This window comes from Oryctolagus cuniculus, chromosome X (genome assembly GCF_964237555.1).
Source record: "Oryctolagus cuniculus chromosome X, mOryCun1.1, whole genome shotgun sequence".
Classification (NCBI taxonomy): domain Eukaryota; kingdom Metazoa; phylum Chordata; class Mammalia; order Lagomorpha; family Leporidae; genus Oryctolagus; species Oryctolagus cuniculus.
The window spans coordinates 39,200,171-39,344,349 of NC_091453.1; the positions used below are offsets into that span (position 1 = coordinate 39,200,171).

At 39.7% G+C, this 144,179-nt stretch overlaps 1 protein-coding gene and 4 pseudogenes across 1 annotated transcript; 3 read left to right on the forward strand and 2 right to left on the reverse strand.

Moving 5' to 3' along the window:
• Positions 1-12,974: 12,974 nt before the first annotated feature.
• On the forward strand, positions 12,975-18,175 carry LOC103351839 (putative G antigen family E member 3). The gene is made up of 5 exons (XM_008272674.4): positions 12,975-13,085; positions 14,655-14,746; positions 15,292-15,400; positions 16,129-16,252; positions 18,064-18,175. The coding sequence occupies exons 2-4, from the start codon at positions 14,663-14,665 to the stop codon at positions 16,212-16,214; spliced, it is 279 nt and encodes a 92-aa protein (XP_008270896.1). The 5' UTR covers positions 12,975-13,085; positions 14,655-14,662; the 3' UTR covers positions 16,215-16,252; positions 18,064-18,175.
• Positions 18,176-31,608: 13,433 nt separating this feature from the next.
• On the reverse strand, positions 31,609-38,994 carry LOC138847535 (stress-70 protein, mitochondrial pseudogene; annotated as a pseudogene).
• A 323-nt stretch (positions 38,995-39,317) lies between these two features.
• LOC103351840 (small ribosomal subunit protein uS2B-like) lies at positions 39,318-81,602 on the reverse strand (annotated as a pseudogene).
• Positions 81,603-83,198: 1,596 nt separating this feature from the next.
• LOC100351100 (protein kinase C-binding protein NELL2 pseudogene) lies at positions 83,199-89,730 on the forward strand (annotated as a pseudogene).
• A 45,891-nt stretch (positions 89,731-135,621) lies between these two features.
• Positions 135,622-144,179, forward strand: part of LOC138847536 (SMC5-SMC6 complex localization factor protein 2-like) — a 23,654-nt pseudogene continuing 15,096 nt past the window's right edge.

A 144,179-nucleotide genomic window follows, 5' to 3' on the forward strand; every position in this document is an offset into this window, starting at 1 on the left:
TTGTGGGTGGCAGGGACGTTATGGAGGGAAGCCATTGTAATCCATAAGCTATACTTTGGAAATTTATATTCATTAAATAAAAGTTAAAAAAATCATCAAATCTCAAAACATCAATTTCCTAGAGATTACCCACTAGGTACACTATTAGTTACTACCCATCAGGGAAAACATATGATAGCCTTTGTTTTTGGACTGGCTTATTTCACTAAGTATAATGGATTCAGTTGCATCCATTTTGTTGCAAATGACAGGATTTTTTTACTGCTATGTGGTGTATTCTATGGTGTATATATGTGTATATACATATATATGTATATATGTACATATATATACCATCATTTCTTTATGCAGTATGCTTGCATTTTTAAAATAAAAACAAAAATGGCTAAACATGAAAATGAGTTTTCAAAGTGTGAAAGTGAGTTTTAAACGGTGTGTTGAAACAGTAATTCTGTGACATTTCCAAGATGGTGAATTAGGGAGGGAGATTACTATTCTAGCCCAGGAGAAGATAGTTTAAAAAAAAGTGGAGAAAATGTAGTCTCAGGGAAGAGTTAGGTGAAAATGGCAGAGGAAACTGTACTGAAATTAGAGGTACACGGTGGACTTATGTGGAGGGTGTGGGTGCTCACAGCTTGGACCTTCAGAAGCTGAGAGTGTATGCACAAGCAGTGGAAACTGAGGTGAGACCAGACTTCAGCATCCCAAGCCACTGGTGAAAAAGTGGCAGGAAGTGCCTAGAGGGAGCCCAGCTTGGAGTCCTGTGGGGGAAAGTGTACCAGCCAAACTAGAGGAGGAAAAAAAAAGGATGGGATGGACATATTTCTTTCTCCTGGATCACTTTACAATGGTGTCCTGTAACAAGCCGATAGAGAGGGTGCCATTTTGAACATATGTAATAGCTGCGCCAGCTCATGTCTGCAACCAGCAACAAGCCAAGCGGAGACTTCTGACTCTGGTGGAGTGAACTAACAGGGAACCTGGAGCTTGTGACTGTGTGAGGCTTCAGTAACAGGATTGTGGGAAAAAAACTGAAGGTGTTTGGGAGGACTCCCAGTGTAGCTGGGACATGAAGAAGTCTCAGTGGGAGAATTCACAATCTTAGGTCTTCTTGGCTACCTGGTGAGAGACATTGCTGGAGAATCTGAGCTTACACTGAGGACTGAACAGGCCCTTTGTGTGGTCCTTGAGACAGAGCAGACAAATATTGTACCCACTGGGGCTAGCGCTCAGGCACTGGTCTCCATTGAAGAGAGGAGCTCAGCTGAGCAGAATAAACCTCCCTTCTGATTAAAAAAAGAGAGATAGAGATTTACCATGCCAAACCTGGCTGTGTTACTTTAGGCACACCATTAAACCTGGAGAACTGAACAGAGCTCTCTGGCTATACCCACTACAAGCCTCTAGAGAGTCACTGAAAGAGGACATTCCACAGTCATAGTACAACAATAAAAGGCACCACAACAAATAAAAAAAAAAGAAAGAAATCAACGAGTAAATGCCAAATACTAAACTCACCAATCCAAGAAATAAGAATAAAGAATACAACATGAAGCCCCCAAAAGAACAGGACATTTCAATTCTAGATTGTTAAGACAATGAGGCAGAAGAAATGCAAGAAACAGAACTCAAAAAATTGATCATAAGATTATATAGAAGTAATCAAAAGAGAAATTCCTGATTACTTTAAGAGACTCAGAGCAGACTTCTCTTCAGAAAACCTACAGGTTAGCAGAGAATGGCGAGATATAGTCCAAGTCTTAAGAGAAAAAAAACTGTCATCCCAGAATATTATACCCTGAAAATCTCTCATTTGTGAATGAAGGTGAAATAAAGAACCTTCCATAACAAACAGAAATTAAAAGAATTTGTCACCACCTGTCCAGCCATACAAAAGATGCTTAAGGATATGTTGCACACAGAAACACAGAAACATGGTCATCAGTACGAAAGAAGGTAAAGAAAGAAATTCTGTCAGTGAAAAAGCGAAGGAAATTCAAAGTAAAAACTAGGAATATTTTTGGAAAAACGGCAGGGCAAAGTCATTACTTATCAATATTAATGTTGAATGTAAACGGCCTTAACTCCTCAGTTAAAAGAAACAGAGTTGCAGAATGGATTAAAAAACAAAACCCATCTATTTGTTGCTTATAAGAAACCAGCAAAGACATATGCAGACTGAAATGGAAAGGATGGAAAAAGCTATTCCATGTCAACAGAAACCAAAAATTGCAGACAAAATAGACTTTAATACAAAAATTGTTAAAAGAGACAAAGAAGGGCACTATATAGTGATTAAGGGATCAATTCAACAGGAAGATGTTAACTCTTATAACATTATATAAACATATATGCACCCGATTACAGGGTGCCAGGTTATTTAAAAGAAATGTTAAGAGATCTAAAGGGAGACTTAGACTCCAGTGCAATAGTACTGGGGACTTCAGTACTCTACTTTCAGCAATGGACAGATCAACCAGACAGAAAATCAACAAAGAAAGAGCAGATTTAATTGACAGTATAAACTAAATGGACCTAACAGAAATCTAGAGAACTTTTTCATCCTACAGTTGCAGAATACACATTCTTCTCAGCAGTGCATGGAACTTTCTCTAGGATTAGCCATGTACTAGGCCATAAAGCAAGTTTCAGGAAATTCAAAAAAATTGAAATCGTACCATGTGTGTTCTCAGACCACAATGGAATGAAGCTGGAAATCAGAAACTCAGGAATCTCTAGAGAAAACTGGATTTCCATGTGCAGAAGCATGAAGCAAGACCCCTACCTTACACTCTATACAAAAATCCACTCAACATGGATTAAAGATCTAAATTTATGACCCACCACCATCGAATTATTAGATAACATCAGAGAAACCTGCAAGATACTGGCACCGGCAAAGACTTCTTGGAAAAGACCCCGGAAGCATAGGCAGTCAAAGCCAAAATTAACATTTGGGATTGCATCAAATTGAGAAGTTTCTGTACTGCAAAAGAAACAGTCAGGAAAGTGAATAGGCAACCAACAGAATTGGAAAAAAATATTTGCAAACTATGCAACAGATAAAGAATTAATAACCAGAATCTACAAAGAAATCAAGAAACTCCACAACAAAAAAACAAGCAACCCACTTAAGAGATGGGCCACGGACCTAAATAGACATTTTTCAAAAGAGGAAATCCAAATGGCCAACAGACACATGAAAAAATGTTCAAGATCACTAGGCATCAGGGAAATGCAAATCAAAACCACAATGAGTTTTCACCTCACTCTCACCCCGGTTAGAATGGCTCACATACAGAAATCTACCAACAGATGCTGGAGAGGATGTGGGGAAAAAGCGACACTAACCCACTGTTGGTGGGAATGCAAACTGGTAAAGCCACTGTGGAAGATCTGCAAAACTAAGAGCTGTTTATTTTGAAAAAATAAACAAAGTTGACACACCATTGGCCCCACTAACCAAAAAAAGAGAGAAGACCCAAATCCACACCATTGGCCCCACTAACCAAAAAAGTAGAGAAGACACAAATTTATAAAATTAGAGATGAAGAAGGAAATGTAACAACAGACACCACGGAAATAAAAAGAATCATCAGGAAAAAAAAAAAAACCAAAGAGCTGTATGCCAACAAACTGGGAAATCTAGAATAAATGGGTATATTTCTGTACACACACAACCTGCCTAAACTGAACTATGAACACATAGAAAAGCACCCTTAACAGACATATAACCAAGATTGAAATTGCATCAGTAATAAAGGCCCTCCCAACAAAGAAAAGCTCTGAACTGGATGGATTCACTGCCCTCCCGGGCCACAGCAGAGAGCTGAACTGGAAGAGGAGCAACTGAGACTAGAACCCGGCACCCATATGGCATGCTAGCGCCGTAGGTGGAAGATTAACCAAGTGAGCCTCGGCGCCAGCCCAGAAGACATTTAAAGAACTAACACCAATTCTTCTCAAACTATTGAAAACAGTTGAAAGAGAGGGAATCCTCCCAAATTCTTTCTACGAAGCCAGCATCACCTTAATTCCTAAAGCTTAAAAAGATGCAGCAGAGAAAGAGAATTGCAGACCAATTTCTCTGATGAACATAGATGGAAAAATTCTCAACAAAATTCTAACCCATAGAATCCAACAACACGACAGAAAGATCATCCAGCCAGACCAAATGGGATTTATTCTTGGTATACAAAAATGGTTCAATATTCACAAATCAATCAATGTGATACATCAAATTAACAAACCGCTGAACAAAGCATATGATTATCTCAATAGATGCAGAGAAAGCATTTGATAAAATACAACACCGCTTCATGATGAAAATTCTAAGCAAATTGGGTTTAGAAAGAACATTCCTCAACATAGTCAAGGCAATTTATGACAAACCTACAGGCAGTGTCATACTGAATGGGAAAAAGTTGGAAGTATTCCCACTGAGATTCATTACCAAACAGGGATGCCCACTCTCACCATTGCTTTTCAATATAGTACTGGAAGTTTCAGCCGGAGCTATTAGGCAGTAAAAAGAAATTAAAGGGATGCAAATTGGGAAGGAAGTAGTCAAACTATCCCTATTTGCAGATGACATGATTCTTTATATAGGGGATCCAAAAACTCCACCAAGAGACTGTTGGAACTCATAGAGGAGCTTGGTAAAGTAGCAGGATATAAAATCAATACAAAAAAATCATTGTATACACATTCAACACCATGGCTGAGAAAGAACTTCTAAGATCAATCCCATTTACAATAGCTACAAAAAAATCAAATACCTTTGAATAAATTTAACCAAGGATGTCAAACATCTCTACAATGAGAATTACAAAACATTAAAGAAAGGAATAGAAGAAGAATCACACAAATGGAGAATTCTTCCACTTCATGGAGAAGTGAAATTGACACCATGAAAACCGATGGCTTGATCAGCCCTTTTCCTGACTGTCAAGGAACAGCTCATCATTTTATTTATTTTTATTTTTACTACTTAATACGATTGGTTGAACTTTTTACTTAACACAGAATTATTCATAGGTGTTTAAATCCAATTGAAAATTGGTCTTAGTGAAAAATAAGAGTGATAATAAGAGAGGGAGGAGATGTACAGTTCGGCACACATTCACATGGACTTACCCTTAAGGGTAAATCTAAAAATTGCTGTGGAACTCCAAATCCCAACACGCTGGATGGTACTAATGCCTTCTTACTAAAGTGATCATTTTAAGTGTGTACCTGATCATATAGATAGGAATAAGTGTCAAAGGGATCACATAAATAAGACCAAGTGTTTGGTAATAACAATAACAAATTAAAAAGGAGAGAATGATCCAACATGAGAATCAGGCCACAGACCAGACTCATAGAATGACAAATGCCCTAAACAGAGCTCTGGCCTCAGAATCAGCCCTTAAGGCATTCGGATCTGGCTGAAAAGCCCATGAGAGCATTTCAGGCATGGAAAGCCAAGACACTGTGGCAATAAATGACCTACATAAAGGATCTCTGTGAGTGACATACCAGTGGCAAGAAGGGGCCTTCAAAGAAAGATGCACTTTTCTCTGAAGAGAAGAGAGAATTTCCACTTTGCTTTGGCCCTGTCTAAATACTGTTGGAGTTCGTGGACTAAAAAGGCTTCCATAGCCTCGGCTGCTCATGTAAGAGCCTTGGTTAATCACTGACATCATAAATAAGTGTCAATTGCTAAATCAACAACAGGAGTCACTGTGTCTTTACTCCCCATGTAGGAACTCTGTCCTTAATGAGTTGCACTATGAAAATTAATGGTAAAACTAGTCTTTAAACAGTACTTTATGCTTTGTGCGTCTGTGTGGGTGCAAACTGTTGAAATCTTTACTTAGTATAGAGTTGGTCTTCTGTATATAAAGTTAATTAAAAATGAATCTTAATGAAGAATGGGATGGGAAAGGAGGTAAGAGATGGGACAGGAGTGGGGGTGGGAGGGCAGATATGGCAGGAAGAACCCGCTATATTCCTAAAGTTGTACCTATGAAATTTGTATTCATTAAATAAAAGCTTTCTTAAAAAAAGGATACAGAGGTCTCACACTGTTGAAAGACTAAACTCAGAACCCACAAGTGATCTGTTGGATTGCATTACAACTGAATAGACATTCAAGAGTGCCCTTCTGGCATATTAGCAATATTCTCAATCACAGCATCCTTACTTGTGCAGAAAGGAGCAAAACACACTATTTGAATACAGAAAATAAAATAAATGAAATAATCCTTTGTAATAATAGGTGTAATAGGAACAGGCATTTATATACATATCACTTTGAAGTGTTTAGGTTCAATTGTTTCAGGTCACAGCACCTTACTCCATTATTCATGCCAATGCTTAATCTAGAGGGAATAGTGGTATACCAAGTGATTTAATTTCTTCAACCCCCTGGGAGTCCACAGTTGTTTTACTAGCCCCTGACTTATTCCTCTGCATATGCATGATCCCAGCAGTGACTCTCTGGTTTGTCTCTGTGATTATCTCTCTCTCTCTGTCTCCCTCCCTCCTTCACACCCACCACCTTCCTCTCCATTTCATTGTGAGTCTTTAGTAAATAAATTGAATTTAAAATAAATGTAAGCAAAATGCAAAATCTATACGTGTTTTGAGCAAAAATAAATAGTACAAAACAGGAAACCTAAGGAAACAAATGTTGTTTTAAAGCACCATTTAATAGTTTCATTGTGAAGTAATATTCTGAATATGTGATTAAAGGATATGTAAAACTATGTGAGGTAAATGTAAAAGTCATTATTATATTAGATTTGTTCCTCTTGTGAAAAATTACACAGAAGCACATCATTTGACCCATCTTCATTGCTTCCAAGGGTCTAAATTTATGGGAAGCATGAGCCACGATCTACAGTCCAGTTCCAGCCCAAGAAATGTACTTGGTAAAACAGACTTTTTAAGAACAGGAGAAATTTCTGATGTCTTATAGTTTCTTTTAGCTCATAGTGGATCCTCTGTAGGAACAGTAGCAATTGTATTCTGTATAAATATATAAACAATAGTTTTAACATATTTATGAAAACTGAATATAAATCATAGATTACTTCAGTGCATAAGTTGCTATCTATGCAGTGATTTCAAATAAAACTGCATGGAACATGCATATAATAAAATGGATTCATCTTTCACCAGAAAATTGACTAAACCACAATGTTCCCTGTGGCTAACACAGGTTCTGTTCCATCACTCCTTCGGAGGGCATAGTGATACAGTGGAATGTCTTGCTTGTCCTTGTCTGGACATCTCAGCTTGCAAATGAGGAAACTTATGGTTTAGATCCATCTGCGTTGAGGCACATGGGTTCTAGGCCAAAGTAATTCAATGAGGAAATAGTGAAAAATTCCATTTCTTGTTTATTTCTGTGTGTGTGCTAATTTTTTGGATGACATGCAAATAACTGTGATCCACAGGATCTTTATTTTTTTTTTATCTTTTATTTAATGAATATAAATTTCCAAAGTACGACTCATGGGTTACAATGGCTTCCCCCCCCATACCGTCCCTCCCACCCACAACCCTCCCCTTTCCCACTCCCTCTCCCCTTCCATTCACATCAAGATTCATTTTCGATTATCTTAATATACAGAAGATCAGCTTAGTATACCTTAAGTAAGGATTTCAACAGTTTGCTCCCACACAGAAACATAAAGTGAAAAATAATAGATGATTTTTTTTAATTGATGATGAAATCAGATCAGACCTATTGTCATGTTTAATCCCAGTGAGAGTCAAGTTGGGAATTGATAATTTCTTTCTTTCTTTCTTTTTTTTTTTTTTTTTTACAGAATATCAGTTTAGTGTACATTAAGTAAAGATTTCAATCGTTTGCACCCCCATAGAAACACAAAGTGAAATATACTGTTTGAGTACTCGTTATAGCATTAAGCCTCAGTGTACAGCACATTAAGGACAGAGATCCTACATGAGGAGTAAGTGCACAGTGACTCCTGTTGTTGACTTTACAAATTGACACTCCTGTTTATGGCATCAGTAATCTCCCTATGCACCAGTCATGAGTTTCCAAGGCTATGGAAGCCCCTTGAGTTCTCCGACTCTTATCTTGTTTAGACACGGTCATAGTCAAAGTGGAGGTTCTCTCCTCCCTTCAGAGAAAGGCACCTCCCTCTTTGAAGACCTCCACAGGATCTTTAAAACTATGATGATTTTGGATCTGAATTACCACCATTGAGACTAGAAGGGAGGGTCCGTAAGTCCTCTGCCTGTCCCAGCTAGACAACATTCCCAATACGCAGGATCCTGCTGTAATGATACATAGTAACTTCCGCGGTCTGTTCTTATGCAGTAGAAAGCCTCTTCCCAAAATTTAGCTTTCAAAGAGCAGACCCAATAAGCATGCTGTAAACTTAAGTGCCTGTGCCTCGCCTAAACAAAAATTGGAAAACTTGGAATATGCCCCTACTCAGCGCACAACGTGTGCATGCGGATGCCTGTGTGAAGTTGAGCATGCCCCTTATGCAGATTCATTCATCATTCAGCACCCCCACTCTGTGTCTTCCATTTTGTGCCGTCATCATTGTTCCTCAGTACCTGAGAGACACCCGGTAGGCCCCCAAATGGGTTTTCTCAGATATTTAAGTGTTGTTGTGAGGAGAAGGAAGGAGGATTGGGGTTGGCGGCAGTTAGGTACTGTATGCGGCAACAGTACCCTGAGACCCTGGCCCTTCCCCTAAGAGGGCGCTGTCCCTCGTGCCTTGTCCTCGTGGTGTGGTCAGAACTAGGGAGGAAGGTGTGTCTCGGGAAAGTGGGGTCAGGTGTAGATGGTGGGAGGGTTGGGGATGCTGTTGGAGGTACGGGAGTCCCAGGGCCTCTGGCAATGGCTCCCGGAGGAGAGATTCACAGTCTTCTTGGAGCCGGGGCAGAGAGTGTGATGGGTCGTAAACAAACCTACCGGAAATGGCAGACACTGTGGGATGGGACTGTGCACCCCTTATCTGTAGAGAAGCCGACAGCAGTGCTAAGGGCAGAATGCTCATCCCACTCTGTCATCTTCTCACGGACCATGAAGGAATACACGGAAGGACTGAGGCAGGTGGTGCTTTCCAGTATAAATTTATTTTTGAGGAATTGGGCCTACTGCGTGGGGAAAAAGCAATATACACTCAGAATTTCATTCTTTGGCAGTATTTTCCTAAAGCCTCAATGATGGAGAATCTGGTTGTACAATCAAATCTCATCAGAAGTTCTTGATTTCATTATCCATGTGTATTATGGTCATTTCTATGCCTGCTTGGCTCTAATGTAGATAAATATGTAATTGATGTGATTAGAAACTGTCCATTATGTAATTTATCTGGGACTTTTTTTTTTTCAAAAAAGGGTATCAAGATTTTAAGAGTGCAAATTTGGTTTGGAGGTGCTCATCTGTAGCTGCTTTTGTACATGCATGTTTCAAATCACAATATTCTATTTTAAGTGAGAAATATGAGTGAATATTCAAACACAAAGTCAAAATCCAGAAAAAAACCAAAGGATCAGGAGTCTTCCCAAGATACTGAATGCATGAGTGTGAGTGTTTCAACATTCCTTGGCTTCTACTTCAACAAATCATTTTCTGTATCTTTGAATTAGAAGATTCACAGTGATCAAATCTTCCACTCTAATTAAAATGATATTGCAATTAACTGAAGGAACATTGATTGTGGATGATTACTTTTTGTGTTGCCAAGATTGATATGCTCTGATGTTCCCCTGACTTAGCCCAAGGAATTTGTTCTCAAGTTCTTAACAAGGGATTTCAGAGTTTATCCCAACAAAGAGGCAAATAACATTCAAAATCATTTAAGGATGACTTTTGGTTGTAAGATAGATTGTTTTGGGAAGTCTATCAATGTTATTTCTGTTGATATGTAAGGGAGCATCAAAAAGTTCAAGGAAAATGGAATTAAAGGATATTTTTTCACCATTTAAAACTAATGAAATCCATGTATACTTGATTCAGAAAAAATTCATGTAAAATTCGTATTTTTAAATGCAATCTTGAGTTTTCATATTGGCATAAAATTATAAATTTATCTTTTAATTTAATGTTCCAAGAAATTTTTTTTTGTAATCTGGCACATATAAGTAAGAAAATAACTTTAGTCTTTACAACTGTTAGGTGTGAGCACAGGGAACATATATGTGTAATCTGTAAATTTCTCATATTAACGCTGTATTTGCACTCTCACAACCCTAAACCCAGGAGCAATAAAGAAAAACTGCCAGTAGATGAACCATCATCTGAAAGTTGGGATATTCTGAGTACTCAGATTATTGAGTGTGAACAAGTAATGGATGTTCCAAGTGAAAGCAGAATGAAAGAAAATGCTTGTGGGTGGTGTAGGTGTATCTCTGCCTCATGTATTATGATATAGTGATAGCAGTACAGTGCTCAGAGGTGAACTGGGTAAAGGATCAGGAGAGTGATGGCCACACCAACTGGAAACTAGGGACGCTGTGATGTGGGAATATGTACTAAAGATTTGTAAGGCGTCAGGCAGTGGTCTATAAGCACCAGTGGTGTTTAAGTAGGCCCACTACACTCTGTCACAACTTCTTATCTGTGCTGTGGACTGTGAAGGAACAGCCACAAACAGTGAGCAAAGGATTGAGGGAGTCTGTGCTCTCAAGAATAAGTTTATTCGGGGGGAATTGAATGTAATGCATGGACGGAAGCAGTATGGACTCGGGATTTGACTAACAGCAGCAGTTTCCTAAAAGCCTGCATGATTCAAATCTGTTTGTTCAATCCAACCTTGTCAGAAATATTTTATATCATTAGCCATGTGGTTTAAGGTGATTTCTATGCCTGCTTCGCTATGATGTAGACAAATGTGTAATTTGCTTGGTTGGAAAGTGCACGTAATATAATTGCTCTGTAATCTTTTTCAAAAAAGGTTTGAAAGTTTCCCAAGACTGAATTTTCTCTGGGATTGCTCATGTGTAGCTCCTTTTTCACATTAATCTTTCAAATCACAATATATTAATTTCAGGGAAACATATGAGTGGGCATTGGAGAACAAAATCAAAATCTGAAAAAATAAGAAAATGGTGGACATCTTCCCCAGAGGTTGAACATGAGATTGTGAGTGTTTCAAGATTTTTATCTCATACTTCCAGAATTTACATTCGGTAATATTATTGAATTAGAAGAAGTACACTGAACAATTGTTCCATAATAATAAAAACAATATTGATATCCATTGAATTGAAAGAAACACTAGTAGTGGAAAAATATTTTCTGGAGTTGCCAAGAACGAACTACTCTTATGTTTTCTGTAATTACCAAAATAACTACTTCCCTTGTTTCTTAATAATGGGTCTCATAATCCATTTGAGTATAGATTCAAATAACTTTCAAAATCCTTAAGGATGACTTTCTAATAAGGTATATTTTGTGGGAAGAGTATCAATTTTATTAAAGGTTGATATTTAAGGAAAATACAAAAATTTCAAAAAGAATGGAATGAAAACAATAGTTTGTTCTGTTGAAAAAAATGAAATGCATGAATACGTTGTTCATAGAAAATTCATGGAAAGACTGCATTTTTAAATGTGTTCATGTATGCATTTCCACATAAGTGAAGCAGGATATACTTGCATTTTATTTCGATATCTCGTGAGATTTTGTAGAAATCTGGTATAGATTAGTTTGAACAATCCTATAATCTTAATTGTGGTGAATTGTACACTCCCAGACACACACACACACACACACACGCACACATATTTCTGCTTTTAACTCTGTATGCTTACAACTCTAGGTCCAGGAGCACATTGAAGAACAATCTCCAAATGATGCAACAACATCTGAGTGTGAGGATACTCCAAGTACTCAGGAAACTGAGAGTGATGAAATACTCCAGGTGAAGTGATAAGAAAGAAGAATGATTATGAGAGGTGTAGATGTATTTCTGCATCACATATTATGATTTAACAGTACAGTAGTGCTCAGTGGAGAAGCAAGCGGAGGATGGGGCAAGTGATGAACAAGTAAATTGGAAACTAGGGATGTTATGTTGTGGCACTGTGCACTTTGAGATTTGTAGAGCAGCAGGCAGCAGTGCATACCAAGTGGGCCCACCAAGTTCTGTCACAACTTCTCATCTGTCTATGATCTGTGAAGAAACAGCCCAGACAGTAAGGGAAGCATTGAGGGAGCCTATTTCCTCCAGAGTAAGTTAGTTTTTGACAGGGGGAGTATTGAATGCTCTTAAAACTGAAATGGACTTACCTTTAAAACAAGAAAGGTGACCTAACCACAGTGTCCTCTGTGACAGACACAGGTTCTGCACTAGCATTCTTCTGAAGGACATATTGCTACATTGGAATGGCCTGCTCGTCCTTGCCTAGACATCTCCAATCTTCAAATGAGGAAATCTAAGGTTTAGATCCATCTGCCTCTGTGGGCGAGGGTCCTACACAAGTTAAGAGTTCAGTGGGAAATAATGGGAAACTGCAGTTCTCATTTTGGTGATTGTGTTTGTGTATGTGTGTGTGTGTGGGTGAGAGAGAGAGAGAGAGAGAGAGAGAGAGAGAGAGAGAGAGAGACTCTTTGTCCATGCACAGATAATGGTGCCAAGCACAATCCTTGAAATCCTAATGATTTTGAATCTGCAGTTACCACCACTGACACTGGAAAGTAGGGTCCCTACGTCATGCTCATCAGAAGGAAAAGGTTCACAAAATATGTGACTATGCAATAATAATAAATAGCACATCTTGCTATTCGTCCTTGTGCAGCACACAGTACTCCTCTTAAGAGCCTTTCAAAGACACAGTAAACCTGCCCGGAACCAAAATACTTGTACCCCGCCCAAACAGAAATCTAACACATGGATCATGCCCCAGTCAGTGCGCATGTTTATTGGTTCATATGCCCACAATGCGCATGCTCTAGGTTGCCCAAGTTGCGCATGCCCCTTGTTAAAGAGGTGTCGGTTGCTGCGCATGCGCATGAGGATCTGCAGGCACCGCTCTTACTGTTGACGGGAAGCAGTGTCTTCCATTTTGTGCGTCTTCATTGTTCTTCAGTACCTGAGAGACAGCCGGTAGGTCCCCAGATGGGTTTCACAGAAATTTAAGTGAGGGTGTGAGGAGAAGGAAGGAGGGTTGGGGTAGGGGTCAGCGAGGTACCTTGTGCGGTAGCAGGAGGGACGCCGAGACCCTGGCTCTTCCCCTCAGGGGGCGCTGTACCTTGTGCCTTGTCCTCATGGTGTCGTCGGAACTAGGGAGGGAGGTGTGTCTCCAGGGAGTTGGGTCAGGTGTAGATGGCGGGAGGGTTGGGGATGCCGTTGGAGGTACAGGAGTCGAAGATCAGCAGTCAGCGCCCCCACCGCTGATGGGGAAGCTGCGTCTTCCATTTTGTGCCGTCATCATTGTTCCTCAGTAGCTGAGAGACACCCGGTAGGTCCCCAGATGGGTTTTCCCAGATATTGAAATTTGGTTGTGGGCAGAAGGCAAGAGGATTGGGGTTGGGGGCAGCCAGGTACTGTGTGCGGCAACAGGGAGGACTTTGAAACCCTGGCCCTTCCCCTCAGAGGGTGCTGTCCCTCGTGCCTTGTCCTTGTGGTGTGGTCAGAACTAGGGAGGAAGGTGTGTCTCGGGAAAGTGGGGTCAGGTGTAGATGGTGGGAGGGTTGGGGTTGCTGTTGGAGGTACGGGAGTCCCAGGGCCTCTGGCAATGGCTCCCGGAGGAGAGATTCACAGTCTTCTTGGAGCCGGGGCAGAGAGTGTGATGGGCGATAAACAAGCCTCCCAGAAATGGGGGATCCTGTGGGGTTGAACTGTGTACCCCGAGATCTGTAGAGTTTCAGGCTGTGATGCACAATGAAGGGTGCCCATAGCGCTCTGTCATGACTTCTTATCTGTGTCGTGGGAAGTGAAGGAACTGCCACAGACAATAATGGAAGTACTGAGCGAGGCTGTGCCTTGCAGCACACGTTATTTTAGGGAAAATTTTACCTTGTGCATAGACAAAAGAAGTATGGGGCTGGCGCCGCGGCTCACTAGGCTAATCCTCCGCCTTGAGGCGCCAGCACCCTGGGTTCTAGTCCCGGTCGGGGCGCCGGATTCTGTCCTGGTTGCCCCTCTTCCAGGCCAGTTCTCTGCTATGGCCAGGGAAGTGCAATGGAGGATGGCCCAAGCACTTGGGCCCTGCACCCCATGGGAGACCAGGATAAGCACCTGGCTCCTGCCATCGGATCAGCGCGGTGCGTTGGTCTCAGCGCGCTGGCCGCGGCGGCCATTGGAAGGTGAACCAACGGCAAAGGAAGACCTTTCTCTCTGTCTCTCTCTCTCACTGTCCACTCTGCCTGTAAAAAAAAAAAAAAAAAAAAAAGTATGGACTTGGGATCGCATTCTTTAACAATATTTCCCTACAATCCTGTATTATGGGAAATCTGAGTGTTAATCAAACCTCATCTGAAATGCTTGATTTCAATTTCCATGTGCCTGCATGGCTTTGATGGGTAATTGGTTTGATTGGAAGATGTGCTTCTTATAATTGCTCTGTGACTTTTTCTAAAAGGTTTCAAAGTTTAAGTGCAAATTTTGCCTGGGAGTGTTAATCTTAGCTATTTTATTACATGCATTTTTCAAATCTCAATATTTTGTTTTTAGTGAGAAATATGAATGATCATTCGGAAACAAAACCAAAATCTAGAAAAAGAGTAAGGGAGCAAGAGACTTCCCAAGAGGTTGAACCTGTGGTCGTGAGTCCTTTAACTTTTTTTTGATGTCTTCTATGAATATTGATATTTTATAGCATTTTTGAATTAGTATGGATATACTGATCAAGTCTTCCTCCCAATATAAACAGTAATGGAATCAGTGGTTATGGAGAAATATGTTCCTGTGTTGCCTAGATCTGTATATTCCTTCTCTAACCAGATTTTTTCCATAGCTTCCTTCTTATGCTTCTTAATAATGGATTTCACAGTTCATTCCACCATAGATAGAAATAAATTCCAAAATGCTTCAGGGTAATTTTTGTTGGAGAAGAGATTTATGGAAAGAGTATCAATGTTGTTTTATATTGACATTTATGGGAATAACCAAAAGATCATGGAAATGGAATTAAAAGATGTTTACTCTGGGGATAAAATGAAATCATACTTTCTTTTTCCATTGAAAATTCATGGAAAGTGAGTATTTTGAAATGTATTTGTGCATACATTTCTGGTGCTTTAGAAGAATGCATTTTTGTACTGTGCATATTTCTGTTTTTAACTCTTTATTTGCATACTCACAACTCTAGGCCGAGAAGTGCAATGAACAACAAATTCCAAAGGAGCAACCACCATTAGAATGTGCAGATATTGCAATCGTTCAGGAGATTGAGTGTGAAGAAGACATGGAGATTGAAGGTGAAGGGCAAGGGAGCAAGAATGTACATGCGTGGTTGATGAGTATTTGTGCCTCATATATTATGGCATACTGGTAGCAGGTGGAAAGAAAATGCTAGAATGTAATCTCAGCTGTTTCCTGCTGTTGCTTTCAGGAGGGGAGGGGAAGGGCATCGTAAAAAGCCCCCAAACTTTACTATTGTTGTGATGGTTGATTAAGCATTTGCATGGTTGCTATACACCATTGAGTCTTTACCAGATTATGTATGATTTATTCAATCTCTGGTTGTGTGTGTGTGTGTTTGTGTGTGTGTGTTTAATGATTCTGTGGAATAATGATAGCTTGCAGATTCTTCATCTGCTGTTTTGCTGACATTTCCTGTATCCCTTAAGATATTTTGACACACAGCATTTATGGGAATATTTAAGTGACCTGATATACTAACTGCTGGCATTTCCAAGCTAAGGGAAGACTTGTGCCTAAAGCTCATACTGAAGTTAAACTGCCTCAAAAAGGAACTGATGTAGTATAATAAATACAAAAACAGGGAAATCTAAGTGGTCTGGTGGCAGCCTTGGAAAGGGAAAGGGCAGTGTTTCAAAAGTGATGCTTTCCTTGTTGCTGCTAGAAGACCCCTGAAATAATAAGCCTGCAAGCTTTTATTTTCTGAGGCACAGAGAATGAATATTATAGTTCCATTTCTCATTGCTCATATTTTACTTAATGCTGACAAAATTTTCTTGTTAAGTTCCTGATGTGGAATTCAATGAAGAAGAACAGACTCTGCTGAAGGTGGAGATTGGGCCCGAGGATATAGCTGATGACATTGATTAGAATGCCAAGTACGAAGGCCATTAAAATGCCAGAAGCAGGTGTGTTATTTATAAGATGCAAATTACAGAGTTTCTGTTTGTACAGTATTGTATTTCATGTAATATAGACATAATCTTACTGCTATTTTCATGACAAACATCACATGAAGATTCCTTGAAAGGTCGATCCTACCCCAAGTGGCTGCTTTATAATGTCAAAGATAGAGACAAATTGGATGAAAGCTATATGGGATTACAATATGAAAGAAATGAACAATGCCAAGACAGTAGATTATAAGCACTCTTATGTAAAATGACAACTCCTGATGTAATGTGTCTGGTTGTTAGAATAATTTAACCATTCTACAATAGACATATACTTGAAAATAAGTGTAAACAATTTTCTTTCTCTATTTGGATGAATAAAAGGTCAAATAATTTCCCTACATTTGATTTTTTAAAGATTTATTTTATTTATTTGAAAGACAGAGTTGCAGAGAGATAGAGACGGAAAGAGAGGTCTTCCATCCACTGGTTCACTCCCCAGATGGCCACAATGGCTGGAGCCATGTTGATCCAAAGCCAGGAGCCAGGAGCTTCTTCCAAGTCTCTCATGTGGGTGCAGGGGCCCAAGGACTTGGGCCAACTTCTACTGCTATCCCAGGCCATAGCAGAGAGCTGGATGGGAAGAGGAGCAGCAGACTAGAACCAGTGCCCATAGGTGATGCCGGCGCTTCAGGCCAGGGAGTTAACCCAATGCACCACAGCGCCAGCCCCAATAATTTCCCTGCATTTGAATATAATTCAGGGGAACAATGTTTAATCATTTTCAGACAGATTTGTTAAGGAGTAATTGCCAGAAATCTATAAAGTATTTATAATAATCAGTTTATATTTTAACATTTCTTGTTATAAAAATGGCTTAAAATTCATGTGGTGATTCGGTTTATTGTGTGATCAAAATCTGAAGGAGATACTACTAAAATTCAGAAAAATATTTGCCCCCCCTCCACGAAAACCTACATATTGGCTAACCTAGTTTAAGGAAACATTTTTTCACTTCTCTGCATGATAGACAAAATATATGTAATACTGACCTTTTTATTTCATTCATGCAGGTGCAGTCACATCCTATAAGCCTACACTGAGAATAATAATACACATTAAACAACTAGATTCTTGTATAAAAATGTTTTCTCTATAGCATTTTTATTGTTTTGGGGGACTTGGTGATTTATTTTTTCATATATTGAAAAGGCAAACTCTGAGAGATGAAGAGGGAGGGAGAGGGAGAGCAAGTGACAGAGTGCCCAAGCATTTCTGTTCTCTGCTTCACTCTGCCAAATGGCCACACGAGCTAGGTTGGGGCCAGGCTGAAATAAGGTTACAGAAATCCCATTGTGTTCTCCCACATGCATATTGGAAGTCTAAAAACTAGAGCTAACATCCACTCCTATGGGGCACATTAGCAAGAAGTTAGTGAGACGTGTAGTCAGAACTCTAGCAGGTGCTTTGATATGGAATCCCAGCAGCTTATCCTGCCACAATGCTGGCCATTTGTTTAGGTTTTGGGTCAAAGTATATAAATTTGTTGCTTTGTACTGGCAACTATTTTAAATAGAAGCATTTGATTTCATTTTTTTCTCATGGCAAGATGTTTTTCATTATTCAGCTAGATGGAGTGGTATGAATAAAAATATGGTTAATTAGCTGAAATCTACACAATAATTCTGTTCACAGGTTAGCAGGATGTTAACTTAGGGATTGGGTTTTAGTCCTTCAACAGTGTAGTGACCTTTTTGTAACTCTAGTTAGTCATCTAAATGAAATTCTGCTAAAAAATGTACCCTGATTTTATGTTTGTATCACAGTTAAAGGGCGACAACCATAGGTGTAAAAGAAGACTTATTGAAGACTGAAGCCACGTATGCTATTCTCATCTGGAAATGTATCCTCTCAATAAAGTTTTACTGCTTGCTGCAACTTAGATTTGCACATTTTATTAAATTTCTTCCTACATGTCAGATGCTCTTAAGGATCATATCCATTTGAAAACTTACATTTCAGTATTTCAGTTGGTTAATAGAGTTAATTGTATACTGATTTTCTGCCTAGCCATCTTGCTGAACATACTTATTCGTTAGAAGAGTCCCTCTCTTTTGGTCATTTATCACACATACTTATCTTTGAATAATAACTGTTTTGGTCATTTCACACCTTGTATCTTTTCTTATTTGTGATAGTAAACAGACCGCATGTATAATATGAATACAACTGGTGGTAGTGAAATCACTATCTTACTCCTTATCAGAAATGAAAACTTTACTCTTGATGAATATATGCTGAATTTATTCAAACAATTGTGGTCCCTCTATTCAAATGATTGTAGGACTTTTTCACTTCTTTATTTTGTTTTTTTTTTGGGGGGGGGGGAGGAATTAACATTGGTTACATTTCTACCATAAATCTCTGAGCCCCCAATTGAATCTTAATGTTCCAATACAGAAGGTCTGCCACGACAGACTCCCATCAGAATCCTTGCTGATTTGTGCAAATGCTCCTTATTTTTGTGCTCTCCAGATTCCTTTTTTGCCTGCAAAATATGGAAAGACAATGCAGTATTCAAAGTTGCAATGTATACGGTCACAATAAGTAAAACTCATATCTGCTCACAATCTGTACAGAGAAAACTGGCTTGACAGTAGTAATCTTTATTTGAGGAACACACATAGAGGGAACAATGTTGATAACTCCTGGCTTTCTTCTGTAGGTCAATGATGATGCCAATATCCTATCAATCTGGCTTATGCCCACATCTGTTTGATGAGCAACAGGACATAAAATTCTCATTGATTTCTTTCCTTTACTGTTTCCCCCCTCAGAATATGGTAGTGCCAGCCATCAGATTGGGCAGTGCTTATTGAGTGCCCATTTATCAAACATGAATTGTCAGCATTTATTGTGGAGTGCTCCCTGTTTCCCCAAGCATTGGCAAGCTCTGGGGTTATGAAGGCAAACACATAGTATATTACACAAGAAAAAAATTCCTTACACATGGGTTTTAAAAGTACTTTTGATTTGGTGGAACTAGGCAGGATGTTAGATAGAGATAAATTATCTGGGAGATTTCCCAAATTGTCTGTTTCTGTATCCATGCATTTTAACTCCACCTTGTTAAATGCCAATCCAGTATGCCCACTTTTTTATGATGCTCCTGAGTCTCATCAGAACTGGGAATGAAGATATGCCGTTCGGAATAGAGGTTAAACTTACCTATTGGTGCTATGCAACTCCTTGAGAACCTCACATACACACCGAATCCCACAGAAACTCCATACACTTTCTATACTCACTTTGAGGATGATCGACGCCCCACCACAAAAAGGGAACTGCTGCATGTAGGAGCAGTCATTTCGTGGTTTTGACCATCTTGTCTTTTTTGGCCCCATTTGTTGCCTTCTTCCACAGGTTCTTTCCATGTTGGCAGCTTTCTGGACCTCATCCTGCATATTTCTCCTCATGGGGTTGCGCACATTCACACATGGATTTATTCTCATTCTTTAAATGAATCCGTTCTCATGTTTTCATTGCATTTATGCCTCTGTGTTGAGTACATATTTCAAGAAATAAATACATGGAATAAAAATCGAGATACGTTGTCCCACAACATAAAGTGGTGAGTGGTCACCTAGTAGGAATCAGGAATCAGCACCATAACTGCACCAAGTGAGGGCAGTTTTTGAATGCATTAAAGTATTATAGCCCATGTCTCTGTCGCTTCATGAGGCATGCAAAATCTGCCACTGTGCTCTTTGTAAGTCTTTTATGTTCTACCTTTTAGCCTCTGGTTGTGTCTCTGAAATAGAAAACTCATATTTCTGTTTTCCCTAATAATTGGTGAATTATTAGACTGGAAGCTCTATGGTGCAGTTAAGAGTGAAACATGAGTCCATGGCGGGAAATATTTTGGCTGATTCCAGTGCCTTCTACAGAACAAGGGCTTCCTTAGGCTTGGCTGCTCAAAGGCAGCCACTCATGCACAGTGTACAGGTTCTCGCTGCTGGCTTGCATTATGTTTCTGTAGCTAGCTCCTTCTTAGGGAGGTGCTGGCTTCCAGGGTGAAGCCACCACTGCAGCCCTATCCCACATGGTCAACTTAATATTTTCCCTTGCCTGTTTTGAGAATGCACTTTCTTAACTTCTCCTCTCTGCTACTCCCTGGGAGGGAGAGGTTGGGTAATGGAGATGCAACTCCTATAAGTTACTCCATTCAGCTGTGGTTGGTGGAATGAGATACCCAGTTTCTGGTTTTCAGTCTGAGGCTGGTGGGATGACAGAGCCCATCTTTGTTTAGTTCCAGCTACAAACACATATTCACAACCTCTGCACCTGGGGTATGTGACATATTTGCAGAGTGCACTTTGCCGTATCATCCAGTGCAAACAGTGGTTTTCTTGCCATCTTTTTTTTTTAAAAGATTTATTTGAAAGGAAGAGTTACAGAGAGGTAGATAGAGAAAAGTCTTCCATCCACTGGTTCACTCCCCAAATGGCTCCAAAGGTCAGAGCTGAACCGATCCAAAGCTAGGAGCCAGGAGCTTCCTCCCAGTCTCCCACACAGGTGCAGGGACCTAAGCACTTGGGCCATCTTCTACTTCTTTCCAAGGCCATAACAGAGAGCTGGATCAGAAGTGGAACAGCCAGATCTCGAACCTGCACCCATACGGGATGCCAGCACTGCAGGCGGCGGCTTTACCTCCTATACCACAGCACTGACCCTTTCTTGCCATCTTAATGGTGTTGTTGGTTCAGGATGTGGCTCAAAGCCCTGACATGGCAGATAAACCAGGTTCAGGTTGATATCCACTCCTCAGGTAGTCAATGGAGGGCATTCTGGAATGGAGTAGTTGCTGACCCAGGGAACATAGAGGTCTAGTCTGAGTTCCTGTTCTAGGGTTCAGCATACTACTGGTCAACTGGGGTTTGGTATCTGTAATGAACAACCTCCCTCTCCTTGATTGTATGGTCAACTTTGAAGCCTTAGTAGACCTTGGAGATAGGCTTTTAGTTCCAACATTTGAAAATACATGGGCATGGATATTAGCTATGGCATTTGAGAACACTTGAACAAGGATATTAGTTTGAGTGTTTGAGCACATTTTGATGCAGATTTCAGCTTCAACATTTGACAACTCTTGGTCATGACAATTATTTGCAACCTCGGAGAAAGCATGTACGTGAGTTATTGCCCTGAGGTACAAGCCAGAGCCCAGGCACCATGAAGCTCTAGGACCCAAGAATACCTGGAAGCAGTCTAATGCTTCAATAGGCAAGTTGATCCCTAGGCATGGTAGCACCCCTTGGTATTCCAATATTCCAAAGCCCTAGGAACAGAAGTGAAAGTCCATGGAAATATCCAGGACATGGGCCATGTGCTTAGCAAGTCTGAGAAGTGATATCAGGTTTACATCAACCTTAAGGGGGCCCTGGAATTGGACAGAGGGTACCTTGAGGTAGGCGATCTTACTAACATAAGGATTCAAGCCAAGTACTTGAGCATAATTAGGCTAATGCAGAACAATATCTACCTTTCACCTTCTCAAGTTATGGAGAGAGTTGCAGGCTCTATTATGATCCTGCTCTCTCAAAGATGAGGGGAGAAAAGAAGTAATCAGTATGTTTGATGACCCTCTCTGTCATGATCTACCCCAAGATCAGTGTGCACCAGCATTGTGATCATTCCCCAGGGATGTTACGTCCTCTCCACACTCTCAGTACCTGACTCTTCTTTAACTCCTTTCCCAGAATCGCTTTCTATCTTTCAAACCATTCCTGTTGCCCTCTACCAGAAAACAACCTGACTGGATTTACTTGCAATTGGGCTCCGTATCTGCTGAATACAAATAAGCTCTGTATTCCAAGTGTGGTAGAAAATTGAGATTCTGGGACAGTTAGTGAACGTGACTAACATAACAACTGATCCCACTGGACACCTTGTTTATCCTGCAAAGGAGAGGGGATCTTGTGAAGTGCTAGTGAATGCCATAGGTGGGGCACTCTTTGGGATTGCATTCTGATTGTTTGCATGAAATTTTCAGTTCAAGGAGGACTACAAGTTGTCCTTCTCTTTAACCCCTACGTGCAATGCTGAATTTGTCCAGTGGATCAGATTAGAAATACACCAGAGGAATTCAGAAAAAACTAGGGTAAAAGGCTTAAGGTCCTTTAGCAATGGGATGGAGAAAGTTAAGGCCAATGTGAACTGAATAATTCTAAGAAGGTCCAGGTCACTGGCACCAATAAACACCCAGAAGTGCAGCAAGCTTTTCAAATTCCAGTGAAAAAGACTGTGGAGCCTTTAACAATCACTTTGTCTAGCAGTGTGAGAGACCTTAAAGACAGTTAGAGGCAGGTAATCTTGCTAAGCTAACAGAAAATTTTGTGGTATGTGGAGTAGTTCCATAAACCCTTTGTTCAAAGTGCTGTGACAGCAGCTACCACAGAAAGAGCAATTTGTGAGCAACAGCAGCAGAGGTAACAGAGGAGGCTGTTTGCCAGCTGAACAGTACTTGCTCAGCACTGATTCATATAGCTACTCGTACAGTTTTAAACTTCCTACCATGTTAAAGAACACAAGAGAGTAATGTAGGGATGTCAACCAGGTTTCTCCTCCTCAACTCTGTCACTTCTTTGTACCATGCATCTTTGGGCAAAGGATGGAGTTTCCTAACTACTGACCAGCAACTTTTTTGATACCATCCTCCCTTTCACTGTAACTTGGGCCTGGGCTCTGTCCAAATCTGATTGTTACACCCTTTGCTTCTCTGCTCAGCTCCAAGAGTCCAGACTGAGAAATGTCCACTTTGGTCCATTGATTCAGCTACCTCTCCACTCTCTTCTCCCATCCCAGAAAAGTGACCAAATCCTAGTGTTGTCTGGGTCTGACACAGCCTCTGTTCCCACCTCTGCTCTGGAGGGCTTTGTGATAGATTGGAGCATCATACTCGTCTTTGCCTAGATAGCTCACATTTTAAAATAAAATCTATGGTTTATATGTATGTGCTTCTGTCCCTATAGGTCCTATGCCAATGTTAGAGTTCAAAGTTAGAGGATGAAAAATTGCAATTCTTGTAATTAATTATGATATCCATGCACAGATGTCTATGATCCCCACAGTGTTTTACACTGGGATGATACTGGATCAGAAGTTGCCGCTATTGAAAACCTTTCCTGGGGAAGGCATCATGGTGCAGCTAGTAAAGCTGCAATGTTTTGCATCCCATATGGGTGCTGATTGGTGTCCTGGAAGCTCTGTTTCTGATCAAACTTCCTGCTAACGGCCTGGGAAAAGAAGTCCAAAATGGCCTAAGTGTTTGGACCCCTGAACACGTGTGGGAGACCCAGATGAAGCTCCTAGCCCCTGGCACCTGGCTTGGGCCTGGCCCAGCCCTAGACATTGCAGCTATCTGGGAAGTGAATCAATAGATAGAATATCTCTCTCACTCCCTCTCTTTGTGTCTCTATGATTTTCAAATAAATAAATGAACCTTAAAAAAGGAAGTCTTTCCCAAGTGTAATTATAGGTGGGTTCTCTGGGGCCTCTACAAAAATTCATTGTTGTGGCCTCATTGCTTATTATATTTGTTGTATTCTTTTTTAAAAGATTTATTTATTTATTTATTTGAAAGTCAGTGTTACACAGGGAGAGGAGAGGCAAAGAAAGAAAGGTCTTCTATCTACTGGTTGACTCCCCAATTGGCTGCAATGGCTGGAGCTGCACCGATCCAAAGCCAGGAGCCAGGAGCTTCTTTCAGGGTCTCCCACATGGGTGCAGGGACACAAGGACTTGGGCCAACTTCTACTGATTTCCCAGGCAATAGCAGAGAGCTGGATAGGAATTGGAGCAGCCAGGTCTTGAACAGGTGCCTATATGGGATGCCAACGTTTCAGGCCAGGGCATTAACCCGCTGCACCACAGCGCCGGCCCCATATTTTTATTGTATTCTATGTGCACCACTGATAGATTTTTCTGTAAATTATAACAAGTGTTATTATCATTAGGGACATCTTTGTGTGCTATGTGATAGAGTATACATCTATCTGTCTCATGAGTTATGCAAATTGTCTGTTGTTTGGTCCACTGGCAAGTTTTAGATTGGGATTTAAAACCAATCAGTGAAGAAGAAGAAAGAATATCTTAGAAGAAAAATCTCTGGAAATGTTATAGTCAGACCAAAAACAAGAAGAAATTAGAAAACTGAAAAACGCTTTTGGAGATTTACAGGATACTATGAAACGACCCAACATATGGGTCTTAGGAGTCCCTGAAAGCATGCAAAGAGAGAATGGATTAGAAGGATTCTTTAGTGAAATAATTATAGAAAATTTCCATAATTTGGGGAAAGAAAGGTACAGCAAAGTCCAAGAAACACACCAAACTCCTAATAAATGTGACCAGAAAAGATCTTCACCATGACACATTTTAGTCAATCTTTACACAGTAAAATGTAAAGAAAAGATTCTAAAATGTGCATGAGAGAAATGCCAGATTACTTTCAGAGGATCTCCACTTAGATTCACAGTTGATTTCTCATCAGAAACCCTACAGGCTAGGAGAGAATGACAATATATAGTCCAAGTCTTCAGAGAAAAAAATGTCAACACAGAATTCTGTAGCCTGCAAAGCTTTCATTCATGAATGAAGGTGATATAAAGACTTTCCATAGCAAACAGAAATTGAGAGAATTTGTCAACCCTCATCTAGCCTTACAAAAGATGCTTAATTATGTGCTACACACAGAAACACAGAAACATAAACATTATTACGAAAGAAGGTGAAGGAAGAAAATCTTCCAGTAAAAGTATAAGGGAAAACCAAAGTAAGCAGCAAGAATATTTATGGAAAATGTCAAGGCAAAGTCATTACTTATCAATGAATGTAAATGGCCTCAACTCTCTAGTTCAAAGACACAGCCTGGCTGAATGGATTAAAAAACAAAACCCATCTATTTATTGCCTGCAAGAAACACATCTCTCCAAAAATGATACCTGTAGACTGAAACTGAAAGGGTGGAAAAAGTTATTCCATGTTAGCAGAAAGTAAAAGAGAGCTGGTGCAGCCATCCTAATATAAGACAAAACAAATATTAACACAAAAACTGTTAAAAAAGACAAAGAAAGCCACTATGTAATTATAAAAGGATCAATTCAACAGGAAGATGTGGCTATTAACACATTAACAAACTGAAGAATAAAATCCATATGATTATCTCAATAGATCTGAAGGAAGCATTTAATGAAGAACAAAAACATTTCTTAATGAAACACTATAGAAATTGGGTATAGAAGGAACATTCCTCAACACAATGAAAGCAATTTATGAAAAACCCATGGCCAGCATCCTATTGAATGGCAGAAACTAGAAAGCCTTCCTGCTGACATCCATAACCACACAAGAATGCCCACTCTCACAATTTCTTTTCAATATACTCCTGCCAGAGATATTAGGCAAGAAGAAGAAATGAAATGAATGCAATTGGGAAGGAGGAAATCAAACTATCCATATTTGCAGGTGACATGATTATATAGAAGATCATAAAGATTTCACTAAGAGACTATTGGAACTATTAGAAGAGTTTGGTAAAGTGGAATGATATCAAATCAACACACAAAACCCAAAAGCCTTTGTATACACAAACAATGCCACAGCAGAGAAAGATCTTCTAAGGTCAATCCCGTTTACAATAGTTACCAAAAAGTATCAGATACCTTCGAATAAATCTAGCCAATAATGTCTAAGATCTCTATAGTGAAAATTACAGGACATTAAAGAAAAAAACAGAAGAAGATACAAAAATGGAAAAATCTTCCATGTTCATGAATAGGAAGACTCAATATCATCTAGATGTCTATATTACCGAAAGTGATTTACAGATTCAATGTGAAAACAATCAAAGTACCAAGGACATTCATTTCAGATATAGAAAAATGATGCTGAAATTCATATGGAAACACAGGAGACCTCGAATAGTTAAAGCAATGTGATACAACAAAAACAAAGCTGAAGGCATCACAATAGCAGATTTCAAGACATACTATAGCACATTTATAATCAAAATATCCTGGTAGTGATATAAAAACAGAAGGAGAGACCAATGGAACAGAATAGAAATACCAAAAATCAATTCATAGCATATACAGCCAACTTATCTTTGACATAGGATCTAAAATTAATCCTTGGAGTAAGGACAGTCTTTTCAACAAAGGGTGCTGAGAAAACTGGATATCTACATGCAGAAGTATGAAGCAAGATCTCTACCTCATACCTTACACAAAAATCCACTCAAAATTGATTAAGGATCTAAATCTATGGCTCAATACCACAAAATTACTAGAGAACTTTGAGGAAACCCTGAAAGACTTCGGACTAGGCAAAGACTCCTTGGAAAAGACCCAAGAGGCACAGGCAATCAAAGCTCAAATTGACAAATGGAATTACATCAAATTGAGAAGTTTCTGTATTGCAAAAGAAACACTCAGGAAAGTGAAGAGGCAACTGAGAGGACAGGAGAAATGATTTGCAAATTATGCAACTGATAAAGGATTAATAACCAAAATACATAAAGAGATCAAGAAACTCAGCACAAAAAAAAATTAATTAGGAAATGGGCAGGGGCCAGCACTGTGGCATAGCGGGTAAAACCGCCACCTGCTATGCCAGCATCTCATTTGGGCACCGGTTAATGTCCCATCTCCACTTCCGATCCAGCTCTCTGCTATGGCCTGGGAAAGCAGTAGAAGATGGCCCAAGTCCTTGGCCCCTGCACCCACGTGGGAGACCCAGACAAAGCTCCTGGCTTCTGGCTTCAGGTAGTCTCAGCTCCAGCTGTTGAGGCAACTGTGGAATGAAGCAGCAGATGGAAGACCTCTCTCTCTCTCTGCCTCTCCTTCTCTCTCTGTGAAACTCTGACTTTCAAATAAATAAATAAATCTTTTTATAAAAAAGAAATGAGCAAAGGACTTTAACAGGCATTTTTCCAAAGAGGAACCTCAAATGTCCAATAGACCCATGAAAATGCTCAGGATAACTAGCCATCAGGGAAATGCAAATCAAAGCCAAAATGAGGTTTCACCTCACCCCGTTAGAACGGCATCCATACAGAAATCAACAAACAACAATTGATGGTAAGAATGTGAAGAAAAATGTACCCTAATCCACTGTTGATGGGACTGTAAATTGGTAAAGTCACTATGGAATACAGTATGTAGATACCTCAGAAATCTGAATATAGACCTAACATATGACCCTGCCATCCCATTCCTGGGAATTTCCAAGAGAAATGAAATCAGCATAAAGAAAAAGTTATCTATACCCTCATGTTTATCACAGCTCAATTCACAATAACAAAGACATGGAATCAACCCAAGTGGCTGTCAACTGAAGACTGGATAAAGAAATTATGGGATATGTACACCACAGAATACTTCACAGTGGTTAAAAACGATCAGGTAATTTGCAACAAAATTGGTAAAACTGGAAAAAAATCATGCTTAGTGAAATAAGTCAGTCCCAAAAGGACAAATACTATATGTTCTCCCTGAGCTGTGATAATAATTCTATAGAAGTGAAATTAACACTTTGAGATGCAATGACTTTTAACAGCCCTTGTCATAACTGTTGAGGAACAGTTTTTTCCATACTATGTGTTGAACTCTTTACTTAATATAGAGTTAATCATATATGTATAAAGTTAATTGAACATAGATCTTAGTAAAAAAAAAATAAGAATGAGAATAGGAGTGGAATGAGGAAGAGGAGTGGGAGAGTTGTTGGGAGAGTGGGTCAGTTAAAAAGAATCACCATGTCCCTAAGGTTGTAATTATGTAATATATGAAGTTTGTGTTCCTTAAATAAAATGTTTCTGGGGAAAAATTATCATGGATTTCAAAATTGTTGTACCTAAATTAACTTATCTTTCAATTTCATTTTATGAAAACTATTAAAGTTATCGTCAAATGTTCTACTGAAAAAAAAAAAAAAACTAAAGAATAATTAAACACAGTGTTGGATATTTGGGGATACTATCAAATGACCTAACATATGGGTCATAGGAATTCCTGAAGGCATGGAAAAGAGAATGGGTTAGAAGAACTTTTAAGTGAAATAATTATAGGAAACTTTTCTAATTTTGTTAAAGAAAGGGGCATCCAAGTACAGGAAGCACAGATAACTCCTAATGGACATTACCAAAAAAGATCTTCACCACGACACATTGTAGTCAAATTTCCACAGCAAAACATAAAGTTTCTAAAATGTGCATGAGGGAAATGAAAGATTATTTTCAGAGGATTTCTAATTAGACTTACAGCTGACTTTTCATCAGAATCCCTATAGGCTAGAAGAGAATGACAAGATACAGTCCAAGACTTAAAAAGAAAAAAAAAACCTGTCAACCCAGATTGCTGCACCCTGCAAAGCGCTCATATATAAATGAAGGTGACATAAAGACTTTCTATAACAAATAGAAATTGAAACAATTTGTTACCACTTGTCCAGCCTTAAAAAAGATGTTTATGGATGTGCTACACACAGAAACAAAGAAACATGATCAACATTATGAAAGAATGTGAAGGCAGAAAAATCTCTCAGTAAAAGAACAAATAAATCCAAAGTAAACAATAGGAGTATTTATAGAAAATGGCAGGGCCAAGTCGTTACATATCAATAGTCACCTTGAAAGGCCTCAACTGTCCAGTTAAAGGATACAGACTGGATGAATGGATTAAAAAACAAGACCCATCTATTTTCTGCCTACAATAAACATATCTATCCCACAAAGATACCCATAAACTGAAACTAAAAGTATGGAAAAATATATCCCATGCTAATGGAAACCAAAAAAGAGCTGGTATAGCCACCCTAATATCAGACAAAATGGACTTTAGCACAAAAACTGTTAAAAGAGACAAAGAAATACACTATGTAATGATGAAGGATCAATTCAACAGGAAGACTGACTATAATAAACATATACATACCAAATTACATAGCACCAGGCTATTTAAAAGAAATGTTGGGTCCGGCACTGTGGTGTAGCAGATAAAGCCACTGCCTGCAGTGCCAGCATCCCATATGGGTGCCAGTTCGAGTCCCAGATGCTCCACTTCTTGTCTAGCTCTATGCTCTGGCCTGGCCTGGGAAAGCAGTAGAAGACGGCCCAAGGTCTTGAGCCCTTGCAGCCACGTGGGAGACCCAGAGGAGGCTCCAGGTTCCTGGCTTTGGATCTGTGCAGTTCCTGCCATTGTGGACATCCGGGAAGTGAACCAGCAGATGGAAGACCTCTCTCTCTCTCTCTCTCTCTCTGCCTCTGCCTCTCTGTAACTCTGTCTTTCAAAAATAAATAAATATTAAAAAAAGAAATGTTAATGTATCTAATGTTAATGTAATCTAAAGGGAGACATAGACTCCAATGCAATAGTAATGGGGAATTCAATAACCCACATTCAGCAATGGACAGATCAGCTAGACAGAAAATCCACAGGGAAAGAATAGAGTTACTGAACACTATAGACCAAATGGACCTAATGGATATCTACAGAACTTTTCATCCTACAGTTGCAGAATACACATTCTTCTCACCAGTGCATGGAACTTTCTTTAGGATTGACCATATGCTAGGCCATAAAGCAAGTCTCAGAAAATTCAAAAAAATAGAAATCCTTATTCTCTGACCACAATGGGATGAAGCTGGAAGTCACCAACTCAAGAATCTCTAGGACAAATGCAAACACATGGAGACTGAAAAATATGTTCCTGAATGAACAGCATGTCATAGAAGAAATCAAAAAAGAAGTCAAAAATTCTCTGGAGACAAATGAAAATGACAATTCCACAAATCAAAACATGGGATACAGCAAAAGCAGTGTTAAGAGGAAAATTTCTACCAGTTGTTGCCTACATGAAAAAATTGAAAGGTATCAAATAAGTGAGCTATCAGTGCATTTCAAGGACCTAAAAAATAACAGCAAACCAAACCCCAAATCAGTAGGAAAAATTAGTTAATTATAATTAATGAAGAAATAAGCAAAAATAAAATTAAAATATTCCCTTCTAGTAGTAACATCTGAAAAGGTAAAAGTTTTTAATTATTTTGGAATTAACTTGTATAAGGTATGAGATAAAGATCCAATATTATTTATCTGCATGAGAATTTCCAGTCTTTCCAACAGCATTTATTGAAAATATTGCTTTTCCCTTATCTTTGCTGAAAATTAATCACTCATAAATTTGTGAACTAATCCCTTGGTTCTCTATTCTGTTCCATTGGCCTAATGTATCTGCCGTTGTATGCTACTATCATGGTGCTTTGAGTAATATAAATTTGTAATACATTTTGAAGTTAGGTAATGTGATACCTCCAGTTTGTTTTATTTATTCAAGATTACTATGCCTATTCAGGATCTTTTTTTGATTTCCCACACATCTTAGGATTGGTTTTACTATTTTGTTGAAAACTGTCATTGGAATTTGGATAGGACTGCATTGAATCTGACATCTCAACAATATTAATTTTTCCAATCCATGAAAACAAACTGTCTTTCTACTTGTGTCTGTTTCTATTTATCTCCACTGTTATATAGTTTTCAGGGAGCATACCTTTCATCTCTTTGGTTTAATTTATTCCTAATATTTTGATTTTTGTGGCTATTGTATTGAGTTCTTTGTGTGTGTGTGTGTGTTTCATATTTATTTAAAAAAAAAAGTTGCTCCAAAGAACAACCTCAGGGATGGAGGTGGCAGGACACAGACCCATAGGTAGCTAGAAAAGTATGCCTTAGGGAAATTTAGGGAGCCTCATTACTACCTTGTTTTAGATGCTATGTGAGTAGCTAGCTTAGTTTTCCATTCTTCTGTCCCACCCACTTACAAACATGGCACAGCTACTGGCTTGCCTAGTAAGGCCTCAGTTAAAGGACCCCATTTACACAGATTTGGTACAGCAGTACTTCTAACTTAAAAAGATCTCATCCCCATACAGTCTTGTTCTAGATCTTTGGCTGACTATCTTTATTGTTGCGTGTGAGATGGTTTCACCCCTTGAACACACAAAGCCATGTTAAGTCTTTATAGTTATCAATAAATTGTACTGCCCTCTCTTTTACATGCAGCTAAAAAATGGCAACAGGCCAGGATAAAACACAGTGAATGCTATACTGTTGCAATTATCACCCATTAAATGATCATTTGCTAATAACGGTCACTAAATTTATATATTATATATAGAATATATATTATATATAGAATACTGCAAAAACACAGTAAAAAGACTGAAGTTTGCTCATTTCTGCTCAGGAAGTCCCTTCAATCCCAAGCTTCATCATATGCCATCCTTTCAGCTTCAAAATTTACTGCTGTTACTACTGCTTCTCCTCCTTTTGATCTTCCTTTTGTTCCCCAGTGCCAGAACTTCCAGAGCCTTCTCGCTCGGATGCCATCTTTTTGTATGCTATTTCAAAGAGCTTCAGTGATGCCTGCTGAAGGGAAGATGTTGCCTGCCTAATGTTTTCTCCTGTTTCGCTGTCTTTTCGAGCCAGGAGTTCCCTCATTTTGGAAATCTCTTCTTTTAGCTTGTTACACTCATCAGCAGGCAACTGGTCCTTGAATTCTTCCATCTTGGTTTTTGTGTCATGAATGATTCCTTCAGCCATATTAACTGCTTCAACCCGTTCCTTCTTTGGCCGGTCTTCATCAGCATACTTTTCTGCATTTTTAACCATATTTTCAATGTCATCTTTGCTTAATCCACCTGAAGACTGGATTACAATCTGCTGCTCACGTCCTGTGCCCTTATCTTTAACAGAAACATGTACAACCCCATTGGCATCGTCAGCCGGCGCCATGGCTCACTAGGCTAATCCTCCGCCTTGCGGCGCTGGCACACTGGGTTCTAGTCCCGGTCGGGGCTCCGGATTCTGTCCCGGTTGCCCCTCTTCCAGGCCAGCTCTCTGCTATGGCCCGGGAATGCAGTGGAGGATGGCCCAAGTACTTGGGTCCTGCACCCCATAGGAGACCAGGAGAAGCACCTGGCTCCTGGCTTCGGATCAGTGCGATGCACCGGCCGCAGCGCTCTGGCTGCGGCGGCCATTGGAAGCTGAACCAACGGCAAAAAAACCAACGGCAAAAGGAAGACCTTTCTCTCTGTCTCTCTCTCTCTCACTGTCCACTCTGCCTGTCAAAAAAAAAAAAAAAAACCCATTGGCATCAATATCAAATGTAACTTCAATCTGAGGGACTCCTCGAGGTGCTGGAGGAATTCCAATCAAAGTGAACTGTCCAAGAAGTTTGTTGTCTCCAGCCATCTCTCTCTCCCCCTGACATACTTTAATCTTGACTTGAGTCTGCCCATCAGCAGCAGTAGAAAACACCTGGCTCTTTTTGGTTGGAATAGTGTGTTCCTGTTAATAAGCTTGGTGAAGACACCTCCTAGAGTCTCAATACCCAGAAACAGGGGAGTGACATCCAGGAGCAGCACATCTGTGACATCACCAGCCAATACGCCTCCTTGAATAGCAACTCCAATAGCCACAGCTTCATCAGGATTGACAGCTTTACCTGGGGCTCGGCCAAAAAGATCCTGCACAGTCTGCTGGACCTTGGGCATCCTAGTCATGCCACCAACAAGAATCACTTCTCCTATGTCACTCTTGCTAACTTCTGCATCTTGCATAGATTTCTGGCATGGAGCCATAGTCCTCTTGATCAGATCTGCAACAATTCCCTCAAATTGAGCTTGGGTCAACTTAATGTTCAAATGCTTGGGTCCAGAAGCATCCATTGTAAGATATGGCAAGTTGATGTCGGTCTGCACAGATGAGGAGAGCTCACATTTGGCTTTCTCAGCAGCTTCTCTCACTCTCTGCAGTGCCATGTTGTCTTTGGTCAAATCAACCCCTGTCTCCCTCTTGAACTCCTTCACAATGTGTCATAACAGGGCCTGGTCAAAGTCTTCACCACCTATCGTAGTGAGTTATTAATTTCTTTTTGTGCATAGAGCATTGTGAGTGTATGAAACCATTACTGATTTAATTTTGATTTGGTAATCTGCAATTTTACTAAATTTATTAGTAATAATAGATTTTTGGTGGATGATTCACGGTTTCTATATAAAAAACTGTGTCATTTGTTTACAAGAACAATTTAACTTCTTCCTTTCTTATTGATATGCTTTTTATTTGTTTCCATTTTGTATTTGCTCTGGTTAGAACTTCCAGTGGATGGAAGAACTCTCTGTTTCTCCCTCTATTTCTGTAACTCTGCATCTCACATAAATAAACAAATAAATAAATCTTTAAAAATAAAATTAAATTGAAAATTTATAAATGAGAAAAACATGCTATTAGACCTATTTTTCCAAAGACATACAAATGGCCAATAGGTGTATGAAAATGTATTCAGAGGCTGGCGCTGTGGCATAGTGGGTAAAGCTGCCACCTGCAGTGCTGGCATCCCATATGGGCGCCGGTTCGAGACCCATGGCTGTTCCACTTCTGATGCAGCTCTCTGGGAAAACAGTAGAAAATGGCCCAAATCCTTGGGCCCCTGCACCCACATGGGAGACCTAGAAGAAGCTCCTGGCTGCTAGCTTCGGATAGGCACAGTTTGGCCATTGCAACCAATTGGGGAGTGAACAAGCGGATGGAAGATCTCTCTCTCTCTCTCTTGCCCTCTCTCTCTCTCTCTCTGCCTCTCCTCTCTGTGTGTAACTCCGACTTTCAAATAAATAAATCTTTAAAAAAAGAAAATGTATTTAATTTCACTAATTATCATAGAAATGCAAATCAAATTACAGTGAAATATCACCTCACCTCATTAAGATGGTACTATTGTTTGAGCTCAAGTCCCCAGGGTAGCAGTGGAAACTTTAGGAGGTGTGACCTAGTGGAAAGTAGTGGAAAGTCCTCAGGTCCTTGACGACATATCATTAAAGGGGATTGTGGGTCTCTCTTCCTTTACTCAGATTTGATATATGACAACTCACTCTGAAATGCACTCCCACTGTTGTCATCCACCACTCTTACCAGAGGAAAAGCAAATTTTCCCTATACCCCACCAAATTATGGACTTAGAATCTCAGAAACTAGGTTAAATAAACCTTTTCACTTTATGAAGTTAGCTGCCTAAACTATTTCATTGTGGTGATGCAAAGCTGACTAATACAGATTGCTATTATTAAAAAAGATCCTCCCAAAAAATCCCAAGAGTAAACAAGTGCATGTAAGGATATGGAATAAATTGAACCCTTGAACACTGTACAACTGTATATGGAAGTGTAAATCAGTAAAGCCATTGTCAAAAATAATATGAACAGTTTTCAAAGATTTAAAAATTAAACTACTTATAATATGACCTAGTTTATATACCAAAGATATGGAATCAGTACCATATATATATTTCCATGTTCAATCATTGCAGCATTATACTTAACAGCCAAGATGTAGAAACAACCAAAAGTATTTATTACTCTTGACATAACCCAGCCAGACAGAGATAAAGAGAAAAAATTAAAAAGAATGAAGAACATCTATGCGAACTATGGTGATATGGTTAAACTACCAAATATTCATATAATTAGTATTCCTGAAAGAGAAAAAAGGAAAAAAAGTCTTTTAGAATCTGCTAAATGAAATAATAATTAGAAATTTCCCATGTCTTGAAAGATACATGGACATCCAGATACAAGTAGCTGAAAGAACTCCAAGCAGACACAACCAAAGAAGGTCTTTTCCAAGTTAAGGACAAAGAGCGAATTCTAAAGTCAATAAGATAAAAGTGTCAAATTACATATAAAGGACAACCAATTGGATTAACATCAGACTTCTCAGTAGAAATCCTACAGGTCAGAAGACAGCAGGATGGAATATTCAAGGACTTAAAAGAAAAACATTTCCAACAAAGAATATTACATCCAGAAAAGCTAGCCTTTAAAAGTGAAGGAGAAGTAGAATATTTTTCAGATAAGCAAAAACAGAGAATTCACCACCACCAGACCAGCCTTATAAGAAATTCTGGAATGCATCCTGCATTAGAATTAAACATCATTAAAAGACATAACACCACCAAATTCATTAACTGAGCAGGTAAAATCCAATTAACAAAATGACAGGTCATAATTCTTAAATATCAACACTAACCTTTAATGTAAATATATTAAATTCTCCAGCCAAAAGACTTAGGTTTGTTGAATAGATAAAAAACCAAGGTCACACTATACATTGCCTACAAGAAACTCACTTCACAACCAAAGATACAGACATACTGAAAGTGAAGGGCTGGATAAAAGTATACCAGGTAAATGGAAATCAAGCAGGAGTAGATATCTTGGAATAGTATTAAGCTTTAAATAAGAAAGATCTCCTGCCATTTGGGATACGACCTGGGAACCTGAAGAGCATTATACTAAGGGAAATAAGCATCACATAGAGGAAGATTGAAAAAAAGCTAAATCACCTTTGAGATGCAATAACTTTGAGCAGCCCTTGTCTGGACTATTTGTTGCTCCCCCTCTTCATGGAGGAATGACACAGGACCCTGTGCTGTTCTTTTGTCTGCTCAGCCCTTCCCGGGTTTGCTGCTGGTTCTTCCCGGGTTGGCTACCAACCCTTCCACCTCCGTGGAAAGGCGGTGCCCCCCTGCCACTTTCCCACTTCCGCGGGGGAGCGGCACACCGCCGGCCGGCTCTCTCGGGGGCTGCTCAGATGTTCCTCAGGTGTTCCTGGTGCATGTTGTCTCTCTCCTCCTTTATAGTCCTCTTCCACCAATCCCAACTCTGCTACCCACACGCCGAGTACGCTGCTCTCCTCCAATCAGGAGCAGGTCCTACAGTTTATTGGTTGAACTGGAGGCAGCTGTGTAGAAGCTGTTTACTCCTCTCTCAGCGCCATATTGTGGGAGAGCAGATGCGTAGAATAAGTCTTAATTCCAGTAACTTAGCCTAGTCTCAGTTGCTCCCCACACTATTGAGGAACAGTTTGTTGTTGCTGTTTCTTTATTTTTCAAATTTTTCTCTTTTTTTCTCATACAAAGCGTTGAACTCTTTACCTAGAATAGAGTGAACCCTCTATATATAAAGTTAAATGAACATAGATTTTAGTGAAAAACAGGACAAGGAACAGTAGAGGGAAAAGGAAGTGGGGTGGGGGAGTGGGTGGGAAGGCAGGTAAGTTGGGGAGAATTACTATGTTCCTAATGTTGTATTTATGAAATGCATACACATAAATTTAAAAAATAAACTAATCAGAAAGAAATGTCATAGGTTTTGCCCCTCATTCCACCATATGATTTCAGCAGTCTTCATTTTCACAGTAGCAAATTTCTAGGTTCATCTTGTGGGCCTCAAAATTCTGGAAAGAAAGCTCCAATTCAAAGGCAATTTATCTAAAGATACTTTATAATGAAACTAAGTTTTTGTCCATTTGAAATGTATAAGTTGTGTTATAACATAGTAGTGTCAAGTATAACCACTATCCTTGTAGTTGAACTTCCAGGATCAAGAAAGCATATTTAAATTGATTCCCATCCTTATTGGTGGGGCATAGCTAACTCAACTGTGAAAAGACACATTTCACAATTACCTTGGTGCTGATTACGTAGCCTGGGTCTCTGCCTTCTCCTCCTGCCCCACCCTCTGCCCTCACTCTATCCCCACCCCACATCAGCCTTCCAGTTTGGGGTGACTCTTTAGAGTAAAAGTGAAGAATTCAGGTGGCAGGCCCTGAGACTACTGTTGGATGTAGGTGTGCTTTGTCTGCACTCCAGTTTCTTTTGCTGTCTTAAATGATGCCTTCTCCAAGCCATCATCCTGTTTCCCCTGCTCCACTGCCACATTTGGCCAAAGCATAAATTGTGACCCCTCTGCTCCCCTCTGCAATTGGAATTCAGGTATTTCTATCTTTGTCCCCAACCTTTATCAAGGGGTGCTACTTTCCCTTCATCCTTCAAGGCCATTTGTGCACCATCACCACCCAGAACTCTGAAGTTGGAAAGTCTCTGACCCCTCTTGTTGAGTTTGGGGACCACATTCACTCACTGTCCACCAGCCCAGGAAAGGAAGGCCAGAGCCTCAGCTCTGCAACCTTCTGCTCTTGTTCTTATAGCTGACACATTCTTGCATCTCAGGTTCTGATAAGATGTCAAGAATGGCAGCAGCACATTTGCTCATATCTGCCCACTCCAAATCCTTGGTGGTTAAACCCAGGGAAAAGGCCATTTGGAGACATTGAAGCACACAGGAGCCACTGAATTGTTCTTTCCTGCAATTGCTTTTGCTTTTCAACACTGGAGATATTTTAAACAAGGCTCTCATTTGGTCATGCTTACAGTGCGTTGGATTTAGTTTGGAATCAGACAACTGGAACAAAAAGAACCATTAATCCGTGTACTTTGGTGTTGATGCATTGTTGATGCCTCTGAGTTGTCCACAGGGATTGAGAAAGAACTCAGCATTCATAGCACATTCCCAAGATTGGCAGGCTTGGTTCCCAGCATGTTGCTGCGTTTTCCCACTTTCCCTTCAGGACCACTAAAAGCTGAAATGTGGATGCATACTGAAATCAAAGCAAGTCATGCGTCCTAGAGGTTTTTGGTTTTTTTCCCCCTAAGTTTGCATTTGTGTAAGCAACTGCTTTTGAAACAGCAACTACCAAGTCTACGGAGCAATTGTTTCCATTCATCTTTTTTTTTTTTTTCTGGGGGAAACCTTAGTTCTGAAGAGGTAACACTGGTAATTCAGTTCTAAAGACATATCACTGGTAAAGTCTAACATAGTAGTATTCCATAAGCAGTCTTTTTATTGCCAGACCATTGCCTGAGTTTAGTATAATAAAGTGCATACTAATATTTAAAAATAAATAAATAAATGGCATTTCTGATTAATCACCCATGATAGAATATTCTGTTTAGCAACATTAAGAGACTAACAACAGACAAATTAGGCAGATGAAATTATTGCAATAGTGATCACTGTGACCCTGTTAGACAACTGTGGTGATGCTTAGGGAACACTTGACCACTTGATAGACAGAATCTGCTGTTGAGTTATGCTGTGTTGCATGACTAGAATATCATCTTATGTTTCTCTGACATCACACGCAAGAAGAAAACTTTTTCAGCACATAATGTGACTGAGGACAGCCTTTCAAAACCAATTTTTGATTCTACACAATGTCTGCTAACAAATATAAATATTTAATAAATGATTTATTTAAACCAAATCAGTTTCTGAATTCAAATTCATTTAACAATTTCCTTTATATACTTGCTGGAAGTTAAAAATCAATATCACTTGCTAGAGATGTAATTTTAAAAGTAAATGAAATGAAAATTCAATGAAAAATGGTACACATATTTACATATTTATATAAAGTAGTGAACCAAATCCATTTGTACTGTAGTACCTACTTCATACATGTTATGACACTCATAAATCTTTGCAATGATTTAGTATAAATATTGCTAGTCCTTTTGAATTTTTGCTTAGTTTTGACAGATTCAATATAGTTTAGATACAATTCTAAAAATATAATGATATTCCCTTTGTCCCTCCCCCTATTTTCCTTCTACCCTCCATACATCTCACTTTCTTTCTTGTTTTAGTTTTTGAAATAACAATTTAAAATTACATTACAGTAAAAAAGGCTTAATGATTCACCAAATGAGAATTTTAAAAAGTAAAAAGAAAAAAGAAACCTACCTTGGTAGGAATATAAGCAACAGCTATAAACAGTGATTGAATGGTAAATGACCATTTCATCCACATACAGCAAATTTTAAAGTAATCACAGACCTATTTCAGAAATCAAAATATTTCCTTTAGGTCTATTTCCTATTAGACTCAAAGAATGTGGGTATGTTTTTCACCATCATGCATAACCAGTATGGTAACACATGGGTATTTTGTGCAATACCATATAGAGAGCACAGATATGACCCGAGTATTTTGCCTCTGCAAGTGCCCTACTTCCTTAGCATTTTCTTCTGCTTGAGTTCTAATTCATTTTTTAAAAGAAATTGGTGTTTATTTTCCATCAACCTCATTTCCATTTCTGCTTCAGAGACTGTGAAGAGCAACTTAAGACCATGCAGTGGTTGATCCCAGCCGCTCAATGGCCTGAGAAGTGGGAGCTGCAGACCAGTCTTCAGTGGCAGGCTGAGCACTCTAGTCTTCAGTGGGGAATTGCTGAGTAGGCGCAGAGGGTACTTGCATGTTTACAGATCAGTCTGCAACCTTAGGATCAGTAGCCATGAATTCAGTGGGATAGTCCATTCATCCTGAAATTTTTCCTTGGTCACACCTTTTTCAGAAGTGGCCTGCTATTAGTTTTCAAGCTCTCCAGGATCTCTGTAGAAGTAGAGATTAGGGCCGGTGCTGCGGCTCAGTAGACTAATCCTCCGCCTGCGGCGCCGGCACACCGGGTTCTAGTCCCGGTTGGGGCACCAGATTCTATCCCGGTTGCCCCTCTTCCAGGCCAGCTTTCTGCTATGGCCCGGGAAGGCAGTGGAGGATGGCCCAAGTGCTTGGGCCCTGCACCCGCATGGGAGACCAGGAGAAGCACCTGGCTCCTGGCTTCGGATCAGTGCGGTGCGCCAGCCACAGCACACCGGGCGCAGCGGACACTGGGGGGTAAACCAACAAAAAAGGAAGACCTTTCTCTCTCTCTCACTGTCCACTCAGCCTGTCAAAAAAAAAAAAAAAAAAAAAAAGAAGAAGTAGAGATTAGGCATGACCTCCCACGGGTGTTCACAGAAGATGGCACCACGCATGTGCAGAGCCTCGTGGTATTCACCACATCAGACCCACTGAATGGCCTCCCTTGGTGTTGCAAGGATGGCAATGTCCGCATAGCGCAGAGAAGAGTCTGTTTTACACACAACAATGATAGGCAAGTTCACATAAGACGCCTCTGTGAGAGGCTGGTGGTCAGCACTGGGAGCAGTAACAACCACAAAACGTGGCTCCCAGAAGGGTCTGGTTAGTTGCAGGTGTAAAGTGGCCAGCAATAGGAGCAGCTCCGGTGGCAGCAGCAAACTTCCACACTGCACTCTGGTGGGTTCCTGCAATAAGGAATTTGAGGACATCTCCCTCCTTCATTTTCAGAGCTTAAGGACTCTGGACATTTTGAACACTTCCCTTTAAGTTATGCTGAGAATGAAGAACATGCTGTATGGATTCCATGGAGGGTAGCTGGGAAAAGCAAGTTCTACTTCTTATAATAAGCTCCATAACCTAGAGACTTCACACATATTTTCTGTAAACTACAATATCCTACATTTATTCTTCATTTTTATTTTGGCCATAGATTTTCAGTTCTTTTGGAATAGGAAAATATTTTTAAATCTCTGCAAATGGGAAAATAATTGATGCCTATACTTTTCTGCCTTTCCCCAAACTTAGTACATTATGAATAGGATTTCATAGCTGTAGAACTGTTTTTAAATTCATATGTGAATGTAAATAGCTTCTCACAGATGCAGCCAAATGTCATTGTGTCCAGCAAATGACCGGAATTACACATATTGGGAGACTTTCAAGTGATATTTGTGACATCAAGACAATGGAGAATTTTGTATTGAAAAAAAAATTATTACTGCTCTGTCTTCATTTCTGAATAGACTTTAAGAAAGAAAGTGTTTGCAAGATGATGTTATGGCATTTCATAGTGCTGTTTGTGACATCAGTTCTTTCCTCTTTCTCCCTAAAACTGTCCCAAATCACCTTGTTTTTTTAAAGATTTATTTATTTGGAAAGCAGAGTGATAGAGAGAAGATGAGACACACACACAGGGCACATGGGGCTTCCATCCACAAGTTCACTACTTCAAATGGCCACAACAGCCAGGTTCAGGTCAAAGCCATGAGCAAAGATGTACATCCCGGTGCCCACACAGGTGGCAGGGGCCTAAGTACTTAGCCCATCTTCAGCTCTTCCCCAGGAACATTAGCATGGGAGTCCTCTCCTCTCTCTCTCTCTCTCTCTCTCTCTCTTTCTCTCTCTCATATCTGTCTGTCTCTTTGATTATCTAATAATTCTTTGAAAGGATAATTATATAGGGACCAGCATTATGATACTTCCAACCACACAGATTCAACAAGTTGGGAAGACTCTAGATCATCTTCTTTTTCAGGAGATTTGGATCTTATTCTGACCTACTCAACCATATTTTTACACTTCCAAGATTAAATCACATCACATATTTGTTTTTAACTTTCAAAATATTTTCAAATTAAATCCTAGGGTAATAAAAAATCTTACATATTTTCTAATTACTCAAAATATGGCTGCTTGCAAATCTATGTATGTCATTGCCAACCTAACAGAGAAGTCATGTGGAGAAAGAGAAGACATTTTTATTGAGATTTGATTGCACAACTAGATTCCCCATTATGGAAGTATATATGAAAATACTGCTAGAGAATGAAACCCTGAGTCCATACTGCTTTTGTCTGTACAGTAATTGCAATTCCCCCTGAAATAAACTTATGCTGGAAGGTACAGCCTCCCTCAATCCTTCCTTTACTGTCTGTGGCTGTTCCAACCCAACCATGGTAAAGATGAGAAGTTATGAGTACATATTATGGGCAACCTTTGCTGCACACTGATGCCCTATGGATCTTGGAGTATGTAGCCCTGTCCCTCAGTGTCACCAAGTTCCAGGGGGTTTGCTCATCACCTGCCCCACCCTCTGCCTGGATCCCCACTGAGGACTGAGGATCCCTCCTCTGAGAACCACTGTTAGGTCTCTTGGGACTCACGTACCTACAACACCATCCCCAATCCTTGCCCCATCTACACATGACTCACACTTCCCCTGGACACACCTTCCTCCCTTGTTCCAAGCACACCAAAAGGGCAAGCCACATGGGACAGTGCCATCCATCAATACAAACCTCCCTTCTTTCTCCTCACACCCACACATTAATTTCTGGGAAAATCAATCTGGAGACCTGTTGGTTGAGTGTCAGTGAGAAATAAAGAAGACTGTAGGAACATGCCACTCTTGGCAAAGGTCTGCCGGCAGAAAAGTGGACACTAATACACAGGAGCAATAATGGATACATGAAGCAGTGGGCATGCACACTGATCCGGTTTGTGTCATGCAGCTGAACCTTCCCTGCCTCTGAAGAGAAGGAATCTTGAGGTTCTCCTGAGTAAGAAAAGAAGCTTGCACAGAAAATTTTAATTTCCTTCCTAAAGTTGCTGTGATTTAGCACATAGTATTTGAATTCCCAAACTATCATGCACATTGTAACTTACAATTCCCTCCTTACAAAAGGAGCACCATTAGGCTCCTTTAATACAACACAGGAATGTATAACACTTACCTATGCCCCCAGGCCAAGCACAACTCTACAATTGATTTCCAGAGAGTAAGAAGATGTATGTGCCTGCTGATCCCTTTTTCTGTGAGATCTAGTCTTTATCAATTGACTCTTGTATTGTCAAAAAATAAATACTGTTGGGCTGGCACCCTGGCTCACTAGGCTAATCCTCTGCCTGCGGCGCCGGCACCCTGGGTTCTAGTTCCTGTTGGGGTGCCGGATTCTGTCCCGGTTGCTTCTCTTCCAGTCCAGCTCTCTGCTGTGGCCCGGGAAGGCAGTGGAGGATGGCCCAAGTGCTTGGGCCCTGCACCCGCATAGGAGACCAGGAGGAAGCACCTGGCTCCTGGCTTCGGATCAGTGCAGCGCCGGCTGTAGTGGCCACTTGGGGGGTGAATGAACGGAAAAAGGAAGACCTTTCTCTCCGTCTCTCTCTCACTGTCTAACTCTGCTTGTCAAAAACAAAAAAAAAAAATACTGTTATCTGAAGTTTAATGTGAAGCTTTGAAAATAAAACATTTCATCAACAACAATATATATCGTGTCAGTCCTAGTGGCCCTTATACAAATGTCCTTTTTATCTAAAACACGAAAATCCCAAAGAAGAGGATAAAAAGGAGTTCTTATTTCCATTTTCATATATATGTAGCAGCATTTATTAATCATTGGGGATATTTTATGAAAATTATTTTATATTTTCCAAACTGTAGTTTATAATTCATAGTGTATTATGAGACTGATGTAACAAACAACAAATTGAAACTGATCTTAAGAGTATAAAAATTAACTGAAAATTTATCTCTGTAAAAAATAAGAATGGGAAAGGAAGAGGGAGGAGGAAGAAAGGCAGGAGTATGGGTGGGAGGGAGGTGGGGGGAAGAAGCATCATATTCCCAAATCTGTATATATTATATGCAAAGTTGTATTCCTTAAATAATATAAATTTTAAAAGCTATCAGCATGCACTGTACAGAGGATGTACATACAAACTGTACACATGCACAAACATACCTACACATATAAGTACTTATGAGCTTACTGGAATATATACAAAGTGTATTTTTCTTATGTACTGTAATAAGAAAGTTTGAATGTCATTACTTAAGAAGATATTAGTTAAATATCTGGTGGCTAGCAAGTAGATTAAGATATTATTACAATACAGTCTTTCTTATCCATAGTTTTCCACATAAATCTTGAAATAGTTCGCAATTATTTTTTTAAATGATTTATTTATTTATATTACAGGCAGAATTCCAGAGAGAAGTTGTAGAGACATAGAGAAAGAGGTCTTCCATCCTCTGTTCAGTCTCCAAATTGCCTCAATGGTTGGAGCAGGGCCAGACTGAAACCAGGAACCAGGAACTCTATGCAGGTCTCCCATGTGGGTGGCAGGAGCCCAGATATTTTGTCTATCTTCTGCTGCTTTCACAAGGTGCATCAGTGGGGAAGCAGATTGGAAGTGGAACAGCAAGGACACAAAACCTGTGCTTACATAGGATGCTGGCATTGCAGGCGGCAGCTTACCCTGTTGCCTCACAATGTCAGCCCCTCTTAGTTCAGTTTAACCTAATTGATTTTTACTGTGAGAATTTGACCTTCAGCAAATTCACTTATAATAGCTTAAGGTTATGAGAAAAACACCTGGCAAGTTATGTTTCACTATCTCTGTCAATGCTGAGATCATATCCTATTTTCTTTTTCTACAGAAGTGGATGTGCTTATGTATTATGATTCTGCATTTACCTGATTTTGCCTAGGTAGTTTTACTTTTGGAAATAGTGTATCTTTTTTACCAAAAAAATAACTCACTCTGGGATTTTTAAAGATTTGTTTTATTTATGTAGAGAAACATAGAGAGAGGAAGGAATGACAAGGGGGAGGGATATAAATTCTCAGAAATGACATAGAAGACATGAAGAACAAACCTGAAAATTTTAAAACTAGAAAATTCAATAATAAAATAAGAAGCTCAGTGGATATGCTCTAAAATAGAAGGGAGGTAGTGAATGAAACAAACTATGAAGTGAAAGATGCAGCAATATAAATTACCCAATCTAAACAACAGAGAAAAAAGTGCTGAAAAAAATAAATGAACAGAGCCTCAGAGATTTGTTATATAAAACAAAAGATCTAATTTTATCACATTGGAATCTCAGAAGCAGAGAGGAAGAGATGTTAGAAAGTCACTCCAAGATAATGACTGAAAACTTTTCAAAATTGCAAGAGATGAACCTCATGTTTGAGAAGCTGAGTGAAACACAAATGGAAGAAACTCAAAGAAATCCATACCAAAGTACATAATAATCAAATTTCTGAAGACTAAATGCCAAAGATAAAAATCTTGAGAATAACCAGAGAAAAACAAAGCCATGTATGACAGAAGGAGATGACAAAATATATATTTTAATTCTTAAAGAAAAGTGTTGTCCACCCAGATTCCTATACTGAAGTAAGACATCTTTCAGTGAAGCAGGAAACATCAAGATATTCTCAGGTAAAGGAAAAGTAAAAACAACATGCCAGCACCTACTTTACATGAATGGTCGAAGGAAGTTTTCCCAAATAGAAAGGAAAGCATAAAAGAAAGCAAATTGGAAATAAAGAAGTAAGAAACAAAGCAGTAAACAAAAGTGGGTAATTATAAGAGGATTTCTTTTCTCTTTAGATTTTTATAAATCATATATGATGATTGAAGCAAATTTTATTACATCAGATATTTTTAAATGTCTATGGAAAAATGTTTAAAATAATTATAAATAAAGAAATAAAAGAGACATGAAGGGAGGTAAGCTTTTCATATTACACTTGAACTGGTAAAATGATAGCATCAGTAGACTTTATTAGTTATGTATCCATGATTCAATATCCATATTAATGACCAAAATAGCAATGCAAAACTATCCTGACAAACAATATAGGTAAATTAAAAAAGGATCTTTGAAAAATTTATTTATTTATTTATTTATTTATTTGAAAGGCAGAGTTACAGGCAGAGAGGGAAAGACAAAGATTTTCTATTCCCCCCCCCGAAATGTCTGCAATACCTGGGGCAGACTTAAGCCAGAAGCTAGGAGCTTCTTCCAGGTCTCCTGCATGGATGGAGAGGCCCAAGCAGTTGGGCCACCTTCCATTGCTTTTCTAGTCAAATTAGCAGGAAACTGCATTGGAATTGGAGCAGCAAGACAGGAGTCAGCAACCATATGGGTTGCTGGCATCACAAGCCATGGCTTAATTGAGTGCACCACAATATCAGCCCCAGAATAGGAATCTTGGGATTGTAATTGAAACACAAAGGATTGTAAGAAGGGGAGGTTCCAAGATGGCGGAATAGGGAGGGAGCTCACTGATAGTACAGGAAAAGATATTTTAATTTAAGTGGAGATAATGTAGTCTCAGGGAAGAGTTAGGGAAAAAACTGCAGAGGAAACTCTTCCGAATTAGAGGGACACAGTGGATCTATGTGTAGGGCACAAGTGCCCACAGCTCGGGACCCCAGCTGCCGAGAGTCTCCTCTGCACCAGTGCTGGAAAGAGAGGTGAGGCAAAATTACAGTAGCCCGAGACACTGCAAAAAAGCGGCAGGAAGAGCCTAGAGGAAATGAGGCTTGAAGCCCTGTAGGGGAAAGTACACCAGCCTAACTAGAGGAAAGAAAAAAATAAAAGGAAAGTAGGGACACAATTCTCTCCACTCACCTTAAAAAGGCATGCGAGATAATAGAGAAGGTGCCATTTTGGACATATGTAAGAGCTGTGCCAGCTCGGGGCTGTGCTGATCCTCAGCCAAACAGAAAAACCTGAGTCTGGTGGGGAGTAATAACAGGGGAAAAAGACCTAGTGAATGTGTGGAGCTTATGAACCAGGACTGTGAAAAAAACTGAGAGTGGGTGGGAGAACTCACGCTGTGGATGGGACGTGAGTAGTCTTGGTGGCAGATGCCACAAGCTCGGGCAGCCTTGGCAACTTGGTGAGAGACATTGCAGGAGAATCTGAACTTATACTGAGGACTGAACAGATCCTTTGTGTGGTCCTTGGGACAGAGCAGATGAATATTATACCCACTGGGGCTAGCACTCAGGCACTGGTCTCCATTGAGGAGAAGAGCTCAGCTGAACAGAATTACTTCCCGTCGGATTAAAAGAGAGAGAGAGCGAGAGAGAGAGAGAAAAGATTTACCACGCCCAAACCTGGGTGTATCACCTTAGGCACACCCTTAACCCTGAAGAACTGAACAGAGCTCTCTGGCTACACCCACCACAAGCCTCTAGAGATTCACCTAAAGCAGACAGTCCACTTAATCTACAGTCATAGTACAACGACAAAAGCTGCCACAGCAAAAAAAAAATGAAGAAAACAAAAAATATATCCACAATGCCAAACAAAAAACGCAAAAACCAAGGAAACAAGAACAGGGAAGACATCATGACGCTCCCAAAAAAACATTACATTCCAATACAAGATTATGAAGATGATGAGACAGAAGAAATGCAAGAAATGGAACTCAAAAAATTTATGATAAGAATATTTAGAAGTAAACGAAACAAATGCATTAACTACTGAAATCCATGCAGGACGTGACAGAAAATCTCTCTCGTGAAAATGAAATCTTAAGGAGGAAACAAAATGAAATGAGGAATTTAATAGAACATGAAATTGAGATATTGAAGAGAAATCAAAATCAAATGAGGAATAAAATAGAACACATAAAAAACACATTTGAGAGCTTTGAAAACAGAAAACAGAATTGGTGAAGCAGAAGACAGAATATCAGACTTAGAAGACAGAGCACAGCAAAGTATTTTGTCAAACCAAAGAAAAGAATAGGAAATTAGAAATCTAAAAAATATTGTTGAGAATCTACAGTATACTATTAGAATCCCAACATTCAGATCCTAGGAGTTCCTGAAGGCATGGAGAGAGAGAAAGTATTAGAAGGCATTTTTAGTGAGATAGAAGCAGAAAACTTTCCAAGTACAGGAAGCACATAGAACTCCCAATGAACATGACCAGAAGAGATCCTCGCCACGATACATTGTAATCACTCACCACAGTTAAACGTAAAGAAAAGATTCTCAAATGTGTAAAGAGAGAAACATCAGATTACGTTCAGAGGGTCTCCAATCAGACTCACAGCAGACTTATCAGAAACCCTACAGGCTAGGAGGGAATGTCAAGTTATAGCCCAAGTACTAAGAGAGAAAAACTGCCATACCCGAATATTATATCCTGCAAAGCTCTCATTTGTGAAAGAAAGTGAAATAAAGACGTTTCATGGCAAACAGAAATTGAAAAAATTTGTCACCACTTGTGCAGCCTTGCAAAAGATGCTTAAAGATGTGTTACACACAGAAACACAGCCATCAATATGAAAGAAGGTAAAGGAAGAAAACCTACCAGTAAAAGATCACAGGAAGTTCAAAGCATATATTAGAAATATCTTTGGAAAAATGGCAGGGCCATGTCACTACTTATCAATTCTCACATTGAATGTAAATGGCCTCAACACTCCAGTTAAAAGACATAGACTGGCTGAATGGATTAAAAACAAAACCCATCTATTTGCTGCTTACAAGAAACACATCTTTCCAACAAAGATGCATGCAGACTGAAAGCAAAAGGTTGGAAAAAGATATTCCATGCCAACAGATATGAAAAAAGAGCAGGCGTAGCCATCTTAATATCAGACAAAATAAACGTTAACACAAAAGCTGTTAAGAGAGACAAAGAGGGGCACTATATAATGACTAAGGGATCAATTCAACAGGAAGATGTAATGATTATCAATGTATATGCACCTAATTACAGGGCACTGGGTTATTTAAAAGATATGTTAAGGAACTTAAAGGGAGACTTAGACTCCAATACAATAGTACTGGGGGACTTGAATACTCCACTCTCAGAAATAGACAGATCAACTGGACAGAAGATTAACAAGGATACCACAGATTTAAATGACACTATAGCCCAAATGGGTCTCACAGATATCTACAGAACTTTTCATCCTACACTTAAAGAATGTACATTCTTCTCAGCAGTGCATGGAACCTACTCTAGGATTGACCATATACTAGGCCATAAAGAAATCTCGGCAAAATCAAAAGTATTAGAATAATACCATGCAGCTTCTCAGACCATAAGGAATGAAGTTGGAAATTAGCAACTCAGGAATCCCTAAAGCATATGCAAACACATGGAGACTGAACAACATGCTCTGAATGAACACTAGGTCATAGATGAAAACAAAAGAGAAATCAAAAACTTTTTGGAAGTAAATGAAGATAACAACACAACATATCAAAACTTATGGGATACACAAAAAGCAGTGTTAAGAGGGAAGTTTATAGCAATAGGTGCCTACATCAAGAAATTGGAAAGGCACCAAATAAATGAGCTTTCAATGCATCTCAAGGATCTAGAAAATCTGCAGCAAACCAGACCCAAATCTAGTAGGAGAAGAGAAATAATTAAAATCAGAGAAGAAATCAATAGGATTGAATCCAAAAAATCATTACAAAAAATCAGCCAAATGAAGAACTGTTTTTTTTTTTTGAAAAAAAATAAACAAAATTGACACACCATTGGACCAACTAACTAAAAAAAGAAAAGACCCAAATCAATGAAATCAGAGATGAAAAAGGAAACGTAACAATAGACACCCCAGAAATAAAAAGAATCATCAGAAATTACTGCAAGGACTTGTATGCCAGCAAACAGGGGAATCTATCAGAAATGGTTAGATTCCTGGATACATGCAACCTACCTAAATTGAACCAGGAAGACATAGAAAACCTAAGCAGACCCATAACTGAGACAGAAATTGAAACATTAATAAAGGCCCACCCAAAAATGAAAAGCCCAGGACCAGATGGATTCACTGCTGAATTCTACCAGACATTTAAAGAAGAACTAACTCCAATTCTTCTCAAACTATTCAGAACAATCGAAAAAGACGGAATTCTCCCAAATTATTTCTATGAAGCCAGCATCACCTTAATCCCTTAGCTGGAAAAATATGAGGCATTGAAAGAAAATTATAGACCAATATCCCTGATGAACATAGATGCAAAAAACCTCAATAAAATTCTGGCCAATAGAATGCAATGATACATCAGAAAGATCATCCACCCAGACCAAGTGTGATTTATCCCTGGTATGCAGGGATGGTTCAATGTGCGCAAATCAATGTGATACACCACATTAACAGACTGCAGAAGAAAAACCATATGATTATCTCAATAGATGCAGAGAAAGTGTTTGATAAAATACAACACCCTTTCATGATGAAAACTCTAAGCAAACTGGGTATAGGAGGAACATTCCTCAATACAATCAAATCAATTTATGAAAAACCCACGGCCAGCATCCTACTGAATGGGGAAAAGTTGGAAGCATTTCCGCTGAGATCTGGTACCAGACAGGGATGCATACTCTCACCACCGCTATTTAATATAGTTCTGAAAGTTTTTGCCAGAGCTATTAGGTAAGAAATTAAAGGGATACAAATTGGGAAGGAAGAACTCAAACTATCCCTCTTTGCAGATGATATGATTCTTTATTTAGGGAATCCAAAGAACTCTACTAAGAGACTACTGGAACTCATAGAAGAGTTTGGCAAAGTAGCAGGGTATAAAATCAATGCACAAAAACAATCAGCTTTTGCATACACAAGCGATGCCACGGCTGAGGAAGAACTTCTAAGATCAATCCCATTCACAATAGCTACAAAAACAATCAAATACCTTGGAATAAACTTAACCAAGGATGTTAAAGATCTCTACAATGAAAATTAAAAAATATTAAAAAAAGAAATAGAAGAGGATGCCAAAAAGTGGAAAATTCTTCCATGTTCATGGATTGGAAGAATATATATATCACTAAAATGTCCATTCTCCCAAAAGCATTTTATAGATTCAATGTGATACCAATAAAAATACCAAAGACATTCTTCTCCGATCTGGAAAAAATAATGCTGAAATTTACATGGAGACACAGGAGACCTCGAATAGCTAAATCAATCTTGTACAACAACAAAAAAAAGCTGGAGGCATCACAATACCAGATTTCAGGACATACAACAGGGCAGTTGTAATCAAAACAGCATGGTACTGGTACAGAAACAGATGGATAAACGAATGGAACAGAATAGAAACACCAGAAATCAATCCAAACATCTACAGCCAACTTATATTTGATCAAGGATCCAAAACCAATTCCTGGAGTAAGGACAGTCTATTCAATAAATGGTGCTGGGAAAACTGGATTTCCACTTGCAGAAGCATGAAGCAAGACGCCTACCTTACACCTTACACAAAAATCCATGCAACATGGATTAAAGACTTAAATCTACAACCCGACACCATCAAATTATTGGAGAACATTGGAGAAATCCTGCAAGATAAATGCACCGGCAAACACTTCTTGGTAAAGACCCCAGAGGCACACTCAGTCAAAGCCAAAATTAACTATTGCGATCACATCAAATTGAGAAGTTTCTGTACTGTAAAAGAAACAGTCAGGAAAGTGAAGAGGCAACTGACATAATGGGAAAAATATTTGCAAACTATGGAGCAGATAAAGGGTTAATAACCAGAATCTACAAAGAGATGAAGAAACTCCAAAACAACAAATCAAACAACCCACTCAAGAGATGAGCCAAGGACCTCAATAGACATTTTTCAAAAGAGGAAGTCCAAATGGCCAACAGACACATGAAAAAATGTTCAAGATCACTAGCAATCAGGGAAATGCAAATCAAAACCACAGTGAGGTTTTACCTTACCCCGGTTAGAATGGCTCCCATGCAGAAATCTACCAACAACAGATGCTGGTGAGGATGTGGGGAAAAAGGGACACTAACCCACTGTTGGTGGGAATGCAAACTGGTAAAGCCACTCTGAAAGTCAATTTGGAGATTCCCCATAAACCTGAATATAGCCCTACCACATGACCCAGCCATCCCACTCCTAGGTGTCGCTCCCCCTCTTCGTGGAGGAACGACACTAAACCCTGCCTAGGCTTCATATCCGAGTCACGGCACCATTATGTCACTCCCCCTCTTCGTGGAGGAACGACACTAAACCCTGCCTAGGCTTCATATCTGAGTCACGGCACCATTATGTCGCTCCCCCTCTTCATGGAGGAACGACACAGGACCCTGCGCTGTTCTTTCGTCTGCTCGGCCCTCCCCGGGTTTGCTGCTGGTTCTTCCCGGGTTGGCTACTGACCCTTCCACCTCCGTGGAAGGGCAGTTCCCCCTGGCCACATTCCCCACTTCCGCAGGGGAGCGGCACACCGCCGGCCGGCTCTCTCGGGGGCTGCACAGGTGTTCCCCTTAGATGTTCCCCTTAGATGTTCCTGGTGCATGCCGTCTCTCTCCTCCTTTATAGTCCTCCTCCGCCAATCCTAACTCGGCTGCCCACACGCCGAGTACGCTGCTCTCCTCCAATCAGGAGTAGGTCCTACAGTTTATTGGCTGAACTGGAGGCAGTTGTGTAGAAGCTGTTTTCTCCTCTCCCAGCGCCATATTGTGGGAGAGCAGATGCATAGAATAAGTCTTAATTCCAGTAACTTAGTCTAGTCCGAGTTGCTCCCCACACTAGGAATGTACCCAAAGAAATTAAATTGGCAAACAAAAAAGCTGTCTACACCTTAATGTTTATTGCAGCTCAATTCACAATAGCTAAGACCTGGAATCAACGCAAATGCCCATCAACAGAAGACTGGATAAAGAAATTATGGGACATGTACTCTATAGAATACTATACAGCAGTCAAAAGCAATGAAATCCGGTCATTTGCAACAAAATGGAGGAATCTGGAACACATCATGCTGAGTGAAATAAGCCAGTCCCAGAGGGAGAAATGTCATGTGTTCTCTCTGATCGGTGACAACTAAATGAGCACCAAAAAGGAAACCTGTTGAAGTGAAATGGACACTATGAGAAACAGTGACTTGATCAGCCCTTGTCCTGACTGTTGAGGAACAACTTAATACTTTATTCCTTTTCGTATCTTTTTGTCCTACTTAATACTATTGGTTGAACTCGGTAATTAACACACAATTATTCTTAGGTGTTTAAATTTAACTGAAAAGTGATTTCTGTTAAATATAAGAGTGGGAATAACAGAAGGAGATGTACTGTTTGGGACATGCTCAATCTGACTTACCCCAAACGGTGCTGTTAGAAACGTGCCAGGGGTTCCAATTCAATCCCATCAAGGTGGCATGTACCAATGCCATCTCACTAGTCAAAGTGATCAATTTCAGTTCACAACTGATTATACTGATAGGTCTAAGAGTCAAAGAGATCGCATAAACAAGACTAGTGTCTGCTAATACTAACTGATAGAATAAAAAAGGGAGAGAATGATCCAACATGGGAAGCAGGATACACAGCAGACTCATAGAATGGTAGATGTCCCAAACAGCACTCTGGCCACAGAATCAGCCCTTAAGGCATTCGGATCTGGCTGAAGAGCCCATGAGAGTATTTTAGGCATGGAAATTCAAGACACTCTGGCAAAAAAAAAAAAAAAAAAAAAACAACCCTAAATGGAAGATCTCTGTGAGTGAGATCCCAGTGGAAAGAACAGGGCATCAAAGAAAGAAGGAGGTAACTTTCTCTGAAGGGAGAGGTGAACTTCCACTTTTACTATGACCCTGTCAGAATAAGATCGAAGTCAGCGAACTCAAAAGGCTTCCATAGCCTTTTCAACTCATGACAAGAGCCTAGCGAGATTACTGATGCCATAAACAAGAGTGTCAATTCGTTAAGTCAACAACAGGAGTCACTGTGTACTTACTCCTCATGTGGGATCTCTGTCCTTAATGTGTTGTTCAATGTGATTTAATGCTATAACGAGTATTCAAACTGTATTTTACACTTTATGTTCTGTGTGGATGCAAACTGTTGAAATTTTTACTTAATATATACTAAATCGATCTTCTGTATATAAAGATAAGTGAAAATCAATCTTGATGTGAATGAAATGGGAGAGGGAGCGGGAGATGGGAGAGTTGCGGGTGGGAGGGAATTTATGGGGGCGGGGGGAAAGCCATTTTAATCCATAAGTTGTACTTTGGAAATTTATATTTGCTAAATAAAAGTTAAAAAGAAGAGAAAGCACTGAGGCTAAAAGAAGTGAGTTATTGACAGATATGGTAGCACAGCAGGGTGCAGGAAACCTTCTCTTGCTTTTGCAGACCTAAAGGTCTTTAATCCCTGAGCATCAGGCCTAGCTCAAACAAAAAACTGATCCTCCCTTCTGCATTCCTTAATATCAGCATTACTAATTTCAAAACCCTGTGCAGGAAAAGTAACCTACCTACAGATTTTTAAGTGAGAATGATAAATTGGCAGAGAATCCCTGACTATAACTACTTTTGACATATTTGCAATGTTCCAGTCGCCAAAGTTTTCTTATGGGCTACTTCATTTCTTTCAGGGATGGGGAGGGAATAAGGTGGTAATAATATAGATAGATAAATAGATAGATAGATATAGATATAGATATAGATATAGATATAGATCCCTGGAACCTTATATGACATTAGGGAAGTGCAATAGTTTTGTCATAGAGAAATCATTTGTTTGGGAAAAAAATCCTGTATGTGATCTGACAATGCTATTATAAATATCAGGAATATAGGAAGGAGTTTAGGAGATACCATATGTAGCTTTCAAAACAGGTAGGGTCTCTGGCCAAAAGCCACATAATGTTAATCAAGATGGGAGTGAAACCCATTTACCCATGCTCCTTTTGTGTTTCTTCCAATAGATGAGAATAAACATTTGGGAAAATGTTGAAAGTTCAGAAAGTACAGAATGATGAAGAATGTAAGAAAATTAGTGTTCAGAGACTGAGTGTGTTATGCAATAATTTGTCATGAGATATTAGGAGAGGTAGAAAAAGTGATTTATTTGCTTTTATGCCTTGTCTCTCAAACCATATGTCTTAAAAAAAATCAGTTGATAATTTCATATCATGGCGGGGGCTTTTTCTACCATGTGAATTTTTACAAACATGAGGATATGAACTGAAAGGCAATGCCTCAACCAGTGGCCCTAAACAATGTGTCATGAATTGTCAGGATAAGAATCACTATGAGCTCTGGGCCAGCGCCGCGGCTCACTAGGCTAATCCTCCTCCTTACAGCGCTGGCACACGGGTTCTAGTCCAGGTCGGGGCACCGGATTCTGTCCCGGTTGCCCCTCTTCCAGGCCAGCTCTCTGCTGTGTCCAGGGAGCACAGTGGAGGATAGCCCAAGTCCTTGGGCCCTGCACCCCATGGGAGACCAGGAGAAGTAGTTGGCTCCTGCCATCGGATCAGCGTGGTGCACCGGCCACAGCATGCCGGCTGCGGCGGCCACTGGAGGGTGAACCAACGGCAAAAGGAAGACCTTTCTCTCTGTCTCTCTCTCTCACTGCCCACTCTGCCTGTCAAAAAAATAAATAAATAAAAGAATCACTATAAGCTCTGTAAAAAATGCACAAACATGTACACACATACACATGTGCACTTCCAAAGTTACGAACACTGTCTGATATGATATGTGTAACATTCATGGACTTTTTGCATATACTAACCTAGCAATAGGTGCCCAAGGATTCTTAAAGTAGCACATTCTATCCTTACCATCAAATTAGTAAGGCTTTATCTTTATACACCAAAATAAAGTTATATTTTAACTTCATTTTTCCATTAACTTTTTTGAAATTCTCACTTATTTGTATTTATAGTTTATAGTCTTCTTCATGAGATTCAGTAAATTTGGAATTGCACTAGCAATCACAATGTTGTGATAGTCTTTAAGTGAATACAGAAAGTGCCAATTATAAGACCTAGGAGACTGGAAATCACTGTTTGTAGATTTTTTTTATACTAAAGCAATAAACCCTATTTGAAGAGAAAGAAAAGTGCACAGCTGGTAGGATTTTAGAGAAAGCATGAAAGGTGTCATTCTCATTGCTAACAGATGGGACCATATTCTATAATTTTTTATTGATTTGGAATCTAGACCTATAAAATACAAACTCTAATCCATGTCGCTCCAAATGATTGAATCACCATATCACATAGGAATATTAGACTTTCCCAAACTCCTTCCTATTCAAGTATTACTGATATTGTCAGTAACATTTAATCACATATTATCTTTTATATGTTAATACACAAAAGTGCTTTCTTATAAAAAATCACCTAATGTTTAATTTTTTAAAATAAATATGAACTTAGGAATGTTTGGTAAGGGGGCTGGACAAAAAATTCTCACACTGAATTCAACTCTAGGCATTAAGTTTTACGTTGGAGTATCAGACACAATTTCTGGTGTTTGAAAATTTAGGTTCAAGGTCATACTTATTTAACTCAAAGTTTTTAAGGTTGTGACTAAGTCAAGATAATAAGTAAAAAAAGTTATAGTGAATTGGATCAGGAAAGAGCTGAGTCAAAGGTTACCCAATATTTCCTAATTTTCTTGGATTTCACTCCTAATTACAAAGAATATCATTTAAACTCCATGAGTCTTTCAGACATATATTTTTATTTACTTGAAGGACTTGAAAGAAAAATTAATATGTAGCCTTCAGTATCCAGAAATGTAAGTAAAAACGTGAAAAATTAATCATGAGTAAATATGGAAATGCTGTGAAATGTCATAATGTTGGTCTCAGTCATCAATAAAATATTTCTAGAAATCCAAAAAAAGATTTATTTATTTATTTTGAAAATCAAAGTTACTTGAGGGTGTCAGGAGAGAGAGATATCTTCCATCTGTTGGCTCACTCCACAGATGGCCACAAATGCCAGCACTGGGCCAGGCTGAAGCTAAAAGCCAAGAACTTCATCTACATCTCCCACATGAGTAGCATGGGCCCAAACCCTTTAGTCATCTTCTACTGCTTTTCCAGGACATTAGCTCCTTGCTAATGTGGAGTGTCCTGGACACAAACCAGCACCCAAATGGGATGCCAGTATCTCAGACAGTGGCTTTACCTGCTATGCTACAATGCCAGTCCCAAAAATCTGTTACTTAATTTTGACAAATTTGTAAGCTTTCCTTCTGTTATTAATTTCTGGTTTTTATTCCACTGTAGTCAGAAAATAATCTTGGCATTATTTCAATCTTCCTGGATTTGTTGAGTTTTCTTTTGTGACCTAACATGTGATGAAACCTGAAGCAGGTTCCATGTGCATTTGGGAAGAATGTGCATACTGCTGTTGTTTGGAGGAATGTTCTGTAAATGAATGTTATGTCTATTTGATTTATGTTGTTCTAGCTCTTCATTCTCTTCATTTCCTTATTGACGTTCCACTTGGGTAATTCATAATCAAAAGGAGAGTATTGAAGGCTCCTGCTATTATTTTTTCCCATCTATTTTTATTTTGTTGTGTCAATGTTTGTTTTATATAATTGAGTTGTCTGATGTCATGTGCATATATAAGCACTATATTTTTCCACAATATTGACCACTTTATGGTTACATAATATCAATCCTTCTTCTGTCAAAATCCTTGAATAAATGCCCAATTTTGTCTCTTTTAAGTATCTTCACCACCGCTTCCTGTGATTATAATTTCCATGGAGTACCTTTTTACGTTCCTTCACTTTTTTTCTATGTGTGTCCTTAGACCCAAAGTGAGTTTCTTGTAAGCAGTATATAGTTCAGTCTTTCGTTTTAAACCATTCAGCCATTCTATATCTTTAAGTGGTGAGTTTTAGCCATTTACTTTTAGAGTCACATAATCATCTCTCTGTGTATCTCCATTTCTACTTAAAAAGGACATATTAGATTAAAGGCTCATCTAACTCCAATATTACCTGGTTTTAACTTAAATAATTCTGCCAGTAACAATCCTGTTTCCAAATAAGGTCATATTCTGAGGAACTAGGGGTTAACACTTCAATATAGCTTCTTTTTTAAGATTTATTTTATCTGAAAGACAGAGTTACAGAGAGAGGTAGAGACAGAGAGAGACAGAGGTCTTCCATCTGCTAGTTCAGCTCTGCAGTGGCTGGACCTGTGCTGATGATCTGAAGCCAGGAGCTAGGAGCTTCTTTTAGATCTCCTACACAGGTACAGGGGCCCAGCACTCGGGTTATCCTCTGCGGCGTTCCCAGGCACATTAGCAGGTAGCTGGAATGGAAGTGGAACTGCCAGGACTAGAACTGGTGCCCACATAGTATGCTGGTGCCACAGGCTAGGGCTTTTACTCACTGTGCCACAGCGCTGCCCCCTCAATATATCTTCTTATGGGAATAAAATTCAACACATTATAACAGTTATTGCCCTGTTTTCATTTACTAAGAAAAAAAGCTGTTTCCCCTAAAATAGAGTGTCAGTTTTTTCTAGCGTTTAAAGAGCACAGAGAAAAACAAAATTTTAGGCTGTATAACAACATCTGAAAGGTTTCGTGATTATTAATTTTGTTTACATTAACTTAAGAATCCAGCATCTAAAAATATTATAAAACTTGTAAAAATTTTGCTCAAATTTTCTCACTTTAAGTGGGGCGCTTCGAAAGCTATTTTTTAAAAGGAGCTTATAAATCCATTGTTGTCGGTTAATATGTTAACACAAAAGTAGAAATTGGCTTTCTCTTTCTTAACATGACAATAAAAGTGTTTAGCCTTCTCTTAACAATTAGTATTCAAGGGTTCTTTTTAAAGTCTCCACTCATTTATTCTTTTTTTCTATTTTATTTTAAGTAATTATGCAAGTTCCATGCTCCAAGCCTTCTTCTTCCTCCTCCAATTCCAACTCTTAATTTTTAAAAAGATCTACTTCAAGATTACTTTTTGATCATAAAAATAACCCTACACTAAGTAAAATAGTTCAACAAATATACAAAGAAAAGAAAAACACTTTTCCTTAACAGAAGAGACAAGGACTGTAAATAATCATCAACTCTCAAAATGTCCATTTCACTCTAATACATTACATTGTAGGTGCTTTATTAGTTACCATTGATCAGGGAACACATATGATATCTGTGTTTTTCACTAAGTGTAGTGGTTTCCAGGTGCATCTATTTTTGTTGCAAAGAAAGCATTTCAATTTTTTTACAGGTAAGTAGTACTCCATATACATAATATGTTATATATATAATTATGATATATATCATACATACATATATGTATATACATCATACTTTATTCAGTCTTCAGTTGAGGGACATCTGGGCTGATTCCTTATCTTAGCTATTGTGAATAGAGCTGCAATTAATTATTTCATATGCTGATATCTTGATTGGGTAAATTCCCAGGAGTGGGATAGCTGGTTCATATGGTAGGTCTATATTCAGATTTCTGAGGTATCTCCATACTGTCTTCCACAGTGGCTATACTAGTTTACATTCCCACCAACAGTGGACTAGGGTACCTTTTTCCCCACATTCTCACCAGCGTTTGTTGTTTGTTGATTTCTGTATGAAAGCCATTCTAACTGGAGTGAGGCAAAACCACATTGTGGTTTTGATTTGCATTTCCCTGAAGCCCAGTGACCCTGAGCATTTTTTCGAGAGTCTATTGGCCATTTGAATTTCCTCTCTTGAAAAATGCCTGTTCTAATCTTTTACCTTGGAATGTTTGTTTTGTTGTTGAATTTCTTGAGATCATTGCAGATTCTGGATATTAACCCTTTATCAGTTGTGTCGTTTGCAAATATTTCCGCCCATTCTGTTGTATTTTATCAAGTGTTTTCTCTGTATCTAGTGAGATAACCATATATTTTTGTTCTTCAGTTTGTTAATGTGATGTATCGCATTTATTGATTTGCAAATGTTGAAAAATCCCTGCATACCAGAGATAAATCCTACTTGATCTGGGTGAATCTTCTTTCTGATGTGTTCTTGGATTTGTTTTTTTTATTTATTTTTTTTATTTTTGACAGGCAGAGTGGACAGTGAGAGACAGAGAGAAAGGTCTTCCTTTTGCCGTTGGTTCACCCTCCAATGGCTGCCATGGCCGGTGCGCTGCGGCCAGCGCATCCCGCTGATCCGAAGCCAGGAGCCAAGTGCTTTTCCTGATCTCCCATGCGGGTGCAGGGCCCAAGGACTTGGGCCATCCTCCACTGCACTCCCGGGCCATAGCAGAGAGCTGGCCTGGAAGATGGGCAACCTGGACAGAATCTAGCGCCCCGACCAGGACTAAAACCTGGTGTGCCAACGTTTTCTTGGATTTTATTAGCTAATATTTTATTGAGGATTTTTGCATCTATTTTATCAAGAATAATGGTAAATATCTCAATTCATAAGGTGAATGGCTATAATCAATAAATGTTGACTATGTTGCATGAAAAAAAAAGAATAATGGTAAATAGTTCTATTTCTATGTTGTATCTTTTTCTAGTTCAGGAATTAAAGTAATGCAGGCTTCATAGAAGGAGTTTGGAGGGAATTCCTCCCTTTCAATTATTTTGAATAGCTTGAGAAGAATTGGAATTAGTTCTTCCTTAAATGTCTGATAGAATTCAGCAGTGAAGTCAGCCAGTCCTGTGCTTTTCTTTGTTGAGAAGGTCTTTATTACTGATTCCAGCTCCATCTTGGTTATTGGTTTGTTTAGATTTTTCATGTATTCATGACTCAATTTTGGTAGGTTGTATGTGTCCAGGTATCTATCCATTCTTTCTAGGTTTCCCAATTTGTTGGCATACAACTCTTTGTAGTAATTCATTATGGTTCTTTTTATATCTGTTGTTACATTTCCTTTTTCATCTCTAATTTTACTGAGTTTAGTGTTCTCCCTCATTTTCTTTTGGTTTGTTGGGCCAATGGTGTATAAATTTTGCTTCTTTTTTCAAAAAAAAACAACTCTTCATTTCATTGGGGTGTTTGTATTGTTTTTTTAATTTCAGCTTTATTTCTTCTCTAATTTTAATAATTTCTTTCTTTCTGCTAATTTGGGGTTTGGTTTGTTGTTTTTCTAGGTCTTTGAGATGCATCAACAGCTCATTTATTTGGTACCTTTCTAATTTCTTAATGTAGGCACCAATTGCTATGAATTTCACTCTTAACACTGCTTTAGCTGTATCTCATATGTTTTGTCACCTTCATTCATTTCCAGACATTTCTTGATTTCCCTATTTCTTCTATGACCCATTCTTCATTCAGGAACATGTTGTTCAGTCTTCGTGTATTTGCATATGTTCTAGAGTTTTTTGAGTTGTTGATTTCCTGCTTCATTTCATCGATGTCAGAGAAGATGCATGGTATGATTTCATTTTTTTGAAGTTACTGATAGTTGCATTAAGGCCCTGCATATGATCTATCCTAGAGAAAGTCCATGCATTCATGCATTGATAAGAAGAATGTGTATTCTGTTACTGTAGGGTGAAAAGTTCTGTAGATATCAGTTAGGTCCATTTGGTCCATAGTGCTGATTAGCTCTGTTTTTTCTTTGTTGATTTTCTGTCTAGTTGCTCGGTCTGTTGATGAAAGTGGAGTGTTGAATTCCACTCTTATTGTATCATTGGTGTGTATATCTCCCTTTGGATCCATTAACATTTCTTTTAAATAGCCAGGTGCCCTGCAATTTGGTACATACACATTTATAATAGTTACATCTTCCTATTTAATTAATCCCTTAATCATTGCATAATGCCCTTCTTTATCTCTTTTTATAGATTTTGTGTTAAAATATATTTTGTCTGCTCTTAGAATTGCTACACCTGCTCTTTTTTCCTTTCCATTAACACACAATAACTTTTCCATCCTATGACTTTCTATCTGTGTCTATCCTTGTTGGTGAGGTATGTTTCTTGTAGGCAGAAAATAGACGGGTCTTGTTTGTTGACCCATTTGGCCAATTTGTACCTTTTAATTGGAGAATTTATGCCATTTGTATTCAAGGTTACTAATGATAAGTAACAAGTTGGCCCTGCCACTTTTCAATAAATATTCCTATTGTTTATTTTGGATTTCCTCCGGACTTTTACTGGTAGATTTTGTGCCTTCACTTTCTTTCATAATAATGGCTGTCTTTCTGTATTTCTGTGTGTAGTGCACCCTTAAGAATCTTTTGTAAGGCTGGATGAGTAGCAACAAATTCTTTAAATTTATGACCAAATTTTAAAAAGCACTTTCTGGAAATTGATGCATGGTCAAATACACATAATGAACAAAGGCTTATGCAATGTTGCTCCGGATGAGTAGGATGAGATAAGACCCTATGATGCATATTACCCATATCAACTTAACCCGGTCAACAAGTTTAATTGTTCTGTACATGACACTCCCCCAGAAATGTCTCAACAGATATGTTTCCTGAATAGTTTTAAGGTTTTGCTGAAGTGGAGGAAGTTTCTTGTCATCACCAATGAAATGATTGTATCATCAGGGTAGCACCTTCATGAATGGATTTAGTGCCTTATGAATGAAGCCTCAAAAGATGCCTTGCTCTTATTGCCTTGTGATGATACAGTGAGAAGGCATCATTTATGAACAATGACTACGTCTCCCCCAGAAACTGTATTTTTTCAGGACCTTCATCTTGGATTTCCTACATGACAGTATGGTTGAGGCCTTTTCGAGATAGAAAAAAAATATATCCTGGGAATGGAATGTCACCATTATCTACTTGTTTGTAACTGTTTTATCTTCCACCTGACAGAACAGAGTGACAGGGCTAGCCAATGTCAGACGGTGTACAGCTCAGAATGTGTGGGGAAGAAGTATTAGGTATTAAGAGACACTAAATATTATCATTAACATTGTGAGCATGTTCAATGTTTTGTCAATTCTTATAGCCTCCATGTAGCATTAAGACAAAAATGTGTGTAACCATATATGGGGGACAAAGAACCTGACATTAAGGAAATGCCCCTCTTTGTTCAGGCTCAGTCTTTTTGAATATGAATCCAACTGAGTGTTAATCCAGAGTAATAATAATAACAATATTATTATATTTATATGCAATATACATTATATTTACATAATATATGATATATAATATTATATTTATTATTATTATTATTAAAGGCCTTGGTGTCTCATCTCTGTTCATGAATCCCACTACAACATGACTATAAGAAATACATTTCTGAGGTTTAAAAGCCACCCAGATTATTGTGCTTTGTCATAACAACCCACACACATTAAGACATGATTCAATATCCAGAAACACCAGAATTCATTACATAGTTGCCTAGTTGGTTTGAATGTATTCTCAAAATTTAGGTCTTGCCAATGTGGTAACAACATGAGAGGAGGCCTTTAAGAGGTGATTATGCTGTGAGGGCGCTTTGCTCATGAATGGTATTAGGTGCCTTTACAAAAGAGTTTGATGGAGGGAGGTCTTTCTCTCTTGCCCTATAGCTTCTGCTGTGTGAGGATGAAGTAAAAAGGCCATAAGTAGTTGCCAGTGCTTTTATCTTTAACTTCTCAGACTCCAGAATTGTATGAAATAAACTTTAAAGATTGTCCAGTCCCAGAATTTCTGTTATAGAAGCAAAAACGACTTAATGAAATGATGATGATGAAAATAGTTCTGCCTATTAATTTGGAATGTGTTATTGCTATTATTTTAATTCTTTAAATTCTTTATTTTCTGATGGATATATGAGGAATCTCTTCATTCTCTTCATCAATTTACATCTTGTCCACATTTTATTAAACTGTTTTTATAAACTGAAATGAAACAGTTTATAATGGTATCCGATTGTCACTGAACTAGGAGAATCCAAAAACATTCGTAATGGGCAATGTAGCTATTTATATGAATTCCATAAAAACATTTATTCTTTCTACACGTGTGTAATTAGAAAAATCAGTTAGACAACCAGAGTATTACTTAAAATTTTCATGAGAAATTTGGGTTCTCCTTCAGTGCAATGCTGAGCATGCTGTCATTGACTGATTTTATATTGGCTCGACTCTTCTACAACACTGTGGGCTATGGATTAACTTGAAGACAAACTCACAAGAATGCGAATGATTCTTATCTGAGAGAAATAAAATAATTCCTGGACATTTCCATGCAAATGAATTTTATGTGATAAAGTTATGAAAATTAAAAATACAATTGATTAACATCATGTAGGATAACCTCATATGATACAATTTATTATCTCTCAAGGTATTAATCAGTTTTGAATCTGTAAATAAACTCATTTAGGAATATTTCTGACCAATTACATAAATCCCTATTCCTCAATGTCTCCTTTGAATCTGTTTCAACACCTTGTGGGATCCTCAAATTAATGAGTTGACCATGATCATCAACATGTTCTATTAAATAGAACTTACATTTCCTTTGGTTGCATCTTTCATTGGGGCTTAACTTCAATTTTATGAACTAGGAAATTTTGTTCAATTTCATATCTCCTTATTCTCATAATAACTGTCACACAGGATTTTTTTTTCTTTTGAAAACTGTGTGCCAGAAAAACTGTGCTAGGCATGGGGCATTCAGAGACAAGCAAGAGAGAATGGTTGTTGGGGAGGATGGCAATATACTAAGCATAGCAGCAAACAGAGAAAAGTGCTCTTTAAAATGGGTTTTTCTGTAAGCGCATTTCAGCACAAGGCAAGAAAACTTCATGTGAGGTAGAGGAGCTAGGATAAGTCTCTCAAATACATGGTAGTAAAGATTTTTGGCTTGTAAAAATTAGATAGATGGTGATGTCATTCACTGTGTTAGGCAACAGTTGTGGAGTGCCGTTTTCAGTGAGAAGCCATTTAATTCGCTATAGATTTGTTGAGTTTCAGTAGTCTGTGAGACCCACAGTCTGTCAAGAAACTTCAGCCTAGGAAACCGACCTAATCTGGAAATATGGATCTGAGATTCATCAATTTATGGCTCTGCTACTACACCTCATGTGGATTTTAAGGACATATACTACTTAGATTTGATTTAATTTCTTCATCTGTTAAATGAGATTAATAATTTGAAATAAATACTCCTTTGTTATTACCTTACATTATGACTATATTGATTTTTTAAAATTGCTAAGACCAGGGCAGGCACTGTGGCATAGTGGATAAAAGCCACCACCTGCAATGCCAGCAGGGTGCCAGTTCGAGTTCCAGCTGTTCCACTTCCATTCCAGCTCTCTACTGTGGCCTGGGAAAATAGTAGACAATGGCTCAAGTGCTTGGGCCCCTGCACCCACGTGGGAGATCTGATGAAACTCCTGGCTTCTGCTTGGGATTGGCCCAGCTCAGGCAATTGCAGCAATTTGGGGAGTGAACCAGCGAATAAAAGACCCCCCTCTCTTTCTCTCTCTCTCTCTCTCTCTGCCTCTGCCTCTCTGTAACTCTGCCTTTCAAATAAATAAATAAATCTTGAAAGAATAAGAGAAAATTGCAAAGAGCTATTCGTGTATTGCTTTCCTCTGGTATACAAAGGGGATCTCCCCACTTCTACATGTCTTCCCTTGTTTAATCCTGAAGATATTTTGGATATTTTCGTCATGCGTATGTTTGTTACCGGAGAAGCAAAGGGTCCTTGTCTTTGCACAAGAAAGAATTCAGGTGTGAGACAGAGAGCAGGGGAAAGCAACATAGCAAGGTTTATTAGGGTAGAGACATCCCTAAGAACGGATGGGCACCTCTCTAAATCGGACCTGAGAGAGAGTGCGCAGTTTACATTTAGGCTGGGGTTTTTAAGGGGATGGGTCTTGCCTTCCTGCCTCTTCTCCTTCTCCTCCTCCTGGAACAAAGGACTTGTTGGATGTAAATACGAAAAATTCCTTTCTGAATTTTTCCCCTGAAGTTATCGGACAGGAGAAGCCTGGCTGACATTGCCCTGGTAAGAGGAAGGAAGGATGGGTGTCGGGTAGAAGGGGCAGGACCCCCTGGAAGGTCAGGATCTGGGCAGGATGTTTGAAGTGCAGATACTGGGCTGCACCTGGAAGGTTATCAGGATGACTTTGAGATGTGGATGCTGGACCTAGATGTCAATTCCTTAGGCCTTTGTCACACACACAGAAGCTCATTTCTGACTTCCTACCTAACATGTTCAGCCTATTCAAAAATAGCAGGTTAACTTCATATTCATAAGTAAATGTGCTTATGAATGTATAATATAATAAATGCATTATGACTAAAAGACAGATTTATTTGCCTATCACACATAGAAATGTCCTTTCAATCACTCTAATTCCAACCTCAGGGCTTGGAGCTGGAGAATTTAGGGCCCGCTGTCTATAATGAGATGTTTTATGTTCATTATCATTGCCCAGAAACTCTTGTTCCCTCCTCAGGAAGCACAGGTATGTACAAGTTAATCACACCTGATGGGAGAGGGTAGCTCTCCCTTCATGTGCTGGCATGTGGCATGGTTCAGGGGTCAACATCTTTTCTCCTCAAAGCGAAGTTTTATTCCATGTTACCCTGAGAATCCTACTTCTTCTTCCACACTCTGCTTCTCTAGTTGTCCCCCTCCACCCACCCCAGCTCTGAGGAAAGATTAAGATTCAATCTCTCTCAGAATTCCTTTGTTAATGGCCTAAAGAATAGCACCCCATGACTCCTTTATCCTCCCACTGTTTTGTGGGGAATCCCAAGACTTCCCAAGAAGTGTTTTGTCATGGGTCTTCATTTTTTCATTTCTGAGGCAGTGCTATCTAATATTTGTAGATGTGGAAAGAAGATAAGTTGAAGCAGCCCTTGGGGTGACACAGCTATGCAGTTGGAGGGAGGGGAGAGAAAGGGGAGAGAATCCCCTAAAAGAACAATAGTCCATAATTCTAAAATAGTGTGGTTGAACATAATCTTTTCATTTTTCTAATCTCTAATTTAATATTACAAGTGATTGTTTGATGAGCTACCCTCTGTCTTCAATAACAGAATTTTGATTTATCATTTTATATGGAATATTCCTCTATTCGAGTTGAGGATTCTTCTCATTAGTGGATAAACAAGGATTTTAAATATCTTATTACTGGTTTCACGCAGAGAGACCAATCTGGATTCCAAAGAGTGTTAAAGTAGATTTGGAAATAATTCTTTCTTTGTCATCACAACACTCAACTTTCTCCAAAATGGTATAAATACAATAGAGTAACTGAAGTTTTTTTTTTTTTTTGTGGAAACTGACAGTTCACTTATTGAAATAATCAGAAAACTTCTTTTTGATATGGATGGATATGGGTGTATCCTTAGATGTTCAGTTTGCTAGAGTGGATCCAATGTAGGAATGGAAAACTAAGTTGTTATGTGAAAGTTTGTTCATGGATTAATCACTGGCTTTGACTTGCATTTCAGGGACAATTTACCTATTAATAAAAACACCTGCAATTGAAACACCTATTTGTTTTTATTGCTACTGTTCTTGTTGTAAAATTAAATATCAACACCCTGGGTTGTGTGAGGCAGTCAGTATACAGACCTTAGAGAGAAAGAAAAATAATGAATGGATTTCAATGTGATGATAAATAGAAAGGGCAAGAATTCTCAATACACACCTAATGCACATAAATGTGAGATACATGAAGGATATTTTTCCAAGCTTGTTAATTCACAAAGTTCACAAAGTTGGATATAGCAAGCAATATTTCAAAAGTTTTTTGAAGAAGCTGTGATTTTTCCAGCTCTTCTATGTTTGCTGATTAATTTTAAAATTTTACTTGAGATTGAGGCAAAAAAAGATACTTTTACACCCTTAATTTCAATATATACATTTTATTGCCTGCACAAAGGGGCAATGTGGATTGAAGATAAATGTTTGTTTCTGAGTTGTGCTTGGATTTGCCACACAATAATTTCTTTATCAACTAAAGTTTCATTCACTATTAGCTCAATTGAATCAATATTACATTTAACATATTCTACAAATTTCTATGCAATAATGGTTTCTGCTTAGGATGTACAATTCTGAAAATTACATTACTGCATCATAACAAAAGAAAAAGACAGCTAATCTAAAAAAGAACTTTCTTGAGTTCATCAAAGAACTTTGGTTTCAGTAGAACTCACTAGCCTGAAAACTAGTGAAAGAAAGATGGCTCCGTGAAGAGTCAAGACAAGAATGCTGACCCACCTAGAGCAGAGTGAAGAAGAAGGACAACTTCAGTGTACAAGTGAGTGAGGCATAAGATAATATTTTCAATGAAAGGATAAAGGTTAACTGTGGGTTAGCATGGAAATGCAGAACTATTCAAAGTCATACACAAAGATGTTTTGCACCTCTTCGCAACCTCTTCTCAATAGCCCTTCATTTAGTGCTCATGAGAAAAGCCGGGGACAGGAGAAAAAAAGGCTTCCCTTAATAATATAGGCCTTGAGAATGGTGGTGGCTGTCACTGTGGAAAAGTCAGGGAACCCTGTCAGGATCCTTCTCCTTTATGGAATAAGAACTATAAGTGACTAGGGGAAGAATGGTAAATGCTGTTGCTGCTGGGACACAGAGAAAGACTCATTATGACAAGAAGAAAACATTCTCTGCTCCTAAGTCTGGAACAAGGGAACTTCCTATGCTTGAACAATTAGAAATCTGTTAGCCTTGGGGAATGAAGGGTGTCACAAAGAAAGCCTATCTTTCTTCAAGGGAAAGAGCATCTGTTTGATACCAAGGCTGGACCAGGATAACCAATAAGGTCCTTGCCTCTGACCCCTAAATAGGATAATAAGCAGTCAGCAACGAGAACCTCTTGGATGAGAAGCCATCGTGTGGATGGAGACCCTCTCTCCAGACGAGTGCAAAGGTAGGCTTAAATGTGAGCGTGAGCTGGCGCCGCGGCTCACTAGGCTAATCCTCCTCCTTACGGCGCTGGCACACCGGGTTCTAGTCCCGGTCGGGGCGCCAGATTCTGTCCCAGTTGCCCCTCTTCCAGGCCAGCTCTCTGCTGTGGCCCAGGAAGGCAGTGGAGGATGGCCCAAGTCCTTGGACCCTGCACCCCATGGGAGACCAGGGTAAGTACCTGGCTCCTGCCATTGGATCAGCGGGGTGCACCGGCCGTGGCGGCCATTGGAGGGTGAACCAATGGCAAAAGGAAGACCTTTCTCTCTCTCTCTCTCTCTCTCTCACTGTCCACTCTGCCTGTTAAAAAAATAAAAATAAAAAAAGTGAGCGTGGAACAGACTTTTGGAAAAACCCTCTGGCAAGCCAGCCCTCACTCTATTAAGGGTATAGATAGAAGTTAATGAAGCTAATCATAGAAAAATAACTTTTGAGCCTAGCTCAAATTCTGCCTAAGGATGCAAAACCAACCACACATGGTACATGTCAAATAGTCATGTCAAATAGTCAAAGAGGAAACATGAAGATTTACAAGTATAAACAATATTCTCTTAGTCTCTGCTATGCTATGTGTGAAGTCTGCCTTTCAGATAAAAATTATAAGACAGAGAGAAAAGCAAAAAGAAAAATTATAAATAATAAAAAGACTCAGATACGCCATTAGATTTTGCAACAATAAAATGTGGAACTTAAAATGGACATAATTCTTATGATAAAGGCTCTGGTGAAAGAAAACATTGGGCCACATAGAATGAACGGATAGAGATTTTCAACAGATGGAGAGATAGAAAGTAAAAGAATGAATTGAAACCCAGTCCCTACCCCGAATGCATTTGGTGTCAATTAGGCTTCAGCATCTCTCCCTCAATTTGCAGTTCCTCTGTAAATACATCATTAAATTAAAGGAGTGACACAAGGGATCAGTCAAAGCCAAGAGCCTGGATCACAAAGAGTCAAACTGTTCCTATAGTTAACATATCCATGATAGCCTGTATTCTGAGAACTCTGCAGGAAGTTACAATGCCTAGTCAAAAACAGTGGTACCCAATCTACCCTTGGACAGAGACAGACCAGAGACCATCTTTGCCACTTCAAAAGAAACATACTGGCTTTTATGGCTGATCAATCAACGGTAAGCCAGTTACACTGTGGGCCAACCAGAGACTCACACGTGAGCTGACCATACACAGTTCAAGGCCCACTTTAAACTACAAGATTCACTACTTTTGATTCCTTGGAGAGTCTGGGAATCTTTGCTATAGCTTCCTGACTCCTTATTCTATACATTGCAAAAAACTCTTATTTTTCCTCTAACACTCAAATGTCAGTAATTTACTTGCTGTACATCAGACAAGAAAATATAGTTTGGGGCTTCTGTAGCAATTCTAACCAGTTTTAAGGATTTGCTATAATAGAGTCAATTGAAAATGTTACAATTCAAAAGCTTACAATGAGTTTTTCAGTTGACTCATCAGAATTTTTTTTTTATCTTTTATTTAATGAATATAAATTTCCAAAGTACGACTTATGGGTTACAATGGCTTCCCCCCCCATACCGTCCCTCCCACCCACAACCCTCCCCTTTCCCACTCCCTCTCCCCTTCCATTCACATCAAGATTCATTTTCGATTATCTTAATATACAGAAGATCAGCTTAGTATACCTTAAGTAAGGATTTCAACAGTTTGCTCCCACACAGAAACATAAAGTGAAAAATAATAGATGATTTTTTTTAAATGATGAACTCATCAGAATTTACAAATGAATGAATGACCCTAAAGGGAGGTCAATAGACATCACCCAACCTGAAAGACTGAAAAGGAAGTTAAAAAAAGGGCAAAAAATAATGAATGATATCAAACCAGAGATCTGAGATTCTAAGGGAATGCCCATGATAACTAAGATCATCTCCAGTTCTTACATAGATACACTGTATTCTAACTCCTGAAATAAAATTCAAGAAATAAAATCTTGAAGACAGCTAGAGAAAACTGACACTTTATATGCAATGTAATAGAAACAAGTATTCATAGCAAAATTTTGTCAGAAACATAGCCAGCCAGAGGAAAATGAGCTGACATTTTTAAGACGTTGGAAGAAAGTAACTCCACTAAAAATTGTGCACAGCAAAATACTTTTAAACAGAAGAAAAATAAATTTTTAAATCAAAAAAAAGAAGAAGAAACTGAGAGAATCTAATTTCCATCATACATGCTATACAAGAAATGTCAAAATTAGTTTTTTGGGGAAGAATGAGACTTATACAAGCTATAAATTTGCATCTATGAAAGGGAATTAAGAGTCCTGGAAATGATAAATTGGTGAATGGGCTAATATGGTTGCATTTGTCTTATTTTAATTCACTTTATAAAATAATTGTATTGGTGAAAACATATATCCACATACAATATATACAGTAGTTTTTAGCATATATAGAGGAAAATATTTGGTAACAATGGAACATAAAGTTGTAGTAAGGAACTGGGAAATATTATTTTAAGGTTCTGACACTGCTTGTTAGGTAGAAATATGTCATTTAAAAGTAGAGTAGGATCAAATAAATCTAAACACTGTAAACTCTAGAGAAATTAATATTGTCTTAAGAGAAAAGAGGTACAAGTAACTAACCAATAGTGAAGATACAATGAAAGTGTCGCTCCCCCTCTTCGTGGAGGAACGACACAGGACCCTGCGCTGTTCTTTTGTCTGCTCGGCCCTCCCCGGGTTTGCTGCTGGTTCTTCCCGGGTTGGCTACCGTCCCTTCCACCTCCGTGGAAGGGCGGTTCCCCCTGCCACCTTCCCCACTTCCACGGGGGAGCGGCACACCGCCGGCCGGCTCTCTCGGGGGCTGCACAGGTGTTCCTTCAGATAGATGTTCCCCTTAGATGTTCCTCGTGCATGTTGTCTCTCTCCTCCTTTATAGTCCTCTTCCACCAATCCCAACTCTGCTACCCACACACCGAGTACGCTGCTCTCCTCCAATCAGGAGCAGGTCCTGCTGTTTATTGGTTGAACTGGAGGCAGCTGTGTAGAAGCTGCTTCTCCCTTCTCAGCGCCATATTGTGGGAGAGCAGATGCATAGAATAAGTCTTAATTCCAGTAACTTAGTCTAGTCCGAGTTGCTCCCCACAGAAAGCATAAAATATTCAATCCAAGAGTAGTCAGGAGAAGAGGTAAAAGGCTAAATTGGGGGAAAAGCATCTGGGAAGATGATACATTTTAGTAGCTGGAAATTAAAGAACAATTATCATTAACCAATAGGATAATAATAGAGTAGGCTAAATAATACAGTAAGTTAAAAAAAAGGAAATCAGCAAACAGTTTTATTTAAATGATAATGTGAACAGCACATAAAAGTTTCTGAGATATAGGTAAAGCTGTGTCTAGAGGAAAATAGTATAACATTAACTGCTTATATTAGAAAGAAGGCCTCACACCAATTATATAAACATCCATCTTACAAAATGAGAAACAGACACAGAGCTAGAAGAAGGAAAGAAATAATGGAGATATACAAAAAGGAATTAGAGGCTTCTGGGTTCCGTTCTGGCATGCAAAGGACTTGAACCTCATCACTCCAGTTCTAATAATAAGAACACAACTGAGGGCAGGCATTTGATGCAGTGCTCAAGACACCTCTTCCAATGCCACACCCCATATTGGAGTGGCTGAGTTTGAGACCCACCTCTGCTTCTGATTCCAGCTTTCTGCTAATGTGCACCTCTGAGGCAGGCGGTGATGACTCAGGTAGTTGGGTCCCTGCCAGGAACAGCCACATAAGAAACACAAACTTGAGTTCTTGGAGCTGGCTACGGCCCAACCCAGACCTGGCTGTTGTGGACACTTGGGGAGAGAACCAGCAGATAGAAGATTCTTTCCCTCTCCCTCTCCCTCTCCCTCTCCCTCTCCCTCTCCCTCTCCCTCTCCCTCTCCCTCTCCTTCTCTCTCTTATTCCCTCCCTCCCTTCCCCCTGTTACTCTACATTTCAAATAAATAAATAAATAAATGTACTTTTATTTATATAAGGTGAACAAATGTCATGTAGTTCATATATGCAGATTTAGGAGCATAGTGATGCTTCCCACCCTACCCTCCCTCCCACCCATGTTCCCACCTTCCCTTCTCCTTCCTTTCTTATTCTTTTACATTTTACAATGACAAACTACATTTGACTTTTAATTATTGTTTAAAGTCTGTGTCTCTACTGTTGAGGAAAAGTGTTTTTTTCTTTGAACTAGTTGTTGAATTCTTTACTTAGTGTAGGATTAAGCTTATGGTTATAAAATAAACAAAATATGTTAATAAATTATTTTAAAAGATGAATATTTATCCATGCCTCATATATCATACCAAAATTAACTCAGTATGGATCATAAAGCTAAAGTGTAATAATGAAAGCTATAAAAGGTCTAGAAGAAACTACAGAATATATTTATGGCATTCAGTTAAGCAAAATCTTAAATGTGACTCTAGGGGTTTTCCCTCTCTTGGAGCCCCCCTCCAGGCTACTCTGGCTGGAGGTCTCTTACTTAAATAAATCTTGCTTTTAAATAAAGAAGTGACTCCATAACCTAAATTAATACAAGAAACCTTGCACTTCAAATTTTTTAACTTTGATTCTTAGAACTATATAGTGGAGATTTGGAAAAAAAAGTCATATATGGAGAGAAAATGATTGCACAATAAAACATTACTTGCTGGAATATATAAAGAACTCTGAAATTTCAATAAGAAAAAAACAGAACCTACTAAAATGTTTAAAAAATTTGAACAGGCACTCTGTAAAAGATGTATGAATTGTAAATCAATGCATGGATTGCACAGCATCATAAATCATTAGAGAAATGCACACGAAGAACACAATGAGATATCACTACACTGCTGTTAGAATAGCTAATATGAGGTGAAAATGTGAAAGATAACTAACAACACTGAGCACTATCTGGGAGGAAGGGGAACTGAAATGCTCACACATGGCTGCTGGGGATGAAAAATGATACAGGACAATTTTATATAAAGTGAAGCATGTGCATACTACATGACCCAGCAGCCCTACAACCACTTCTGGTGGAAATGAGAAATGGTGTGGTAGATTTTGAAAACCATTTCAGCAATTTTTCAATAAACCTGGAAGATATTAAAGTTCACATGACATAAAAAGAACTTAGGAGGATAAGCAAAGCATGAGAAAGTATAATTGATGAAAGTGAATTAAAACAGAAGAAATATTAAGAGCAATCAGATGTTTAGAATGAAAAGCACACAGGGGCTGGTAGAGTCTATTTTGAAAACTGGCTACTCCACTGGCTAGGCACACCACCTTGAATCAGATACTACTCTTGCCCTCAGTTACCTAATCTGTAAAATGGAGATGGTTGAGTATTTAAATTTATACTTTAAGGAAAATCTGGATATGAATAGGAAGATGAAAAATTAATTTGTAGTGAATCTTTATGTATAACACACACAACTCTAGGAAGAAGCCAATCCTGAGATCGAGCCAAGATGGCGGAATAGTGAGGGCGCGCACCGATAGTCCGGGAAAATTTAGTTTAATAAAAGGGGAGTTACGGTAGCCTCAGAAAAAAGAACCAGGAAAATATTGCAGAAGAAACTCTTCTGGATCCAGTGGCCGTGAATCGGAGGACCTACTGGGAGAACAAGGTCGCCCACCGCGTGGAAGCCGAGCCGCGGGACCGAGCTGCGCAAGCTGCAGGGTCTGCGCGCCAGTGCTTGAAGGGGAGTGCGTGCCACACAGACAACAGTGGGGAGACTTGGGACGTCCAGGGCTCCGAGTTCACACATCGGTGCTGGAAGGGGAGCGGACCTGCGTGGAGAGCGTGGGAGCCCACAGTTCGGGACACCAGCGGCAGACTCAACACACCAGCGCTGGAACGCGAGGTGAGCCGAACCTCAATAACCCGAGACACCGGCAGGCAAGCGGAGAGAGGAGACTAGAGCGAACTACCCCCCGGGGGCGGGGGGAGAACTTCACCAAGCTAACTGGAAGAGAGAGAGAGGAAAAAAAAAAGGTGACTGGTACGGACACGGGTTTCTCTCTCTCCGCTCACCTCTCAAGGGCGAGCAAGACAAAGAGCAGGCGCCATCTTGGACATACGTCATAAGCAGAGCGAACTCAGGGCTGCACTGGCCCTGAGCCTAGCAGAAAAACCTGACTCTGGGCGGGGCAAATTAACAGGAGATTAGGACCTAGTAAATTTGTGGTGCTACTGAACTGAGACTGTGAAAAAAGAGACGGTGGGGGAGAGAACTCACGGAATTCACCTGAGCACTCTCCAGAGACGCTACAATTCCGTAACTTTGGCAACCCAGTGGGAGACTGAAGGAGAATTTGAGCCCACTCTGAGGGCCGAACAGATTCCCTGTGTGGTCCTTGGGAAAGAGCTTCCGATCTCTGGCTCCTGCGGGTATATCATTTGCCTGCTAACTACCTCCAACTTCATTCAGCTGTGCAGAATAACTTCCCTTTTGAATCAAAAAAAAAAAAAAAAGAGAGAGAGAGAGAGATTTACCATGCCTAACCTGGGAGTGTCACCTTTGGCACACCAAACAGAGCTCTCAGGACACACCCATCTCAAGCCCTAAGGCTCCATCAAAAACAGATAGTCCACTTAATCTAGAGTCATAGTATAATAAGAAAAAGCACCACAGTGAAGAAACCAAATATCTCCAATATGCCAAATAACAAACGCAAAAACCAAGGTAATAAAAACAAGGAAGTCACCATGACGCCCTCAAATGAAAAAGACACCCCAATTCAAGATTATGAGGATGATGACATAGAAGAAATGCAAGAAGCAGATCTCAAAAAATTGATAAGAACATTAAGAAGTTCTCAAAAACAAATTCTTGAACTACAGAAATCCTTAATGGACAAGATAGAAAATCTCTCTCGTGAAAATGAAATATTAAGGAGGAATCAAAATGAAACGAAACAACTAGTACAACAGGAAACTGGGATAGTGACTGAAGTGAAGAATTCAATAGATCAAATGAAAAACACAATAGAGAGCCTTACAAACAGAATGGGAGAAGCAGAAGAGAGAATATCGGACTTAGAAGACAGAGAACAGGAAAGGATACAGTCAAACCAAAGAAAAGAAGAGGAAATTAGAAATCTAAAACATATTGTCGGGAATCTTCAGGATACTATTAAAAAACCCAACATTCGGGTTCTAGGAGTTCCTGAAGGCATGGAGAGGGAGAAAGGATTAGAAGGCCTTTTTAGTGAGATATTAGCAGAAAATTTCCCAGGTTTGGAGAAGGACAGAGAAATCCTAGTACAGGAAGCTCACAGAACCCCTAATAAACACGACCAAAAGAGATCCTCACCACGACACGTTGTAATTAAACTCTCCACAGTGAAACATAAAGAAAAGATCCTAAAATGTGCAAGAGAGAAACGTCAGATTACTCTCAGAGGATCTCCAATCAGACTCACAGCTGACTTCTCATCAGAAACTCTACAAGCTAGGAGGGAATGGCGAGATATAGCCCAGGTACTAAGAGAGAACAACTGCCAGCCCAGAATATTATATCCTGCAAAGCTATCATTTGTGAATGAAGGTGAAATAAAGACTTTTCATAGCAAACAGAAATTGAAAGAATTTGTTGCCACTTGTCCAGCCCCGCAAAAGATGCTTAAAGATGTGTTACACACAGAAACAAAGAAACACGGTCATCAATATGAAAGAAGGTAAAGGAAGGAAACCAAGGAAGGAAAGCTCACAGCAAAAGATCACAGGGAATTCAAAGCATATATTAGAACTTATCTTTGGCAAATGGCAGGGCAAAGTTACCACTTATCATTAGTCACATTGAACGTGAATGGCCTGAACTGTCCAGTTAAAAGACACCGATTGGCTGACTGGGTTAAGGAACAAAACCCATCTAATTGCTGCTTACAAGAAACACATCTTTCCAACAAAGATCCATACAGACTGAAAGTGAAAGGCTGGAAAAAGATATACCATGCCAACAGAAATGAAAAAAGAGCAGGCGTAGCCATCTTAATATCAGACACTATAAACTTTACCACAAAAACCGTTAAGAGAGACAAAGAGGGACACTACATAAAGATTAAGAGATCAATTCAACAGGAAGATATAACAATTATCAATGTATATGCACCTAACTACAGGGCACCGGTTTATCTAAAAGATTTGTTAAGGGACTTAAAGGGAGACTTAGACCCCAATAAAATAGTACTGGGGGACTTCAATACTCCACTCTCAGAAATAGACAGATCAATAGGACAGAAGATCAACAAGGATACAGTAGATTTAAACGACACTATAGCCCAAATGGATCTAACAGATATATACAGAACTTTCAATCCTACAGCTAAAGATTTTACATTCTTCTCAGCAGTACATGGAACCTTCTCTAGGATTGACCACATACTAGGCCATAAAGCAAGTCTCAGCAAATTCAAAAGAATTAGAATCATACCATGCAGCTTCTCAGACCATAAAGGAATGAAGTTGGAAATTAGCAACTCAGGAATCCCTAGAGCATACGCAAACACATGGAGATTGAACAACATGCTCCTGAATGAACAATGGGTCATAGAAGAAATCAAAAGAGAAATCAAAAACTTTCTGGAAGTAAATGAGGATAACAGCACAACATACCAAAACTTATGGGATAGACAAAAAGCAGTGTTAAGAGGGAAGTTTATATCAATAGGTGCCTACATCAAGAAATTGGAAAGGCACCAAATAGATGAGCTTTCAATGCATCTCAAGGATCTAGAAAACCTACAGAAAACCAGACCCAAATCTAGTAGGAGAAGAGAAATAATTAAAATCAGAGAAGAAATCAATAGGATTGAATCAAGAAAAACATTACAAAAAATCAGCCAAACGAGGAGCTGGTTTTTTGAAAAAATAAACAAAATTGACACCCCATTGGCCCAACTAACTAAAAAAAGAAGAGAAAAGACCCAAATCAATAAAATCAGAGATGAAAAAGGAAACGTAACAACAGACACCACAGAAATAAAAAGAATCATCAGAAATTACTACAAGGACTTGTATGCCAGCAAACAGGGAAACCTATCAGAAATGGATACATTCCTGGACACATGCAACATACCTAAATTGAACCAGGAAGACATAGAAAACCTAAGCAGACCCATAGCTGAGACAGAAATTGAAACAGTAATAAAGGCCCTCCCAACAAAGAAAAGCCCAGGACCAGATGGATTCACTGCTGAATTCTACCAGACATTTAAAGAAGAACTAACTCCAATTCTTCTCAAACTATTCAGAACAATCGAAGAAGAGGGAGTCCTCCCAAATTCTTTCTATGAAGCCAGCATCACCTTAATTCCTAAGCCGGAAAAAGATGCAGCACTGAAAGAGAATTCCAGACCAATATCCCTGATGTACATAGATGCAAAAATCCTCAATAAAATTCTCGCCAATAGAATGCAATGATACATCAGAAAGATCATCCACCCAGACCAAGTGTGATTTATCCCTGGTATGCAGGGATGGTTTAATGTGCGCAAGACAATCAATGTGATACACCACATTAACAGACTGCAGAAGAAAAACCATATGATTATCTCAATAGATGCCGAGAAAGCATTTGATAAAATACAACACCCGTTCATGATGAAAACTCTAAGCAAACTGGGTTTGGAAGGAACATTCCTTAATACAATCAAAGCAATCTATGAAAAACCCACAGCCAACATCCTATTGAATGGGGAAAAGTTGGAAGCATTTCCACTGAGATCTGGAACCAGACAGGGATGTCCACTCTCACCACTGCTATTCAATATAGTTCTGGAGGTTCTAGCCAGAGCTATTAGGCAAGAAAAAGAAATTAAAGGGATACAAATTGGGAAGGAAGAACTCAAACTATCCCTCTTTGCAGATGACATGATTCTGTATTTAGGGGACCCAAATAACTCTACTAAGAGACTATTGGAACTCATAGAAGAGTTTGGCAAAGTAGCAGGGTATAAAATCAATGCACAAAAATCAACAGCCTTTGTGTACACAGGCAATGCCACGGCTGAGGAAGAACTTCTAAGATCAATCCCATTCACAATAGCTACAAAAACAATCAAATACCTTGGAATAAATTTAACCAAGGACGTTAAAGATCTCTACGATGAAAATTACAAAACCTTAAAGAAAGAAATAGAAGAGGATACCAAGAAATGGAAAAATCTTCCATGCTCATGGATTGGAAGAATCAATATCATCAAAATGTCCATTCTCCCAAAAGCAATTTATAAATTCAATGCAATACCAATCAAGATACCGAAGACCTTCTTCTCAGATCTGGAAAAATTGGTGCTGAAATTTATATGGAGGCACAAGAGACCTCGAATAGCTAAAGCAATCTTGTACAACACAAACAAAGCCGGAGGCATCACAATACCAGATTTCAGGACATACTACAGGGCAGTTGTAATCAAAACAGCATGGTTCTGGTACAGAAACAGATGGATAGACCAATGGAACAGAATTGAAACACCAGAAATCAACCCAAACATCTACAGCCAACTTATATTTGATCAAGGATCTAAAACTAATTCCTGGAGCAAGGACAGTCTATTCAATAAATGGTGCTGGGAAAATTGGATTTCCACGTGCAGAATCATGAAGCAAGACCCCTACCTTACACCTTACACAAAAATCCACTCAACATGGATTAAAGACCTAAATCTACGCCCTGACACCATCAAGTTACTAGAGAACATTGGAGAAACCCTTCAAGATATTGGCACAGGCAAAGAGTTTCTGGAAAAGACCTGGGAGGCACAGGCAGTCAAAGCCAAAAATCAACTATTGGGATTGCATCAAATTGAGAAGTTTCTGTACTGCAAAAGAAACAGTCAGGAGACTGAAGAGACAACCGACAGGATGGGAAAAAATATTTGCAAACTATGCAACAGATAAAGGGTTAATAACCAGAATCTACAAAGAGATCAAGAAACTCCACAAAAACAAAACCAACAACCCAATTAAGAGATGGGCCAAGGACCTCAATAGACATTTTTCAAAAGAGGAAATCCAAATGGCCAACAGGCACATGAAAAAATGTTCAAGGTCATTAGCAATCAGGGAAATGCAAATCAAAAGCACAATGAGGTTTCACCTCACCCCGGTTAGAATGGCTCACATGCAGAAATCTACCAACAACAGATGCTGGCGAGGATGTGGGGAAAAAGGGACACTAACCCACTGTTGGTGGGAATGCAAACTGGTCAAGCCACTATGGAAGTCAGTCTGGAGATCCCTCAGAAACCTGAAGATAACCCTACCGTTCGACCCAGCCATCCCACTCCTTGGAATTTACCCAAAGGAATTTAAATTGGCAAACAAAAAAGCGGTCTGCAGCCTAATGTTTATTGCAGCTCAATTCACAATAGCTAAGACCTGGAACCGACCTAAATGCCCATCAACGGTAGACTGGATAAAGAAATTATGGGATATGTACTCTTTAGAATACTATACCGCAGTAAGAAACAACGAAATCCATTCATTTGCAACAAAATGGAGGAATCTGGAACACATCATGCTGAGTGAAATAAGCCAGTCCCAAAGGGACAAATACCATATGTTCTCCCTGATCGGTGACAACTGACTGAACACCAAAAAGGAAACATGTTGAAGTGGAATGGACTCTATGGGAAATGGTGACTTGATCAGCATAGCCCTGACTGTTAATGAACAACTTAATACATTATCCCTCTTAGTAGTTTTTTTTGTCTGTTCTACTTAATATGACTGGTTTAACTCTGTAATTAATACACAGTTATTCTTAAGTGTTGAAATTTAACTGAAATGTGATCCCTGTTAAACATAAGAGTAGGAATAAGAGAGGGAAGAGATATATAATTTGGGACATGCTCAAGCTGACTTGCCCCAAATGGTAGAGTTGGAAGCATACCAGGGGATTCCAATTCAATCCCATCGAGGTGGCATGTACCAATGCCATCTCACTGTTCCAGGTGATCAGTTTCAGTTCACAGTTGGTCATGGTGAAGGGACTGGGAGTCAAAGGGAGCACATAGACAAGTCTAGTACCTGCTAAATCTAACTGATGGAGTAAATAAAGGGGAGAGTGATCCAACATGGGAAGTGAGATACTCAGCAGACTCATAGAATGGCAGATGTCCTAAATAGCACTCTGGCCTCAGAATCAGCCCTAAAGGCATTCAGAGCTGGCTGAAAAGCTCATGAGAGTATTTCAGGCATGGAAAGCCAAGACACTCTGGCAAAAGATCTCTGCGAGTGAGATCCCAGTGGAAAGAACAGGTCATCAAAGAAGGAGGTACCTTTCTCTGAAGGGAGGAGAGAACCTCCACTTTGACTATGACCTTGTCTAAACAAGATAAGAGTCGGAGAACTCAGAGGGCTTCCATAGCCTTGGAAACTCATGACTGGAGCATAGGGAGATTACTGATGCCATAGACAGGAGTGTCAATTGGTAAAGTCAACAACAGGAGTCACTGTGCACTTACTCCTCATGTAGGATCTCTGTCCTTAATGTGCTGTGCATTGAGATTTAATGCTATAACGAGTACTCAAACAATATATTTCACTTTGTGTTTCTATGGGTGTGCAAACTGTTGAAATCTTTACTTAATGCATACTAAACTGATCCTCTGTAAAAAAAAAAAAAAAAAAGAAATTATCAACTCCCAACTTGACTCTCACTGGGATTAAACATGACAATAGGTCTGATCTGATTTCATCATCATTTAAAAAAATCATCTATTATTTTTCACTTTATGTTTCTGTGTGGGAGCAAACTGTTGAAATCCTTACTTAATGTATACTAAGCTGATCTTCTGTATATTAAGATAATCGAAAATGAATCTTGATGTGAATGGAAGGGGAGAGGGAGTGGGAAAGGGGAGGGTTGTGGGTGGGAGGGACGGTATGTGGGGGAAGCCATTGTAATGCATAAATCGTACTTTGGAAATTTATATTCATTAAATAAAAGTTAAAAAAAAAAGAAGCCAATCCTGACCACATGGTTTAGAAAGCCTTTCTACATGTTCTGAATGACTCCTGGCTCAACCGGGCCGTGGGTCTCACCAAACTTGTTTTGTAATAATCTTCGTAGTTCTGCTCATTTAACTCTGAGCTCCCGTAGAACTCTTCTCCTGAAGGAATCATTCCAAGACCCTCAGAGCCTGCCAATCCCAGAGCATGAAGCCTGATAGCCTCTAGGAGATGAGCAAGATTTTTGTCTGGGAGATGATGACACACACTACTAACTGAAATGTGAAGAGTCATCATTAAAAGAGCAATTTGCCTACTGGCAATAACATGCTGCAAGGAGCAATTATACGCAATCTCTTTTTGCCTCATAGCACGTCTCAACATGAACCCAATATGAATCACAGAGCTAAATGTAATAAGTAAAGCTGTAAAAGCTCTAGATGAAAACATAGGAGAAGATATTTATGGCATTCAGTTAAGCAAAGTTTTCATAAATTAGAGAATACAAACAAAACTATCACAAGAAACTTTAGACTTCAAGATTTTGGCTCTTACAATTATATTGTGAAGAGAGAAAAACAAGGCACATGTGAAGAGAAAATGATAGCAAGACACATGTGATGAAACACTTCTTGCCGGAATATATAAAGAATATATTATACATACAATGTATAAAGAATATATAATATTATATATAGTAATAATATATAAATCTCAATAAGAAAAAACAGAACCCATTAAAATGGGTGAAACATCTGAACAGACACTTTATTAAAGGTGTGCATGGGATTAAACAAATTAGATGCTCAGCATCATAAATCATTAGAAAAATGCACAAGAAGAGCAAAATGTGATATCGCTATGCTGCTGTTAGAATTGCTAAAATGAAATGAAACTTTGAAAGATCCCCAACAGTACTGAGTACTGTTACCATCTGGGAGGAAAGGGAACTGAAAAGCTCACACGTGGCTGGCAGGGATACAAAATTGCAAAGGACAAATTTTATAAGGTCAAATGTGTGCATCCTACATGATCCAGCAGTCCTAATGGGACATTTTTTATAGAGAACTTTTATTTAATAAATATTCATTTCAAAGGTACAACTTTTGGATTATAGCGGTTCTTCCCCCCATAACCCCCCTTCCACCCAAAAACCATCCCGTCTCCTACTCCCTCTCCCAACCCATTCTTCATTAAGATTCATTTTTAATTATCTTTATATTCAGAAGATCAACTCTATACTAAGTAAAGATTTCAACAGTTTGCACCCACGCAGACTCTTATAGAACTCTTATCCTACACAAATCATTCCTAGATCTTCAGAGGCAGCCTAGCCTAAAGCATGGAGCCTCAGACCCAGTGGGAGTTGAATAAGATTATTGCTTGAGTGAAAATGGCACACAATACTCACTGGAATCTGAACAGTCATGGTTTAAAGAACAATTTGCTTACTGTCAGTCATATGCAATCTCTGCAAATCCTGTTCTTGTAGAGAAAGTTTCTACCTTTTATCCCACACTTTGGAAGTGTTGGGTACTATTGTGGTCCTACATTTATGTCCTCAACAAACCTTAACACTGCTATTTCCCCAGATCAGCCTTAAGTTAGGGACTGCTTTGGATAATTCCCCAATCGTGCTGCATACAGAACAGAACTAGAGCATCCATAAAAGTTTGTGAATGAACACAACCCTGCCAATCTGCTCATGAATTTGAGTATAAAGCCTCAATGTCACTCAGCCTTACACCAGCATGATCAAAAATGTGGACACAGCGATGAGTGGACATGGGGAATCCACTTGTTCTCTTTCACTCTCACAGTCATAGTGTTTCTCCTTGTTTTATTCTTGATTTCTTGGAAGTCCTTGCATTGTTTTTGTTGTTATAGTGTTGTGGCTTCCCTGCCTGTGTTTCTCCTTTGTACTGCAACTGCTTTTTGATTTATGTATCCTTCTGCTCCACTGCCATGTGCTATCCTGCATTGCAACTTGCAACTTGTTTGTCATCATGTGCAGTAGCAGGCTACAAGGCTGGGTGGAATAATACAGTTGGAGGAGCTCCTGAGAAGAATATGGTAACTATCAGGTCAACGCAGGATTGCATAGCAATAATACAAAAGAGATTTCTGGTTATTCCCTCTGAATAACCTTTAAGAAGAGACAAGCTTTTACAGAGGATATTTTGAAGCACTTTGCCTTAGGGTTTGTGGCATCAGTTCTTTTCTCTGTCTCACCATAAAACATCACAAATGGCTTTGGGGCACTTTTACAATTTTCTATACCATTATGAAATAACCATGTTATTATGTAAATCTTTATAACACAGTTGGGTGACTGAGGTCCACAGTAACCTCTAACATGTAACGAACAAACAAAGAGAGGAGGCCACAAGCTCTACACATAAAATATTGACAAGCAGAGGGAAAAATCAGTTACCCACCCTGATTTGAGCACCGCACATTGTGTTCTTTTGAAATATCACACTGTACCCATAAATTATCAGGGTGAATCAAAAATGCAATGTTTATAAAGATGTAAAGCCTAGATAACCTGATTTGATGAACACATATTCAATAATGAATCAGAGAACCACATCATACCCATAAATCTATATAATTAAAAATAACAAAATCTGTATCAATGATTTCACCTGTGATACTTTGTGATGTACATATGCATCATTTTGGGAAATTCTTCCTTTAAGGGAAGGAAAAATATTTTTAAATTCAAGTAAGCCAAGAGATAGATTTCAATTTTTATAAAAAATGTCAGGCTCAGCCGGCACCGCAGCTCAATAGGTTAATCCTCCACCTGTGGCGCCGGCACCCGGGTTCTAGTCCCGGTCAGGGCGCCGGATTCTGTCCCGGTTGCTCCTCGTCCAGTCCAGCTCTCTGCTGTGTCCCGGGAGTGCAGTGGAGGATGGCCCAAGTGCTTGGGCCCTGCACCCCATGGGAGACCAGGAGAAGCACCTGGCTCCTGGCTTCGGATCGGTGCAGTGCGCCGGCCACAGTGGTCATTGAGGGGTGAACCAACGGAAGGAAGACCTTCCTCTCTGTCTTTCTCTCTCTCACTGTCCACTCTGCCTGTCAAAAAAAAAAAAAAAAAAAAGGTCAGGCTCTAAAGTCATCAGGTAATGTACACCATCATTTTGCATTCAACTATTTCAAATAGCAAGAAATAGCAAGGGCTTTGGATATAAAACTTGAACCGACAAACCTGCTTCTTACTACAGTTAGACATCATAAAGCTGATTAAAACTGAGATTTATTTTTTTATCATGCTTGAATGAAAGTGTTCACATGGGGAAACTGATACGAAGAAGTGTCTCACAGATAGTACACACCCAGTAAAAATCCAACTTATTACCAGGAGACACAGAGAAACGGGTTGTTTTCTGAGTTATGGCATCAGTAGAGGTATTTTGCTTGGGAGGTAGGCCTTACAACGTTTAAAGTGATGGATCCTGGAACTGCTCCTTCTGTCTCTGTGCTGAAGTATGACTCAACCCTAACAGAAAGGAGTAATTCAGAAACATCTCTTCATGGGGAAGCCTAGTATTACATTAATCCCAGCCTTACAGAAACCTTAGTTCCAGAGACTAGAAAAAGGTTTTATATCCCAATTCATCCTATGAAAGTGGCATCACTTTGATCCCAAGTCCAACAAAAAGAGTAGATGTAATAAAAGTATAAGATAATTGCATTCCTGAGGATATGCATAAAAATATTAAACAATACATTAAGATATATATATAGACTACTCAAAAATATATCATGAGAAAATTATATGTACTCTACTAATTTTTTTTATTTTTTGACAGGCAGAGTGGACAGTGAGAGAGAGAGACAGAAAGGTCTTCCTTTGCCGTTGGTTCACCCTCCAATGACCGTCGCGGCCGGCGCGCTGCGGCCGGCGCACCACACTGATCCGATGGCAGGAGCCAGGTACTTACCCTGGTCTCCCATGGGGTGCAGGGCCCAAGTACTTGGGCCATCCTCCACTGCACTCCCTGGCCACAGTAGAGAGCTGGCCTGGAAGCGGGGCAACCGGGACAGAATCCGGCGCCCCGACCGGGACTAGAAGCCAGGGTGCCGGCGCCGTAAGGTGGAGGATTAGCCTAGTGAACCGTGGCGCCGGCTTGTACTCTACTAATTTAAGGATGGGATAAATGTAGGAACTTATCAATGTAATTCAACGGGGAACTTTCACAAGAATTTGTTTTATCTGTAACACTGCACTTTTTTAGGTAGCCTTAAAACATCTTCATTAAGACAGTGAGTGAGAGCTGAACCTCATGAAGCAAACATTGATCCCAGAGGATTATACTTGGGTGATGACTGAATGTGTACATTCATCTGTTTCCAGCAATATGCCTTGTGGTTCCCTTCTCATATCTTTGTTTTCAATTTATTTAAGATTATGCATATCTCTGTGTTGTAAATACGTGTTATCTCAGATGTGTTATAAATATGTGTGTTTCAGATCTGTGTGTTACATGTACTACACACATAGGTATACTGAAACGTGTTAATATGAAATGTTTTTATCTGTACTCACACTCACTCCTAGGACCAGCAGCCCAGTGATGTAAAACATGAAAAAGACAAACCATCACCTGAAACTCAGGATAATACACCTGACCGAGACATAGAAGACAAGGGGCATGTGCAGTTCAAGGTGAGGGGATGGAAAAAGCAATGGCTATTTGTGGTAGGCTAGTGTGTGTTACCCATTGTCTCCTGCAAGTAACAGAGGGAAATAAAAATGTTAGGAAAGGTTCTTAAACATAGCTTGAAAATTGGATGGAAAAGTGTAATTTTCAACCAAGTACCGCCCAGGAGACAGTGAATCTGCCTTCTTTCACCTGGTGACTAATGTGCTATACTTGGAAAACACAGTGTTTCACAGAACGTTACATTAGCAGACTCAAAGAAACTAGGTACCTATGTTTCATTTTAGTTATAAAACTGTACAGCATTTCAAGAGTTAAACTCAGGTTCCTTAGAACATGGTTCTCCAGTCTTCAAACTCATTGTATCAAAAGCGTAACCAACATGTACAGAGTGCCAAGGCAGCATAATTTACACTTTAATAAAGTCGGGTTGCATAGGGGTGCTAACCCCATTTTGTAAGGGAGAAAACTGAGGCTTAGGAATTGTGTCTGATTGGGAGCAATGGACTGATGCAGATACAGGCATATTTCATTCTGAAGTTTGTGTTCTTCCTATCTTCTGTGTTGCCATTAGGAAAAGTGAAGGACTTTGCTTAACATGCATAGTGCTAAAGTGTCTGTACTGTAAAATATTACAGTACTGGCACACAGATAGACTTTGTTCAGTGGAACAGAGACTCTCGTCTCTGAAAATAGTTCAGTAAAAATGGTCACCTCTTGCTTTGCTTGACAATTTGTGTAGTAATTTTGGTGAAACCTTGAAAAGCAGGTTATTGGCATATGGATAATTGGTTTAATATGTTTTTGGTATGGCTTGCATGAGGTGCTTAAATTCTATGGTTAGAAAGGATGAAGAATAAATGCTCTAAGATTGTCATCGATTCGAAGTGACTTCTTCCAGGTGTGGTACTTTGAAACAAGATGTGCTTATGTCAGGCTGTGGTCTGCTACAGCAATTCAATGGGGACAAGGTTTCCAGGATGTGACTGACCACGCTGCCTATTAACTTCCTTCCATCTTATTTTCCTTATTCTCACCATAAGAGAACAACTTTGCTGTTATTTTGTGTACAGCATTCAATATAGGATTTCTTTATGAAAAGTTGCACATAAAGTCATTGCACCTAAATATAGTTTTATTTATTTAAATACATTGTTTTGCTTGTTGCTCCACTAAGATGGATAACATAGGCTCACAAACCCTTTAGTGAATTCTTCAGCACATTGCATTTTAATTTAATTGAAATCTGTCCGCAGGGTAAACTTCAAATTTTATAGCTAGGTAATGCTCATTGAAACATACAGCAGATATATTTGTATCAATGTATCAAAGTTTTCCTTGAATTGCCATTGAAAATACATATTCCAAGGGAACTGGGGGCGTCCACAGGCAGAGTGTGCAAACTCACAGGGCTGCACAATGGGACCAAAGCCTTTCTCCTTCAACACACTCCCGGAAGCATAAGGGTGTCCACTGCTACAGCTGGGCAGATTTTTTTTCCCAGAAGCTGAGAAATTGGCATGAATCCACTGTCTTGGGGGACCCTGAAACAGGCCCACCTAAATTCAGGAGTCATTCTCTCCATTTACCACTTGCATCACAGAGAGACAGAGCCAGTGGAGCCAGAGAGAGAGAGAGAGAGAGAGAGAGAGAGAGAGAGAGAAGTCTTCCATTTGCTAGTTCACTCCCCTAGTGGCTGCAATCACTAGAACTGAGCCTATCCAAAGCCAGGAGCCAGGAGCTTCTTCCTGGTCTCCCATGTGAGTGCAGGAGCCCAAAGACTTGGGCCATTTTCTACTGCTTTCCCAGGCCATAGCAGAGAGCTGGATCAGAAGTGGAGCAGCTGGGACTTGAACCAGTGCACATATGGGATACTGGCACTGCAGGCAGCAGCTTTATGCACTAAGACACAGCACCGGCCCCCTCCCATTGGATTTTACACATATAATAGAGTGGTAGAAAAGCCTCCACAGAATTGCTTGTAAGCACAACATTTTAGGTGCGACAAAGAAATAATTCACATGGATATTTCAAGTGTTTCAAGCACGATGTGCAATTACTTGTCATGCCCCAAGAATATATTGCTCATTGCCCGGATCTTAAGCGCACCTGTCCAGCTTGCAATGACTCCCATGGACTTGTGCAGAAAATCACGTAGCTCCAGGATACTTTAGCGAAAACATCAGCCAGTCTGTCCCGGGCTGAGCAGCGGATGGACTCGATCAGTGCTCCTGTGAGAGGACCTGCACTGCAAAGGGAGACACCTACTGAGAACTCTGCTCCTGGACAGATGGCTGTAAAAATAGTACGTACCTAAATGGAACCACTCAGTGTGGGATCCTGGTCTGCCAGTGTCTGAGTGCCTGCTGAGGTCAGCCCCGGCATGCATGGATGGCAGGTGCTGTAAGGAGTACAAGTCAGTATGCCAATTTCAGGGACAAACCTACTTTGAAGGAGAGTGAAGTAGTACTACTCCTCCTCTGGAGTGTGTGTCCCATATGAGTACAAAGATCAGACCATGAAGCTTTTCAAAAGTCCAGGCTGCCCAGCTTTGGACTGTCCAGAGTTTCAGCTGATCACTTTTTCTAGCAGCTGCTGCAGTCTGTAATGGTTATGACTTTTGTTCCTAAAACCACAACTGCGTGGGGAGTTCCATCTGCAGGAATCTGAATGATAGGGCCCTATGCAGCTGTCAAGATGTTTTCAGGGCTCTGTGAGAGGACGGTGCCTACTGTGAAAACACTGATGAGTGTGCTGAAGGGTGCCATTGCTCTCCCTAGAATATGATAAGTGTCAACACCCCAGGCTAGTTCGTGCACATCTGCAAGGAAGGGTACATGCAGATTGATTATTCATGTACAGAGCATGATGGGTGCATCACGAATCAGCACAACTGGGATGAAAACGCCTTGTGATTCTACCTCATGGGAGGACACAACTGTGTTTGCAAGTCTGGCTACATGGGCAATGGAACCACATGCAAAGCATTTTGCAAAGATGGCTGCAGTAATAGAGGAGCCTGCATCACCACTAAGGTGTGTGCCTGCCTCCTAGGCTCCTCCTCTGGACCCTCTGTGTTATGGACAATGATGAATGCTCTGTTGGTTTTGTTCTGTGTGATAGCCATGCCAACTGCATTAACCTGCCTGCATGGTTCCGCTGCGAGTGCCAGGATGGCTACGGTGACAACAGGATGCTCTCTCCAAGTGGAGAGTCATGTGAAGATGTCAACCATGTGGGACTGGGAGGCACAGCCATGCCAGCGACACCACTTGCTTCAACTTGGATGGTGGCTACAACTGCTGGGGCCCTCTCAGCAAGAACTGCACAGGGGACAGCATCCACAGTAGGAGGGTGAAGCACGATGGTCAGATCTGGGTGTTGGAAAGTGAGCACTGCTCCATGTGCTCATGTCAGAGCAGGTTTGTCACACGCTGACAGATAGCCCGTGACTGAGAATCCCACGGTTGATCCCACAGTCAGTGCCTCCACCAAAACAGGGAGAACTTGTACAACAGCGGTGTGACACCTGGGTCCAGAGTTGCCAGCAGTGCCTCTGCTTGCCACAGGAGGTGGACTGCTGACCCCTATCCTGCCCAGATGTGGAGTAAATTCAGTACACTCCCAGAGAACAAGAGCTCCCCGCTGCCCTTTGTCACCAACTCCTGCCAGGCTGACACCATCCTCCATGACATCACCAAGACCTGTCTGGATGAGAAGAATTGTGGTCATTGTGGATCAATCACAGCACAGAGTGCACACTCTGCAAGTGCAAGAATGGACACATCTGTTGCTCTGTGGACCCGCTGTACTTTTGGGAACTGTGAAGTAAGCCATCTTACAGTAGATTTTGCTTTAAAGAAAGTTGTTTCATTTAAAAGCCAAAAAAAAAGTTGAAACTTAAATTGGAAGGTTTGTGGACAGCTACATGCGCCTTTGTTAATAACTGAGTGAACCTCCAATTATGAAATGTGTGGAGCTTGGGAAAATCACAAAAGGAAAGTTCTTGAGGATAAACTAGGTCACAATTCTATCTCCACTGCAACTGACATCATAGTGCAGGCGAAGGAGTACCAAGCATGCCCTGCGACGCTATCGTTCCTGGGTAGGGAGCCTGAGCCCAGTCTATCTAGTGCTGAAGACTCTCCTCTAGATCAGAATCGTCTCAAGTCCATCGAGGATCTCAGTGTAGAGACAAATGAGAGGCAGTGGATGGATTACATTTTCAGAAGCAACACAAAGAAACTACGGAGCATTGTTTTGTTTGGTACACACTCTGAGGAGAAATCTGAAACAAGCTATTGTCATGCTAACAATAATGCACAGGCATGGTTGCTTAATGTTTTCTAGCAAGAAAGTCATCCCTATCTCCTTGTTTTATGGCACTTAATATTCTTCGGTTGAATTTCTTCAGTATAAGCTTGTTGCCGCACAATACTAAATATTTCTCTTACCTTAAAATAAACAGATTTTTACAAATCATCCTAAACTATGAAAGAAAAAAAGGAAAGCATATTCTGACATTTGAGTTTATGTCTGATAACCAGCAGGCCACAGTTTCTCATAAAGGTCTGTTTTTAACAAACACAAACACATTTCAAGTAAACAATAGTGTGTGTTTTCATGCCACCTAAGAAAATAATGGTTTAAAACAATTGTGACTTCACAATTTATCATCCAAACAGGGATGTGTTTAGCCATGTGAAGAGATATTACTCATAGCCTCACTCGGACTGCGGGTGAAAATGAAGAACAACCATTATCCCACCTAAAGCCTTAGGGTGCTGATGAACCTGGGCAAAGAAAAGCATTTTCACTTTTATGCAGTACATATAAAACAAATGTGATAATGACCTTCTTATTTACCTCACTGAGCAGTCCTAAATAAGAAAATTAGAAAATTATTTCAAATAGAACACTTAAATGATATCATTCTAAAATTTCTTTCATTTTAGTTCTTTCATTTTGTTGGATTTTGACTGAAAGGAAATAAGGTTCTGGCTTCATACTGAAAATTTTCTTTACATGGGTCCATTTGATTCAATATGCTCTAAATTTTAAGTCTCTTGTGTTTCCTCATACCAACAGAAGGAGTGCTGTTTTAGAAATACTGTTGATACATCTGAAAGTCTACCCTCAGATCTGGTATGGAGGTTATCAGCATTCTGCTATAGTCCAATTTAGAAATCCCAAGCGTCGGCATCACATGTAGAGTGTTTAGTGTTCTCCAGGTGAAAGCCTGATAAATAATGATCTCGACTATGATGTTTATGTTATAGATGAAGGGCAAACTCAGCTTTCACGGAGAGCTCGCTGAATCCATGCATATGATGTTCTTATGTCAGAAGTTTTACCGTCAAATTTCTCACGATAATGATTTACCATTTTCTGCACACAATCCTTACATGTGTCTTATGAGATTGATTCCTAGATATTGAATGGCATTGAAAGCTCTATCTTTTTGGAAATTATGAATTCTATCTTTAGACAAAATTTTTGGGTATTGATTTTTATCCATAAACCATGCATAATATGATTTTTATTTCAAAACACCCTTCTTGATCAATATGTACAGTCATAACATCTTTGACAAATAACAGTTCTGTTTCAGCCATTTTATGCATTATACTTTGCTCGTTGTACAACTGTATAAGATTTTGAATACATATGGTGATAGTGGAAATCGTTGTCTTATTCCTAATCAGAGAGGGTAACTTTTGTACCTCTGACTGAGTTTACTTTACTTTTTAAAAGTGAATTTATCAGAGTTCTATTTCCCATTAGCTTGGAAGTTTTTTTCCTTGGGAATATGTTCAATTGCAGCAAACACAGGGCATCTACTGAGGTGATCATATGATAGTTTTCCTCTGCAGATCTGTTCATTGGTGAATTACATTGATAGATTTCTATATGCCTGTACCAGAGCCTCCGTTTGCATCTTGACCTACACTACACCTCCAAATTACCCCCCTTTCAAGAAACAAAATACAGTTTAACAGTAAAGGAAAACAAGAAAAACAAAGGCCCCTAAACAAAAGCTACCCTGTATAGGAAATGACATGAAATAACAAAAGGTAAATATTTTTCTGTAGGGTTAATAATATTAGGGGCCGGTGCTGTGGCATAGTGGGTAAAGCCGCCACCTTCAGTGCCAGCATCCCATATGAGTGCCAGTTCAAGTCCCGGCTGCACCACTTCTGATCCAGCTCTCTGCTCTGGCCTGGGAAAGCAGTAAAAGATGGCTCAGGTCCTTGGGCCCCTGCACCCATGTGGGAGACCCCAAGGAAGCTCCTGGCTCCTGGCTTTGGATTGGCGCAGCTCTTGTCATTGCAGGCAATTGGGGAGTGAACCAGCGGATGGAAGACCTCTCTTTCTCTCCCTCCCTCCCTCTCCTTCTCATTCTGTGTAACTCTGACTCACAAATAAATAAATAAATCTTTATAAAACCAATATTTCCCTGTTCCCAACCCAAACTGGTTTAAAAGTATATATGTTCCAAATAAAATATGAGACTAACTGTAGAGTATTGCAATTTTCCACAGCATAAGCAAGCGGGTCCTCAGCCGTGGAGCTAGCTGAAACACATTAGGTCTTAGGTAGAAGGAAAGGCAAAGAAAGAAGAGGAACCCACTGAGGCAAAATTTCTTATGCCCTACCTATCCTGTCTCCTCATAGGCTATGACAAGAAATAACCATGGGTTTCTATCCTGGTTCTGACCCGCAGTGGCTATGCAATGCTGAAGAAATTACTTATATTCATTGGCGAGGGGGTGGTTCCCTGTTTCTAAAACAAATGCAAATATTTGCATTCAGTGTTTGCTGTGATGAGTAGGTGACTTAGCACGTTAAAATGGCATCAGAGTATAAATGGTTTAGTTCATCAGCTATATTCCCTTTTTCACATAAATTTTTTTTTTTTAGAGTTTTATTTTCTTTATCATTACATCTCTGTAAAGAAATAGAACTCTTTAATTTTAAGTAGAGATATGTTAATGAAGTTGAATTCATGAACAAATTTAAATTGATGCAACAATTAAATCGCAACATACTTCAGTTGGTGCCAGACATGGCATAGATTGAAGTTTGGTTTATAAATGACAAGTCTGGTAACTGCTGCCCTCAGCCACATGAGTGATAAAAGTTGCCCCTTGCCATTTGTGATGCTAGGAAAAATAAGTCCATATAGTAGTCAGGGAACACCACACAACACCAGAGACTGCCAAATGTCAACAGTCTCTAAGCATCGCTGCAGCAGCTAACATGGTACAGGGTACAGGGTACATCGCTGCAGTAGCTAACAGAGTGCAGGGATCACTGTGGCAGATGTGAAGCTGGCTTGTCACACTTGGATATATTCGTCTGGGAAGGAGACTGTGTGCATAAGTGGACCCAAATAGTGTAATAGGTACAGACACATCCAAACAAGATCATCGTTATGGCTGTTTCCTGCTCCATTGTTCCTACAGTGAGTAATGTGTGGGAAAAGGGCCCTGACATCATGTGTTTGAACATTATGTATGTGAAGAGAGTTTCCCAAGATTTCTAATAATTGACTCTGAATCGCAGTGACAAATGGTGTTTTATAGTGCATTCCTAGGTGCAGCAAGGTGAGGTGACCTGTGTTCAACTGGATACAGGGAGAATGGATGAGGCATCGCACAGCCTGTGTTAGCCGCAAGCAAGACAGGAAGGTGAGTGACAAAATGCCTGATGTTGGCGCCTCACCAGCTCTCAAAACCGTGTATCTTCCCTTTCTCCAAGAGGAACTGCACAGTGGTTTTTTTCCAAGATTCAGTCAGACATCAGTCTATCCTTGTCCACTTGGGCTGGATGGTGACATGCGAGGACCCAGCAACAACATTGCAGAATATACACTCTACAGTGTCAGGAACAACAGAAAGGCCCTAAGCAAGGCTCCCACAAACATATGTGCAGTACTGGCTCCTATACTTAGGAGATTATTTCGCTATCAGTGTCATTAAGAGAAAAGAGTTAACACAATGGACCTGTTTCAGGAACTAGAAACCTGAGATGTTGCAAAATGAAAAGAGCAATATCATGTGGTCCTTCCAATGGGGACATCACACTCTCATAGTTAAGATACTTAAACAGAAAAACGTGAAATACAGAAGGAGGAAGAGGAAGAGGAGGAGGAGGAGGGAAGGAAGCTCTTAAAACAGAAAACAAGGAAAAACAGTGAATGGAGAAGCTTTCAAGCAGAGAGAAGACGGACGGTGAGAGTGAGAGAGGTCAGCTGGACGGCCCATATCCACTGAGTGATGGATTCACATTAATTGCGCTGATGTAAGGTAGAGTGACTTTCGTGCCTCATTTTGTAAAGTCAAGATAAGTAGATTGGCGGGGTCGTGTTCACTGAGAAACGACTAACTGAAGGCCTCTTCTGTTATTCACCTGTTTTTTTTTTTTTTTAAGATTGTATTTATTTATTTGAGAGGTAGAGTTACAGCAAGAGGGAGAGAGAGAGAGAAAGGTCTTCCGTCCATTGGTTCACTCCCCAAATGGCCACAACAGCAGGAGTTGTGCCGATCCAAAGCCAGGAGCCAGGAGCTTCTTCCGGACTCCCACGTGGGTGCAGGAGCCCAAGGACTTGAACCGTCTTCTACTGCTTTCCCAGGCCATAGCAGAGAGCTGGACTGGAAGAGGAGCCGAGACTAGAACTGGTACCCATACGGGATGCTGGCGCCGCAGGCAGAGTATTAACCTACTGCATCACCTACTGCATCAAACTCTCTCTCCCGTGCTCACCTGTTTTGTATGCTGAAGGCTTCAGTAAATTAAGACTGACATGAGGAAGTTGCAGAATGTCCAAGTTTTCTTATGAACCTTGAAGTGGGAATAGAGCGTTACTGGATATTCCTGGATAAAGTGTAGATAAAAGGCACTGAGCCCCTGTAAATAAACAAAGGTAGGTGAGGAGAGATTTCCTGGGATCCCTAATATACAATATATTGCCTACTACAAGAAATCAGTGGAGAACAGGGCAGAGCATAGGGAAGAAGGTGAGGAAATATCCTGGAGCCTGTGGGCACAGGGAGGTTGTGACTGCGTCCCAGAGTTCTCTAAAATTGCAGGAAGTGCTGCTCAGTGAGGGGTGTGCCAGGCTGCTCTGTACCCCAATTTCTCATGCCTGCTGTGGAAGGTGCAGAACGGTTATAAATGCCACAGGAAGGAGTGAACGAGGCTCTGTGTTCTAACCAAACTTTTTATAGAGGGTCAATGGGCCTAATAAATGTATAGAAGGGGCAGTCACTCAAGTTCTGATTCTCTACCACCATAGTCCTGACTGAATGTCTTCGTGATGGGGAACCTAGTAGTGAAACCAAACCTTATCAGTAGACTATGTTTTACTGTGTGCAGGAAAGTAATTTCTCTGTCGACTTGGCCTTGACATAAACAAGGGCACATTTGGTAGGATGACGAAGCACAGACAACATAATGACTCTTTGATTCATATTAAAGTGTTTTCAAAGAAAAAATACAATTCGTGATTCTGCAATGCATTGTTCAAGTAGTTACCCTCTTAAGTGTGTTTTTGAAATAAAAAGTATTCTACTTTCAGCATGAAATAGAAATGGGTAAATAAAAACAACATCTGAATCTATAGGTAGAGGTGAATTACGGTCTCTCATGAAGGCTGGGATATGGTTTTATGTGCTTCAACATCTGGTGCCTCTGTCAGAAGACATTTATTCCTGGGAGAATGGTTTTGCATTGGCAGAGGCACAGCACATGACACAGATCTTCCACGTGGACAAGCCACCATTGAATCTCATGGGGGAAATGTTCATTCAGAAGGATTAACCTCTGGTGTTGCCTGGATGGATGCTGTTGTCTTTCCATAAATATACCCAAGGTTTCCTTTTCACATTTCTCAAAAACAGATTGCTCACACCCATGCCTCCACACCACGATAGGTGAAAATAGCTTATGCAAACTTTGCAAGTAACCTCAGGGTGTGCTCCCTGGGGAAATGTGATGATTTTATTAAGAATAGGTACATACGTGGCCGGTGCTGTGGCCCAGTGGGTTAAAGCCCTGGCCTGCAGTGCCGACATCCCATGTGGGCGCCGGTTCGAGTCCCAGCTGTTCCACTTCGATCCAGCTCCCTGCTAATGTGTCTGGAAAAGCAGTGGAAGATGACCCAAGCATTTGGACCCCTGCACCCATGTGGGAGGCCCGGAAGAAGCTCTTGGCTCCTAGCTTTGGACCCACTCAGCTCAGGATGTAGCTGCCATTTGTGGAGTGAACCAGCAGAAGGAAGATGTCTGTCTGTGTGTGTGTGTGTGTGTGTGTGTGTATGTCTCTCTGTAACTCTGTCTTTCAAATACATAAATAAATCTTCAAAAAATAGAAGGATAGGTACATATGATTCTTTGGAAAAATGTCTGGGAGTTCTATGGATTTATATCTATATCTATGATATACATTTATGTTATTGCCTTTTTTGTTGCACACACTCATGCTTAGACCCAGAACCAGATGATGAACTAACTCAGTGAGCAGCCTTCAACTGTAAGTCAGGATGTTACACCTGGTCCAGAGAGAAGTTAAGGCAGCACCTGAGGTTCGAAGTCAAGGGTGGGGAGGAAAAATGCCTATGGGCGGAGGAGGCCTATGTGTGCAGCATACAACATGAAACGGCAGAAAATGGAGGGAACAGAATAATAGAGAGGGATCTCAAACTCTCTCTCTCTCTCTCTCTCTCTCTCTGTGTGTGTGTGTGTGTGTGTGTGTGTTCCCCCTCCCCTCCCTTGGTAGACAGACACAGTCCATGCAATACAGTAGCTGTGTGGGATCTAAGTAGTAATGAGGGACATGATTTGTGGCTTGTGCTCACAATCTAGTCAGAGACTCAAACAGATCACCGACTTAACGTGATCTGTGCATGGGTCATCTCAGTTGTGTGGGAGCCGTCTTGGCAGGGAAATTGCTAATATTTGGAAAAACCCTGTTCTCCCTCGTTCCAGCAACAGATCCCTCAAATACGGGCCTTGAGATTTAGTTCATGATATTTCTCACTAAGTTAGCCTATGGGCTTCTATTTCACAACACTGAATGAATGCTGTAATGTCCTTTTTTTCCAACACATTTTACTTCTAACACAAATTTCTATTACAAAATTAATGCATGGACATGCTAAAATTTTAACTATAGACATAGAAAGCAAGAACTGATTGTAAAGCTCTCCTTTAATCCCTTTCACTTAATCCTATTTTAGATTTAAGTATTTACATTTAAAGTTCTTCTGATATTTTTAACTAAGAAGTATTTATCTTACCTAAGTTATACAAGTTACATATATTTCATATATACAGATGTGGGAACTTAGTGCACTTCTCTCTCTAACCTCCCTCCCACCAATGAGCTAACACAACCTTGCCCTTCCAATAGTATTCCCACTCTTAGTTTTTACAATGATCTATTTTCAGTATATTTAATTATTGTATAGTTAACCCTACTCAAAATAAAAAGTTCAACAAATAGTATAAAGAGAAAGAAAACAAACAAAAAAACCACTGATCCCCAATGGAAGAGACAAGGGCTATAAACAATCGCGATTCTCAAAATGCCTATTTCACCCCAAACCATTACACTTCAGGTACTCCATAAGATACTCCATAAGATCAGGGAAAACATATGATATCTGTCTTTTGGGGACTGGCTTATTTCACTAAGTATAATGGTTTGCAGTTGCATTCATCTTGTTGCAAAAGACATGATTTTTTTTTTTTACAGCTGAGTAATACTCCACAGTGTGTGTGTGTATACCATAATTTCTTTATCCAATCATCAGTTGATGTACATCTGGATTGATTCCATATCTTAGCTATTGTGAATTGTGCTGCAATGAACATGGAGCTACAGATGTTTTTTTGATTTGCTGATTACTTACGCTTTGGATAAATTCCCACGAGTGGGATGGATGGATGGATCATATGGCAGGTCTATATTCAGATTTCTGAGGTATCTCCATACTGTCTTCCACAGTGACTGCACCAGTTTACATTCCCAGCAACAGTGGACCAGTGTACCTTTTTCCCAACATCCACGCCAGCATTTGTCATTTGTTGATTTCTTTATGAAAGCCATTCTAACTGGAATGAGGTGAAACCCCATTGTGGTTTTAATTTGCATTTCCCTGATGGCTAGTGATCCTTAGCATTTTCTCAAGTGTCTGTTGGCCATTTGAATTTCCTCTTTTGAGAAATGACTGTAAGTCCTTTGCCCATTTCTTAACTAGGTTGTTTGTTTTATTGTTGTTGAATTTCTTGAGCTCTTTATAGATTCTGGATGTTAACCCTTTATCAGTTGCAGTTTGCAAATATTTTTTTCCATTCTGTTGGTTGCATCTTCACTTTTCTGAGTGTTTCTTTTGCAGTGCAGAAACTTCTAAGTAGGATTTTATCCCATTTGTCAGTTTTGGCTTTGATTGCCTGTGCTTCTGGGGTCTTTTCCAAGAAGTGTTTGCCTATGCCAATGTCTTGCAGAATTTCCCCAATGTCCTCTAATGATTTGATTTTATTGGGTTGTAGATTTAGGTCTTTGATCAGTTTTTAGTGGATTTTTGTGTGAAGTATAAAATAGGAGTCTAGTTTCAGACTTCTGCACGTTGAAATGCAGTTTCCCCAGCACCATTTGTTAAAGAGACTGTCGTTGCTGCAGGGATTCATTTTAGATCCTTTATGAAAGATAAATTGATTGTAGATGCATGGATTGATTTCTGGAGTTTCTGTTCTGTTCCATTGGTCTACAAGTATTTTGTGTGTGTGCCAATACCAAACTGTTTTGATTATTACTGCCCTTTAGTATGTCTTGAAGCCAGGTGTTCTGATGCCTCCAGCTTTATTTTTGTTGTGTAAGATTAAGTTAGCTATTCGGGCTTTCATGTTTCCATATGAATTTTAGCATCAATTTTTCTAGATCTGAGAAGAATATCTTCAGTATTTTGATTGGGATGCACTGAATCTTCTAAGTGCTTTTGGTAATAGGGACATTTTTATGATGTTGATTCTTCTAAACCATGAACACTGAAAATTTCTCCATTTTTTAATGTCTTCTTCTTCTATTTCTTTAGTGTTTTGTAATTTTTCTTGTAGAGATCTTTGACAACCTTGGTTAAATTTATTCCAAGTATTTGATTGTTTTTGTAATTATTGTGGATGAGACTGATTTTTTTTTGACAGGCAGAGTGGACAGTGAGAGAGAGAGACAGAGAGAAAGGTCTTCCTTTGCCATTGGTTCACCCTCCAATGGCTGCCACAGCTGGCGCGCTGCGGCCGGCGCACCACGCTGATCTGAAGCCAGGAGCCAGGTGCTTCTCCTGGTCTCCCATGGGGTGCAGGGCCCAAGGACTTGGGCCATCCTCCACTGCACTCCCTGGCCACAGCAGAGATGCTGGCCTGGAAGAGGGGCAACCGGGAAAGAATCCAGCACCCCGACCAGGACTAGAACCCGGTGTGCCGGCGCCGCAAGGTGGAGGATTAGCCTAGTGAGCCCCAGCGCTGGCCGAGACTGATCTTAAAAGTTCTTTTTCAGCCATAATGTTGTCTGTATACACAAAGGCTATTATTGATTTTTCTCTGTTGATTCTATATCTTGTAACTTTACCAAGATCTTTTTTTTTTAATTTTTATTTAGTAAATATAATTTTCCAAAGTACAGTTTATTGATTACAATGGCTCCCCACCCCCCATAATTTCCCTCCCACCACAACCCTCCCATCCCCCGCACCCTCTCCCATTCATTTCAATTTTGTTTATTTCTTCAAATTTATTTCTTTTCTCTTACAGATTTAGGTATTGGTCTGTTGTTGTTACTTTAGGTCCTTGAGATGCAGTGATAGCTCATTTATTAGGTGCCTTTCCAATTTCTTGATGTAGGCAACAATTGATATAAACTTCTCTCTCAACACTGCTTTTGCTGTATCCCATATGTTTTGATAGGTGGTATTGTCATCTTCATTTGTTTCTAGACTTTTTTTATTTCTCTTTTCATTTGCTCTATGACCAGCAGTTCATTCAACAGCATGTTCAGTCTCCATGTATTTGCATATGATCTAGAGATTCTTGAGTTGTTGATTTACAGCTTCATTCCATTGTGGTCAGGGAAGATGCTTGGTATGATTTCCATTTTTTTTTTTAATTTGCTTAGACTTGCTTTATGCCCTAGCATGTGTCTATCCTAGAGAAAGTTTCATGCACTGATTAGAGAAGTGTGTATTCTGCAACTGTAGGATGGAAAGTTCTGTAACTATGTTAGGACCATTTGATATATAGTATCAATTAACTCTGTTGTTTGCTTGCTGATTTTCTGTATGGTTGATCTATCCATTGCTGCAAGTGAGGTGTTGAAGTCCCCAATTACCATTGTATTGGAGTCTATACATATAGCCAGGTGCCCTGTAATTAGGTGAATATGCATTTGTAATAATCACATGTTCCTATTGAATTGATCCTTTAATCATTACCTAGTGCCCTCCTTTATTTCTTTTAACAGTTTTTGTGTTAAAGTCTATTTTGTCTGATATTAGGATGGCTATACCAGCTCTTCTTCAGTTTCTGTTAACATGAAATATCTTTTTTTCACCCTTTCACTTTCAGTCTGCATGTATCTTTGTTGGTGAAATGTGTATCTTGCAGGCAGCAAATAGACAACTTTTGTTTTTTAATCCATTCAGACAGTCTGTATCTTTGAACTGGAGATTTGAGGCCATTTATGTTCAAGGTGACTGTTGATAAGTAGTGACTTGGCCCTGCTATTTTTTCCATAAATATTCCAATTATTTACTTTAGATTTCCTTTTTACTTTTACTGTGAGATTTTCTGTCTTCACATTGTTTCATAGTTATGACCATGTTTCTGTGTTTCTGTGTGTAGCCCATCCTTAAGAATCTTTTGTAAGGCTGGATGAGTGATGACAAATTCTTTCAATTTCTGTTTGTTATGGAAGGTTTCTATATCACCTTCATTCATAAATGAGAGCATTACAAGGTGCACCATTCTGAGTTGAAAGTTTTTTTTTCCTTCTGACTTGGACTTTATCTTGCCATTCCCTTCTAGCCTGTAGGGTTTCTGATGAGAATCAGCTATGAGTCTAATTAGAGATCTGACATTAGTAATCTGACATTTCTCTTATGCACATTTTTATCTTTATTTTGTTTTATGCAGAAAGTCTGAAAACAATGTGTCCTGGTGAAGATCTTTTCTGGAAATGTCTGTTAGGAGTTCTAAGCACTTCCTCTAATTGGACGTCCCTTTTTTTCTACAAATTGGGGAAATTTTCTGTATTATCTCACTGAATAAGCCTTTAATCTGCTCTTTCTATCTGCGCTTTCAGGAACTCCTATGACCATATTTTGGTATCCCCCCCAAAAAAAAAGATTACCACCCCATAAATCTTCAACACTGTTTTAAATTTTTCTAAATTCTTCTTTTTTGCAGGGTCTTACTGTAAAATTTTCAAATATCTGTTTTATATCTCAGATATTGATTCTTCTGCCTCACTGAGTCTATATTAAAGCTTTCCACCACATTTTTATTTGATCTATTCCACTTTTCATTTCAAAATCATTTTGATTTCTCTTTAAAATATGTTTCATTGGGAAAATGTTTATTGGTGTCATGTATGGATTTCTTTAGTTTCTTTGGTGTCGTGTATGGATATTTTAATAGATTTGCTTCTGATTGCTTTTAATTAATCCTATGATTAATATTTTAATTCCATTTCTGGCATTTCATCAAGCTCTTCATCAACACATTAAAATATTGAAATGCTTTTCTGCACCTTTGGGGAGTTGTGATGTTTTTGTTTTTCTTGTTTCTTTAATTTCTGTGTTTATTTTTAGGAATTTGTGCAGATAGTCTTTTTTTTTCAGTGATGGCTCTTATCTTTGAGTCATTCCTCTGTGCCATAGTGGAATGTCTGCACTTTCAGTGAATACCAGTTGTGTGTACTGAGTATGACAGGGAGGTCTGTTCAATGTTCCACGGTGGGCCGAGTATCCAGGCTAACAACATTGTGCTTTGGAGAAAGGGGCTATTGATCAATATCCATGATGAACAGTGATGCAAGAATCTTCAGCAATACACAAGCTAATCAAATCCAACAACACATCAGAAAGATCATTCACCTGGACCAAGTGGGATTTATCCTTGGTATGCAGGGATGCTTCAACATTCACAAATCAATAAATCTGATAAATCACATTAACAAACTGAAGAACAAAAACCATACAGTTATCTCAATAGATGCAGAGAAAGCATTTGATAAAACACAACAGCCTTTTGTGATGAAAATCTTAAGCAAGTTAGTTATAGAAGTCATATTCCTAAACACAATCAAGGCAATTTATGACAAACACATGACCAGCATCCTATTGAATGGGGAAATCTTAGAAGTATTACCCATAAGATCTTGAACCTGACAAGGATGTCCAGTTTCACCATTGCTATTTAATGTAGTCCAGGAAGTTTTAGCCAGAGCCATTAGCAAAGAAAAAGAAATCAAAGTGATACAAATTGGAAAGGAGGATGTCAAACTACCCCTATTTGCATATGACATGATTCTATATATAGGTGCTCCAAAAGACTCCACTGAGAAGCTACTGGAACTCACGAAACAGTTCAGTAAAGTGACAGGATATAAAATTAACAGACAAAAATCAATGACATTTGTATACTCAGACAATGCCATGGATGAACAAGAACTAAGATCAATCCTATTCACAGCAGGTACAAAAAGAATTAAATATCTTGGAATAAATTTAACCAATGACATCAAATATTTCTATTATAAAAATTACAAAACATTAAAGAAATAGAAGGATATATTAAAAATAAAAAAAACATCCATGTTAATAAATTGGAAGAATCAATATCATCAACATGTTACTACCAAAAGCAATTTACAGATTCAATGCAATCTCAATCAAAATATCAATGAAATTCTTTGCAGATCTAGAAAAATAATTCTAAAACTTATATAGAAACAAAAGAGATACCAAATAGTTAAAGTGACCTTACATAACAAAAAAATTTTGGAAGCATCACAATACCTGATTTCAAGACATTACAGGGCAGTTGTTCAAAACAGCCTGGTACTGGCACTAAAACAAATGGGCAGACCAATGGAACAGAACAGAAACTCCAAAAATCAAACCACACATCTATAACCAAATTATATTTGACAAATCCTAGGAGCAAAAGCAATCTTTTCAACAAATTGTGCTGGGAAAATTGAATCTTCACCTGCTAAGGTATGAAACTTAGACCCCTACTTTACACTGTACACAAAAATCCACTCAATATGAACCAAAGACCTAAATCCATAGCCTGATACCATCAAATTACTAGATAACATTTGGAAAACCCTGCAAGAGAGTGGCATAGGCAAAGACTTCTTGGAAAAGACCCCAGAAACACATGCAATCAAAATCGAAACTGTCAAATGAGATTACATCAAGCTTAGAAGCTTCCACAGTGCAAAAGAAACACTCAGAAAGTGAGGAGGCAACTGAAAGAATGAGAGAAAATATTTGTGAATCACACAACTGATAAAGAGTTAATATCCAGAATCTATAAAGAGCTCAAGAAATTCAACAACAACAAAACAAACGACCCAATTAAGAGACGGGCAAAGGACTTGAACAGGCATTTTTCAAAACAAGAAATTTAAATGGCCAACAGATACTTGGGAAAATACTCAGAATCACTAGCCATCAGAAAATTGCAAATCAAAACCACAATGAGGTTTCACGTCACTCCATTTAGAATGGTTCTCGTACAGTGCTGGTGTGGATGTTGGGAAAAAGGTATCCTTCTCCACTGTTGGTGGGAATGTAAACTGGTGAAGCCCCTTTGGAAGACAGTAAGAAGATACCTCAGAAATCTGAATATATAGACCTACCATATGCCCCAGCCATCCCACTCCTGGATATTTACCAAAACCAAAAGAAATCAGCATATGAAAGAATTATCTGTAGCCCCATGTTCATTGCAGCACAATTCACAATAGCTAAGATATGGAATCAACCCAAATGTTCCTCAACTGTTGACTGGATACATTGTGGTATATACACACTGTGGAGTACTACTCAGCTTTAAAAAGAAATGTGAGGAGAGGAACCAAGATAGCATTATAGGGAGAGAACTTACTGATCTTATCAAGGTAAGTGTAATTAAAAAAAAAGTGGAGGGGCCAGCACTATGGCACAGTGGGTTAAAGCCCTGGCCTGAAGCACTGGGATCCCATATGGGTCCCAGTTATTGTCCCAGCTGCTCTTCTTCTGATCCAGCTCTCTGCTATGGCCTGGGAAAGCAGTAGAAGATGGCCCAAGTCTTTGGGACCCTGCTCCCATTTGGGAGACACGAAGAAGCTCCTGGCTCCTGGCTTCGGATTGGCGCAGCTCTGGCTATTGTGCCCATCTTGGGAGTGAACTAGTGGATGGAAGACCTCTCTCTCTGACTCTACCTCTCTCTGTAACTCTGCATTTCAAATAAATAAAATAAATATTTTTTAAAAATGTGGAGAGAGCGCAATATCAAGGAAGAGTTAGGGAGAAAATAGCAGAGGAAACTCCATGAAAATTAAAGGAACACTGTGGATCTCCGTGGAGGGTATGGATGCACACAACTCAGGACCCCAGGAGCCGTGAGCCTCAGCACCAGCTTTGAAGAGTGAGGTGAGACCAGACTGCAGCAGCCCAAGCCACTGGTGATAATGCCATGGGAAGAAACTAGTGTAAGTCTGGCTTGGAGCCCTGTTGGGGCAGTATGCCTGCCAACCTAGAAAAAAATGGAGGCAGGTTTCTGTCTCTCCAACCACCCAGCACCTGTGTCCTGTAACTAGGTGAGAGTGGGTGGGCACCAGTTTGGACATATGTAACAGCTACGCCAGCTTGTGTCTATGCATTCATCAACCAGCTGAGAGGAGAGGTCTGAGTCTGATTGTGAGAATTGACAGGGGCCTGGATGCTCGCAAATGTGGGAGCCTTGTTTGCTGGGACTGTGAAAACACTGTGGCTGTGTGTGTGGCTGGGACTTTGGGCAGTCACTGTGGGTGGCTCCACATGCTCGGGGCTCCCTGATCCCTGGTGAGAGTCATTTCTGTGGGGTCTATGTTCATGCCAAGGACTGCACAGATTCTTTCTGTGGTTCTTGTTGTAGTATGGATGAATATTGTACTCACTGAGACTGAGGGGGAGGGGGAGGGGAAGAGGAGGGGGAGGAGGAGGAGGAGGAGGAGGAAGAGGAGGAGGAAGAAATTAGGACACTAATTAGCAGTGTTGCAGATCTATGGGATACTATCAAATGGCCCAACATACAAAGTCTTAGGAGTTCCTGAAAGCGTGGAAAGAGAGACTAGATCAGAAGGCCTTTTAAGTGAAACAATTACAGGAAACTTTAATTTGGAGAAAGAAAGGGACGTCCAAGTACAGGAAACACATAAAACCCCTAATATACAGGACAAGAAAAGACCTTCACCATGACACATTATAGTCAAACTCTCCACAGAAAAACATAAAGAAAAGATTCTAAAATGTGCACAAGAGAAATGCCAGATTACTTTCAGAGGACCTCCAATTAGACTCACAGCAGACTTTTCATCAGTAACTCTACGGGCTAAGAGAGAATGGTGAGATATATTCCAAGCCGTAAGAGAAAAAAAAAAGTCAACCCAGAATAGCGTACGTTGCAAAGCTCCCATTTATGAATGAAAGTGAAATAAAGACTTTCCCTAACATACAGAAGTGCAGAGAATTTGTCACTACCCATCCAGCCTTACGAAAGATACTTAAGGATGTGCTAAACACAGAAACACAGAAACATGGTCATCATTATGAAACAATGTGAAGACAGAAAATCTCCCAGTAAAATACAACAGAAATCCAAAGTAAACAATTGGAATATTTATGGAAAAAAATAGCAGAGCCAAGTCATTACTTATCAATGGTCACCTTGAGTATAAATGGCCACAACTCTCCAATAAAAAGGTACAGAATGCTTGAATGGACAAAGAAACCCATATGTTTACTGCCTGCAAGAAACACATCTCACTGACAAAGATAAATGCAGATTGAATGTGAAAGGATGAAAAAAGATATTCCATGCTAACAGAAACCAAGAAAGAGCTGATACAGCCATCCTAATATCAGACAAAATAGACTTTAACACAAAAACTGTTAAAAGAGACAAATAAGGGCACTCTGTAATGATTAAGGGATCAATTCAACAGGAAGGTATGACTATTATAATCCTATATGCACATTACTATAGGACCCCTGGCTATTTAAAAGAAATGTTAATGGATCTAAAGGGAGACATAGACTCCAATACAATAATAATGGGGTGTTCAATAGCCCACTTTCAGCAATGGACAGATCAACCAGAAAGAAAATCAGCAAAGAAATATAGTTAATTGACACTCTAGACCAAATGGACCTAACAGATATCTACAGAACTTTCTATCCCATATTTGCAGAATACATACTCTTCTTATCATTGCATGGAACTTTCTCTAGGATTCCCTAGGCTCTTGTCATGAGCTACCAAGGCTATGGAAGCCCCCTGAGTTCACCGACTCTGATCATATTTAGACAAGGCCATGGTCAAAGTGGAAGTTCTCTCCTCCCTTCAGAGAAAGGTACCTCCTTCTTTGATGACCCGTTCTTTCCCCTGGGATCTCACTCACGGAGATCTTTCATTTAGTTTTTTTTTTTCCCCCCAGAGTGTCTTGGCTTTCCATGCCTGAAATACTCTCATGGGCTTTTCAGCCAGATCTGCATGCCTTAAGGGCTGATTCTGAGGCCAGAGTGCTGTTTAGGACATCTGCCATTCTATGAGTCTGCTATGTATCTCACTTCCCATGCTGGATTGTTCTCTCCCTTTTTTATTCTATCAGCTAGTATTTGCAGACACTATTCTTGTTTCTGTGATCCCTTTGGTTCTTAGTCCTATCATTATGATCAATTGTGAACAGAAATTGTTCACTGGGACTAGTGAGACGGCATTGGTACATGCCACCTTGATGGGGTTGAATTGGAATCCCCTGGTATGTTTCTAACTCTACCGTTTGAGGTAAGTCAGCTTGAGCATGTCGCAAATTGCACATCTCTTCCCTCTCTTATTCCCACTCTTATATTTAACAGCGATCACTTTTCAGTTAAGTTTCAGCACTTAAGAATAATTGTGTATTGATTACCATATTCAACCAAAAGTATTAAGTAGAACAAACAAAAAAAATACTAAGAGGGATAACATATGAAGTTGCTCATCAACAGTCAGGGTGAGGGCTGATCAATCACCGTTTCTCATAGTGTTCATTTCACTTTAACAGGTTTCCTTTTTGGTACTCAGTTAGTTGTCACCTATCAGGGAGAACATGTGGTATTTGTCCCTTTGGGATCGGCTTATTTCACTCAGCATAATGTTTTCCAAATTCCTAACAGGGATCACTTTTCAGTTAAAATTTAAACACCTAAGAATAATTGTGTGTTAATTACAGAGTTCAACCAATGGTACTAGAACAAAAAAAAATACTAAAATGGATAAAGTATTACATTGTACATCAACCATCAGGACAAGAGCTGATCAAGTCACTGTTTCTCATAGTGTCCATTTCACTTCAACAAGTTTCCCCTTTGGTGCTCAGTTAGTTGTAGCCAATCAGGGAGAACATATGATATTTGTCCCTTTGGGACTGGCTTAATTCACTCAGCATGATGTTTTCCAAATTCCTCCATCTTGTTGCAAATGACAGGGTTTCATTGTTTTTGACTGCTGTATAGTATTTGATAGAGTACATGTCCCATAATGTTTTTATCCAGTCTATTGTTGATGAGCATTTGGGTTGGTTCCAGGTCTTACCTATTGTGAATTGAGCTGCAATAAACATTAAGGTGCAGACAGCTTGTTGGTTTGCCAATTTAATTTCCTTTGGGTAAATTCCAAGGAGTGGAATGGCTGGGTTGAATGGTAGGGTTATATTCAGGTTTCTGAGGAATCTCCAGACTGACTTCCATAGTGGCTTTACCAGTTTGCATTCCCACCAACAGTGGGTTAGTGTCCCTTTTTCCCCACATCCTCTCCAGCATCTATTGTTGGTAGATTTCTGAATGTGAGCCATTCTAACTGGGGTGAGGTGAAACCTCATTGTGGTTTTGATTTGCATTTCCCTGATTGCTAGTGATCTTGAACATTTTTTATGTGCCTGTTGGCCATTTGGATTTCCTCCTTTGAAAAATGTCTATTGAGGTCCTTGGCCCATCTGTTAAGTGGGTTGTTTGTTTTGATGTTGTGGAGTTTCTTGATTTCTTTGTAGATTCTGGTTATCAACCCTTTATCAGTTGCATAGTTTGCAAATATATTTTCCCATTCTGTTGGTTGCCTCTTCACTTTCCTGACTGTTTCTTTTGCAGTACAGAAACTTCTCAATTTGATGCAATCCCAAATGTTAATTTTGGCTTTGACTGCCTGTGCTTCTGGGGTGTTTTCCAAGAAGTTTTGCCGGTACCTATATCTTGCAGGGTTTTTCCAATGCTCTCTAATAATTTGATGGTGTCAGGTCATAGATTTAAGTCTTTAATCCACGTTGAGTGGATTTTTGTGTAAGGTGAAAGGTAGGGGTCTTGCTTCATGCTTCTGCACGTGGAAATCCAATTTTCCCAGCACCATTTATTGAATAGATATGGGGAGCAACTCAGACTAGACTAAGTTACTGGAATTAAGACTTATTCTATGCATCTGCTCTCCCACAATATGGCGCTGGGAGAGGAGTAAACAGCTTCTATGCAGCTGCCTCTAGTTCGACCAATAACCTGCAGGAGCTGATCCTGCTCCTGATTGGAGGAGAGCAGCGTACTCGGCATGTGGGTAGCAGAGTTGGGATTGGTGGAAGAGGACTATAAAGGAGGAGAGAGACAACATGCACCAGGAACATCTATCTGAAGGACCACCTGAGCAGCCCCCGAGAGAGCCGGCCGGCGGTGTGCCGCTCCCCCGCGGAAGTGGGGAAAGTGGCAGGGGGAACCACCCTTCCACGGAGGTGGAAGGATCGGTAGCCAACCCGGGAAGAACCAGCAGCAAACCCGGGAAGGGCTGAGCAGACAAAAGAACAGCACAGGTCCTGTGTCGTTCCTCCGCGAAGAGGGGGAGCGACAAATAGACTGTCCTTACTCCAGGGATTGGTTTTGGATCCTTGATCAAATTTGAGTTGGCTGTAGATGTTTGGATTGATTTCTGGTGTTTCAATTCTGTTCCATTGGTCTATCCATCTGTTTCTGTACCAGTACCATGCTGTTTTGATTACAACTGCCCTGTAGTATATCCTGAAATCTGGTATTGTGATGCCTCCAGCTTTGTTTTTGTTGTACAAGATTGCTTTAGCTATTCGAGGTCTCCTGTGTCTCCATATGAATTTCAGCATCATTTTTTCCAGATCTGAGAAGGTCTTCAGTATCTTGATTGGTATTGCATTGAATTTATAAATTGCTTTTGGGAGAATGGACATTTTGATGATATTGATTCTTCCAATCCATGAGCATGGAAGATTTTTCCATTTCTTGGTATCCTCTTCTATTTCTTTCTTTAAGGTTTTGTAATTTTCATCATAGAGATCCTTAACGTCCTTGGTTAAATTTATTCCAAGGTATTTGATTGTTTTTGTAGCTATTGTGAATGGGATTGAGCTTAGAAGTTCTTCCTCAGCTGCAGTATAGAGTTAGTCTTCTATGTATAAAGTTAATTGAAAATAGATCTTAGCAAAAAAATAAGAATGGGAATAGGAGAGGGAAGAGGAAGAAGGGTGGGCCTGGGGGTTGGAGGGTGGGTATGCTGGGAAGAATCACTATACCTATGTTCCTAATGCTGTATTTGTGAAATACATGCAGTTTGTATACTGTAAATAAAAGGTTACGGGGAGTGGGGAATAAAAAGCAATGAAATGGTCTTTTGCAACAAAATTGACACAACTGGAAACTGTTATACTTAGTGAAATAATCCAGTCCCCGAAAGACAGATACTATATGTTTCTCTAATCTGTGGTAACTAACAGAGTATCTAAAAGGTAATGTATTGGAGTGAAATGGACATTTTTGAGATTTGAAGATTGTTTCAGCCCTTGTCTCTTCCATTGGGAAGCAGTTTTTTTTAATTCATACTTGTTGTTGAACTCTTTTACTTAGTGTAGCATTAACTTTATGATCATTAAATAAGCTGAAAATAGGTATTTATAAAAATTAAGAGTCAGAATGGGAGAGGACACATATAAAATACATTAAACTTGTATAACTTAAATGAAAGCTTAAAAAAAGAAAAAAATAGAAAATAACTACCACCTGCATGTAGCCACCAGACTGACAGAAGCCCACATTGCTCTCATAAAAATTCTTTGTAGAGCACAGCCTCAGCAGCCAATCAAATGAAGGCCATAAGCACCACTGACCAACTAGGAACCTGGACCTGTGCTGAACACACCACTCTCAGCCACAAATTCAGTATTTAAGAACTTTCACCCTTAAATCCTCAGAGATCCTGAGAATTTAGAGATATCTGCTCAGCTCTTTGCCCTGGAATTTATGATACCAACCTTCTTTCTTCTACCACCCTGATGTCAGCAACTGGCTTTCTGCACATCAGGGTAGCTGGGCAAGTGGACTCAGATTTGGGGGTTCTACAGCAACCTCTCCAACCAGTTTTGTGGATTATTCTATATCAGTATCCACCGTTATAGAGAAAGAAATTGGTTTCTAAAACTAAAAGTACTCTGTCCTCTGACCAATCAAACTTCTTTCTCCTCCTCCATTCATAACTACTGATCTTTTTATTGTCTATATTGTCTTCCATTTCCAGAATGTCATGTAGTTGGAACCATACAGTATACAAATTTTCAGGTTGGCTTCCTTCATTTTCTAGTATACATTTAGGATTCCTACATGTCTTGTCATGGCTTCATAGATCATTGCTTCTATCCTTGAAAAATAACATTCTGTTGCCTAAATATACCACAGATTATCTACTCCACTACTAAAGGACATTTTGGTTTCTTCCGAGTTTTGTCAGTTAAGAGTAAAGATGTGGGGCCAATGTTGTGGTACAGCAGGTTAAGTCACTGCCTGAGATGCTGGCATCCCATATCTGAATGCTGGTTCAAGTCTCAGCTGCTCTGCTTCCCATCCAGTTTACTAATAATGTGACTGGGAAAGGAACAGAAGACAGCCTGAGAACTTAGGCCCCTGCCACCCACGTGGGAGACCTGGATGGAGTTTTGCTTCCTGGCTTCAGCTTGGCCCAGCCCTGGCTGTTACCGCCATTTGGAGAGTGAATCAGAGAATAGAAAATCTCTTTCTCTCTATTTCTCTCCCTCTATCTCTGTGTCACTCTGCCTTTGAAGTAAGTAAAAATAAATCTTTTATTTTTCTAAAAAAAAAAGTATGAAGCTGCTATGAATATTCATGTGCAGGCTTCTGCGTGTACCTGAATTTTCAACTCCTTTGAATAAATATCAAGGAGCAAGATTGCTTGATCATATAATAACAGTATATTTAGTTTGTAATTTTTCTATTTCTCCTTATATTGTGTCACTTTTTCTTTATTTTATCAAAAGTTATATTATGAAAATTTATATTATCTTGCTGGAAAAGTGACACTGAAATCACTTTTACAAAGTGATCTTTATTAATTATTTTTGTTAAAATCTATTTTGTTTGATATAATTATAGATATACCAACTTTCTTTTGATGATTCTTTGTATGATAATGTTCCACATTTCAATTTAAACTAAGATGTGGTTTGAGTTAGATTTTTTTTTTTCAAAAATCTTGTTTGGTGGTCTTTGACTTTTAATTAAAACACTCACTCTAATTACATTCTAATTTAATTACTGATAAAGTTGAGTTTTAATTTACTGTGTAATTTTCTGGATTTTGCTTTGTTCCACCTGGCTGATAGTATTGAATTCCACTTGAGTAAAAGGATGCCTCCATAACTATTAATACACCACCCAAGAGAGAGAGATTCAAGTTACACAGGTCTAGTAGCTTTCTTCTTCTAGGTTTCTCTTTTCTCCCCTTTCCTTAATTCCCTAATCCATACTAGAGGCCTTTTTCTGTTAATATCATTAACTCTTTCTTTTCTATATCAAGGCTAAACTTCAGTGTCAAATTGAGATTTTTCTTTTGTAATTGGAGAAATTCTGGCTGGCTTTCAAACCTATTGGTTTACTAAACCCTTCTTATTCTCAGCTTCCTTGCTCAGTCTCAGAGGTGGAAAGCTACAAAAGGTTCATAATACCATACAGGAAATTAAAGAAAAATTTTAATACTTTAAAATATTATTCAGGTCACTGATTTTTATTTCAATCCATTGATAATAATTTTTAATATACTGTGGGGAATTTTAAACTTGTTGCTAGTTTTTTATACCTATATATATATATATATATCCTTTAGAATATTAAGGCTTTTCTTTTTTTGCTGCCATTGCTTAAGTTTCAATACATTTGAATTCAATTATTCTTTCTCTTGTTTGCCAGTGTTTTAATGAAATCTTAATTTTCAACTGATAGAAATGCATCCAAAAACCTGTGAATATTTTGTCCTTTTTGTACATTATGTGTTGAATTTCCAAATTTTTATACTTTAAAGTGGCATTACCTCTGAAATACCTACTTCACTTGTTTATTACTGATGTCATCATATTTAATTTCTAAAAAATATTTGCAACTTTTAAATAATTTTTCAGTATACAGCACAAAAATAATGCACTTATATTCTCATTTCTCATAGTTTGAGGGGTAAAAGTAAGGCCATATTCTAAATGAATGTTGAAGGTAAGAGGAAAAGAGCCCCACTGCTGGTTGAAATTATATCATGCTAGGAGGGACAGATATGTGCATCTTGTCTGACAGGAACATAATTTCCAGATTTTAAGAAGTTGCTGAAAATTATTCATGTATTTCTGCATACTAGTTTTACTTGCTATGTTTGCAATATTTTTAATGAATTTTTAATTGTGCAAGTTGGTTCAAGTTGAATGTCTGCAAACATGAATTCATATTTTTGTATATTTTGTTTGATTTCTGTTAGTTATCTCATTGCACAACCAATTTTATCCTAATGTTTAGCAGCTTGAAACACAAATGTACATTATGTGATTCAGAGTTTAGCATCAGGAGTCTAGGAGCAGTTTAGTTGGGTGGTTATGGCATAGAGATTCTCATGAGGTTGCAATTAGGCAACTGGCTAGGACTGTGATTATCATTCCATTAGTCATTTGAAGGCAGCGCTGTGGCTGGAGGATCTTCTTCCAAGATGGCTCATTCATATAACTGTGGCAGAATGCTTAAGTTCTTTGCTATTGCAGTCACTCTATAAGGCTCCTCATGATATAGCTTTTGAAAGAGAGGAAGAGTCTTACCATATGTAATTATGTAATTTCTTACCATATGTAATTCATATTTAATTTATCAGTATGCATGTTTTCCTCTCCTAATATAGATTTAATATACTATCTCAATTACCTTACTGCTTACTGCTGAATCTTTTTTCCAGAGGGCACCAAGATCAGCTTGAGAAATAGAGCAAATGAATGTAGGATATTCAGTTAAACCTGGATTTCAAATAAATAACAAATAATAAGATGTTATATACTGAAATTATAAAATTTATCTGCCCAGGAGCTGGCACTGTAGCTCAGTGGGATAAGCCACCATCTGCAGTGCTGGCATCCCATATAGGCACTTGTTTGAGTCCTGGCTGCTCCATTTCAGATCCAGTTCCCTGCTAATGTGCCTGAAAAAGCAGCAGAAGATGGCCCAAGTGAGAGACTCATGTGAGACACCCGGAAGAAGCTGTTGGCTCCTGGCTTTGGCCTGGCCCAACACCGGCTGTAACTGCCATCTGAGGAATGAATCAGCTGATGGAAAACTCATTCCCTCTCTCTCTCTTTCTCTCTCTCTCTCTGTCTCTTCTGACTTTCAAATAAGCAAATAAATAAATCATTAAAGAATATCCTGCTAAAAATACAAATTTAAATAAGTGTCCTGTATTTTATCTGGCAATCTTAATCCAGAATCTCTTTGTTACTACAGCCTTTCAAACTAAGATAATGCCTCATCCACAGATAAATTCTCATGAGCTTCACTATGATAGGACACTCCAAGTAGACATCCTCTGATTTTTCCTTGATAAGTGTAGACTATTGACTAGATAAAGGGATTCTCTTATGTATTGCTGGAAGACATCCTCTTCTAAGAGAATTCCCCACTCTTTGGTGGAATTTCCCATGGCCATTCTGTCTATTTTCCCTACTCAGAATAAAGCTGATCTCAGAAAAATATACTCATCCTTTCTTTACTGTGGGTAGTTCACAGTACTCAGAAAATGAGCAAAGGTTCTCAAGTTACCTCTTTACGACAATTTTAACATTTTCTCAATTCATAATAATATTTCAATTTCTAAACTATAATTTTGTGAAGTTATGCACACCATGTTTTTCAAGATTATATTAAAATTATTGAAAGGCAGAGTTACAAAGACAGCAAGAGAGGGAGAGGGAGGGGCAAGGGAGGGGGAGGGGGAAGGGAGGGGGAAGGGAGGGGGAAGGGAAGAGGGAGAGGATCTTCCATCCTCTAGTTCACTGCCCAAATGGCCACAAGGAACACGGCTGGGGTTAAGCCAAAGCCAGGAGCCCAGAGATTCTTGGAGAGCCCAAGCACTTAGACCATGCTCTGTTGCTTTTCCAGGCTCATTAAGAGGGAGCTGGATTGGAAGTGGAGCAGTCAGATCTCAAACTGCAACCCAAATGGGATGCCAGTGTAGCAAGAGGAAGCTTACCTACCATGACACAATGCAGGCCCCATGCCTTGTTTTTAAATTTACATAGTAATTTTTTACAGTTCTAGGAGAATCATTTCACTAAGAAAGCAAACTGTGAGGCTTATTAGGAATTGATTCCTTCAGTCCTGGGACATTGGAAAGTTAGGAGCACAGAGAAAGCTAAACCTCATAAGACAGGTCATAAATATGGGAACAGATTGGGCACCTTCCTTCAGTGAGTTCACTTAGCATTGCTTTGATTTCTGAGAGGAAATTCAGCCACCTATTCACCTGACGTCCTCAGTGCACCACATGAGATTTGTTAGTTTTATCTGTTTCAGTATTTAGGAACTGGGGACAGTGCTATCATTTTAGGTTTACTGAAGCTACAAATCTCCTAAGGATCAGTTGCATGTCTAATGGAGTAGAAGGAGTATGTAACAGAATATTTTCAGAAGCAATCAAGCCCCACATTAAGCATACTCTTGATCCCTAAATTTTCTACTACATTGCAGCTGGTAATACATAGGGGCAGGCCCTTCCTAAATGCAGGTAAAGAACTACAAAGGAAGCAGATGAGAAAAGACAAAGCTGTCATTGAATCAAGACAGTCTAAATCTTTCTCACATTCTTCTTTCTATACCTCTTTCAATTGTTCTGTTATTGTCTTTACCATAGCATCTAGTCCCTTTCAAGTTCTACTACTCCAGATCGATTTACATCTTGGCTTACTTGGTATTCTATCCTTTAAATTATGGGCTATGATTAACTTCTTGCTACTGCCAGGTTCTGCCAAGCAAGAATTTACTGATTATGTCCATTTTGGTCCAGCTTTAGGCACAGGTATGACTGTGTCTTTAAAGACAGCCATTGTTTTGGAATTGACTGTTGAGTCCAGACAGAGAGCCTACAAAAGAACACATTCTCCAAAGGCACACAGCACGGCATAAATGATCACTTTTTGGAGTTTATCTACATGAAGGTAACAAAGTAAGTTCCCTTGTTCCAAGAATGGATGACTTAATTGGTAATTAGTCATCCTTAAAACCCTTGTGTTTCTTGTTCCACATAGAAGAACAAATGTTAATAAATAAAGTATAACTTCCTGAATACATATATATATATAAAGTTGAAATATTCAAATATGGAAATAATCATTAAAATGTTGAAATAGACATAAAAATCTGTATCATTATCTGTATGGAGTACAAAACTTGTCATACTTTGATTCTTATCATTGCACAATTTGGAGGAAAATGTTACAAAACACCCGTTGTTGTGAAAACAAATGACCAAATGGCAAAAAAAGGAGTAAATTTGTGGTTTGAGACAAAAAGTAATGAAGCATCCACAAATAATTTATTTTAATACCATTTATTTATTTGAAAAGGTGGTGGGGAGAAGAGAGAGAGAGAGATTTAAGAGATTTGCCATCTGCTGGTTCCCTCACCAAATGGCTGCCACAGCCAGGTTTGCACCAGGCTGAAGCCAGGAGCCTGCAACACCATTTGGGTCTCTCACGTTGGTGGCAGGTGCCCAAATACTTGGGCCATCTTCTGCTACCTTCCCAGGTGTATTAGCAGGGAGCTGGGTCAGAAGTGGAACAGCCAGAAGTCAAACTGGTGCTCCAATATGGGATGCCATCACCACAAGTGTTGAGTTAAATCACTGCGCCACAATGCTGGCCCCATTAATAATTTTTAAAAGATTAGACCTACATCCCCAATGACAGCATCCTATATGTGCATGGGGGTTCCAGTCCTTGCTGCTCCACTTCTGATACAGCTCCTACTAATGCACCTGAGAAAGCAGCAAAAGATATCCCAACTGTTTGGACCCTGCACCCACATGAAAGACCTGGATGAAGCTCCTTGCTCCTCACTTCAGGCTCTCTCTCTCTCAAATAAATAAATTAATACATAAATAAACAGAAAAGCTGCATTAGCCACGTCTTCTTCCATGTATTTCTTTTCAGTCTCTAGTCAGAAGGATTCCCCCTACTTCTGTTTCTCCATTCTTATCCTAGAAGCCTGTAATTTCCCTGGATCTTGTCCTGCTTGGTCTTTGGTCCCCACCGCATTCCCACCATGTTATAAAAATTGCAAATAAAATGATGCAAGCACTTCCCAGTTTCTAAAGCTAAATCTGAACATTATTCTAAGTATTGAATGCTGTCTTAAAACATGTAAAAGATTATTTCATGTTCTAAGGCTATAGACAGCACTCAAGAAAAACCAATCTCCTTTACTTAATGGGGTTCTTCTTCCTTAATAGGCAGTAAAAAATTTTAAATAACCATTTTCCCCCATGGATGCACAGATATTATAAATGAACGCATTCATTGTTGTTTTTGTTGTCAGGTAGAATGGATACATTAAGCCTTATGTTATTTCATCAGCAGTATCTACTCAGACAACAAATGAATAATATCTACTAGGAAAACACAAAAGCTGTAACAAATAAAATATAAAATATAGCATGATCTATAACTAGTACTCAAAAAGTATTTTACACTTTGTGTTTCTGTGTGGGTGCAAACTGTTGAAAGCTTTACTTAATATATGCTAAATTGATCTTCTGTATATAAAGATAATTGAAAATGAATCTTGATGTGAATGGAATGGGAGAGGGAGTGGGAGAGGGGAGGGTTGCGAGTGGGAGGGAAGTTATGGTGGGGGGAAGCCATTGTAATCCATAAGCTGTACTTTGGAAATTTATATTCATTAAATAAAAGTTTAAAAAAATATAGCATGATGCCACTCCTGTAGGGATTAAGGTCACTTTGACCCATGAAACTGGCATTTGGACTAATGGGAAGATATTGATTAGTGCCTCACTAATTATAAGCTGATATTTAACACACAAGCTTTATACTAGTTAGCAAAACTCTGTAATTTGACTCTAACACTTGGTGAAGCAATTAAAACTCTCATCAGTACATTAGAGCAGTTTGCTACAGAAAGAAGTGTGCATAAGGAAGATGTATTTTAACCATCTGCTTTTGCTCTTAATGATGCAGATAATAGTTATGAGGCCCTTATTAACTGCCAGATATATTTTTGATGTATTATCTGATTTAATCCTCACAGTATCCCTCTGCAAGAACTATAATTATCACATTTTACAAATGAAGAACATGAGACATAGAGAGATTAAGTGATTGACTAAAGGTCAAACAGCTAATGAATTTGCAAGTCCAGGATGTGAACAAAGGTCTACTTGACTCCACCGATCCTATTTTTTCCACTAGATTATAAAGCTGTCTGACATATGGCGTTCTGATTTTTTAAATGTATATATACAAGAAAGGAAAATAGACAAAAGTGGGAAGATTAAATCTTGTTTGAAGACGAGTATGTTCCATTACTATGAGATTCAGCTACCTTGTGCTAGGGACATAATGTGAAGAAATTACAAAGGGAAAATAGCTCGTTGATGAGTGGGATTGCTAAGCAACAGTTTATGAAATCCAGTGAAACCATGGCAATGGAACACTGTGGTCCCAGCCATGAACCATTCCACATTCAAGAGTAAAAGCACAGCCAGCAGGAACATCTGGTGAGATAAATCAGGAGTGCCATAGGCTTTGAAAATACAAAACATCATCATCATTCTTGTTATCACACCACACATGATACAAACACTCCAAGCAATCAGTGCATTTCAAACAATTACTCACAGTCAAAATTCAAAATGTCAGTTTCACACAAATAAACTGTGTACTAATACACATTTAAAATTTATAGTCCTTGATAAATTTTCTACTTTCTTTCCTTACCAAGCAGAGCTATTCAATTCAATTGAAAGAACTGTGCTATACCAACTTGTATTTTAAAGCACTTTAGAATTTGCAATGTTTTTGTATAATTCATTTCAGACCATAGCACCAAAGCAGGTCTTATCATTCTTATGTGAAATAAAAGTTAAAGCTTTAGGGGATTTAAGGAATTTGTCCAAAGGCACATTGTTAGCTAATAACAGATACTAAATTTCTACATAAATCTGCTTCTAGACTAGAATTTTTTGTGACAAATTCCTTTTATGCTTCCTTAAGTCACATACAGCTGTAAAAGGTTATGGTCCCTCCTTTTTATTATATCTGGCGTCTGTATCATAGCTCAAGGCTTTCACAATTATTACACACATTTCAAACCCAGATATTTGCATCCTAAGAGTCTAATCACAAAAATGAATCATTGATTTACCAGTAATGCAAAACCTTGCTTAACTCCCTGTCTTGCACTAATCTGTATCAACCAACTCCTCCGTGTCTAAACCAAGACTTTCAACAAAAAAGGTAGAGGCCACTTTTTTCCAAAAGTTCCTCTCAGCCAGAGTAAAGCTTTTCCTCTTCTTCTTCCTAGGTGTATCTTCGTACAGTGGACTTCCTCATTTGATATGAAACATAACAAAGATTTGTAAAATACTTTAAAGAGCAAAATTAGGTGTTTATGAAGGGTCTACTCATTCCATCCTCCAGCACCTTAGATAAATCATAGTTTATATTATTGCCTATTACAGAACATATAAGAAAAGAAAGCTGCAATGTCAAAATCCATTCTTCCTAAGACATGTTATGGTTGTAAAAATAAAAATATCATTGATACATTTCTTTTGGAGATTATTATGATAACTGGACATGGATCAATATCAAATATAATGATAATCTTTGATCAGTGACTCCTTAGTGTAAGTCCCAGGAATTACAAAATACCATCCTCGCAACGAGACACTTCTTGGCTAATTTCTAACTTCACTCATTTCCTTATAAGTATTCTGATGCTCCTACATACAAAGGTACTTCAAAAACTTCTTAGAAAGGTAGAATTATATGGTAAGTTTTATTTTGGTGCAAAAACTTTGAAATCTAAAATAATTTAAAGAAAAAAAGAACAAATTTTAGTTTGTAAATTTAATTAAGTATATATTTACTGCAATACTAACTGAAAAGACCATTCTTGTGCAAAAACAGTGCTTTCAAGAACATCAAAAAAATCACATTGATAGTTTCCAACAAGTTGTTCTTATAAACTCATGAGCTGTTACTAAAGGTGATTCTCCAGAAAGACTAATAAGGTATCACCTCAAGCCTCTTTGAGATTGTGAGCCTCCAGCTACAGAACAGTATAGCTCTGTGCTGTCCAATACAATAGTCACTGCTACATGTGGTTATCAAGCAATTGAAAAGTGGCTAATAAGACAGATATGACATAAAGGTGAAACAAATACTGGATTTGAAGACTTAATATGAAAGAAAGAATGTTAAATATCTCAACAACAATTTTAGCAGCTTTTTTGACATATAATAAACTGGACATATTGAAAGTATGCAATAATGAACATATCCAGTACCCCCAAAAGTTTATTTATATCCTTCTTAATCCAACCATTCCTCACATCCAGCTCTATACCTCTTTCCAGGGCAACTACTATTGTATTTTTTTCACTATAGCTTAACTAAGATTTTCTAAAGTTTTGAAAACAGATTTTTTTCTTTTTTGCCTGGTTTTCTTTATTATGAAAATTATTTTTAGATTTATCACGTTGTTATAATATCAATAGTTCATTCTTTTTAATACTGAATAGTACGCACACACTTTCCATAGTGGTTGCACTGATATATATTCCCTTTAATAGTATAAAAAAGTTTCCTTTTTTTCCACATTCTCATCAACATCCATCTTTATTTGTAATAGCAATCCTAACAGATGTGAGGTAATATTTCACTATGGGTTTGATTTACATTTCCCTGATAATTAAAGATGTGGAATACCTTTCTGTATATGTGTTGGCATTTGTTTGTTTTCTTTTGAGAAATGTATACTCAAGCTCTTTTCTCATTTTAAAATTTTAGAAGTATTTACATTTCTAATTGACACAGAAAAATTGTATATATTTATGGGGTACACTGTGATAATTTGATGCATGTATGCGTATATATATATATATACACACATGTAATGAACAGAGCAAGGTCATTGTTGTATCCACCATTTCAGAAATTTATCATATTTTGTGTTGGGAACCATAAAACACCTCTCCTCCAGTTCTTTATAAAATCTATAATGAATTATTATAAACTACAGTCACTGTAGTGATATAGAACAACTCCAACATTGGTTGGGTTGTTGCTATGTAAACCTCAAAACTAAGTTTTCTAGCCCACTGCACATGAAGCCAGTCACTGTCATCAGAGTGGTGGAAGAAAGGAGGCATTTATTGCAATGCACAGAGCAAGGACGTGGGCAGCTATTACTTAATTCCTGGGTTCCTCAAGGGGTTGGGTTGAAGATTCTTAAGAGTTGAATTTGAGATGAGACGTGCATGTTCAGCACTTGTTCAGGTTCATGATCAGTAGGGCTCATGACCTTCCTTTGATTGGTCAGTTATATTGTATTGTTTAGTGAGTTTTTATGACAGTCCAGTGGGCTTCAGTGAGTCTGGGGACTACACACAGATTTTAGCTACTTTCTGCCCAGGATCCGGAATTCTTCAAAAGGAAACTTTCTGAGACAAAACTGACCATCAAAGTGTTATCAATTAGAAAAGCAAATGGCCATGAGTTCAGTGATGAGAACCTTAAAGGATTGGCTGCAGCAGTTTCTCTTTTTTTTTTTTTTTTTTTTTTTTTTACAGTTTTTTTTTTTTTTTTTTTTTTTTTGACAGGCAGAGTGGACAGTGAGAGAGAGAGACAGAGAGAAAGGTCTTCCTTTGCCATTGGTTCACCCTCCAATGGCTGCCGCGGCCAGCGCGCTACGGCCGGCGTACCGCGCTGATCCGATGGCAGGAGCCAGGAGCCAGGTGCTTTTCCTGGTCTCCCATGTGGTGCAGGGCCCAAGCACCTGGGCCATCCTCCACTGCACTCCCTGGCCACAGCAGAGAGCTGGCCTGGAAGAGGGGCAACCGGGACAGAATCCGGCGCCCCGACCGGGACTAGAACCCGGTGTGCCGGCGCCACTAGGTGGAGGATTAGCCTAGTGAGCCGCGGCGCCGGCCAGCAGTTTCTCAATATAGTAAGTTAACTTTAGCACGGGACCAGACAATATCTAGCATCTTCATTCAAAGCACTGAATAGGAGCGGAGCTTCACTATGTGTTGTCAAAATATATAACCTTAATTTTTTTTTCATAAAAAAGGGCTGGATTTTGTCAAATGACTTTTCTGCATCTACTGAGACACTTGGGTACTTCTCCCCCTGACACTTTATTCTGCCAATAACATAACTTTTTATTCCTGATCTAAATAGTACCTGCTAAGGTTGTATAATCCTATGTACATGTTACTGGATTCAGTTTGCTAATATTTACTTGATGACTTTTTCCTCTCTCTATTCATGGCAGTTATTGTACTGTAGTTTTCTGGTGCAGTCTTTTTGGTTTTGATATTAAGGCAAATCTAGACACAAAGGAATGAGTTGGTAAGTGTTCCTAATCTTAATATTTTCTGAAGATTTTATGAAAGAGCTACATTTATTTTCTTTTAATATTTTGTTACAATTAACCAGTGAAGCTATGTCAATGTGAGCTGTTTGTTAGGAATTTTTTAAACCATTAATTCAAAGTCTTTGTTATATGTTATTAAATTTTTCTTCTTGAGTCAGTTTCAGCATTATACATGTAAGAATGTGTTTTTTCTCTTAGGTTGTCTAATTTGTTGGCATACAATTCTTCACAGTATTCTGTTATCTTTTTTTTATTTCCATAAGATCAATTGTGATGTCCTTTCATTTCTGATTTTAATAATTGGAGTGTTCCTTCTTTTTGTTTCTGGTCAGTGTAACTAATTCTTTTCAAAGAGTTATTTTGGGCTTTGTTGATTTTCTCTACAGATTCTTCTCTACTGGGGGAGGGCATTTCAAAAAGTTCATGGATGCCGGCGCCGCGGCTCAATAGGCTAACCTGCGGTGCCAGCACACCAGGTTCTAGTCCCCGTCGGGGCGCCAGATTCTGTCCAGGTTGCTCCTCTTCCAGTCCAGCTCTCTGCTATGGCCTGGGAGTGCAGTGGAGGATGGCCCAAGTGCTTGGGCCCTGCACCCACGTGGGAGACCAGGATAAGCACCTGGCTCCTGGCTTTGGATCAGCCCGGTGCGCCGGCCACAGCGGCCATTGGGGGGTGAACCAACGGAAAAGGAAGACCTTTCTCTCTGTCTCTGTATCTCTCTGTCTCTCTCTCTCACTGTCCACTCTGCCTGTCAAAAAAAAAAAAAGTTCATGGAGAAGATGCAGAATAGGGAGGGTGCTTACTGCTCTAGGCTATGGGAAGATAGTAAAAAAGTGGAGAGAGTGCCATCTCAGGGAAGACAGTTGGGGAGAAAATTGCAGTGGAAAATCCACAGAAGCAAGAGGGATGCTATGGATCCACATGGAGGATGTAGATGCACAGCACAAGCACAGACACATTACAGGATGCCAAGAGCCTCAGCGCCAGCTTTGGAGAGTGATGTGAGACCAGAATGTAGTAGCCCATGCCACTGGATATATAGCTGAGGGGAGAGCTTGGCATGAGCCTGGCCTGGAGCCCAGTGGGTGACAAAGTGCTTGTCAACAGAGAAGGGAAAAGCGGGCCATATTTCTCTCTCCCTGTCCCCCAGATAATGGAGTCCTGCAACTGGCTGAGAGAAGGCAGGTGCTATTTTGGACATACATAACAGATGTGCCCAGCACATCCAGGAGCCAGCTGAGAGAAGATGCCTGAGTCTGGCTAGGAGGATGGACAGAGGAATGAGTACCCACATAGGACTGTGAAGTAACCTCAGCCTTACAACACATCACAGGCTCTGGGGCTCAAACTGCCTACATGGAGAACATACAGGCAGCTGGCCCTGGGAACGTCTCCACGTCTCTGTGGACCAGTCCTACTGGCAGGGCAGAGTGGATCCTCAGCGCCCAGTGACGGTGGAAACCTTGTATGCTGGGCTTGTGGAAACACTGTGGCTGCATGGAAGGGCACAGCGTTTGGCTGGGTCTCTGGGCAGTCATTGTTGGTGGCTCCACACACTTAGGGTTCCCTGATTGCCTGGGGTGTGTCACTGCAAAAGGATCCTTGCTCACACTGAAGACTGCATGGATCATTTGTATGATTATTATGGCAACGTGGATGAATAATGCACCTACTAGGGATATCACCTGGGCATTGATCACCTTGGAAGATAGGAGGTGAGAGTGAGACTATACCAACAATGGATATCTACAGAACATTTCATCCTACAGTTGCAGATTACACATTTTTCTCACTAGTGCATGGAACTTTCTCTAGGATAGATCATATACTAGACCATAAAGCCATTCTCAACAAATTCAAAAAAAGAAAAAAAAAAACTGGAAATCATGCCAAGCATCTTCTCTAACCATGAATGAAGGAAGCTGGGAATCCACAACTCAAGAATCACTCCAACATATGCAAACACATTGAGACTGAACAACATGCTTCTGAATGAACAATGGGTCATAGAAGAAATCAACAGAAAAATCAAAAAATGTCTAGAAAAAATTAAGATGAAAATGCATCATATCAAAATGTATGGGGCACAGGAAAAGCAGTGTTAGGGGGGAAGTTTATAGCAATTTGGTCCTATATCAAGAAATTGGAAAGGTACCTAATAAATGAACTATTAATGCATCTCAAGGATCTAGAAAAACAACAAACCAATTCTAAAATTAGTATGAGAAAGCAAATAATGAAAATTAGAGAAGAAACAAACAAAACTAAACAAAAAAGATAACTAGCTTTTTGAAAAAAATAAACAAAATTGATACACCATTGGCCTAAGTAACAAAAAGAGAGGGAGAAGACCCAAATCAATAAAATCAGAGATTAAAAATGTAATGAAACAACAGATATCACAGAAATAAAAAGAATCATCAGGAATTAATATGAAAAGTGGTATGCCAACAAATCGGGAAAGCTGGAAGAAAATGATAAATTCCTGGACACATACCACCAACCCAAATTGAACCATGAAGATATAGAAAACCTAAAGAGACCCAAACGGTAGAGTTAGAAACATACCAGGGGATTCCAATTCAATCCCATCAAGGTGGCATGTACCAATGCCATCTCACTAGTCCCGGTGATCAATTTCTGTTCACAATTGATCATAATGATAGGACTAAGAGCCAAAGGGAGCACATAAACAAGACTAGTGTCTGCAAATACTAGCTGATAGAATAAAAAAGGGAGAGAATGATCCAACATGGGAAGCGAGATACACAGCAGACTCATAGAATGGCAGATGTCCTAAACAGCACTCTGGCCTCAGAATCAGCCCTTAAGGCATGCGGATCTGGCTGAAAAGCCCATGAGAGTATTTTAGGCATGGAAAGCCAAAACACTCTGGCAAAAAAAAAAAAAAAAAAAACCCTACATGAAAGATCTCTGCGAGTGAGATCCCAGTGAAAAGAACAGGTCATCAAAGAAGGAGGTACCTTTCTCTGAAGGGAGGAGAGAACTTCCACTTTGACTACGACCTTGTCTACATATGATCAGAGTTGGTGTACTCAAAAGGCTTCCATAGCCTTGGCGACTCATGACAAGAACCTAGGGTGATTACTGATGCCATAAACAAGAGTGTCAATTTGTTAAGTCAACAACAGGAGTCACTGTGCACTTACTCCTCATGTAGGATCTCTGTCCTTAATGTGCTGTACATTGAGATTTAATGCTATAACTAGTACTCAAACAGTATTTTTCACTTTGTGTTTCTGTGTGGGTGCAAACTGTTGAAATCTTTACTTAATGTATGCTAAACTGATCTTCTGTATATAAAGAGAATTGAAAATGAATCTTGATGTGAATGGAAGGGGGGAGGGAGAGGGAGAGGGAATGGGGAGGGTTGTGGGTTGGAGGGAAGTTATGGGGGGGGAAGCCATTGTAATCCATAAGCTGTACTTTGGAAATTTATATTTATTAAATAAAAGTTAAAAATAAAAAATAAAAAAAAGAAAAAAGAAAAAGAAAACCTAAAGAGACCAATAAAAAAGTGGATATTGAATCAATAATAAAAAGCTTCCTAAGAAATAAAAACCCAAGACTGGACACCTTCACTGCTGACTTCTACTTCCAAATCTTCTCAAGCTTTCCAAAACAATTGAAAGGAGGGCATCCTCCAAAACTCCTTCAATGAAGCCAGCATCTCCCAAATTCCTAAACCAGAAAATTATAAAAGAGAGGAAAAGAACTATAGACCAATTTTCCTGATGAACATAGGTACAAAAATCCTGGATTAAATATTAGCCGATTGAATCCAATAAAACATCAGAAAGATCATTCACCCAGAGCAAGTAGAATTTATCCCTGCTATGCACACATGGTTCAAAATTAGAAAATCAGGGCCAGTGCTAGGGTGTAGTGGGTAAAACCCCATCTTGCAGTGCTGGAATCCCATGTAGGTGCCGGTTCAAGACCAGGGTGTTCCATTTCTGATCCAACTCTCTGCTATGGCCTGCGAAAGCAGGAGAACATGATCCAAATGTTTGGGCCCCTGCACACATGTGGGAGACCCAGTAGAAACTAATGGCTCATGGATTTGAATGGAAACAGCTCTGGCCATTGCAGCCATGTGGGGAGTGAGCCAGTGGATGGATGATCTTTCTGTCTCTGTCTCTGCCTCTGCCTCTGCCTCTCTGTTACTCTGCCTTTCAATCAATAAATCTTTAAAAATTTGGGGGCAAGCACTGTGGCACAGCAAGCTAAAGCCATGGCCTGCAGCACCAGCATCCGATGTGGGCACTAGTTTGAGTCATGGCTGCTCCAGTTCTGATCCAGCTCCCTGCTAATGTGCCCGGGGGAGCAGCAGAGGGTGGCCCAAGTCCTTGGGCCCCTGCAAACACGTGGGAGATCTGGAAGAAGCTCCTGGCTCTTGGCTTCAGATCAGTTCAGCTCCAAGCATTATGGCCATTTGAGAAGTGAACTAGAGGATGAAAGGCCTCTCTCTCTCTCTCTCTCTTTGTGTGTGTCTCTACCTCTCTCTGTAACCCTGTCTTTCAAATAAATAAAATAATTTTTTAAAAAAATTTGCTAATAATTAAATGTGATACATCACATTAACAAACTGAAGAACAAAAGCCGTATGATTTTCTCAGTAGATGCAAAGAAAGCATTTGATAAAATACAGCATTCTTTCATGAGACAATAGGAAATTAAAATAAATCAAAGGGATACAAACTGAAAGGAGGAAGTTAAACTATCCCTTTTTGCAGATGACATGATTCCGTATGTAGGGGATCCAAAAGACTCCACTGAGAGACTATTGAAACTCCTAAAAGAATTGGGTAAAGTAGCTGAATATAAAAGCAACACACAAAAATAAATAACCTTTGTATACACAGAGAATACCATGGTTGAGAATGATCTTCTAATATCAATCCCATTCACAATAGGTATAAAAAATTTAAATACCTCTTGATAAATTTAATCAATTATGTCAAAGACCTCTATGATGTAAATTATGAAACATTGAAGAAAGAAATAGAAGACACAAAAAATGGAAAAATCTTCCATGTTCATGGATTGAAAGAATCAATATCATCGAATATCCATACTACCCAAAGCAATTTAGAGGTTAACTTTGATCTCAATCAAAATATCATATACATTCTTTACAGATATAGAAGAAAGGATGCTGAAATTCATGTGGAAACACAAGAGACCCAGAACAGCTAAAGCAATTGTATAGAACAAAAACAAAGCTGTAGGCATCACAATACCAAATTTCAAGATGTACTACAGGGCAATTATAATCAAAACAGTCTGGTACTGCAAAGAAAAAATAAACAGATGGGTAGACCAATGGAACAGAATAGAAACTCCAGAAATCAATCTACACATCTAAAACCAACTTATATTTGACAAAGGAGCTAAAACAAATGGTGCTGGGAAAACTGGATCTCTGCATGAAGTATGAAGCAAGACCTCTACCTTACACCTTACACAAAAATCCACTCCAACTGAATCAAAGACCTAAATCTATGAAATAACACCATCAAATTATTAAAGAACACTGGGAAAGTCCTGTAAAACATTGGCATAGGCAAACACTTTTTGGAAAAGACCTCTGAAGCACAGGCAATGAAAGCCAAAATTGACATATGGGATCACATCAAGCTGAGAAGTTTCTGCACTGTAAAAGAAGCTCTCAGGAAATTGAAGAGGCAACCAACAGAATGGGAGAAAATATTTGCAAACTAAGCAACTGATAAATAGTTAATATTAAGATTCTGTAAAGAACTCAAGAAATTCAACAAACAAGACAATCCAATTACTAAATAGGCAAATGACTTGAACAGGCATTTTTCAAGAGAAATTCAAGTTGCAAACAGACACATGAATAAATGATCAGCATCTTTAGCCATCAGAGAAATTCAAATCAACACCACAATGAGGTTTCACCTCATTCCAGTTAGAATTGATTTCATACAGAAATTAACAAACAACAAATGCTGGTGAGGATGTGGAAGAAAAAGGTACCCTAATCCACTGTTGGTGGGAATGTAAGCTGGTGTAACCACTGTGGAAGACATTATGGAGATACCTCAGAGATCTGAATAAAGACCTACCATATGACCCAGCCATCCCACTTGGAGGAATTTACCCAATGCTAATGAAATCAGCATATGAAAGTGCTATCTGTACCCCATGTTTATTGCAGCTCAACTCACAATAGCTAAGATGGCATCAATCGATATGTCCTTCAACTGAAGACTGAACAAAGAAATTATGGGATATGTACAGCATGAAATATTACACAACAGTAAAAATAATGAAATCCTGTCCTTTGCAACAAAATGAATGTAACTGGGAATGATTATATTCAGTTAAATAAGCCAGTCCTAAAAAGAAAAATACCATAAGTTCTCCCTGATTTCTGGTAACTAATAGAATACCTAAAATCTATAGAAATGAAATTGATATATATAATTGATTCATTTTTCTAATTTTTATTGAAAAGATATTTAAGTCTCCAGTTATTATTTATTTATGAGTTGTATATTTCTCCCTACAATTATGCCACTTTTTGTCTCATATGTTTTATGACACTTACATAAGTTGCACATATATTTGTTTCTTTTTCAACTTTTATTTAATAAATATAAATTTCCAAAGTACAACTTTTGGATTATACCAGCTTTTCCCCCCATAAACTCCCTCCCACCTGCAACCATCCCCTCTCCCACTCACTCTCCCATACCATTCTTCATCAAGATTAATTTTCAATTATCTTTACACACAGAAGATCAACTTACTTACTATATACTAAGTAAAGATTTCAACAGTTTGCACCCACACAGATATACGAAGCATAAAGTACCATTTGAGTAGTAGTTTTATCGTTAATTCGCATAGTACAACACATTAAGGACAGATATCCTACATGGGGAGTAGGTGCACAGTGACTCCCATTATTGACTTAACAATTGACAATCTTATTTATGGCATCAGTAATCACCCGAGGCTCTTGTCATGAGCTGCCAAGGCTGTGGGAGCCTCTTGAGTTCCCCAACTCCGATCATATTTAGACAAGGCCATAGTCAAAGTGGTAGTTCTCTCCTCCCTTCAGAGAAAGTTACCTCCTTCTTTGATGGCCTGTTCTTTCCGCTGGGATCTCACTCACAGAGATCTTTCATTTAAGCCATTTTTTTTGCTACAGTGTCTTGGCTTTCCATGCCTGAGAAGCTCTCATGTGCTTTTTTGCCAGATCTCAATGCCTTACGGGCTGATTCTGAGGCCAGAGTTGCATATATTTGCATCTGTTATATCTTCTTGATTTGTTAACATTTTTATCATTGTAAAACTTTCTTATTTATGTCTAGTAATTAATTTCATCTTAAAGTCTATTAGTTTGATATCCTTCATTTTATTTATTTATTTGAGAAGTAGAGTTACAGACAGAGGGAGGGACAGAGAGAGGTCTTCCATCGCTAGTTCACTCCCCAAATGGCCACAAAAACTGGAGCTTAACCTATTCAAAACCAGGAGCCAGGAGCTTCTTCTGGGTCTCCCACACGGGTGCAGGGGCCCAAGAACTTGGGTCATCCTCTACTGCTTTCCTTGGCCATAGCAGAGAGCTGGATCAGAAGAGGAGCAGCCAGGACAAGAACTGGTGTCCATATGGAATGCTGGCACTACAGATGGCAGCTTTACCCATGATGCCAAAGCACTGGCAGCCTCTGATCTCTTCTTATCTACTCTAGCATCTTTTTTAAAATATTGACTCATTCCTTTCTTTTCCTTTTCTTCTCTTTGCTTATTTTAAATGAAGGACAACACACACACACACACACACAGAGAGAGAGAGAGAGAGAGAGAGAGAGAGAGAGAGAGAGAGATCTTACATCCCCTGAGTCACTCCCCAAATGGTCACAACTACCAGGGACGGGCCAGGCCGAAGCCTGAAACTAGGAACTTCATCTAGGTCTCCTACATGGGTATCAGAGAACTTAGTATTTTGGCCACCTTTGACTGCTTTCCCATGTGTATTTATAGGAAGCTGGATCAGAAGTGGAATGGGGGAACTTGAACCAGCACTCTAATATGCCAGTGTGGCAAGTAGTGGTTTAACCCACAGTGCCACAACACCAGCCCCCCCCCCAGCACTCTTTTAAAAACTGTTTCTTGGTATATGCTTGTGTGCTTGTGGCAGCAAATTATTATTTAGCTGTCTGCTGTGCACAGACTTAGTTACTTTTAGTTCGATCCGCAAGAAATACTCTGTAAGCCTTGTAGTATAAAGAAACAAGTAGTTTATTTAAGTAGCAAATTTTAAGAAGCAGGGGAGAGAGAGAAAGAACGGGGGTGGGATGGGGGAGGGAGTCCCCAATAGTAGAGGACTCAACCCGGGAATTTACCACTAGACAGTCTTCACACAGCACCGGAAAAGGATCCATACTGAGAATCAAACATCATCAGTAATCATCACAGGCACGTTTAACGTTCAGCATGACTGCGTGTTCCCCTGGGATGAAACAGCAGCAGCAGAGGCTTGCTCCGGCTCCCTCTTAAAGCTCCCAAGGACAAGGGTGGCTCATTGCCAAGATTTTAGGCAAGCAGTGCATCCCATCTCGGATCTTGGCCAGAGAGCGGAGACACGAAGTATGCCCACCTGTTTCTCAAAAACATTCCTTTATTTCCTTTATCCTCCTCTCTGGAAACTGGCCAGGCTCCCAAGGAACAGGAGAAGGTCATCAGTAGACAAGTTACTTGTTCACCAGAGCCGAACCTAGATACAAGCCTCTTCATCCTAAAAATTTGTCCTTAGAGTGCTTAACTCTAACGCATGCCTCTTGTAGAAAATATGCAGATTCATTATGGTTTTTTTTTCCTTGTCTGAATCTATTCTGTCTGCCACTGTCTTCTGTTTGGAATGGCTTAGTGTATTTTTATTTTGTGATAACTGACAAGACAGTATTTACCTAGGCTATTCTGTTCATTGCTTTTAGTATTTATTATGTCATTATTTTCCCCTTCTATTCTTCCAATTGTACCTTCTTTTTTTTTTACTTTTTTTAACTTTTATTTAGTAAATATAAATTTCAAAAGTACAGTTTATGGATTACAATGGCTCCCCCCCCCCACAACTTTCCTCCCACTCGCAACCCTCCCATCTCACGCTCCCTTTCCCATTCCATTCACATCAAGATTTATTTTCAATTATCTTTATATACAGAAGATCAGTTTAGCATATATTAGGTAAAGATTTCATCAGTTTGCACACACGCAGAAACACAAAGTGTAAAATACTGTTTGAGTACTAGTTATAGCATTACTTCACATTGGACAACACATTAAGGACAGATCCCACATGAGAAGTAAGTACACAGTGACTCCTGTTGTTGACTTAACAAATTGACACTCTTGTTTATGGCGTCAGTAATCTCCCTAGGCTCTAGTCATGAGTTGCCAAGGCTATGGAAGCCTTTTAAGTTCGCCGGCTTCGATCTTATTCCGACAGGGTCATAGTCAAAGTAGAAGTTCTCTCCTCCCTTCAGAGAAAGGTACGTCCTTCTTTTTTTTTAACTTATATTTAATGAATATAAATTTCCAAAGTACAGCTTATGGATTACAATGGCTTCCCCCCCCATAACTTCCCTCCGACCCGCAACCCTCCCCTTTCCCACTCCCTCTCTCCATCCATTCATATCAAGATTCATTTTCAATTCTTTTTATATACAGAAGATCAGTTTAGCATATATTAGGTAAAGATTTCAACAGTTTGCACCCACATAGAAACACAAAGTGAAAAATACTGTTTGAGTACTAGTTATAGCATTAAATCACAATGTACAGCACATTAAGGACAGAGATCCTACATGAGGAGTAAGTGCACAGTGACTCCTGTTGTTGACTTAACAAATTGACACTCTTGTTTATGGCATCAGTAATCACCCTAGGCTCTTGTCACGAGTTGCCAAGGCTATGGAAGCCTTTTGAGTTCGCCGACTCTGATCATATTTAGACAAGGCCATGGTCAAAGTGGAAGTTCTCTCCTCCCTTCAGAGAAAGGTACCTCCTTCTTTGATGACCTGTTCTTTCCACTGGGATCTCACTAATGGAGATCTTTCATTTAGGTCATTTTTTTTTGCCAGAATGTCTTCGCTTTCCATGCCTGAAATACTCTCATGGGCTTTTCAGCCGGATCCACATGCCTTAAGGGCTGATTCTGAGGCCAGAGTGCTGTTTAGGACATCTGCCATTCTATGAGTCTGCTGTGTATCTTGCTTCCCATGTTGGATCGTTCTCTCCCTTTTTTATTCTATCGGTTAGTATTTGCAGACACTAGTCTTGTTTATGTGCTCCCTTTGGCTCTTAGTCCTATCATTATGATCAATTGTGAACAGAAATTGATCACTGGGACTAGTGAGATGGCATTGGTACATGCCACCTTGATGGGATTGAATTGGAATTCCCTGGCATGTTTCTAACTCTACCATTTGGGGGAAGTTCGATTGAGCATGTCCTAAATTGTACATCTCTTCCCTCTCTTATTCCCACTCTTATATTTAACAGGGATCACTTTTCTGTTAAATTTAAATACCTAAGAATAATTGTGTGTTAATTAAAGAGTTCAACCAATAGTATTAATTAGAACAAACAAAAAAATACTAAGAGGGATAACGTATTAAGTTGTTCATCAATAGTCAGGGCAAGGGCTGATCAAGTCACCGTTTCTCATAGTGTTCATTTCACTTTAACAGGTTTCCTTTCTGGTGCTTGGTTAGTTCCCTTTAGGACTGGCTTATTTCCCTCAGCATAATGTTTTCCAGATTCCTCCAATTTGTTCCAAATGACTGATTTCATTTTTATTTTTGCTGCTGTATAGTATTCTATAGAGTACATGTCCCATAATTTCTTTATCCAGTCTACTGTTGATGGGCATTTGGGTTGGTTCCAGCTCTTAGCTATTGTGAACTGAGCTGCAATAAACATTAAGGTGCAGACAGCTTGTTTGTTTGCCAATTTAATTTCCTCTGGGTAAATTCCAAGGAGTGGGATGGCTGGGTTGTATGGTAGGCATATATTCAGCTTTCTGAGGAATCTCCAAACTGACTTCCATAGTGGCTTTACCAGTTTGCATTCCTACCAACAGTGGGTTAGTGTCCCTTTTTCCCCACATCCTCTCCAGCATCTGTTGTTGGTAGATTTCTGAATGGGAGCCATTCTAACCGGGGTGAGGTGAAACCTCATTGTGGTTTTGATTTGCATTTCCCTGATTGCTAGTGATCTTGAACATTTTTTTATGTGCCTGTTGGCCATTTCAATTTCCTCTTTTGAAAAATGTCTGTTGAGGTCCTTGGCCCATCTCTTAAGTGGGTTGTTTGTTTTGATCTTGTGGAGTTTCTTGATCTCTTTGTAGATTCTGGTTATTAATCCTTTATCTGTAACATAGTTTGCAAATATTTTTGCCATTCTGTCGGTTGCCTCTTCCCTCTCCTGACTGTTTCTTTTGCAGTACAGAAACTTCTCAATTTGATGCAATCCCAATTGTTAATTTTGGCTTTGACTGCCTGCGTCTCCAGGGTCTTTTCTATGAAGTCTTTGCCGGTGCCAATATCTTGCAAGGTTTCTCCAATGTTCTCTAATAATTTGATGGTGTTGGTTCGTACATTTAGGTCTTCAATCCACGTTGTGTAAAGTGTAAGGTAGAGGTCTTGCTTCATGCTTCTGCATATGGAAATCCAGTTTTCCCAGCACCATTTATTGAATAGACTGTACCAATGTCATCTCACTTGTCCGGTGATCAATTTCTGTTCACAATTGATCATAATGATAGGACTAAGAGCCAAAGGGAGCACATAAACAAGACTAGTATCTGCAAATACTAGCTGATAGAATAAAAAAGGGAGAGAACGATCCAACATGGGAAGCGAGATACACAGCAGACTCATAGAATGGCAGATGTCCTAAACAGCACTCTGGCCTCAGAATCAGCCCGTAAGGCACGCGGATCCGGCTGAAAAGCCCATGAGAGTATTACAGGCATGGAAAGCCAAAACACTCTGGCAAAAACAAACAAACAAACAAACAAACAAAAAAACAACCACCAAACCCTACATGAAAGATCTCTGCAAGTGAGATCCCAATGAAAAGAACAGGTCATCAAAGAAGGAGGTACCTTTCTCTGAAGGGAGGAGAGAACTTCCACTTTGACTACGACCTTGTCTAAATATGATCAGAGTTGGTGTACTCAAAAGGCTTCCATAGCCTTGGCGACTCATGACAAGAACCTAGGGTGATTACTGATGCCATAAACAAGAGTGTCAATTTGTTAAGTCAACAACAGGAGTCACTGTGCACTTACTCCTCATGTAGGATCTCTGTCCTTAATGTGCTGTACATTGAGATTTAATGCTATAACTAGTACTCAAACAGTATTTTTCACTTTGTGTTTCTGTGTGGGAGCAAACTGTTGAAATCTTTACCTAATATATGCTAAACTGATCTTCTGTATATAAAGAGAATTGAAAATGAATCTTGATGTGAATGGAAGGGGGAGGGAGAGGGAAAAGGGAAGGTTGTGGGCAGGAGGGAAGTTATGGGGGGGGGAAGCCATTGTAATCCATAAGCTGTACTTTGGAAATTTATATTCATTAAATAAAAGTTAAAAATAATTATATATAAATATTTTTCTTCTTAATGCCTCAGGCATGTGCCTGGTTTACAAATTACATGATCTAACAATGCATACAATACACATTTGCTTGTAACTTTTTTTAACGTAAGAGATAGCCTGAACATCTGTCCATGTCAATCTTTTTAAACATTAGCTGCCTGGCAGGTGTGGGCTCCTTTCCAGAGATTAACAGAGTCTTTCAAATGCTAGTGCCTGTGGCCAAGTGTCAGGATAATGGAGGCATTTCCTTGGCCTGAATACAGGGGTGTCATAAGCATGGTAAGGAGGCTTTCTCCAGGTCCAGAATTGATTTCACAAGCAACTGAACTGTCTTCAAACCTTTATGGACACAGGTGAGATATGAATTAACTTGATTCACAGGCAGTTCCACTCAGGAGGAGTCAAAGGTATTATAGAGGCTGGTGTGGTGCCGCTTGCAATGTCAGCATCTCATATGGGAGCCCTGGTTCAAATCTCTGATGCTCTGCTTCCAATCCAGCTTGCTGCTAATGCATCTGATGGGGTTCTAGGTTTTTAGCTTCTGGCTGGACCAGCTCCACCTGTTGGGGTCATCCAGAGAATGAACCAGTGGATGGAAGATCTCTCTGTTTTTCCCTCTTTGTCACTCGGAGTCACTTCCAAAGAAAGGACCGCCATGAAGAGAGAAGGGGGCGCCACCCACTTCTGCTCTGACAGCTTCTCTGAGTCCCAGCAGCAAGACGGCAACCACACACCCATCTTCTCCAGCCACAGCTCATGCCACTGTCATTAGTGGCGCCGACATGACAAGGCGCTGCATGCCCGCTAGACCAGGTTTCCCCTCATCCCTAGTCCCGGGGGTCGTTGCCCCTGCGCTGCCATCTGAGACCCGGTAGTATGGCCCCTGCTGCAGCAGGAAAAAGACCAGAGAGTCCTGGGGACAGGTATCATGCAGAGGGCTTGAGAAGGGGCCGGGTCGCTGGGGCAAGGGTAGGAGGGGAAGACTGCACTAAACTTTTTTTTTTGTTTGTTTGTTTAAAAGGCAGAGTTACAGAGAGAAAGGGAGAGACAGACAGAGATCTTCCATCTGTTGGTTCACTCCCCTAATGGCAGTATCAGACAAGGCTGGGTCAGACCGAAGCCAGGAGCTTCATCTAGGTCTCCCACATGGGTACAGGGGCCCAAACACTTGGGCCATCTTCTGCTGCTTTCTCAGGCCATTAGCAGGTGGCTGGATTGGAAGTGGAGCAATTGCGTTCTGAACTGGTGCCCAAATGGGATGTTGGTGTCCTAGGCAGTGGCTTCACCTGTTACACCACAACGCCGGCCCCAAAAATATACTTTAAAAAAAGTATTTGTTCATTTGAAAAGCAGAGTGACACACACACACACACAGAGAGAGAGAGAGAGAGAGAGAGAGAGAATCTTCCATACAGAGAGAGAGAAATCTTCCATTCACTATTTCGCTCCCCAGCATCCAAGGCTGAAGCAAGTAGAAGCCAGGAGCCAGGGATTCCACCTGGGTCTCCCACAGCATGGCAGGAAACCAAGTATTTGTGCCATCATCTGCTGCCCCCTAGGTGCTGAGAATTTGAGTGCCACCAGCAGATATCCTGTTTAATCAATAACTTAATGCCCACATCCCTTTCATGAGAATTATGTGATTGTTCATTTCTGCTTCCCCTGGTGTCAGGCCAGCATTTGCCCTCCTCTTTACTGGACCTCACCCAATCCTCCTTCCAGATCTGGAGAATGGGAACATAGGGCAGAAAGCAAGGAAATCACATGAATAGGACTCAAAGGATGCCTCATCCTGCTTCATATGCACTACCCATTGAATGAAAATAAAGTATTATTCCAATCATCTAGTGAATGTCTCTCCTGGGAAGTTACAGGCAGTGGAAAATGAACACTGAAAACTATTCATTCAATTACTGCTTAAACTGAAGTAGAGAACTTCCATTCCCCACCAGAACTCCTAGATGTACAATCCTCTTCAATTCTAACCATACTATAGAAGTACTTTAGGCACCACGGTGACCATACTATTGGCTTAGGCTGATATAGACCACAAAGGTTGCCAGTGATCACCTTTTAGTGCCTAATCTAGCCAGTACTACAAGCAGCAGTGCGGTTGAGGCTGAATCTAGGAAGTATGGGAGGTACAGAGACATGTAAAATAGCAGGCTCAGATCTGAGGCTTGGTTATATTGTTCAGTTCCTCTATGAAACAGGCATCCAAGGCCTCAGGAAGAATTTATTGCCAGTTTATGAAGATTCTAACGAAATGACACCAAATCCACCTTCTGCCACAAATGAATCATTTTTGTTTTTGTAATGGCAATCTATTCAATTGCCTCTGCTCCAGCTCATTGCAAAACTCCAGTGTGTGGATACAATATCACATTCACTGTTGGAGTTTCTCTTCTGCTTCCCTGCAAATCTCTCTCTCTCTCTCTCTCTCGCTCTCGCTCTCGCTCTCTCTCTCTCTCTCTCTCTCTTTCTCTCTCTCTCTTTCTGCCTCTCCTTCTAATTCTGTGTAACTCTGACTTTTAAATAAATAAATAAATCTTAAAAAAATAAGCTACATCAAAAGACAGTGATATTAGGTGAAATCATCAAGGTTAAAGGACTTGTAAGTGACACAGGCCAGTCCAAACAGGTCTAATACAATGCATGTTCTGCTACATCTTACATCTGCTTTCATATACACTGAGGGCTGGACTTTGCTGGATACAATGCAGCTGCTAATCCTGCTTTACCAATGGCACATATTGTCTCATCCCAGAATTTATTCACCAGGTGCACCCAATCCTATTTCACAAACTCTAGAAAGAATTGAATTATAGCAAACACTATGGGCTCAAGACATTTTCCCTCAATGGAATCATAGCCTGAGGTTCTGTTAAAGAAACATTTAAGTCTTATAGTCAAACAGGTATAAGCATTCACTTACTTCTTAAGAGTTGAGAACACAAGTGAAGCCATTTCCATCACGTATTCCTTCAACACACATTGATTAAATGCTACTCACACACTGCCTGAAATACTTTCTTAGGCAAAATATGTGTTTACTGTGTGAAGTTTTTCATTTAGACTCATTTAATCTGCACAAAACTATGAGGGCAATTAAGTCCACTTTACATAAGAGAAAACAGGCTGAGAGAGGTGAAGTGACTTCCACAAGCTAATACCTTGAAAGACAACAAAAAGAGCCTCCCTCAGAGGAGTAAAAAATGGACTTTTGGACAAACCAAGACAAGCACCAGCGAGGAAGATGCCTGTGAGCAGGCAGATGGAATTTTGGTGGTTGGAGAAGGAAGGGAAGGGGCTGGACAGGCAGCCAGAGGAACCAGTGAGCAAAGCAAGGAGTGGGTACAGTCCAGAGTGTGCTCTGGAAGGGTCAAAACAAATAAAGCACACACAGGTACCCTGGAGCCTAAAAACCTGGAATGAAACTGCACTGCTCCACCTCCTCCCCACTCCCCACTCCCCACTCCCCACTCCCCACTTCCCTACACTAGTCTCTAAAGCCCTCCTTCAATGGTCACCCTTAAAAGGCCTTTCTGCCTCTCCATCCCCATGGCAACAGCCTTAAGGCTCACTTTCATCCCCCTGGCTTCTCATTCTAATTGCTTCCTATGTGGTCACCAGGAGAAAGCCTGCTGCTCTGTGAGGCTACACAAATGCAGGTCTGATCCTGTCACTGCCCTGCCAAATAACCCCGTGAATATACATCTTCAAGGCTCTGCACCTCTTGCGTTCCCATCTCATCCCATCCCCCTGCACTTGGGCCTTCAGAAGATTTTGCAGGTCTTAGATAGGCCCAGTTAACTGGTATACACATAAACTTCTGAAGACAGGGCGAGTGAGTGAATACGCTGCGTAAAGCAGTGCAGAAAACAGCGCTGGGGCAGCGGATTCCTGGCAGGAACACACTCTCCACCCATCTCCCACCCCACCCCCTCCACCTAGCTGGCCTTCCTTGAGGGGAGTAGAATCAACACTCACGACCTAATCATAGAATCCTAAATTTGGTTGTCATTCCTTTCCCCTTGCTCACTCTCCTCCTCGCCAACTCCTGTCTTACACTCAGCTTCTCTCCTCTGCCTCTCTCTGTCCATGGATGTTGGAAAATGTGGATGGCCCTACTTCCTCTGCAGGAGTCAGAAAGGATGTGCCAGAAAGTGCAGCTGGGTGAGCCCTGCAAATCTCTCTGACTAGAGTTCGGAAGGAAGGAATTCAGTAGGGCCAGAAGCTGGCGTGGCAAATGAGGTAGCTACTGCATGGTCGGTATCCATGTAGTGGGCTAACTGTGGCATTTTTTTTTGCCTGTGGCAGGGACAGTCAGCAGCCGGAGAGACGACTATACCAGCATCAGCCTCAGCGGTGGAGGTAGCCATGCAGCAGAGATAGGGAAGGTAGAGGGGTAGAGGCCGCAGTAGGGAAAGTAGGGATAGTAATGATAGAGGTGGCAGTGACAGTAATAGGAGCACTATCAGCTGAAGAGACAAGTTTCTGAGACTGCTTTATAGCACTTTACTCCCTCCCCTCTTCCAGGCTGCTTATATCTTTGTCTATCCAGCTCTGAGTTGCCTGCAGGACTTCCCCAATCTCCTACTCCAAGATTGGCTGGATACCAGCAACATTTACAGAATAGTAAGCCTCATAAAAGAGAATTGAGGTTCCTGCAGTAATATACTGGTCCTGATGGCTTCACAAGGCCCAGGGACAATCCAGAACCTTCAGGGTTTCCCTTAGACCAAGCACTTTGGGGATGTTAGACAACTTGGAGACCCTGATTCCCTATTCATTTTGCCCCAATGCCTTGAGGGGCACTAGCTGGGGTTCTAACACTTTCTGGAGGTTGAATTCTCACAAGGATTGAATACCACCTCCTGGAGTGGCCCAGCCATCTGGAGGGTCCCCACAACTTGGCACAGACCAACTGCTTGGGGAACCCCAACCTCCTGGCTGGACCCAACCACCCAGCAAGATCCAAGCACCTCACTGGGCATGAGCATTTGGAGAGGCCTGAGTACTTGGTGGTGCCCTAATTATTCAGAAATACAGAGTAACCGGAGAGTCCCCAGCACCTGGCAGGTTCCCAACAACTTCAAGGCCCAAGCACCTGACTGAGTGTAAGCAATTAACAGGGCCCTACCACCCCTAGAGGCTGTGGCAATCAATCAGAGCACATCTGAGGCTACTAGTGTCATGTGGCTCTCAAGCCCCTCCTGGGGACCAATTACTTTAATAAGTTTCAGGAACTCCCGAGGCTGCAGCAGTTCTTGTAGATGGAATAATTCTCATGATTGGAGTACCTCTCAGGGCCAGAGCCCTCCTAGGAGCCCCAGTGTCCCTGAGATTCCTAGTGTTTCATAAGGCTTTGGCATGCCAAAGGCCCCAAACAATTCTGGCGCCTGAGCGTTTTGGAGCCCTCAGTTGCTTAACAAGGCCTTGGGATTCCACAAGTAGTTCCTGTGGTCTAAACACATCCACAGGCTTCAGAACCTCAAGGGACCCAAGTGTTTCCATTAATCCATGTATATTAAGTGACCCCAGCACCTTGGACGTTAGCAATACCTCTGAGATCCCAAGAACCTTGAAAACTCAAATTAACTCATGATTCCAACACCTTGAACAGACCCAGTACCTCAGAATCCATGAGTATATCTGAGGTCCCAAGAAAATTAAAGGTCCCAAGCATTTTGAGGCCCCCAGAAACTCAAAGACACAAGAATCTCTGAGGCTCAAAGCAAAAGTGCCTACATCACTTCTGAATTCTTCAGTACTTGGAAGGTCCTGAGAACCTTGAATGTTCCAGGCACCTTAGAGACAGTGAGTACCCCAAAGAAACTAAGCATCTCAAAAGCCCTGAGTACTGGGACCTGTACTGTGGTGTAGTAGGTTAACCCTCTACTTGCAGTGCTAGCATTGCATATGGGCACTGGTTTGTGTTCTGAGTGCTCCACTTCTAATCCAGCTTCCTGCTAATTAGCCAGGGAAAGTAGCAGAAAGTAGCAGAAGATGGCCCAAGTACTTGGGCACCTGCACCCATGTGGGAGACCTGGGAAATCCTGGCTCCTGGCTTTGGATCAGCTCAGCTTTGGCCTTTTGAGCTATTTGGGGAGTGAACCAGAGGATGAAATACTTTCCTATTTGTCTATAATTCTACCTTCCAAATAAATAAATTAAATCTTTCAAAAAAAAAAGTCTAAGTACTTCAAATTCCCCTATCACATTAGAAGCACCAAGGACCTCTTGGGCCCTCACCACTTTAAAGACTTTCAGTACCTCAGAGCCCTCAAGCATGTCAACAGTCCAAAAAACCTTGGGGGTTCCAAGTATCTTCAAATCTCCCAACATCTTGAATACCATGATCATGTCTGAAGCTTCAAGTACTTCCAAGGTGTCTGGAATCTCAGAGAAACCTAAGATTTCAGAGATCCCCAGCACCTCAGAGGCCCAAAATATTACTCAGAAACAAAGAATTTCTAAAGCTTGGAGTTCTTCAAGGGCTCAGAAAAACTCAAGGTCCCCTAGCACCATCAAATGTGAGAAAAGATTCAAAAAAGTCCTAACTGTGATGTTAGGCATCATTTTCATGGTGGGTATATGTGCTAAAGACAGCCTTATATAACATATAGGCCGGCGCCATGGCTCACTAGGCTAATCCTCCGCCTGTGGCACCGGCATCATAGGTTCTAGTCCCAGTTGGGGTGCCGGATTCTGTCCCGGTTGCTCCTCTTCCAGTCCAGCTCTCTGCTGTGGCCGGGAAGACAGTGGAGGATGGTCCAAGTCCTTGGGCTCTGCACCTACATGGGAGACCAGGAAGAAGCATCTGGCTTCTGGCTTTGGATCGGTGCAGTGCTCCGGCCAAGGCGGCCATCTTGGGGGTGAATCAATGGAAAAAGGAAGACCTTTCTCTCTGTGTCTCTCTTTCTCACTGTCTAACTCTTCCTGTCAAAAAAAAAAAAGATATTCTATATACTTTAGGGGTGATGCTGAAAAAGAAGTACAGGGTATTTGGGAACCCAAAGAAGGAAATCACCCAAGAGTTTGTATATCATGGGTACCTGGAGTATAAACCTGTGAACCATAGCAATCTACAGGAGTATACATTCTTCTGGGGACCTAGAGCCAACCAAGAAAATAGCAAGTCTATAACATAGACCACTGGGACTGGTCATCACAATACAGAAATGCTGTGAAACAGGTAGAGACCAAAACCAGAGTCAAAACCAAAGCACTGACTAATGTGTGAATATAAGCCCTTGCCAAAATTTGAGCCACTGCTGGTACCTGTGCAACTTCCAGTTCCATTTTCTCTATAACTTCAAATGCTGCCACCAGTGACACATCTTACTGCTAACGAAGGATAAATCATTGTCATCACTTGGTAAGGTGATACAAGAAGTGCCAAAAAAGCAGTGAGTATTAACTGATTTAAAAGAAGAAAGAAGAGGAGAAGAAAACAAAGTATTGAGTATTGGTGTTTTTGCTTGTATTGGTGACTTTAGGATTTAGGCATTATTTGAATATTCTGGCAGCATTTAACACCTTAATTGCTGGAAATTCACACTTTCTGTTCATTAATATGATAGTATCTCAGCCTATGTTTTTGTTTTGAAAAATATTTATTTTCCTATTATGGTAGTGAGTCTCCAAAGCATTTGAACTGATTTAAAAAATTACGAACCATTTCATTATATTCTATACTATGAATAAATTTAGTAAAACAGCTGGGTTTTAAGTGAAAAAATGTGAAATAAAAAACATCACTGCTGTGTGATCCTTTTGTATTCTTTGTAATGTATAAAAAAGGTTGATGTTTTCCATGATTTTGCTTTGTTCCTTTAGAATATACAGAAAAATAAATCCATAATGCATTGCATCCCTTATTCATATATTGACAATCTGTTACATGAGGTACCAGATTAAGTTCTGGAGGTACACCCTACTTAAGGCACAATTACAAATAATGATCTACATCGTGTGAGCAATAAAAGACATGTAAAACAGCAGTCCAGTAAGTGTCTAAGAGGGAATCGAAGAAAATATGGAAAAGCTTATATTACATATTTTCAGGAAAGTAACAGTGAACAGGGTCCTTAAATGACCTGAAGGGAATTGAAATGGCATAAGAGGGTACAAAGAAAGTAAATTGTCTATCCTGTTGAATACTTAGCCCAGCTTAGCAGAGAGAGCATTGAAAAAAGGAAGGACACACCCATAGGATGTTGCACAAAAAGAAAATGCAGTTAATCTTTGTGGGAGTAGAAGGGCAGAGTGATGAGCTGAATGTAGGAAACAAAAAGATGACAAAAGATGGGACTGTCAGAAAATTGATGAGGTGCTAACAATCTGAGGTCAGAAAGTAATATCAGACACGAGGAGGAAGTAAATGAAGCAGCATGAATATTTGGTAATTAACATGGTCTTCACTGCACTAGTAAGGTTAGGTCAGGGGGAAAGTAGAGACCAAGAAATGTGGCAAGGGAAGAGGTCAGCGGGGCCAGAGCCTAAAAGAACAGGGGTTATGGATGACTTTGAAGAAATGATCACAAAAATATTTGCAACTAACAGTAACCCTGGATCAAAGGGGAGAAGGCCTCTAAAATTCCAGAGCTTCTAGGATCTTGAATGAAGCCAGAGAGAAGATGCTACCTGTGGCATATCTGAAGGCTAACCTTGCACATCTCTCAGGCACTCTGGCTTGTTACAGTATACACGTTGATTAGAGGGGGTGGTGTGCGTATGTGTTTGTGCGGGACACATAGCATTAGCATTCTCGCTACTGTTACTTACTCTCTCCCTCAACAGGAATAGAATGTCCAGGGGGCTCCCTGGCATGGTAGTCCATGGTGACTAAGTCCTATGGGATCAGGTTTTTTCCCACCCCTAGGGATTTCCACACTCTTACATCATGATAGCAAGGATCTCCATGCCCTTCTCCTCCACCCATCACTGGGGCTTCTGAGTCCTGCCGCTTACCAGGTAGCCCATCTGGAGATGTGGGAGCCATCCCACACATTCTCCTCAGCTATGGTTAAAGAATATGCATAAGCAGCTCGAAACACCCTAAGGGTAGCAGCACATTGACCACAAGAGCCAAACATCATAACTGAGATAACTGCCCCAGTAAGGAGCACTAAGGACAGGTGCTTAACACAGCCTTGTGGTTAGTGGCTGTCAATCACAAAAGTGGCCAAGCTACTTAGTTCCTTCCTTACCTGAGGTCTTGCCCTGCTTCCATCCATGTGCAAAGCAAAGTTACTGGGTACAGGGTAAGCTAGAAATGCCTCTGTGGCAAAGGCCTAGGGACCCACAGTCATCAGCCTGCAGGCCAAGTAGTCTT

What these genes read in the sequence shown, in the direction of transcription:
- LOC103351839 (XM_008272674.4), top strand. Translation starts at nt 14,663, where the DNA reads ATGAATGATCATTCGGAAACAAAACCAAAATCTAGAAAAAGAGTAAGG. An exon ending in AAGAGGTTGAACCTGTGGTC is followed by an intron (nt 14,747 to 15,291) that starts GTGAGTCCTTTA and finishes TCACAACTCTAG; the next exon opens with GCCGAGAAGTGCAATGAACA. An exon ending in AGAAGACATGGAGATTGAAG is followed by an intron (nt 15,401 to 16,128) that starts GTGAAGGGCAAG and finishes TTTCTTGTTAAG; the next exon opens with TTCCTGATGTGGAATTCAAT.